The sequence below is a fragment of the Rhinolophus hipposideros genome (assembly GCF_964194185.1).
Source record: "Rhinolophus hipposideros genome assembly, chromosome: 6".
NCBI lineage: Eukaryota > Metazoa > Chordata > Mammalia > Chiroptera > Rhinolophidae > Rhinolophus > Rhinolophus hipposideros.
Window position 1 is genome coordinate 50,786,908 of NC_138052.1, and position 144,179 is coordinate 50,931,086.

The window sequence follows — 144,179 nt, forward strand, 5'->3', positions numbered from 1 at the left end:
AACTATGTGAGAGAATTACAGAAAAAAGTTATTAGTATTTATTAAAAGTTTACAGAAATGACTTTTCACAATTACCTTAAACAATAATAAGTAGTGTAACTCTACTTGCTTCAAAAGTAACTATTATCTTGTGGTCAAGATAATCTTGAAATGTCGTATTAAAATTTTTTCTCCTAAATTTCTTTTATAACGAACTGCCTTTGTAACTCAGTGTTCTCTAGGTGTTTGTGTGTCTGTGCATATGTATATTTACATAAAATGAAGGCCTAGGAATAAATAGGTTTCTTGTCTAATTACATTCTCACAAATAAATTCAGGGTCAAGCATATATCTCTAGTCTCAAAGATGTAAAATTAGCAAAACTATATTTAACAGTAAGTACTCACCAGATCAAGAGATCATCTTTCCTGTCCTCTGAAATAAGTCAAAGGAAACATGCGTTTGATCTTTTAATACATCAGTTGCCAAACTTTGTTACAGAAATACATTAGCTTGTCTTCATGAAATCTTTTATCTAGTATCACAAAATCTAGGTTAAGAACATTTGTTCGAATGTGTACCTTAAAATAAAAAATAGCCATGTAATTGTTTGCATCTCTTCAGACTGATTCAATCTAAGACTGAAACATCAATGTCTTTTTCTTCACTTAGCACTAACCACTTCCAACATATACAACGTACTTATTTATTAATGTGTTTCCCAATACACCCCCACCCCCCGCCCTGTAGAATGTAAGTTCCACAAGGGGATTTCTGTGTTTTGGCAATTGGTGCATTCCACGTGCCTAGAACAGTGACTGACACCTAGTCGCACTCATACATTCACTGAATAAAACAGTGGGAGGAGATAAGGCCAGAGATGAGGGGGATGGGGAAGAGATCATCTAGGCCTCAGAGGCCATTATAAGGACTCCAGCTCTGAGTGCAACATGGAACCACTCCAGGATTTGGAGCAGAGGGCCGAACCTGACTTCTCTTTGAAAAGCATCACGATAGCTGCTGTATTTGAGGATGGGCTATAGTAAGCAGGGCAGAAGCAGGGAGAGAGTTATGAGGCAGACACAGGAAATCTGGGTGAGAAATGATGAGGGCACAGGTCAGGGTGACAGGAGTATAAATGGTGAGATGTGGTGGAATTATGGTTTATCTTAAAGGTAAAGCACACAGCATTTTCTGATGGTTTGGATGTGGGATATGAGAAAAAGAGAGGAAATCAAGAATGGCAACAAGGTTGTTGTGGCTTAAGCAACTGGAAGGATGGAGTGTCATCAGCTGCCTTACGAAGGACTGTGCGAGGAGTACATCAGAGGGGCGTGTTGGACATGCTATGTCTAAGATGTTGTGTTAGGCACCAAGACACCAACGAATGGTGGATCTGTGTGGCTCAAGTTGAAGTAATGTTTCAGGCCAAGGACATAAACAAAAGGTTCACTGTACATGAACAGAGCTAAATGTGAATGCAGAGAAGAGGAATAAGGCCGGAGCTCCCTGAAGATAAAAGGTCTTTGAGAACGGATAAATCATATCATAGAAATTGAAAGAATGTCAGGTTCTTCTCAGGTAATGAATGCCCTGAAGGAAAAAAGTTATCGTTATCAGGTGATGTTAGTTTATGAAAGGTAAAAACAAGCCCATTATGAACATAATTTAAAGATAGAATTTATTCTCTGATGGTTTACTCATGCAAACTGCACATAAAAGAAAACAGTACAGTTTGTGTAACATTGCAAATATAAGGACTCAAAATGCTAGGTACAGAAGTAGTGTGACACCCTGAAAATCAAAATGAAATTTATGTTTATACAACTAATAATTTTTATTTGCTGAGTACAGACTGCTTTACAATGAAAATTTTGCTAACGTTGGTAAGCTCATTAACCGTTTACATGACTTCTTACATCTATGTAGTTTTATTTTACAGTTGCAAGAATTCCTGTTATCAAAGAACTTTAACTTGCATAAATAATAAAATGAAAGGAAAATGCACTGAAGGACTTGAGAAAAATGGGGCTTTTCCTAACCCATCCAAACTACAGTAAAAAATAGATAGCCTTCTTGCAGAATTCATATTTTGTGCCTTTGAGATCAACTCCTTCGCATAACTATGTGAAAATCACGATTAGAAATTACTTTAAAATTATAAAATCAGTTAAACATATAATTTTAGACGTAGAATTACCAACTAAAAATGCTGTCATTTTCAATAAGCCAAACAATAAAATTCCTATTATCTTCTTAACTTAAAAGTCCTGAAATGTCATTTGTATAATTTGAATGTTTCCCAGTTTAGAACTTAGGCAGGTGGGATATTTCCTTGCATTATCAAGGATTTTCCATATAGGCTTTTAAATGTCAGTCTCATTAGGAGATGGCACTGAGACTTAAGCAAATAGTGTAGTATGGATACAGAACAAACTACACAACTTATTATAAATGCATTACAGATATTTACATAATGGAATCCTGCTTGAATGCCAGAAGTTGCTACTGGGTAGGACTCATAACTATTTTACAAAGTTTTCTTACACACATCTACTACTTCTTAATTTTTAACAATTTAGTCTATTTTAAAATAGTGTACTGTATTTTGAACATAAGTGCAGAATAAAAATAGATAATGGCACATTAGAAAACTCAGTATCCCACAGATGAATGGATAATGAGAAAAGTGTACCTACAATCATCTCATCAGAAACAAACTACATCATGGAATGTTAGTTATCCAAGCCTGCACAGTAATGACGTTTTAAATTGCAATCATCTATTGGCCAGCATCACACTGAAGGCATCGTTAAACATTCAAGCAAAGACTGCTGGCATAAACTATTGAAAGACGCGCGCGTGCGCGCGCGCGCGCACACACACACACACACACACACACACACACTCCTCTATACATACACATACTCTCGCACTCACTCTTACTTCCCACATTATAACTACGTTGTTCTAAAGACAGATACTGATTTTTTCCCACGAGAAACATTATCAAAATTTGCTACTAAAAGATGACAGTGCTTTCACAAGAATAAGTACAAGTTAGCTTGCAAGTACAAGACAATGGGGGTAGACAGTCTTAAATGTTCTAAGTAGTAATTTTTAGGCTTTTCTGGCAATCATACCATACTTGATTATGCATAACCTTCTCAGTTTGTAACCTGAAATCTGCAAAACAAAACCAAGAACAACCTAATTTCAAAAAATTATTAGATATCTGATAACCCTGTATTGTACATTGTATAAATTCATATTAGCCTCAAAACATAGGGTTTAAAATAATACTGAATTTAAGTCTTGAAAAATAGTCATTTTTTGAAATGATTCCAAAATTCACGTCTACTTAAAATCTTTAAAAAGGAATATGCACTATTAATAATCTTGATTTAGTTTCAGATTGAGTGCATAAAAGCACTGTATGTCTTTTACCATGTTTTCACTCATTTAAAAAGCGTTCTCTAATGGTCTTCCTTTTGCATAATGTGCAAAATAAAAGGCAAAAAGATTAAAAGCAAATTTCTATCTTTCTCTTACTAGTGCTTTATGACTTTGTTAACCTTACAAAGTCAATAGGGACTTAAGCAGAACTTTGGTATAAATGATGTAACAATATTACCATCACAGTTGAGGATTAAGAGGTGGTCAAAAGAAATGGAAGTGGGAAGAGATTCAGCAACACCCCCATTTATTAAAATACCACCAAATTAAAAGTGAAATAAACCACGATGAATTATAATACAATTTACACACTGAGCACAGAAAAATTAATAAATCTAACAATATTTATAAAAAAAGCAAAATCAGTCTTTTTCCAGAGACTAAAAACTGTTGTTCAGTCTGATCATCAACTGCTGCTACACGAACTTTAGAGCCAAATTTAATTTCAAGTAAAAAAAAAAAAAAAAAAAAATTTACAGCCACAGATTTCACATACATGGAAACCGGTCTTTCCTTGATTTCCCTTTGAAGTCACTAATGAGTATCTAAAACTGCTGCACTGCAGGTTTCTAATCAACTTCCTGAGGGCTGTGACTGGGAGGAAGGAGCCAGAACAATCTGTGAAAGTGCAGGCTCTGTACTCTGGTCCGCCATCTGCGTGAGGACTGAAGTGGCGACAGCTTCTGCCTTGGAGGTTGAACTGACTCCATTGGATGTGCTGACAGAACTATGCTGTATAGCTTCGGTATGTGGACTACTCGGCACTGACAGCTCTTCTGAACTATCATCTTTATCAGCAGCTGAGTGGAAAAAAGATATTACTCGGTTTCTTAAAATATCTATAAGAATGTATCAGTAGGTTGAGTCAATACACAGAGTAAATAGAAGGTATTTTACAAAATCAGTTATTTAGATACATCAGTATACGAGGGGGGGTGTGGGGGGAACTGAGTAACTGAAAGATAACTATAAGTCATGAAGCAGACAATTTTATCTGCAACAGGTCAAACGAAGGCACAACCACGCACATAAAAACAACAGGGTGCCCGGTGCCTCAGAGAATAGAGCTGAAGAAATATTTGCTAAACAGTGTTAAGAAAATGAGGGAGGAATTTGGGAGCGAGCCTCCTATAGCTGCTATAATCAAACACTTAAACCAAACAACACATTTAACAAAACCAGTCTGTTTGCCTAACATCCCATTCTTATTAAAAGATTTATAAAAAAAAGTATAAGCACATGCACAAAATAAATTCTTAAATATAAATGATATCTTCAAATGATTCCCTCTGCATTCTGCAGAACTGTGTTTATTCTGGCTGACTTTCCATCTACCGCAGCAATGGATGATTACGACACCTGATTCTAATGAGGCACACACAGGAGAACAAGCAATCTTTAGACTCTAAATGCCAACCAGCTGTTACAGTTGCATGAATTGAGTCAAATAAAAATCTATATAAAACTCCACATACTGCAAAGTGAAAATCAAATATTCAGGAAAGAGCATTTAAATATTTATGGAAATAAATCTACCAATTTTTAGGCTTAAATAATGAATCTCCTGTATCTTTCTTATTTGAATAGAATTCAATCATTTCACTTAGTGAAAAATTTGATATGCACAACATGCAGTTATACTTCATGTAAGTTCCGAGACACAGTAACATGAACACCTGTGAACCCGACCCCTAACCTAAGAAAGAGACCATTGCCAGTAACACTGATGCTTCCTTGCTGGAAGCTTCTCTCCTTACCAAAGGTACTGACGGCTCTGATAGTTCGTTAACCATCCCCTTGTTTTTTCTTTGAAGTTTTAACAAATAGGTATGTATCCCTAAACAATACTACCATGTTTCCCCGAAAATAAGACCAGCTGGACAATCAACTTTAATGCGTCTTTTGGAGCAAAAATTAGTATAAGACCCGATCTTGTATTATAGTATATAAGACCCGGTCTTATATAAGACCCAGTTTATATTATTATTATTATTATTATTATATTACACCTGGTCTTATATATAAGACCCAGTCTTATTTTACTATAATAAGACTGGGTCTTATATTAATTTTTGCTCCAAAAGACGCCTTAGAGCTGATTGCCCGGCTAGGTTTTATTTTCGGGGAAACACCATATTTAGCTTTATTATTGAACATTCTATATCATACTGGATATATTGTTTTGCACCTTGCTTCTTTCACTTGGCATTAAAATAATATTTAGTGTTTAGAAGCGACAATAAACATGCTTTCTATCAAACCTGAGAATGCATACTGGTCTGCTTACCGAAGGCCAAGTCCCTATTCTGAAAGTCAATTATTAAAAGACTATGGACCCTATGAAGCAGGACTTACCCTATGATTTACATAGAGGGGAAGGAATCTAGCAAGCACAACTTTTATTCAAATAAAATTCCTTATTTTGAGGGTTTTCTGAAATATAGTAGTTCATACAGAATTTTGACACAGTTGCCCCAAATTCATGCATTTTTGAAGAGCAGGTTTTAAAACATATAAGTGAAATAGAATCCCCCATCTTCTCTATAATGTGCAATGAATGCAAAACCACACTCCTGGATAAAAATTTGACCTCAAGATATTAACAAAAATCACAATCAGTAATGCTTTTAAAATTATGTAAAGAAGAAAGGATACTTTCTGATCAAGTAATAATGAATGTTGTAAATATTTACAGTTCAGTTAAATAACCAATACAACAGTTATGTGTCTGAAGAAAACATTAGCAACGACAGCTGAACTGGAGAGAATACTTTTTAAAAAGCCCTCTTTGTTTATTTTACCACTATTCAACAGGACAACAAACCGACCTTCCCCTCGATGGTAAGTTCTAGGGATACACCAGCTTTCAAAATTAGAGGCTGATCTGTGATGAGTGGAACAAGGAAATGTAAATATAGAGACAATGACTCAAAATTAAACAGTAAATTCTAAGGGACAAGTGATTATCTCCAGTCTTTATCTCCAGATTTAGGTAAAACAAATCTTTAGTTTGTACAAAGAATCAGGTACTCACTTATAAATCCTGTAATTATAAATTTAATATATACCTTTATAATGTGATATATGTGCCTCTATGTGCACTGCTAGAAGGTGAGGGGAGAAAAATTATCAGTGTAATCACAAGCACTCGAAAGATACAAGAGATCTTAGGGCACTCAAAGGGCCATTTTCAGCCCCTCAAGTGAAAAGAGACCAGCTGTTTTGGCAATTCACTCTCTCTGAAAGTTCTCTACTTATGTTCATACATATTTTCAGTACTGAAAATATAAGCTCTCAATTACTTTTAGGGCCCAAGAAACTTTCCTTCCCACTTATGATTATGGAAACAACTGTAATACAATTTTAATTATGCCCAGAGATCTGGAAAATACGAATTAATGGCAATAAGATCATTCTTGTGATTTTTTCTTCACGAAACCCAAACATTTGGAGTGTATTCATATTTTCATTCATGTTTTATACTGTTCGACTGTCAAGGTGCCAATTGCCAAGGTTTTCCCATAACTGAGGGGTTTCCTAGGATGCAGGACTTTCAGTGTTAAAATTGAGACCCTATGACAGTGTGACTTTATACTGGCACCAATGCAAGATTTTGTAACACTCCTTAATTTCTACTAACCCTTAGTTTTCTTTCACAAATGTTTTGAAAGAGTTAACTAGTACCACAGCTCACCACACAACTACTATGTGCAAAGTGATGAATAATGTTAGGTATTTGTGATGTCCCCATATTTTCTACAAGATTTAAATATTCACTTAGCCGACCCCTATATTTACCTTGACTATTAAACAACAGAGAAGTCAGATTTTTCCCCAAAGACTTCAATTTGAGAATAGAAATTACTTTAAAATTTCTACAAAATCTAATTCTCTCCCAAGAGCTGAAAAGAACTAATTGTATTCTAGAACTACACTTTAGTTAATTTGATTATCTGGATAACTAGACAGGAAACAAAGGTAGGAATAGTTCCAAAAACCAAAAATGTCTTATTCAAAATGTCCTGCATTCTTACAACCTAGTATAATATATGTTCACTAAAAACTTATTAATCTAGATTTTCAGGCAGTTTATTTAAGGATATAGTACATAAACCCATACATCTATACACTTAAAAATACCTTTATATATTACTGCTTACAATGAAAAATTGGCTTGTATTTACTGAACATATATTGCCTGAGTAACAGAAACGAAATTATTAGGATTATCCAATAAATTATCTAAGATTAAAAAATTGCAGATAATTTTGAATTGAATGTAATTGAACAGTTAATTTTCTTTCTAATTTTATAGAATCACTTGTATATTTCCTTTTGAACTATCCAAATTCAAGAGAGCTCTCTTGGTTAAGAAAATCATGTACGTTTAATGCTGAATTCAGTAGCTATAGAAAATTATGTTAAGTCAGATGGGAGCCATAATGGCCTCATCCCTGCAGCAATCATTGTTAATACAAACTCCAAACATATTTCTATATGGTTCCAATTTACTCTACAATGTGTTTTACCACCCTGTCAAAACGACTAGATATCAAAGGACTGATTTACTTGCTCAAAACTGACAAAAATCAATGTTCTAAATATATATCGCAATAGAGAGTTGCTAAATCTACTGAATCTTTTAAATTAAAAAATATTGCCCATTCTGATGAAACTGCTTACAATGACTACAAGTAAAGATGGTGGCCATTAAGTTTTATCGTGAGCACCTGAGGAACTGTTTGCATCCAATACAAAATGTTTCTTTCTTTTGAATTACTGACACTGGCAAATTAAAATAAAGTGGATACATATGGTTGAAACAATCTTCACATTTACAAATATCCTGAAATATCACTAAATCATAAAAAACGAAAGCCGTGGGTTATATATTATGAATGTTGCCTAATGCATTCCCAGCTCTGTTATTTGTTACAAAATTTTGTGTGATGGACAAAATTGGCCATTTATTCAAGAGAAACAGCTGTTTCCGACATTGTGTATCTTATCAAAAAGAAGGGTATTACAAGTAGGAAAAAGCACAACTAACCTCTAAAATGCTGAAAACAGAAGAATCTCATTTTGGAGGAAACCATTTAAAAGGAAACTTACAAGCAGATAATTTAAATATTGGTCTATTTTAGCATTTTTATGACTAGCTGGAAGACTCAACATAAAGGTTCACAATAAAAAAACTGCACAATGCTGATATCTAAGAAAGAACAATAGGGTCTGATACTATGAATGGATAGTAAATTTAAGTGAAGAGAGTTGTGGTTTTTTAAAAAATGTATCATTACAAAACAGAGGTTGGAAAAATAAGTAGTGTTTCAGCTTGTCAATCGAAGACAAAGTGTTACACTGGGAAGATAAACTAATCATCAGTACTTACAGTATATCTTAAATTATTAATTAACCGATTTCGTTGATCTATAGCAACCCCTAAAAAAAAGCTAGAATAGGAAAATTCAAAAACTCTAGTTTCTAAGAGCTATACCCCCATTCTACAATAACCTTGCAGAAGTTCTGATATTTAATATGAAATATTAGCACTGCAGTCTCTGGCTTTTTAATGGTAGCTCGGTTCACTCTGGCAGTGTTTCCCTGATGTAGCCTGGGGCTATAGGTAATGGAACATTACTCACTATGATAGCCAGATTTCTTCTGCATGGCGGTTACAGGGCAATCTTTATGAGCCAGAAGAAGCTGTTTCAGCTGTGCCACTTCATTTCTCAGCAGGGTGACTTCACTCTGGAGAAGAAACAACTTATGCACTTTACCAGCATCAGATTAAATATTTCTTACTGTTCAAAACAAGTGAAAATTAAGATATGAAAATTACACATCTTTAACAGAATATCAAGGAATAAACAAAATATGCTGCTTAAATGTTTAATCAGCACACATTTTTTGTATTTTAGCATTTGTACAAAAACTGCAACTTTGATAAAAATTTATTGACGTTAATACCACAACTAAATAGCATTTCAAAGTTTTTACATTTCCAGTTGTCTTGTGACTGCTTATACTATGCTGTAGGTTATCTGTTCAAGGTATTTTTTGTTTTACATACTTTACATGCTTTTTTGATTATCTGAAAAATTAGTAACAGGAAGGCAGTCAGGACAAATTTTCACTCACTCTATTCAGTTGAAAATGAAAAATTTATCCTGAAAACTCAATTAAGCAAGTTTCTAGTTTTCTAGACACTAGGAAAGGCTCTGTATGAGACACCAAAATAACCAAACAGTCATAGATATCTAAAATGCATTGCCAGACACTGTGTTGGACACGAAACCAATGGAAGCAGATGTAACACCTAAATGGCTTAGTTGCCTGAAGTAGGCAATATGTACACATCTACATTTAAATCTGATGAATCAAGGGTGACTTGTCTTATTCCTCGTTACAGAATGGGCACTTTAGCTTTTGTTTTGGACGCATTCATCTGGAAGATTCTATGTAAAAATCTCAAATTGAGGGAGTCCAGTGAATTCCTTTGGGTCATGCCCAAATAGTATATACACATAAATTAGTGAGAATTACCAATATTCAAGAGTTTTTCTAGTATGAACTTAATAAATTGATTTAAAAATCCTAATTTACAAACACCTCTACTTATTTGGACTTACATTAACCTTAACTATTCAGATTTCATCTGCGAATCCCAAATTAAATGAGTAAGTATAGCAAATGGGTGTACATAAAAGCTCAGACATTTCATTTTCCACCCCTCAGTCTCTTAACCAGAAAGCTGAATATAAAATAATTTAGCAGGTTAGACTGATTAGGCCTTCTGACATGGTTAATGACAAACATAAAAATAAAAGAATAAAAGTTAAGCAATCTAAAGGCAAGTCTGTTGGGTCAAATAGTTCCTCATACACCCATAATAATGAAATGAAACACTGTATTAAAGCCCAGAACAAACACTGAGGCTTATAATAACTTTGAACCATTAACAGAAAGGTTAAGTTATGTTTAGAATATTGTATTTGAGACAAGAATGGGTTTGTACTTATCAAAGCACAAAAGGGAAAATTTTAAAGTTTTGCTTTGAAAAATAAGCTGTTATTTAGTACTCATTTCTATGAAATACTGCAGTCATTAGTTCAATACTGCTAATTATAGATCTTTATTAATGACACTATTGATGAGAAACTATGTTATGAATAATCCAATATATAACATCCAAAGTTTCTCCGTCTGTCTGCTGTGTCAGCTTGATTTTGACACTCACTTCTGGAAGTTTCTCTCAATTTTTATCATATAAATAAAACAGGCCTGGATATGTATTTTTAGTATCAAACGTATACATACAATCTTTTATAATCTGTTACCTGTGAACACCCTTCACATTAGTTTGAACCTATGAAATAATCAATATTTAATCATGTTTACCTACAAAAATAGAAATTTCAGATGGCTTACTATACACTGTTGTTTCTACCTAGAAAATCTTTCTCCTTTTTGCCTTGCTAATTATATTTCACTCACTTTTAAGAATCAACTCAGTACAGTACAAATTTGCATAGGAAAAGAAGTTAGGTCCATTTCTGTGTTCCCACAGCCATACGTACGTGTGTGTTTTTACATAGTACTTATCACACTGGATTGTAATTTTTTGGTTTACTTGTTTGCCACCTCTGCCAGATTGGGTTTTTCTCAAGGGAAGGGATTACCCTGCTCTTTGTATTTTTAGAGAATAGCACAGCCTGGTATAGACTGAGTACATAGTTGTATTAAGAGAGGACCATGGTAATTCTACGTCTGAGGGGTAAAAAGAAATGAAACAGCTTAATATAAAACTGGTCAGAGGTCCCAATTTCATTGTTTATGCCAACAACCTCACCAACAGAGCTACACTGTTGATTTTCTGTCATGAAATGAAACTTGGCATATTTTACAGCACCATCTCAATTACAGAATTTTAAATATGAAAAGTGTCTTCTTTCCTAAGTACTCTATATAGACATTCACCATAAACTGTATTATGAACCAAATGCTGTATTAGATAAAATTCCAGAAAGCAGTTATGAGTTGACTAAATTGAAACAAAATAGGTGACATAAGTAACTCTGAGGATAAACAATTAATATCCCCATGCACTCAACACTGAATACAGATTTAAAATGTCTCTTTAAATAGGCAGATTTGAAACTGATGAATGGACCATCAATTTCTGTGTTTGAAACTTAACAGTTGGTGGTGTTATAACTGTTCATCTACTTAGACTACCTGCTCCATTAACAAATGAACAAGTAGGAAGATGCCACCAGCTAACAATAGGCACTAAGCATAAGGACCGAGGATTATGTATGGTACATGGTTCCTGTACCGTACATTGTTGTTCCTGTACAACATGCATTTTTGTCTTAACTGAATTTTAAATGGATTCACACTTAACAGAGCAAACAACTGAAAAGACCAGGAAAAGGGGGAAGAAACTAAAAATAAAATCTTTTGAACACTTTAATATAATTTACATCTATTTAAAAGATACAATATAAAAGTATGCTGCTGTTCTTTATTCCGAATTCAAACTGAATTTTCCCCCCTTCACTTTTGAAATGACAGAAAGGCTAAGAACAAAACTCCAACAAATTCAAGGTATGCGCAATACAAATTCAGTCCAATCTTTTACGTCATTCTGATCTAAAATGTTTTACAATGATAAAAAGGTGTTCTAAGTGATCTTGAATCCCAAAATAACTTTTGATCGAAAGATTAAACTAAATAAATAGTTTATAATATTACTGATATTAGGTTGGTTTAAAGGTTAATAATTGCAAAAACCACAATTGCTTTTGCACCAACCTAGTATCTTTATCAATATTTGGTATCTTTAAAAGCAGGTACCAGAACTAGACTGAAAGCAGCAAATGAAACATTGAAACTAGCAAGAAATTGGGACTGAGAGAAATACTGCAAAGCAAACACAGAGGGAGTGCTGATTTAGGAATAAGAAAGAGTGGGCCAATCCCTGAAGGAAGTGGATTTAGTTGAGCTATAGAACCCTAACTGTAAGCATTTGCTAGTGGTTAAGATCAAGTCAAGCAGAGGCTGAAAACAGAGGATCATGCAGGGAAAGGTTATGTAACTGAATTAGACAGGAGAGGCTTAAGCCTGGAAGTTTTTAAGTCATTTGTGATAAATGTAGTAAAATTGGATAATTAATCCAAACATTCATGAATTGTAGTCTCATACCCATAAATATAAAGGAAAAGACTTAAACATTTAGGTATGATGATATTAACAACATTTAGGTAAAGTAGGTGTATAAATCATGACATTAATTCTGAAATTTTTCTATGAAGAAATATCAGAAGACAGGTAGAATCAGAGAGAAAAGCCTACCTACACATGAGAAAAATGCCTGAGGATTCTAGAGAGACCTTATTATTCAAAAAAAAAAAAAAAAAAAGGAAAGCAATAACAGATATATATATATATTTGCACTGATTTGTATTTATATAAATATATAAAACCAGCTTGCTTAATCCAAAGTGACTCTCTAAATGGGATAAATGTTAGCCCATAAACAGATTTTTATTATTAAATGAAAAAAGGAGTGTTTACACCTCTACTACCTATTCTGAATTATTTCAGACGGGATTTTAATTGGATTCAGCTTGCAGAGCCCATCTTGTAGTATTATCTACTATTAATTAGTATATTTGCAAAATATGTTATCTTCGGGGTCATTTTGAAGATGAAATAAGGGACATGAAAACATTTGGAAAACGTCAAAGTCCCATTCAAATGTGAGCAATTATTGATTTTCTTTTTAATTAAAGGAAAACATTTGGTATGATAAAGCAGATGCTAAAAAAATTATTATCCTGGTCTAAAATAAAACGTAAATTATTTTGCCATTGTCTTACCATTACTCCACTCTGTTTGCTGCTACTCAAAAAATTAATTACATATTAATGAACAAATTTTTTTTAGAGTTTACCTGCAGCAGATAAGACTGATGAAATCATGACAAGACAGCCAACTGATTAATCAAATCAGAACTTTTCATTGATATCTGGCCACAGATTTATGACCAGGTTTTTCATGAATTTATGATCTTTGACTTTTTAGTTCAGCCACTACCATCTCCCAAATTAAAGAAATAATGTTTGATAGTTTCTTCTTTGAGGAATTTTTCATTACTGAAAGATACAATTTTTTTTTTCATGTTTAGTCTTCAGAAAACCTGAAGTGATTAAGTACCATGATTCCTACCACACAGTTCCAAGGTTTGTTGTCATTGATACAAAATCTTACACTTGAGAACAAAATAATTCTTTAATTTATGTCTACCACAATAGAAATAAAGACGACAAGATTCTTAATATTTTGAAAATACTTTGTAAAATGAATGGTAATGACCCTTCTCCTATTTTCATAGTTTACTTGTTTCATGTCTGTTTCCTCTGCTAGACCACCAATTCTGTAAGTGCAAGGACAATGTCTTTTTTACTATTATATCCCATGTCTAATGACATAAACCCTGTATACAATAGATGCTTAATGACAGAATAAGTAACTAGTATTTATTTGCGTAGTATACTAGTTACAATATACTTTTCTAAGTCCTCTGTCAATTGATCTTCATAATATTTTTCCCCCAGTAATTAAAACAGGCATTGTATAGCATTTTGAACACTTGCTATTTTAAGTGATAAATACTTAAAGATTTGATCCTATTCCCTTTAAGTCAATCGACCAATAAACAAAACCTTTTCCATGTTAACTTATGAGTGAAAACTCCTCATGTATTCAGCTATCAAAGAATGTTTCTATTAATTTATTGAGCTTCTACCCCACATACATTTTACAATACCTAAGCTTTAAAAGCAAAATCCACAATAAAATCCCCACAAGTTTTATCCACAGAGTAACTGTTTAAGGAGCTACTGTTAATAAAGAGAAGACCGATTTTTGTTCATAAAAAAAACATGCTGGAATTTTAAACTGAAAACTAACCCCCCAAAAGAATAAAACTGAAAGACAAAGCTACAAAGAGGTTAAAAACCACTTCAAGACAACAAAATCATACCGTGTTTCCCCGAAAACAATACCGGGTCTTAAAGGTTTGCTCCAAAAGACGCATTAGGGCTTATATTCAGGGGATGTCATCCTGAAAAATTATGCTAGGGCTTATTTTCTGGTTAGGTCTTATTTTCAGGGAAACACGGTACACTACCTTAAAAATATAATATTAATAATTTATAAACAGTACCCAATTCTTGGTCTAGATTACCATAAATGTCTCAATACAATTTGATGAAATTGCTATTTTAGCAATGATTTTAGAAAGCTAAAACAATTAAATTCAGGGACTGGGGCAATAAGATTCAATTAATAATTTCTTTAAAACCTAATTTATATTTGGTAAAAATATGAAGTCATATCTCAACATTTGTTAAATGTTTTATTGTACGCAATATACAAGTAACCATGGGTCATTTCTTCCCACTACACTGATCAGCTAAGCCTGTATGTTACGTGAAGAATTATTAAAAAAAGGTAGAATTGATGAATGTTTTCACATAAAGTAGAGTTTAATTATTTCTTTGACATTCAATTTTCTTTATAAGTCATTCTGTTCTTCACAGTTAGCGGTTTTGCTGCTGGGAGACTGAAATTTTCACTCCTTGAATCTACTTTAAGCAGTTTAACTCTTCACACTCTGAAAGCTATAATCTGACACTTAACTATTTTAAAACTTTTTATTTTATTTGACAAATAACTAGAAAACAATAAAAAATAAAAATCATACATCCATTTGAAACAACAGAGAAAGTTACATCTTGGTACGTGTCATTCCTAAAATTTTACCTGTATGAAAGATTCATTTCTATACTGACTTTTGTACCTGTATTTATCCATCCAACTTAAAATGTTTCATTAATGAAAAACATTTATGGTATACATTTTAGTATGCAACTAAGTTTTTATTAAGTAATGTCCTGAAGGGAAATTCCCATCATATAGAATTAACCATTTTAAAGTGAACAATTCAGTGGCGTTTAGTACAAATACAATGTCGTGCAACCACCTCCCTCTATTTATAAAACACTTCTGTCACTCCCAAACTAAACCCCTTACCCAGTAACTGGTTTCTCCCCTTTTTCTATTCCCCCAGTCCCCGGCAATGACCAATTTGCCTTTATGGATTTATCTGTTCTAGATTATTTCGTATAAATGGAGTCATGTAATATGTGACTTTGTGTCTGGCTTCTTTCATTTAAGCATGGCTTTTTTTTGGTTTTGTTTTGTTTTTTGTGGAGGGCACAGCTCAGCTCCAGGTTCAGTTGCCGTTGCTAGTTGCAGGGGGCGCAGCCCACTATCCCTTGCGGGAGTCGAACCGGCAACCTTGTGGTTAAGGGCCCACTGGCCCGTGTGGGAATCGAACCAGCAGCCTTCAGAGTTAGGAGCATGGAGCTCTAACCGCCTGAGCCACTGGACTGGCCCCCATTTAAGCATGTTTTGAGGTTCATCTACATTGTAGCTTGGAAATTCCATTCCTTTTATGGCTAAGTAATATTCCATTGTATGTATGTACCACAATTTATCCATTTATCCATTGATGGACATTTGGGCTATTTCCAGCAACTTTCTTTTTGCCCACAACAAAATATTACATACATTTTCCCAGGTTAATACATACAGATAGACCTTATTCTTTTTCATTTTTTGCAGAAGTATTTTAAATAAAATCCCTGACAACACATCATTTCACCTATCTTCATATTTTGGTATGCACCTCTAAAACTGAGAATACTTTCTTATCAAACTATCATGCCATTATCACTGTTTTAATGATTAAAAATACTGATTTTACTTGTTCTGTTTGTAATTTGTAACAGTTAAATATAAATTAATTAATAGTAAATTTATGTTATTATTTATGAATAATAATAATAATAATAATAAATTTAGTTAGTGATTTCTTAAATTTGACTTCTACTTAGGTTTCAAGCTTTGACAATGATGTGTTGGCTAACTTTTACCTAGATAATAAACCTTGCCCTTATTCTTCCAATCAAGAAATTTCTACCTCACTTAGGAAATATAAAAATGTGACACATTTTACGATGACAGTTAATCATAGTTTGTATGGTGGAAAAAACATGAGATTAATGAAGATCACATTTATTTTGAATACTGAATTTTCCAAGGTTTTCTCAAATAATAAAGCACCACGGCTATTAATAATGGTGACCAGCTCTGCAGAACTAAGGAAATAGTAATATCTCATTAAAAGCTGTTAATACTGCTATAACTTTGGTCAAATAGAAAAACTGGCCCAACCTGAAGTCCAAGTATACTCTGTAACCGAGACTATGCATTTACATACCATTTATAGTTTTTGAATATTTTTACTTATTAAAAAGGCACAATAAACCAAACTACAAAAGAAAATATTGATAAATTTATCTGACCACAATTAAATATATATATTTAAAACACTTGCATTCATTCTAATTCAACTGATGTATGCAAAAACCCTGAGAAGTAAACTAGCAGGTATTATCACTATTCTATGGGTAAGACAACTGAGGCTCACAAAAAAAAATGATGTTTAATGTCATAGAACTATAAAATAGCCAAGTCATTCAGAAGAATATTTTAAGAACACAAAAGAAAAAAATAGATAAACCTAAGTCACTTTGTTAATATAATATGAATACTATTTGAAAGTTTAATAGTTAAAATAGTTTTTAAAAAGTTAGTATTTTAAGAGAGACCTGGTAAAGAATAGCCATTTTTATAGTATATAAATAAATTGGTACCTATAATCTGTTTCATTAAAGAGGATAAAATTCACGTTTTCTTCTAAAAATTTATAAAAATAATTCTTAAATAAGAATTCATTTATCAGATGATAATATAATTTCTTAACATACCCTAGTATATAAGTATATATTTGAATTTTTGTTATGTGGTAAATCATGTTTACAGTCTCTTAAAATAGTTAAAATAAATGGTTCAAGATATGTTTTGTAAGATAAATGTGTTCCAAAGGTAACATGTCAATATTCAAAGCACAACAGTTTTAAAAAATGTCTTCCTCACATATGAAAAAATTTAAGTTATAAAATTTACATTTGCCTGATACTAAAAACTTTTTCCTAAGCTTTCATTTAAACAGACATCTACATTGGTGACATCTTTAAAGAAAGATAGATTTAAGAAAGGAGCAGGTCTCATCATCAATTATGATTTATATAGAAAGATTTGTTTTTAACTGGGAATGAATTAACTCAGAAGGCTGACCAATAACAACTACAATTCATTAACATCAATTTTCTCGTTGATGCTCATCAATTGGTAGTTTTTATAAGATTTTACTGGAGAAGATTCACAACAGTTAAAAAAAAAAAAAAGAAAAGAAGAAAAAGACAGAAGGAAGGAAATAAGACTTGGTACTGCCCCATATTATTATTGGAAATCTTACCAAAGACTGAACAGGAAGGAGCCTTAAAACCTTTATACCCCATGTGGTTCCTAAGAAATGTTATCTGAGGCACACTGGCAGGGCAGTATGAAATAATTCCTACTGCCACTGGCCATATTGTACCTGTTCTGTGGATAATTAGAGTCCTTCAGTTTCCAAAGCTGTCAATCTGGCACCTCTCTTGAGCACTATATTCACTTTGAATAAAACAAACAAAACAAAATTTATAATTCAAAGAACAAAAGAACTTAAAAACAAAACTGTACTGAAGAAACTTTATAGCTGTGATATAAACCAAAAAGATGAACATAAAAAGTGAAACACCAGGGATATTTTTAATTTTAACATTTTGTTTGATTTTATATCACAACTTGATAAAGTTCAAGCCAGATAGTTTAAGTACTTTTGTACTACACAATTAAACACTTAAATTTAAAATTCTTCATTGTATCAGTATTGAAAGTTTTATATTACTTCATCTTAGTATTCAAATAGGTTTATAAAACTATGCTTTACTGTAAGTTCCACACACACTCAATGCTATGTCCTAAAATGTTTAGATGGCTAACTAGAAAAAACAGGCAAGAGCTATGTTCATGATTATTACAAATGAAATAAAATTGACATATATGCACCATACCTGCAGTTGACCATTTAATGAACTCAAGTCTTCTGCTTTCTTCTCTAAAGACTGAACCCAGACTTTCCTTTTTTGTCGGCATCTTGAAGCTGCTGCTCTATTTCGCTCCAGAAACTTCCTCCTTTTTTCATCAGGATCTTCATTAGCTGCTCTTCTTCGACGACCACTAGTATTTTGGGTCTGTGGAGTTGTGTGAGCTGGAGAAGCCTATAGTAAACACACATGGAAGCTTTTCATATTTGTATCTAGTGTGTAAATTAACACAGGCAGTAAAGAGTGGCAAAAGGGGAGAGCTACTAACTTTATTTTCCAAGTCTCATTGTACATGTCAATATTTTGGGGTAACGTGAAAATCACCCCATGGTTAAATAAATTCCTTGAAATAAATAAGCATTGCTAAAACAAGAGTCTCACTAAGTCACTATTGTATTAGACATATTTTTTAAAGTTTCTATAGAAACTTTATAGAAATAATATGATCTATAGAAATAAAATGATGTTGAAAATGCTACAGAAATGACCATGTATATAAAGATCTTGTATTTTCCCAAGTGCACTCTTAAAAGTTTATTATGGTTTTGTTCAATACATTATGGTATAATTCAACCCTTTTAAAACTAATAAGGTACTAAAGCAAATCACTTAATAACTTATTTAAATTAACTATGGGAAGCCATGTTTTCTATGCTATTTTTGAAATAAAAGTGTTAAATCTGTAACTTTTCTATAAAAATTGGTTTCTCTAAAATTCAGGAGAGAAGTATGCGTATATACATACTTTGGTATATCATCAGGTGCCACTTAACAAGGGGGATACATTCTGAGGAACGCATCGTTAGGTGATTTTGTCGCTGTGACACCATCACAGAGTGCACTTATACAAACCTAGAGGGTGGAGCCTGCTACACACCTAGGCTGTGTGGTACAACCTGTTGCTCCCAGGCTACAAGGCTGTATAGCATGTTACTATACTGAATACTGTAGGCAACTGTAACACAATGGTAAGTATGCGTGTATCTAAACATATCTAAACAGAGATAAGGTACATTCAAATTACAGTATAAAAGACAAAAAGTTGTGCACCTGTACAGGGCACTTACCATGAATGGAAGTTGCTCTGGGTGAGTGAGTGGCGAGTGAACGTGAAGACCTAGGACACTGCTGTACACTGTAGACTTTATAACACTGTACACTTAAGCTACACTAACGTTATAAAAAATTTTTCAACAATAAATTAACTTTAGCTTACTGTAACTTTTTTACTGTATAAACTTTTAAAGAACTTTTTGACTCTTTATAACACTTAGCTTAAAACTTAAAACACAATGTACAGCTGTATAAAAATATTTCTTTGTATTTCTTATTCTATAAACTTTTTTCTATTTAAAAAAATTTTGTATTTTTACTTTTGAAACTTTTTTATTAAAAACTAAGGTGCACACACACACACCTACACACATTAGCGTAGGCCTACACAGGGCCAGGATCACCAATCTCTCTGCCATCCACCTCCACATCTTGCCCACAGAAAGGTCTTCAGGGACTATACACGAATGGAGCTGTCATGTCCTCTAAGAATGCTTTCATCTAGAATACTTCCTGAAGGACCTGCCTGAGACTTTTCTTCAGGTGTCATTCTTTCCAGAAATATGTCCATGGTGGTTTGCTTCTTTTTTTTTCGTCACAGATTTGCTTGTAAGTAGAGACTGATCTCATGGAACCACCGCTGCATATGGAGTCTGTCCTTGACTGACACTCGTTATGTGGCGCATGACTGGATTCAGCTTGTCTTCAGTTTTTCAAACTTAGGGTCAGTCTTTTTCTAAAGATCAGGTTCATGGAATTATTAACGCTCATTTTCCTGGTGGGCAGAATCCCACAGGAGTCCAGATTTTTATTTTTATTTGTCCCCCATCATTCAGTGAATTGGCTTGGTTATCTAAGCTCAGCCAGAGACAGAATCTTCACTCACTAGTGATACTGTCTAGCGCCTAGGAATACAAAACAATAAATATCTCGAAGGCTCTCACAAATCCCCGAATTGTGCCATAGAACATTTGAATGTGGGAGTCAGGAAATGAACCCTTGGAAAAAGTGCAAGGAAACAGAATTTTGCGGCCACAGGCACATGATCCAAAGAAGCAGCCTGAATACAATCTTTTACCTATAAAATTACACTTTAAAATGGAATGAACAAATAAAACTTCTATCTTCTAATCTATATATTAACCTTTTCAAAAAAAATATTTCTGACTTCAAGAATGGCATCCTTGAAATATTTTCTTCAACCTCTGAACTTACTGATAATAGCAGGTTTTTTTCTTTTACTCATTTGGCTGAATAGGAGACAACAGTTGTTTTTTTTAATTGAGAGCTCAGGTATTACAGCAAAGGGTAATCATACTATTATAAGTGAAAACTGTTATAGAGTGACATTTGTATATTTTTACACCTAACAAGGATTTGAGGTTAATTAGAAGCATATGTATGTACCTCCTTCTCTCCCTTCTTCCATTGATTCATTCATTCCACTTTGTTAAAAAAAGAAAAGAAAGAAATAGGAACTATTCTCGAAACTAGAGATATAGCAGTGGCACTTTTATCTAATACAATAAAACGTAAAGACGTAAATAAAAATTGGATCCAGGGAAACTATAATTAGTATAAGGAAATACACTATATTTCTTTCTCTTCTTTTAAATGAACTTGTAAAGATGTAAAAACCATACTTAGCTTGCAGACCATACAAAAAAACAGCACTGGGCTTCATCTGGCCCGTGGGACAGTTGCTAACCCCTGAATTATGACATTGAAACACACTCGCTTACTTACTTTTCCTCTCTCAGACCCTTACTAAAGTTGTTTAGTGGTTACAATCACTATATTTCACTTTATGCTAAGTTTTGTAAAGATTAAATATAATTACCTAAATACCTATGCTTAGGAGGCATTCTAAAACTTGCTGTTTACCTGTGTTTCTTTAAATGGAAAGTTCTGCTTATTAATGTCAATGCTAACATTCTTTAAACATTCTTTAAATAGAGAAGATTAAAGGTCTAGAGTTCTGAAACATTTAACAGAAATATAGTAATGCTTTACTGTGAAATATACTGTAGACATATAGAAATATCAGTCATCTAATAGGCAGTCACAAACTAGAGATAAGTGAAAAGAGCCTCTAGTACAAATGGCTGCCGTAAGACGTATCTTTTCCTTTGGTGATGTTTCGCAAATTTAATTAAAGAATCACTTAAGCTAGTAAGATAATAAATATACACATTACTTGTTGAATACAATCAACAAAAAAAATGTTTCCTGTAAAAAGTACTGATGGCTATGCTAGACCAACATACATACAGGGTGTCGTACACAGTAATAATTGCTCAACGGCTTGATGGACTAGACTGACCATATTTAATACCAATAATTTTACATTGAACTACCTTTTCCTAAGGCTTCTGACACATTTTCGGAATATGACCAAAAATAATCTTTTTCAAAGTATATAAAGTTGTCATTTAAGTTTCACTGTATTTGCTCTTTTAAGGACGGTAAAAGTGCTGAATGATAAAAACCACATACATACCGGAGTTTCTGTAGTGGATGTGGCTGGCTGTTGTAACGACTGTGGTCGAGATTCCTCCGATTGAGTCCTAACCAACCCGCTACCATGACCTTTGACAGTATCACCATTGGTAACAGGAGGATGTTGCTGGGTCAAAGCAGCTTTTAATCTCTGAAATGCAAACACCAATTTAAAACAAAGTTCTCTGCTTTCCACCCAAATCCAATTCCTACGTACTCTTTGGCTAACCAAAAAACGTATTTGTTAAGAAATGTATAATTCATTCGGCTTTAAAATTAGTTTTGATTTGTCATAATTCATTGCATTCCTAACACCATCATAAATACTCTTATCAATAAGGTAAACAAAAGGACCTTTGGAAAGCTTCCCTGAGTCTTTTCTTCTAGTACTACTAGAGGATTCTATATTTTGCTGTTCCTAATCAATTTTGAAAAAAGAGTGAAAAATAAAAACACCACTGACCAAAAATAAATAGCTTTGCCCAATTCAAATAAGCAACACAAGTTAATTATTTACACTTTTGCCTATTTTTTCTCACCCCATTCTTGTATCCTATAGCCCAATGTTCTCAGACTCTTAGATTCTTCGAACTAAATCTCTTTTCCAGGTTTGGGCCCATCTGATCTCTGTTTACAGGTCTGATGTCAGTGTTTACTTCGACAATGACCTGATACTGCATTTTTTTTTAGGCCACTGTACTGTCTGTCACATTAAACCTCCTCTGAGAACCTACAGCTGCTTTTGCTTCTCTTAGGTCAGGGGTGTCCAAACTTTTTTCAACATTTTTCACCAAGGGCCATATGTGGTAAAATACACAAATTGCCGGGCCACTCACTCGAGGTGAAGTACGTATTGCCTCACCTGGTTTATTTAAGTAAACTAAATATATTTTTGGAATTTGCTGCGGGTCCATTAACAATGGATCACGGGCCGCAGTTGGCCTGCGGGCCGCAGTTTGGACACCCGTCTTAGGTCTTCACTGTCTCCAGTAAGCAGATCTAATTCTAAGTCTATCCCTTCCACTATGTTACATTTTGCCAGTTAATTGGATTGTACCTGACCCAATCTGAGTGTAACAGATCGAGTGTTAGAAGGAAGCCCTAGATATTCATGGTTACCTCTTTATAAGGACACAATTTGAATAAAGTTTATTTTTCTATTAGCAAAAACAAGTCACATGTGAATATATTATCTCCCTAACCAGACAATAAGCTTTTTAAGAACAGTGATTGCCTTATATTTCTTTGCTCGCTTTTAGCAACTAGGTACATTGATTTGCTGATTAAGTGAACAACTAATACATTTGCTAATAAACAGAAATTGGTTTCTTTGGTGAAAATGTCACGTGTGATTTTTGGGGTGGTTTTATTGTTATGATCTGTAAATTTGAAATAATTAGCACAAGATAATCAATCATACTATATTATTTTAGCTATGAAAGAGACCTTGGAGACCTGAGAAACCTGGAACTATTATTGCTGATATTGTTCTTAATAAATGAGATGTAGTTCTTGAGCCCAAAATAAAGTTTTCTGACAAAATTTGATGCAGAAATATGTCCATTACATTTTCCTAAGATCCACACACAGGTGCATATTTGGGGGAGAGAGGCTACAAACATTGGTCTGAGAACTGTGCTGTAGTCTATCCAGTGCTTCCCAAACTTTCTAGAACTAAATAATTGTCAGAATGTTGCATGTTAAAAACAGATTCTTGGCAAACTTTTCTTTCTCCCTTTCCTAGATACAGCAGAAAGGGGTGGTGGATAAGAGAGAAGAGCTTTTGAAAAACACCCCCAAACGATTCTAATACAATTGCTTTCATTCACACCAACTAAGAACAATTTAGAAAATTTTACAACTATTTAAAACTTTGTAGTTTCTTTATTTCTAGCTATGCATATCCTCTTACCTTCTATAAGTGATCCAGATCCCTTAAAAACTGAAGCATATATGAAAAGATCACCAAGATTTCCACTGAGGCAATAATTATACCTGGACAATTGTTAGTGGACATTTTCTCCTTACTGCTAATCATTGTAGATTCTGGATATGATTTTAAAAACAAAGTCAGTAGTTTAAAAAAAGTTTTATTGAGGTGTAAGTTACAAACAGTAAAATGAACTCGTTTTAGTGTACAGTTCTATCAGCTTTAACAAGCACATACAGTCATGGAACCACCCCTACAACCAGGGTACAGCACAATTCTATTACCCTCCCAATCTCCCTCATGCTCCTTTCCAGTCATTCTCTCTTCATACACCCAGCCCCTGGAAACCACAAGTCTGTTTTCTGATCCCAAACGTTTTGCCTTTTCTAGAATACCATATAAATGGAATCATACAGTATAAAGCCTTTTGAATCTGGCTTCTTTCCTTTAGCACAATGTACCTGAAATCCATTTGTATTGTGTTACCAATAAATTTCTAATAGGACAATATCTCTATTTTACAGATTAGGAAACCAGAGATCATTTGCCCAAGGTCAAACAGCCATTAAGCTAGTTCAAATTTTGGGTTTGTTCAAAAAACACAAAGAAAGACCAAGAAATATAATCTGAGGCTGGGTGGCTTAATGATTCAAAAGACAACCACAAAGGATTAGAAATGCCAAATCTGATACTGCAACTGCTAAAGCGACACCATCCCAGGTTCAGGTATGTTTTTTTCCTTCTTTTCTTACAGAGTACTACTTCATGAATTGCAAACAGCACCATATTATGTCCTAGAATCTTCACTGGCTGGTATACATAATGTGTGCTATATACGTATTTGTGTACAGAATATATACAGCTGAGAAGATACATTATGTTCAGAATTTAACTCTGCCTCAAATTATCTGTGTGACTGAACAAATCATTTAACATTTTAGTCTCAGTTTCCTTACCTGTAAAACTGGAAATACAACAAATTCCTTGCAGGGTTAAGGTAAAGACTAAATATATCATGCAAAACTACCTGACTCATAAAAAGGTGTCTCAAATGTCAGCTTCCTTATTTCTTCAAAAATAGCGATCAAGGCCTCTATTTTCTTAGCATGGGTGTGGGGGTGGAGATGCCAAGAATCAGGAGAGTTCCTACACTTTTGTATTTTCAAAATGTACTAAGGAAAATCTTAACCACTGGATTGGCCTCAGACATTTTTATTATGTAAAAATATATTCTCAAGACCACATCACACACTACATCTTTCAGAATTCAGATAAAACAAGATTCCTGGTTCCTTCCTCATTTTTCTTTTTTTTTTTTTTAAACAAGCAGAAATAACCACATTAGTGGCCAAGACTCAGGAAATTGGGACACTCGTAACTAACTGATGGGATAATGTGTTAAGTGGATTTTTTTAAATTAGGTAAGTGACCAAAGCAGTAGTTGGCTATAATCAGGTAGGGATCCTTAGATTAAATGGTCAAAGAACAATTAAAAATTAGAAAGATAGGAGTTTGAAAGTGTGGGTCATATAAACAGAACAAAGGAGGAAAATCTGGGGAGGTGGTCACTCTGCATAATTGTATCTTTATAAAACAGAATGTTAGACATCAAAATATAATGAATGGTACCCAGCCTCTACTGTTAGATTTGAGTTTTTATTTCTGTATATAAAATGTGCATAAACATAAGTAGCGGTTGAGATGTGAAGCTTGGCAAATTGTGTTGGTAAAACATTTTTAAGTCCATTGGTAGAAAACATCATAGAACTGAAGAGCATTTAAAGTTTTATAGTGAAGAGCTTTACTCTTAGAATTAATGAAATACAGTAACTGCACTTAGGGGAGTCTGAAGTACATAAACATCACTCTCTTGAATAATCTTTAGTAGGGCAAGTTACTACCTTATAGAGCACTTAAAAGCAACATCAGTATTCATTCATTATCCTCTCTTGACTGCCCTAGGGTATACAGTACTCATCCAGTGAGGAAATGCTAATGTTTGTTTCATGCTGTTACATTGATTACAATGGGTCTGACTTGGAAAGTGTGCCACTGGGTACAAAATTTAAGAAAAAGATTCTCAAGGGTTAATTAACACTGCTCCGAAATGCAAATTTTTTAAAAAAAGCAATAAATATACAAGTATGCTAAAAAAAACCGAATAGATTAGGTGAAAAAGTTATCACTAAATATTATTCATATAAATTTTACAATTAATATAAGGAGATATGCAATCCACCTGTATATTTTTGCTAGACACATTTTAAAGAAGGAAAAATAACTTTGGTTCAAAAAAAATTAATGAAAACGCATAAGTACAATGGGAATTTATTTTACAATATAATTTTTGAGCTAGCGGAGATACTAGAAATCAATAATCCAATCACCATCTTACGAATAAAATAAGGCCCAAAGAGTAAGTTACGTTCCAGAATCACAGAGTGAGTTAGAAGCAGAGTTAGGACAAGAAATCCTGTCTGTTGACTCCAAGTTCATTGAACATGTTTTAAACAAAAATTTTACCAAATTAGAGCTTTTGTCTAATATTAAGTATTCTAAGTATGTTAGTAATTGGTAGGGGTATTAGACATTGGTCAATACATTACTAAGATCAAAATTTCTCTCGATAGAGAAATTTAGTAAGTAAAAGAAGATTTGAGTACTTAACGGAAATAAGATTTAAAAGGTCTATATTCTCCAACATGTACATAAAACATAGGCATAATTTTAAACTAAAGTAGGAACACTGAAAGAAAACAAAATTATTGTATTTCTAAGCAGACTAGTGTTTTAATGTTTAGAATTTTTAGTGATGTAACATTCAACTACTCTATTGAAAACGTTTTTCTTAGAGTGATATGGACTGAAGTAATTAAAGGATGAATAGTTTGTTGTAATCAATTTGACCTATTCATTTAAGAGCTGATGTGCTAAAAATAATTTGCTATTCAAATTCTATGTTGTATCCGGTAAACAAATTTTATCATATCTGTCAGAACTTAGTAAGAACAAACTATTCCATCAGAGTTCAAAGAAAAAATATAATGTTCTCTAGAAACAATTTATGAAAAAGTCAGATCCATATTTCATATGTGCCACAAAAGCTCATCAGAGTAATAACCCTCCTTCTCCTGGGTGTTATCGTACCATCTGCTGCTCTATTACTTATCTTTATTTTGCAACTAATTAACAGCATAATCTTCTAAATTCAGCAAGTTAATTATCATTATTGTGGTCTTTGCAGCATCATCAGTCCTTATGAAGTCTTGTCTCTCCACCCCTAGAGAACATATGAAAATGAAGGAGGTTGGGAGAGAGTCTGTTTCTTTGGAGTGGGCTCATTAGGTGTTTGCTGATTAGCTTGGCATGCAGAGGCAGGTCAAAAGAATTCTGCTGAACATGAGGTTCCATGCAGGGCCCAACTAAGTTAATGTAGGTTTCTGAACATTTGCCAAGATGCCCTCTGTCAGCTCTCAGTAGAAACCCCCTGCAGAAAACCTACTGGCTACCCACTGTGTGCAAAGATATTTCTCAGTTTGTCACACAAGTCTTAAAGGAATGATTCTGGAGAATGCTACTAAGTACTTTACTAAATCTTCTTAAACAAAACTCCTAGATGATTAACATTCAGAAGATTTACTTTTTGATTACAAATATTGCATAACAAAATTGTTTTCTTAGAAGAATAACACGGACAGTAAATACCCATGGTTTATGTGCTTAAAAATGACAAATAAAACCTCTCAACTTAAATTTGGTAAGATCCAGTGCAATTTTGCAGAAAATAAAGTCTACAAATTTTTCTGTAGTATTAAAAAGTACTGGATAATTATATAAAGGTCTAACCACTATTCTGTACACCTGAAATTAATACAAAATAATATTGAATGTCACCATAATTGAAACATTTAAAAGGGGGGGAAGATGAAGGGGAATAAGAGGTTCAAAATTCCAAGTATGGGGGCTGGCCCGGTGGCTCAGGCGGTTAGAGGTCCGTGCTCCTAACTCCGAAGGCTGTAGGTTCGATTCCCACATGGGCCAGTGGGCTCTCAACCACAAGGTTGCCAGTTCGATTCTTGGAGTCCTGCAAGGAATGGTGGGCAGCGCCCCCTGCAACTAAAATTGAACACGGCACCTTGAGCTGAGCTGCCGCTGAGCTCTCGGATGGCTCAGTTGGTTGGAGTGTGTCCTCTCAACCACAAGGTTGCCAGTTCAACTCCCATAAGGGATGACGGGCTGCGCCCCCTGCAAATAGAAAACGGCAACTGGACCTGGAGCTGAGCTGCGCCCTCCACAACTAAGACTGAAAGGACAACAACTTGAAGCTGAACAGCACCCTCCACACTTTAAGATTGAAAGGACAACAACTTGACTTAGAAAAAAAAAAAAGTCCTGGAAGTACACACTGTTCCCCAATAAAGTCCTGTACCCCTTCCCCAATAAAATCTTTAAAAAAAAAAATTCCAGGTATGAAACAAATAAGTCATGGGGATGTAATGTACAGCATAGAGAATATAGTCAATAATATTGTGATTGTATAGTATGGTGTCAGATGGTTGCTGCATTTATCATTGTGATCACTTCTTTAGGTATATAAATGTTGAATAACTATGGTGTACACCTGAAACTAGTAAATACTGTACGTTAGCTATATTTTAATAAAAATCTTAAAAACAAATAAGAGTTTTCTCTGAAAAAAAGTACTAGATAATCTTCTAAAAACTTTTTGGCACACTTTTACTTTACCAAAGACTCATTTTAAAGTTCTTAAAACAAAAAAAAAAAAAAACTGAAAAAAAAAAGAAGAAAAAGCAGCAGCAGCAGCAGCAGCAGCAGCTTGCTTTGAAAACATTTCTTCAGCAGAAAAGGAGGATATTATTTCAGTATGTATAGGAGACACGAACACAATATATATTATCATATCTTCCTGTAAGCACTGGACATCTGAAGATCAGTTTCTCTTCAACTGCAGTTTGCTACTAACTTTATGTGTTGCAGTGCTGCCATTTCTCTCACATTATTTTTTAACCACAGGTCATTTTAGCAGAATGACCACTGCTACACTATTTAGCATGTCATTAATAGACTGACCACAAAGATCAAATAAATCCTTAAGAGATGCAAAACCAAACAGGGAGGATGTTTTAAATATTTTCAGAGAGCTGAAAACAACAACAAAGCAAAATCCAAAGGGAGCACCGAAAGAAAAAATTATAAGTTTCTTTGAAGGGCTGCAGACTGATGAACAGTCAGAAAATTTAAAGTTTAATGTGAATCTAGATATGAGCTGGGAACTACTCATTTGAAGAGCATGGATGTGGAGTTCTATCACTGATGGAGAAGAGAATAAAGTCCTATTATCACTTGTCTGGTCACTAAGAAACTTCTGTATATTGGGATATGAACTTTCTTCACTTGGGATGATACAATTATTTCTTCATTTGTAAGTCTTTTTAAGTTTAGCCACCTTGAAGCATAAAAAAGTAAATCAATGACAATAACATTTTAATTCAAATTTAGAAGTAATCTGTACCTATTTGGTACTTTATGTTCTAAAAGTACCATGTTTCCCCCAAAATAAGACCTAGCCGGACAATCAGCTCTAATGTGTCTTTTGGAGCAAAAATTAATATAAGACCCGGATCCTATTCCTATTCCTATTCCATTCTATATAAAACCCGGTCTTATAGTAAAATAAGACCGGGTCTTATATTGACTTTTGTTCTAAAAGACACAGTAGAGCTGACTGTCCGGCTAGGTCTTATTTTTGGAGAAACATGGTACCTAAAATAACTTGCCACATAGAATAGTAGATTACCCTTGGCTTTCAATTTAAAATATTTAAGAGACTGATTTATTCCTGTGATTTTCACTGAAGAGCTAAGATAACCTTACTTAGCCTCTAAATCATACAGGAATGTTTAAGAAAACCAAGCATCTTTATATCTATAATTTAATTAAAGTGTTATTAAAGTACTTGGGAAATTTTCTTAGATAACTGAGGTACCATAGAGAAAACAGGATATATTACATTTAAAATGAAGTTTAAGATGTTTAATATTAATTATATTTTAAGTCCTTTAAAAGTGTTAATTATGTAGTTAGATTTGTAAATTGACCTTTAGAACTAGGGAAGAATGAACTTTTAAAATCTGTAACTTAAAAAAAGTTAGTATTATTTTTAAAAAGTAGTCCCTCAATAATGGTTTTGTACATAAATCACCATATCAAAGATACCAAAAAACCGAAAACAAAAACCAAACACTTCATTAATATTGTTGGTATATGTTGAAAAAAATCAATAATGGCCTTCTCTACAGGTAAGACTTTTTTTAATCTTTTGATGATCACTGGAATATATGCAAAAAATAAATAAATCTCAGAATTTAATATCACATGTGCCGAATTTCTTGGTATCCAAGGAATGTTTGTTAAATAACAATCAATATAAATAATTATTAAATGAGACTGAGGCAAAACATATAAACATGAATTAAACTACAAAAACCAAACTCTTTCTGGTTATTCCCTAAGGTTGATAATTTGTTTTGAACTTCTAACAATGTATCTGTATAGTTGATGCTGATGAGAATGACATGAAAGCACTGAAAATTCTTGAATCAAACAAATACTAAAATAAGGTTCATTCTACACAACTTACTAAGACAGTGAAAACAGACTAATAATACTTGATGAAAATATAAAACCAATAGTGACTGACGTGTGAAATAAAATAATTTCTGTACAACAACAAAAACACACCAATTAATCAGAGTTCCCTCAGCATACTATGCAATTGGTATTTTGTTACCAGTTCATGTTACTTGAATAGCATGGCACCATCTATTGTTTTCACAAATGAGCCAAATAGCTATGATATATTAGAAAAAGGAAACACAGGACAATCAAATATATCAAAGATGGTATGTTACCAAACCACAATGGAATTAAAATAGAAATCAGTAAGAAAAAGTCTCAAAATATTTGGAAATAATACAATACACTTTTAAATATCCCATAGTTCAAAGAAGTCATGAGGGATATTAGAAAATGAATGATAATGAAAATATAGCATATAAAAATTTGTGTGGAAAGAAAAATACAGTTTTAAATCCCTATATTAGGAAGGTAAAAAAATTTAAATCAATAATCTAAGCTTCCACTTTAATAAGCTAAAAAAAAAAGATAAGCAAATTAAACCCAATTAAGTGGGAGACAGGAAATATTAAAGATAACAGTAGCAATCAATGATAGTACAAATATACCATTAAGAAAAATCAAGGCAAGTTACAGACTAAGAGAAAATATTTGTAGGATACATGTAACAAAAAATTTGTATCTAGCATATATAGAAAAAAATTCATATAACACCATAATAAAAGACAAGTAACTCAAATTAAAAACGGGCAAAAGATACCACAAAAATGTCGGACCAAACTGGAAATGCAAATTAAAACCACAAGATACTGCTATACACTCCTAGAATGTCTACAAGGAAAACGATAAAACCAAATGCTGACAAAAATGTGGGTACAACTGGACTTCCCATGCACTGTTTGTGGGAATGTAAACCTTTGGAAAAAGCTCTTGCCGTTTCTTATAAAGTTAAATGTATGCCTACACTCTAAGAAAGTCTACTCGTTGGTAGATGGACCAAATGAAAATATACATCCACAAAAAGTTATATAAAAATGTGCATAGTAGCTTTAGTCACAATAGCTAAACACTAAATAAAAGCCACTAAGTGTCCATCAATAGAACAGATGAAGAAATTATGGTATATTCTATTCACACAATGGAATACTACTCAGCAATAAAAAGAAGCAAACTATGATACCCTCAACAACTAGGATAAATCTCACAGACATATGCTTAGCTGGACACAAGAGTATACATATAGAACCCAGTTATATGAAGTTCTAGAACTAACTGCTGGTGACAAATATCAAAATAGTTGGGGGAAGTGAACTGATTGGGAAGGAAAATAAAGACACTTTCTGGGTAGATGTTAATGTTCTACACCATAATAGGGGTGGTGAGTTCATAAGTGTACTTATTTATCAAAACTGTACAGTTACAATCCGTCCATTTCAATGTATGTAAATTTTACATTAAAGAAAAAAAGCCTATTACAAAATAATTGAGTGGGAGTAGGGAGTGTGAGGTATAGATAAAATAAGAATGGCAGTTATATTGCTAATAATTGGAGCTGGGTGATGGGTACATGGGGATTCATTGTATCATACTGTTTACTTTGTATGTTTGAAATTTTCCATAATGAAATGTTAAAAAAAGGAAATAGACTACTTTCCAACTCTTTTTATCTAATTAAAAATAGGAAAATCTTATTTACTATCCCAATAAAAATAGGCATTCATCTAAATATAGCTATTTCACATTAGCAAAATTCTAATAAGAAATTTATTTGGATTATTAAATTTAAGTGGGGCAATCTGTGACTCCCCATGCTATTCTGGGGCCTTCAACCAATGATTGCTTTCCATACATAAATTTGTGCAAGTTATAGCTTTGGTATTTTTTAATATACAAGTACACAAAACACTTTTATTCTTATTAATTTCCTGGTGACTTAGAAAATGTTATTTAGTGAAGTGCTCTCTCTCTCTATATAATAGTGCCTACCGATATGGCGTACTCTTGTAAGGCAAGAGTGTTTCTTTAAATCTGATTTGTTCATTTTGAATTAATTTGTGAGGAAAAAAGTCCACTGAATTTGTAGAAATATTTTTAGATGCAGTGTACAACAGTACGATCTCTTTAACTCCTATTTCTACTCAATTCTCACTACCTGAATTTTTCATTAATACAATATGTTTAAAGTAAAAAGTGTGAAAAACATTCCCAGTGAAGCTCTTTGGCTATCAATTGAAGAAGGTTCATCTTAGTATTTCCAAAATTTTGACCTAAACATGACGTTATGTGAAAAATTTCCCTCTCAGGTTTCCAAGATCTCCCACAACCAATAACCAGCTAATTTGTATACTCCTTAAGCAACTACTGTTTATTCAGATGATGTGTAAGTTTTATTGTTAGAAAGTTATCACATGCCAATTTCAGATTGATTATTTGCACTAATGGACAATATTAATTAGAACACTAATAGAAATTTTAAAGACTTGCAATATGTAATGATATTTATGTGTACAAATTTATATTGCTAGTATAGTACCCAGCACAGAACTGATGCACATAATAGGTACCTAATAACTATCTGTTGATTTCCGCAGGAGACATTCATTAGTTGCTGCTAAGAATTTGCCCTGGAGTATGTTACTGTAGAAGAATTACACTGATTAAAAATAGATGATGATGCATAGAAGAGGCATCATGTTGTGTACATCTTTTTGGAAAACCAGTCCAGCTGCTGGCTGCCCTGAAAGTTGGTTGTGGGGGGAAAGATCCTCCATTCCCATTCTGTAATTCCACAGAGGCCATGGCATCATGCAAGGGACCTCCGCTGGCATTCAATCTGGGATATTCTGTTTCTTCTTTTTGGCATATGGGCCCTCTGAGGTCTCTTCCCAAAGCTGTGATAGATACTCACACCGTGTGCAAGCTCAGCATAAAAAAACTGCTGTCCTCACCCTCACCCCACAAACCACAGAGAGCTTCTCCAAGGGAGTTTACCATAGTCCTGAGGCCTGGGGGCAAGGAGCGGGGAGGCTAATAAAATAAACCATGCACTGAGTTAGCTCAGTTGATGTCCTTAAGCACACATAACAACTGCAGAATGATCCCAACAAATATTCGTGGGGACTCCATCTGAAAGAGCATCATGAATTCACATGCATTAAAGGCTTTCTCAGGTCCTACCAACCTTTGCTTCAAAGGTTCACAACTCAAGTAAGAAGACTAAACAGTGCTTTCCGTTGAAAGCCACGATTCAAAATTGTTGTTTTGTTATCCTTCAGAATGGGATTAATTATCACCAGGCCTCTTAGGGGATTAATTTATATACGGTAATAGAGTTTACTATCATTTTAAATAAAGACACTGGATGAAATTTAAGACATATGAAGGTTAGAGAGAATGTTTTTTAAAAAAGCAGCAGCTTCAGGTCTTCTGCTAAGAAAATTAGCAAATTTACAGGATTTGGGGCTAAGAGAAACCCAGAAATCTAAATTTAATCCCTTTATTTTACAGATGAGGAAACTGAGTCTCAGAAAAGTTAAAGTGGCTTAGTTAAGGGTGGTAAATAGCAGAGTTAGGATTAAAATTAAAATACATGTCTCCTGACTCTTAATGTATAACTCATCCCTTGTGTTATCAGCTGAGCTCACTGGCCACCCCCTATAGTTCAGCGCTTAACATCAATTTCTCAGTGTTCTAAAGAAAATAAAAATTGTATTTATATATTAGGTGCAATGTTTATTAACTTGTAAACTATTTCAGCATTCTTGTCAAGACTGTTCTACAAATTTATATTACTGTTTAAAACCGTTACTCATGTCAGCACTACCTTCAGATTCCAGCTAGTTCCAGCTGTAATATTCCTAGCCTCCACCAGGAGGAGAGTTTGTTTAAAAAGCCACAGCCAAAAACCAGACAAACCAATGACAAGAATTAGAAATTTACTCCCAGTGCGTCCATTTATTTTAAAGCATCACCAACTGGTCACCATGCTACTGGAAGCGTTCCTTTTCCAAATTTTCTGGTTCTTCTAATAGTGTAATGCAGTCCATAATTTTACAAAATGGGATCTAAACTGTGCCTTTGAAGTGGTCTTTAATGGAAAATACTAATTCAAAACAGGCTCAAGAAATGTACAGAATGAATAAATCTCGTTTACCATCTTTGCTTCTGACTGTACTGGTTGAGGAGATGAAGGACCTGGAATTCCTGGAACACTAGGCACCATGGTGACTGGTCGGACGAGCTATGTGAAAGGTAGTAAAAACAACTGCTAGACAATACATTCAAAATGAGATTTGCACTTTATTTGCAAAATGGCTACTATAATAATTTGAGACTTCAGAATCAGAAAACAGTATCTATACTCCAAACCATTATCGATCTTACATCCTGATTTATCCTTCAAAATTGTCAATTTCTCTGAGACATTTGCTTCCCTAAACTTCAATTTCAGTTTTTTTTTAAATGTTTCCTCCTTATAGAAACTCAATATTCAAAGTGATTGATGCAAAACTTCTCACAGATCTGTCACACTTCCATTTCGAATGTGAAAGGAAAGAATGTCAAAACTTATGACAGCTAGGAATAAAAAATAATTTCAACAATGAGCAGTGCTTTTCTAAAATATATATAAACTTTGTGTGTCTTGCTTTTTTCTTTTAAACCTAGTATCAACACTACATGATTAGTTACTGTATAAAATATACCTCTTTTTAATATCAGTTTCTTTCATCAAAGTTACATTTAACAGGATAACCATACAATCTCAAGTACAGGGCAAGAATGCTTCCCCCTCAAAAATATCCTCAGAAAAGAGAAAGCTTTCAACTTATATTTGAGTCCTTATAAAGTCTCTCAAATAATATATTTTGAACAGCAAAGTTGTTTGAAGATCACATAATCCTGAACTTATTTCAATCAATGCTAATTCTGGATACTCAGAAAGGTCACTTGGAAGAATTCATTAATAAAAAAAAATTAACATTAATTTTAGTAATTACTCGGGGATTACTTTTTAAAAGCTATAAATGATTACATTATCCTGATCAGAAATCTCTATCTACAAGGTTAAAGAAGAAATTATCTTTTTATTATATAACTGAGTTTTAGGGCTTGGGGTAAGATTTCCAGGAAGACAATAATAGATTCAAAAAGTGTTATATTGAAATTACTAAGGTAAAAATGAAAATAGTGCATTTTGGAAAATTGTGCCAGACGTCTTAAAAAGTGGTTCTAATGATGAAAACTTGAATGTTGAAGACACATTCGAATAAAATTGTTTTATAAAATTATTTCTATCTTACATTATTCCAAAGAATGTGCTTTTAAATATTTACTAAATTATTAAATATTGTAAAAGTAGATATTAAACTACTGCCAATGTCTTTCAAAATTTATGTAACTTAACATGTCCCTCAAAACACTTTTTTTTTGGATTTTCTATTAGGAAAGTGGTGGACTAACTATTGTTTTAGATTGTTTAGATTTTCACATTCTTGGACCAGCAAAAAAAATTACATAAATCAAACTTGATCATAAAAATCCACAGGAAGTGTTTTTATAAACAATTTCTACACTAATCGAAATACCATGGAATCACCTGACAAATGCTCTAGTATAAATATCTTCTTAAAAAAATAGAAATCTGTGTTAACATTTGAATTCTACAAATCTAGTCAAATTGAAATGAGTTGAATAGGAATAAAGTTCTTAATGCTGAAAATACAAGAAAAACAAGATTTTTAGAGGACAAAAAAATATTTTCCATCCGATTATGTTTGCCTTGAAAGGTACATATTATCATTATAAGTATCAATGAGTAAAAAATACTACTTGCCACTAATATTTTGTTGAATTCAGTTTCACAAACCAAACAAAAGCAGCCCCATGTGTACTTTCTGATTACAAAGATCAGTTTTGCTCTAAAGAAAAGATTTAAATAGTCTAAATTTCAAACTTACTGGGACTGCAGCTGGAACATGCACATTAGAACTTGTAATTGATGCAGGAATTGCAACAGGCATGGTCTGTCCATTGGGAAGGTGTAACAGAAGAGGAAATGGGCCTGGCACAGGACTAAGAAAAACAAAAGAAGGGTAATTAAAGAAAAGAAATCTGTATCAATTGTCTCAAAAAAATACAAGAGTATAATATTTTTATTCCTATTACTGTATCATTAAAAAATCAACTTTCTAACCAATGCAAATTACAAAATTTAATTATTTTGAATTATATCTAAAATGCGTAATGTATGTATCAGCATGGGAAAAAATGGAAAAAGTTACAGATTTACTTTGGACAATCTGCAATATGTTAAGTGAGAAAAATTCTTATCAGAAAGCTTTTGAGACCTACTTGTCTGAAAGAAATGTCATCTGGTGACAGAATAATTTTGTGTTTTGTGTGAAACACATGAAAATAAGAGACCACCTTAAAATCACATTCTATGTTGGTCTGTTTTTAAAATGAAGTTTTAGATATTTATTTTCTATTAGATAATATTCATATTTAACAAGACTACCCAAGTACTTTATCCAAAAATCAAAGCATGAAGAATATGATTCACTTACACACACACACACACACACACACACAAAACTAAGGTCACAATTTTTGAATAATCAACTGTCTTAGAAAAATATCATGACAACAAAAATGTAACAAGTCATAAATAGTTCAATGATTGGCCCAAATCACTTACACGATTGGCCTGTTGGAGGACGGTGCCTGGGTGATTACAGTACTTGAGGTTGGTGAAGGTACTGCTTGCTGAATAATTACACTTGAGTCAGAACTTGTAAGCAGCACATTGGGAACCTGTAATGATGCCGGACGAACAATAGCTGATGTAGGCTGTGCAGTTTGTGCCAATGGTACTTCCTATTTAATAATGAGATAAAGGATGGAATTTAAAAATACAAGTTAATTCATGTACCTTAATGAACAGAATATATAACACACTCCCAAAAGCATCCACAAGACAATACTTAATACCCTCCAAAGTAAAATGATAGCTAAAGCTAATTAAAAATATTTTAGAACCAACTTAAGGTTTCAAATGCAATGTTCATATTTTAATTTTAAAACATCTGAGTGGTTTTTCTCAGCACAATTTATTTTCTTACTAATCCAGAAATAAGCTATGCTGAGCAATGTGGTTGATTCCATGAGAATTTTGGTAAAATAATAAAAAACAATCCATTCTCATGGAATCAAAAAACTTAAAATCCAGAAGGGGTTGCCTAATCACTCCATCATTATGCTGTAAAAACAGAAAAGAGGTCAAGGAGACCGTGTTATGGCTGATACAAGTCCAGTAATAGAAACGTTTAATAAATTTTTTAAAGCAGTACAAATGTTTGCTTTTGGTAGCTACCTCTCCATTACCAGTACTTTCTCAGTATTAAAAGGCCAAGTAATATTGATATCTCAAATATAAAATAAATAATTATTGCACTGAGATCTTTCCAAATTAAAGAAAAAGCACAGAATTTGTGAGTTAGCCAGGACCTTACAAATGGTCTTTTCCCCAGATTTACAGGTTAGGTAACAAAGAGATTAAGGGTACCCACAACTCCTTAACTACTTAGTATAAAAATTGGGTCTACTGTGCACTTTGAATTATGCTGCCACTTATTATCAAAATCTTATTAAGCTACACAGGAATAAAGATAAACTAGTACTACTGAACTTCATCTATTCAACATGTTTGAGAATTTAACATTCCCTCAAGGCCTAGTGGAAAGAGAGAGACAACAAACAAGTAAAACAAATAAGAAAATTGCAGATTGAAATGTGTTACAAAGTAACAGTACAACATGATAAATCACGAAAGATTAATGGAGAGAAGGTTGGAGTTGGCTATTTAGTAAAATAAGCTTATTTGAAAAAATGGCATTTGAACTGATGCTGAAAGAATAAGGAGAACATTCTACAAAGAAGGAAGCAACACCAAGAGTAATGTAATGTCTTTGAGGCAGGAAAAAGCTTGAAATATTTGATGTACACACCAGAGAGGCTGGGTAGGTAGACAAACCCAAATCAATCAGGGCTTATGGAAGGAGTATAAGTTACTCTAAGTGAAATGGCAAACCACTGAAAGATTTTAAGCAGGTTAGTAACAATGGATTATGATGGCTAAAGTGATGACACTGAAGACAAAAGAGGATAAATTAAGGATATACTCAAGAAGTAGGTCTGGTAAGATTTGCTGTTGGTTTCAGTATGAAGAAAAAGAAGGAATTAAGGATTCTTGATTTGAGAAACTAGATGGATGGGGAGATTGGGAAAATTGTGGAAAGAATCAAAGGCTCTGATTTAGACATATTAAGGTGAGAGCCCAGGTGGTCCCAAGTTAGGAGGCTATTCAAGATCCAGGAATGAGGCCCTAAACCATACACCTACAAAAGGCCTGTACTAAAACATCATCTTAGTTGCTGCTACCAAAGATCCACTGCTGAGAATAAGTAACTATGCCCTGACCCCTTTAAAAGCCTAAATAACCTTTGTTCACAGAATTTTTAGTTGTAAAGATTCTTAATTAAGCTGTTACTATAAAAGCAGTGAAAATAAAATAACAAAACCCTGAAAAATTAAATTTATATATCCTTTTAAAAATAAGTTTTATGTAAAATGTCCGCTGTTTTCTCCCCTATCATTTTCCTGTGTAACAAAAAGCTAATTGTCTATAAAGGCAGACTCTTCTTTCCCTGATTATTTCTATGAGTATTCACAGGCTTTCACATATTAAGACTGTTACAACCTGACACTTAATTATGCACCATTTATTATCTTAACATTTTATATAGATCAAATATCAAACTTTACCCAGGGTGCTGATTTTTTCCACTTGATGTGTTTCTACCATAAATATAAATTTCTAACCTTTTCATCACTGGTAGTAGACTCTGGGTGAGGTAAAGGACTATCCTGGTGAGTTGTTTCTACAACAGAAGGCTCCTCAATTTTGCTTCTTATGATGGGTGTTGCAAGAGGGGATAAATCTAGAGGCATCTAAGATAAATGCAAACATTAAAGAAAATGTTAGGAGTTGAAAAATAGCCAATCAGTATATCTAAAATAAGAAAGCAGAAAATGTAAACTATAATTATCGTTCTGTCAGAAGTACTTTTTTTTAATTTCATGGTTAAAAACATACTTTTTTAATGTCGTCTTCTGAGGCTTTCTTGAATTCATTCTCAAATGGACTTGCCAACTCATTGAACAAACCCACTTCTTCACAGTTTTTCAAGAATCTTGTTGGTGTTGGGGTCTGATCTGAAATAAATGTCAAGATGCAATCACACAGATTTTAAACATCATACAGGACCCTAAAATATAGCTAGTAAATTAACAAATTAAATTAGCAGGACTGGTTCAGTCAGCTGTTAACTCTCTCTTTGGAAAGACCTTTTCCTTTAAAGCAAACAAAATTTGGTTAAATTTTTGTTGCAGTTCAAGATATTCCCTCCCAGTTTATGAGCCACACAAGTATGCCAGCAATCCTCCTTGCTCCTTAGTCCACGCCTCCTCCGAGTAGAGTGACATAGGCGTCCTCTACTCATAGATCGACTATTATCCTTATTTCACACAATGAAAATGTTTTAAAATTTATATTAAAAATTGTATTTAAAATATATGCAATTTGGGGAAAATGAGGACAAGAGCATGTATAGTCACTCTAAGTGGGTCCTCCACTAATATTCGTGCTCTATTATGAAAGCAAGCTTAAGATAAAACAGAATCTTTAGTAAGTAAATCAAAAGACTACAAGGAAGAAAAAGGTTAAAACAAGAGCCCTAAAATAAAAGCAAAACAAAACCTTCCTTATTACCATCTACTGAAGCTAATTTCCTATTTTAATGCATTTTTCAAGCCTGTACAAGTTTCATATCTATGGAATGTTCTATAATAGCTTGACTGCTAGCCATCAGAGGAATAGTCAGCTCCACATTCTCAAAACTTGAAATATTTTAACTATACTTGAATATATACTCATGCTATGTGCAGTCACACATGTACTGAATGTGTATTTTGTACATGTGTTGGTTACAGAACAAGTAACATCCATACTGAATTAAAAATAGTAAATTTATGAATTTTGCCTGTTAGGTCTTATTATTTTCAAGGCTATTTTTTCACACTGATCAGAGTTGGTAGCACATTCAAATTCTAGTCACATTTTATAGATTTGAGGGCATCAATTTTATAGGTTATATCAGGGATCTAGCCTACGCTAAATAAAAGTATAAGGATGACTCCCAGTTTAAGATAAAATACTCATAAAATCTGTGAATTTAAAATTCATATATTTGTTAACTACTGTGTCCCGAAAATGGGCATTACTAACTAAGTCTTTGATCTTCACCCCACATGTATACTAATGATATTATATTGGAGTACTAGCACATTTACTACATGTAAACACAATAATGCCACTTGTCAACACATATTAGACATAATGTAGGCCTATCTCAGACACCATAGCATTATCAGAATTACTGAAGGGGCTCTACTGTGTCATCATTTTACCTATTAGTTACCCTGCAACTTGTACACTACCCCACAAAAGACTTCCAAAATCGTATTATAGTAAGGGACCAATGTGCATGCATCAGCTTAGGTCCAGCATGACTGAATTAGTAAACTGAACATAAATTTGACTCTTCTTCTGTTCACTCTTAAAGGGTTTATCTATCTGAGCTCAACAGAAAGCTCCTAATTTGTGTTAAAGAGACAGAAAAGCCTTAAAAATAAAATGCATATGTATAAATCACTTTTATCAGATTACTGGAATGATCAGGCTTGAGAAAAGTCAATACAGGCACAGTGAACCATGCAGATGGCTTATGGCTGTTGATCATCAAATATATACCACACACATCATGTACTATATTTACACAGTAATGCTAACCTATGCACCTCAACATGTTAGTAAAAACATGGTCAAGTGCTGTCTTTGAATGTGTTCTATTTTTCTATTGTATTAAATGTAAACAGATAGAAAAGCAATTTCAAGAAAGCAATCACAAGCATTTGAGTTAAAAAGTTAGAGAGAGATATTGCTCTAAGGCAATCAATTTCAGAGAAGCAAAGAACCTCATGTCTAGGAGACTGAATCTTCTAGGCTGTTAGGTTGCTTGTTTGACTGTTTTTTTGGTTCTAGCCTTGAATATCCGACGTACAATATTCTAAAGAAATACACACCTCACCCTTTTCTGCCCCTTTCACGTATGGAACTGAAGATATGTTGAACAGTCCCCTACATTTTTCATAAATAAATAATTTCTGATAAATTACCAATTTTTTGTTACCTCCAATTTTTTCATTACAAAAATTCTAATGCTGAAAGAACAGGCAGAACCATTTAATATTTCCCTCCTTATCTCTCCAAAGATTACATATGACAATTTGATCTCTGGGTAATAGTTTAAAAGTATTAATAACATTCGGTATTCCAGTATAATTACAGACTTACAAATAGTATAACCTAAGCTTCACAAGATAAGATAATTTATGGTTAATTTGAATATTTATGATATGTGAACCTGTGATTATGACACAAAAGTCTGAAATTTATATGTTAAAATTATATAAACTTTTTATTATAATACTTACAAAATATATAAAATGCAGTGAAATTATACATATCTGTGTGTACATGTACATAGATGTGTGCTAATATATATTTAAATACCAAAAAAGGGGCAACTAATAAATACAGCAGGGAGGACATCAAACCAATATATGAATTGGGTTTCTCTTTTCACACATTATGAAAGATAATCATCTGCTCAGGTGATACTGTATATTCATAGAATCATACAAAAAAAAAAGCTCTGGCTGAATTTAGGAGAGTATTAAGAGTATTTTACTAACACAGCTGTTTAGTCCAAAAAAGAAATATAAACAAAATCCTAATGAACAACTCGCTAAGTGCTCTTTCTCAACAGGAGGAGCTTGATCACGTTCTATTTTCCCACATCATTATAGACCAGATGTAAACAGCTAAAAAAAAAATAATAATAACTAAACATCACATTAGTTCAATTATCAGTTAAATGTAAACTTTGGAGATGATATGAATGTTCCTAGGGTTCTAATTAATTTCCACAAAATTGACATTAAAATCTACATTTGAAAACCATACAAAAAAGTGAAATGAATGATCAGAAGGAAACATGGAGATGTAATGGGTAAAATACATGTTGCCAACAGTTATTTAAATGAAGTTATTGGAATATCACCAGACTATATTATTTACAGAGAATACACAAAAATTGTGCACATTCCAGGTGAAATATGTATATAAGCTATTAATAAAAGCATATACTAACCAGCCACAATGACACTGTCATTACGTGCTGGACCAAATTTCAGTGTCATCTCATGTTTATGTTTATGGACAGCCAAATGATCCTCGTTGGTAAAACGCTGTGGCAAAAAGTTTTAAAATATAGTTAAGATTTTCAATTTGATCAAATAAGTAAAATAAGGAAATTCATTTCCACAACATGTAAAACCACCATTAACAATGAAATAGCAGTTTGTTAACTATAAAGGAATCTATTGTTAGTATAAACATACTAGATTTCAATCATAGTGAAACCCATTACCAAGAATAAGCAATACTGATATATTACTAGGTCACATAACTCATTTGAGAGCATATAATAACAACACCTGAGGCAAAGAAACTTTATATAAATTTCCTTTGGACACTAAAACCAGACCGCTTTTAATTTTTTGCCGTTATCACAGTAGAAATATATGCTTCATGGTGTAATGACTTTTGAAAGAAGTACTGTATTTACCTAGACTTCAGGTTACTTACCACTTTTAAAATGAGAATTTTCTTATAAAAATATTATTCCTGGATGAATTAAGAAATAAACTAGGTTCTTTATGCTACCACACCAAAAAGGAAAAAGAATACCTCTGTCATAATTCAGTGAAGAAATAACAACCAATACAATAATAAAACAATTAAATTATAATTAAAATTTTAACTTAAAATAATAAAGTGATTTTTTTCATCACTTCGTTTCGTCAGTTCTTATATTTTGAAAAATGAAGCAAAATTATTTTTGAAACTACACTTAACTTGGTTAGGTCCTGCATTAAAGGTAACATTTATGATTACAACATAATAAATTCATTATTTAAATATCTCCTGTGTTCAGATATCAACCTTTATGAAGATGCTCTTTATTGAACAACATTTATAACTGAAAATAGGGAACACTCACTTTTATTTCAGAGCAAAATTGTAAAATGCCAAAGAGATCTAAACTCACTCTCTAAACTATGTCCTTATAACTGGGAATGTTAAAATTATATATATTTGAACTCGGTTGCCCTAAACCATCAAAATGGATTCCTTCTCTTGTGGTCCATCCCCCCCTCCTGCTATGGAATTCACTACAGCCGTTCATGAGACTAATAATAGTAGCTTTAGGGTTACTATTAAGTAGTAACATTAAAATAGTTACTATTAAATGTAGTTAACATTAAAATAATGTAAAAAAATGAAACAGGTCTTTTCACTAAGCTTTTTATTCTAAAAGTTTTTAATTATTCTAAAAGTATCATACTTAGCCCAGCCCACCAGATCCTCAACCTGTAGAAGTTAATCCCTCTCATTTATGCCCCATTATGCTCTGCACAATGCCTTGGTTATAGCACCTATCAATATTATATTGATATTTTTTATGTCTGTTCTTTTAAGCAGGCTAAGCTCCTACTGTTTGAGATCCCCCAAAGTTAGCATATAGTAAGTATTCAATAAATGTTAATAGAAAGAATGAGCTCCCTAAAATCAGTTGAATCTTCAAGCCCAGTCGAAAAGAAAAACAAAAAACCCATCCAAACCATAGACTATTCAGTAAGGTGAATTTAGCTTTCATATAATTTGGCTATATTTTGCTATCATAGTGAGAATGATTTACCACTAAGTCCTTAGGTTACTGTACACACCGATGGAAAACTCTATCATTATGACCCCTCTTCAGAACCTGCTTCTAGTTTCACTGAAGGTGAGTGTTCAGACGCAACAGTACCTCTATTCCTTGACTTATTTACCCATTCACCATTCAAAGATTTATTGAGCACCAACTATAGGCACTGGGACCATAATCCAGCTCTTCCCCACTCAAGTGCTATTTTCCTATTGTTTTATCATTATAAGAATCCCTCTCAATTTTGGAGGAATAAAAAGTAGTCATCCTTTGATAGATTGTTGAATAACAAAGCTCTTGGAAAATGAACATATCTGTAGAGTTTACCGGCATTATTCTATTGCTTTTTACTTTGCATTATCCTTTTGAATGTACATGTCTTAATTCCACACTAAATGTATCTTAAAGCAAAATTCATTTCATGTTCCAAATAACCTAACAATGTGGATTCTTCACAGAAGGCAATTCTTAAACATTGAATGAATGCATTTTGGTAGAGGTCCTAGATTTTAAAATAGCAAAGTCAGCAAAATTAACAGATTAAAAACAACTTGGAAAGTTATCTCCTAGGAATTTTATTCTGCCAGCATCCTCTGCTTGGACTGGCTTGACCACAAATTTCCAAATCAAAGAGCAACCACATACAGAATAAATAACATTGTTTTGTGCAAAACGTGAAAATGTCACCAAGATAATACGAAGTAAAAAGGAGCAGCTAAGAAGGACCCTAAACAACATTTAGGGTTATATTAATATTAAAAGGGGAAATGCGGGAAATATGAATTTATAAACGCTCATGTAAGATCTACACATCAAATTCACCTAAATGCTATTTACAAAGGGATCATATAATGTTGATCATATAATGATATTTATATACATGGATAAAATACACTGAAATTTGCACTTGATAGAGGTGAGTTTAACCTCGGCTGTCAGGTAAGAAACTTCATTTACCTCTAACAAGAAACTTAAAGACCATGTCAAAAGATAATATTACCGAAAGGCAGTCACCAAGAAGAGATACACACACACACACACACACACACACACACACACACACACACACACAGAGCCAAAAAAAATGTATACACATTTTAAGACAGGAAAACTGTATTAAAATTGTAATACTCAGTATGTACCTGTAACAAAAGATAAATACAAGTCATGTTTGACTTCTGCAATTACAGGAGGTGCTCAAAGCAGTTACCATCAGCGTCCAGACACTTCTTATTACAGCAAACTACTGCTTGAGCAATGTTGACCGAAGTGTTCACTTGTATACTTTTTGGCATCCCCGGGATATATGAATGAAATGCATTTTTTCAACAACTACAAGTAGCTAAGATATGCTAAGATAAAATTTTTGCAGAATCTATTTGAATTGCTTTCCCAGCCAAATTAAAAAAATTATTTTAACACTAACTTGTGTAGAAATTTATGATACTGCTAATAACAACCACATTGAATTCATGTAATTTTTCATTTTGGCAACTGAGAACAGAAATGCAAAATATTGTAGATATGCACAGTATTTTGTTAAACAAGACTTTGAGCATAAAGCTGAACAAACAATGGGAAAGGCAGTCAAGAAAGGCAGAGCAGGACAACCATCTCTCTTAAAAGGTTGAAAAAGACGGGTAACCTGACAAACTGATACAAGCTCTGATATCTGTGAAATCTGTGTTTCCAAGGCTTGAACATACAAGAATTAGTTTCCTGAGAAAGCAGTCTTCTGTATTTAACACACGCATTCATACACACGATACGCAGTATTATTCCTTTTTAACAGATAAATAGGTACAACTAAGTTAAAAGCCATCAGGACAAGACTAGTTGAAGGATTCTATTCAACATCAGGAAGTTACTGATTAACACAATTTTTCTCTCTCTCTCACCCCCTTCTTCCTCCCTCCCACTCGCGCACACACACTTCCACTGAAACTTTAAACTAAATAAACTGAATCTTTACCGCCTTTGTAAAACAACTTATGTATATATTCTATCGAAAAGCAATTTTCAACGAGTGTCACAAAAAGACAAAGATATTATCATTAAAATAGAAAAGTTCCAAGGTTAAATGAATCTTTCACTAAATTATCTCTTTGTCTCTTTCAATGAATTCAATAGAACACCCCTTTAAAACAAATGAAATTAAATTGAACTCTTTTTGTGAAATACTCAACAGTGAATGAGCATATAAAAAAAGATTTAATAGCAGTCAACAGTTAAAATTCTTTGCATTGACTTCTACGCAAAGAATTTCTATCTCTCTCTAATGATCAAAATCTATTTAAAAATTTAAAAATCTATTTAAAAATTGAAGTTTAATGAAGTCTATTAAGTGTGTTCAAGATAAAATTCAAATTAGAATAAAGTCATCATTTAGTTGTGACGAAAAATAATTTGTACTACTATGACTGAATTGATGCGTCTAAAATCAGTTATGAGAACTTTGGATTTTCTAGGGAATACTGCTTGAATCTAAAGAGAGACTGTATGATTACTGTTACAGCAATATTTAATAAGTGGATGATGCTGACATTAGCCAGGTTACTATTTTGTCAGTAACAGTTACAAGATAGTACAACAGAAATTAGAGATAAATAAAATAGAGATTATCTTAAATCCCATAGGGAACAAATATAAGCCCAAAAATAGTAATAATACCCCAAATTGGAGTGCTCATGATGAAACAGTGCTTCAACTACTAGAATAAAAAATTGGTTTAAGCTTTTAAAAAAAATATGACAAAATGTATGAAGAACCTCAAATATGTGCATACATTTTGACCAATTCTATTTCCAAAAATGTATTTTAAGGGATTAATTAGATAAATAAAAAGGGTTATGTAGAAGGATATTCATCACAACGTTGCTTATAATACGGAAATTATAGAATTGTGTGATTATAAAATAGTGTAAGTTATATTATACATTTTTATATAATTTGTGATATAATGGTATAATAAAATTAAATACCATAAAAATTTTATAAATTATAAAAGCCCACAATAGATGGATAAATTATAAACATGCTCTGGCAATAAAATACTACACAGCAACTTAAACTCATGTTTTCAATTAACACACAAAATGCTCGTGATACACATAAAGTCATCTGCATACAAATAGAATACAAATTTCTATGTGTAGTATAGTCCCAATTTTGTTTTAAAAATAAAAGGGGAGACAAACCCATGAAATGCACGAAATATTAACAGAAGTCCTCTCTGGATTGTATTTTGTCCTTTTAAACCTGTCAACATTTTCTGTCATACTTTTACAATTAAGAGGAAATAAAACATTTTAATGTCAACTGAAAAGGTAACATATACAAACCCTGTACTTAAATATCCCTTAAAGTCTGAACGTTCTATGTAGGGATGTTTCACTATACCAGGAGTGCCAAAAAAATGTATGCAATTGGACACATTGGTCAATGTTGCTCAAGCAGTGGTTCACAGTAATCAGAAGTGTCTGGACGCTGATGGTAACCACTCTGAGCACCTCTTTCAATTGCAGAAGCCAAACATGACGTGTATTCATCTTTTGTTATCGGTACATATTGAGTATTACAATTTTAATACAGTTTTCCTTTCTTAAGATGTGTATACATTTTTTTGGCACCCTCTGTATATGTAATGTATACGTATATGTAGGCTTGGGTACAAACTTAGGTAACTTTGTGTGTGTGTGTGTGTGTGTGTGTGTGTGTGTGTGTGTGTGTGTGTGTTTCTGGGGTAGAGTTTTTGTTATTGTTTTGAATAAACTACTTTATTTTGGAAAACTGAAGTTTACAAAAAACTTGCAAGGATAGTACAAGAGTTCCTATACAGGCCTTACCCAGTTTCAGTTCCCTTTAATGTCCTTATCTTACCTCACTGTGGTACATTTATCAAAACCAAGAAATCGACACTGATATAGTACTGATAACTAAACTCCAAGCTTCAGTAACCTTGCTTTAAACTTTAAAAGTATCACAGCAAGTCCTTAAATAACATGTTTCGTGTGTCTCGTTATAACACTGATAAAATGCTGTAGGAACTTAACTCTTATTTATACCAATTAGCCTACAGTACAACTGCTTTTGTTAGCCATCATTAGGCCTGAAATCAGACACCCTATTGACAACATTGATGACTTGCTGATGTTTTATGTCCACAAATTCAAAATCATCTCTGAAAACTATGGCAAGGACTGCCAACTGTTCTTCAAGATCCATTACTTTTTTTTCTTCAATAAAAGAACTTCTGAATTTTAGTTGAGTACTTCACTGTCCAGAACAAAAACTACATTTTCTAGTTTTTGTTTTGTTTTCCAATTGGGTGGCCATATGACTGAGTTCTCGCCAAAAGGAATAAGTGAAAATTACTGGCATTACTTCCAGTTAATGTCCCTAAAATGGCTGGTGTGTGTGCGCGCGCTCTGCTTCTCCTTCTCTTTCCTTTATCGCTGGGATGCGGACTTGATGGCAGGAGCTGAGACAGTCATCTTGGATATAAAAATGAAAGTCCCATGTTGAAGACAGCAGAGAGCGAGCCAACCCTGGAACTCCTACTTCTGGGTTGTTATATAAAAAAACAAACTGTTCAAGCTATTGTTAGGTTAAGTCTTCATCTTAACCTACAGCCTAAGTAATACAAGGGGCTAAAAATGTGCCACCCCTAAGACAATTTAAAATAACATGCCATAGCCTCCATTTCTTTTGTGCTATGGAATAAAACAAATGTAGTTTTTTTTTGGATGGTGATTATATAGAAGGAAATTATGTCTATACGCTTTCTTTTTCCTATTCAAACCTTCCACACCTCATCTCCACTTTATCGTATGCTCTCAGTTACTATGGATTGTCTGCAGTCCTACCTAAGGCCAGTCCCTCTACTTGAGCATTGGACCCCATCCTCTTACCTACATAAGGACCCCTAACCTGCAATAGTCCCCTATCTCTGCAGTGTCAGATAATGCTGTGATAGTCCCACTTTAAAATGCAAAACAAACAAAAAAGTTTCAATCCTCCTCCAGCTATATTTTACTGTTACCTTTAAGCCAACTGCCAAGAAATAGCAGTCTTATAATGTCTCCACTTCTGGTTCTCCCCATTTTCTCTTCAACCTACTCCAATCACACTGTTGTCGTCGCCACTTCACTGAAACTATTCTTATCAAGGTATCTATTAACCGCCATATTTCTAAGTCCAATAACAAATACTGAATTCTCACCTACTCCTATCAACTATGACTACAATGTTCGAGTGAAACACTTGAAACACTTTTTCTACTTGACTTCCAGGACACAATTTTCTTCACTATCTGTGGCTTCTCAGCTTCCTGCTACATCCATCCCCTCTTTCTGATTTCTAAACACTGGAGTGCCTTAAAGCTTACTTCTCCCCCTTCTTCTCTATCTATACTATTTAAATACAGAAGCAAACTAAGCAAATATGGGAATTATAGGTTATCAGACAAAATAGAAACCTTGACCATGTAAAAGTAGAATAATTATCAGACACCAAATGGGAAAGGAGAGGTAGGAGGAAGTGTGAATGTTAACTCCTTTCATAATACGGAGTCTAACAAAAATTCTAACTTAATGTGTTCCTTTTTTTAATATTAGAGAGGTCTTTTAAGAAACAATCTCTTATGACACATGTATACAACGTATTTTTATATTCAGCAATGTTTCTTTTTGTTAAATTTAAGTTAATTTAAATGTAATGCTTTTCATTTAAAAATGGCATGTGTATTGGTAAAAAGTCAATCACATGATAACAAACAGTTCTTAGTATTTTAAGAAAACAGAAGAAGGAATTAGGGGCCTGTTTGAGACTAACTTTCTACGAATAGTTCCTAAAACAACATAACAAAACTGGTTGTTATCCAAAGGCTGGCTCTAAAAACATATTATATTCGCTGTAATCCTTGGTTTACAGAATCATGTTTTGTCTATTCAGTCCACTCCAGTAAAAGGGATGACTTGGGTAATACCACCTCTCTCTCCATTCAACTCAGTACCAAATCCAAGGAGTAAATGCGATTTACCAGAATGAATAAAACTTGTTGGTGGAAGCTCAAATTATAGCCAGAATTGCAAAGCATTCTGGCAATTGTAGTTTTTAGCTTTCCTGACTTTTTAGAAAAATGGATGTCAAATATGTCTCCAAAAATGTAAGTCAAATCAGTATATTCCTCCCTAAGTCCACCTAGTCAAAGCCAGTGTTATTTCTCATGTGACTGCTGCCCGTCTATATTCTACCTGCTTCCACTCTTAGCTCAGCAATGGCTTTTCATAGCTCCGTGAATAAAACCTAAGACCTTATCACAGTGTACAAAGCCCTACAGGGCATGGACTTTTTTCTTCCTACCTTTCCGACCTCATTTTTACCCTTGTCCTCACTGAACACCATATGCTGCAGCCACAACAGTCACCTTTCAGGTGTTCAACACACCACGCCCATTCCCTCCTCAGGGCCTTTATTTGTGTTCCTTCAGCCTGGAAAACTCTAGGTATGTGTGAGATTTGTTCCCACATTTTCATGTCTTTATTCTCATGTCACTTTATCAGAGAGGCATTCCCTGATCAACCAATCTAAAATAGCACCAACCTTTCCCCTGATCAACCATGTACATTAAAACTAAAACAAGGTACCACTACACTCTCACCAGAATGACTAAAATTAAAAGCCTATCCAAAACAATCTTGAAAAAGGAAAACTAAATTGAAGAACCTACCCTACCTCACTGGGAGTCTTACTGTAAAGCTACAGTAATCAGGACAGAGTGTACTGGCAAAAAAACTTGACAGACTGAGGAAAGGAACAGAATAGAAAGCTCAGAAACAGACCCACATTTACAGTCATTTGATTTTCAATAAAGGAGATGAAGCAATTTAATGAAGAAAAAAAATCTTTTTAGTAAATAATGCTGGAATACATGAAAAACTACATAGGAAAAAAGTAAGCGTCAACTCCTACCTCACACCATATGCAAAAGTTAATTTAAGATGGAACAAAGACCTAAATAAAAAGCCAAGCTTTCAGAGGAAAACAAAGAATATCTCTGTAACTTAAGGTAGGCAAAGGTTTCTTAGATAAGTTGCAAAAAGCAACACAGAAGAGAAAAAATTAATACATTAGACTTCATTAAAATTAGAAACAACTGTCCATCAAATAATATTATTATGAAAATTAAGATGTAAACCAGACTTGGAGATACTATTTGACAATGGACTGGTATTCAGGATATATAAAGAACTCATCTAACTCAATAACAAAATGACAGACAACTGAATTTTTAAAAAACATGCAAAAGATTTCAAAAGGTATTTCCCAAAATATATGGTATACAAATGGCCAACAGCATATGAAAAAGTGCTCCTCTTTTCATCAGTCATCAAAGAAATGCAAATTAAAACCACATGATATATCAGTATATACACAGTGAAAAACATTAAAAGACTGACAACACCAAACTAGGCAAAGATATGGAACACCATCTCTTATACACTGTTGATGGGAATGTAAAGTGGTACATCTGTTTTAGAAAGCAGTCTGGTAATTTCCTAAAAAAATGTACGTATATCTATCATTTGATCTCACACTTATATTCCTAGGTATTTACCCAAAAGAAAAGAAAGCATGTGTCCAAAGACTTGTATGTAAATATTCACACAAGCTTTATTTGAAATGCCTAAAAACTGGAAATAGGCTTAATATCCACAGACATTTGGATAAACTAATTGTGGAATAATGAAACACTACTCCTCAATGAAAAGAAATTAACTACCGTGTTATAGTAAAATAAGTCTGGATCTTATATTAATTTTTGCTCCAAAAGACGCATTAGAGCTGACTGTCCGGCTAGGTCTTATTTTTGGGGAAACAGGGTCTTGATACATAATATGGAGAAATTATAAATTAATTAGTCAGAATGAAAGAAGCCAGACAACAGTACCTACTGTGTGATTCCATTTATAAAAAAAATTCTAGAAAATGCAAAACTAATCTATAGTGACAGAGGCAGGGTCAGTGTTTGACGGGTGGAAGGGATAATAAATGGGCATGAGGAAACTTTGTGGGTGATGAATATGTTCACTACATTAATTGTGGTTTTGTTTTTATGGGTGTATATACATTTGACATCTGTTAAAATGTATCAAATTGGGCTGGCCCGGTGGCTCAGGTCGTTGGAGCTCCGTACTACCAACGCTGAGGTTGCTGGTTTGATTCCCACATGGGCCAGTGAGCTGCGCCCTCTACAACTAAGATTGTGAACAGCTCTCCCTGAAGCTGGGCTGCAGTGAGCAGCTGGAGGTCGGTGTGAGTGGCCAGCAGCCATCATGAGAGGCTCGCTGCCAGCGAGAACTGCCATGAGCGGCCGACCAACGACTGGCAACCAACCTACTGCTTCAGCCAGGGGTAGCGCAAAGCTCATAACACCAGCATGGGCCAGGGAGCTGTGTCCTACACAACTAGACTGAGAAACAATGGCTTGAACTGGAGTGGCGGGGGGAGGCAGAAAAAGGGGGGGAAATATATCAAATTGTACTGTAAGCATGTGAAGTTTTCAATTATACCTCAATTTAAAATATGAACTAAAGGAAACAAGAGCCAATAAGACACTTTAATGCTTATTTAATGATTTACAATTTTTATGTTACTCTGTAATATCACTACACATTAAATTTATTCTTTCATTCCTTAGTGTCTAGTTATTTTAAGATTAGAATTATAATAGTAATATATTAATAATTGAATAGCCTGTAAAAAATACACTGAAATGTTATTTTCTGAAACAACACTGAATACTATTTTCTAAAAATGCTTCCACACATGCTCTGTATTAAAGATGTTAGACTTAAAAACATTAATATTAGTAATGCTCTCAAGTAAATATTAATTTCATTAGAGTTTAACCAGTAAAATGATTTTTATATAAGATAATGTACATCTGATTTCCAATTAGGCAGTTTACAATGATTTTCAATCAATAATGGTCAAATGAAAATATTTTTAAACCCTGGATTTTGTCCAGGTTTTCCACCTTTCCATTATAAGACTTAACTTTTCTTCCATATTATGCTGAACTTTTTAAAACTTAGATAATGCTACTGAGGAAAAAGAAGAATGTCTTCCCTAAATTTTTCTGGGTTATTTTCATTTAGCTCCCAAAATTGTACAAAACAATGTAAGAGAATCCTTTTAATGACAACATATACTGTCATCAGTGTTTTAACAAATGTGAATATACATAATGATTTAAAGTAATTTATATATTACCTGGCCACATCCAGGGGCAGTGCATAGAAAGGGTTTGTCATCACTCATATTCCACAGGTCCTTGTATTGCCTGTAATAAAACATTAAGAGATGGCTAAAGGTTTTACAGTATAGATTTTTAAATAAAGAATAATTTAAAATGTAATATTATTTGATTTTCCACTAAGTTTATTGCTTTTTCTATTTGAATGTGAAATAAAACACTTTTACTGACATTTTAACCCTGTCTTCCATCTTCTTATTATGAGTTAACAAATACACATCTATGTAACATGCACATTTTATACTGTAGAAAAAAAGGTTAAGGATCCTGGTTTACCAGGCTAAATCTTTCCGGTTCAACAGAAAGAATGAAATACTATAGTTACAAAATCACCACTTTAACCTCCAACGAAATAATGGATGTAGCCAACTATCATCAACATCTGATAAAACCATTAGGAGAAAAGGTGATGAGAACATTATAATGGCTGGATCGAGCTAACAGCACCTGACCTCACAGGACATTCTTAAATTAACATCACTAAAAGTGGGACAAATAGACATTACATACCTCTTGATATGATGCAATAGAAAGCACATGAAGTATTCTTGGGGGCAAAAAGTCAAACCTGAATCTAATCAAGGTTCTCTAGATTCAACTACAGGAAATACAGGAGATAGGAAAACATGTCAAACAACACTACCAGGTTGCAACTAGCTAAATTCTATAGGATAAAAGACCTGGTCTCTCCAATACATAAATATCATGGGGAACAAAAGAAGAGAAGAGGTGGGGGGATCCAGTTTTAGATTAAAAGAGATTTAATAAACATACTAACCAAATGCAATATGGCGACCTTTTTGGATCCAGATTTGAAAAAAACAACTACAAAAAGACAGTTTTGAGTCAAGATTATTTTCCTACTTTTCTATTTAGACTTCAAGTTCCCAATTACTCCTTCTACCAACTTGTAGATTTTTATTTTGTTTTTGCTTTCTTTCTAGAAATTGTATACAACTATATTCAACTCAACTAAAAATTTTGCAACACTTACTTTTCAACACTAGCTTGTTAACCCTTCAGAGCAATGTTTTCCAAAGCATTTTAAATAGGGATGACAATAGCTACTACAGAAAAAAGGTATGTGTCCAAACAAATTTGGTAAATGCTGGAATACTTTGTTTTTTTGGTAGGACTTTTCAGAGCCATTAATATGTTCAAGTGAAATGACTAGAGGAGCAACTAGAATATGGCATTTCTGCCACATTCATTTGCTATTTGAACCTTTTTTCTTTTTCACAGAACATCTCACGGGACGGGTATTACCTGGAATTCATTTTAGGTGATACTAAAACCCTAAAACATGTTTATTTGTCATAGTTAAGAGTATTTTGATGCTCTATTTGATAATTTAAAAACACAGTATCAGCTAAACTACATACTAGATAAGTGTTTTCTTAGTAATGAGAAAAAACCCAAATATTTATGTAGAAAATAAAAATTTTTATAATTTAAAATATTAGCTAAAAATACCAAATATTGCATACATACCTGGCAGAATTCACACGTATCTTGAATTTCATAAGTTGAACAACTTATCACGTCCTTTTTTTCATGGCAATGATACTGCAAAACAAAGTGGTTTCCCACTGTTAATAATAGTTTTGAAATATTTCTTGAAACACTGTAGAAAGTAAAAACACTCAAATAATTACACTCCCTATAACGTTACTGTCATCCAAAAATCCAGTCACTATTAAAAGTCTTTGTAATATTGTTGTGCTTCTGAAATATGAACACCCATGTAAAATGCCTTAAACCCAGGTGTATATTAACATATCCAACTCCATCATTAAGAGGGTGAAATAGTTAATTTAGCCTTTACAGCTGTAGTTGAAGAATAACCAATAAAAGGATTGAAAGCCTGACTTCTGAAGTCAGATGAGAAAGATGAGATCTAGTATTTCAAAATATCTGTTTAAAATGCTTTTAAGTTTTTGAAATGTAGTCGGTGGTAGTCAGGATTTCAGCCTAATTCATCAAAATCTATTTTATTTGTCCCATAATGTAGTTGATCTACATAAGCAGCTATCGCTTCCATAACTTTATAACTTACTCATGAGGTACCAGTTTAAAGACAAGTACAACATACTGAAACTATCCAGGCCAGTAGCCCTCCCATTTTTAAAACTCGGCTAATACTACTTCATCTTACATTCACCTAAATCCCATCTAGTGGTGAACACAGTAACTATATATGCATATTCAAATAAGCTAAGAGAAAAATTTTATTTTGTATATTTTTGCTTATAAATGTAATGTCAAGGATGTCTTGCTCGGAAAACGTGTCTAAATCATGTAGGGAAGTGTGTAAATAAACAGCCACAGTTCCGAGTCCTGGAGTTAAGAAAGATCTGGTATAGCAGATAGGAAGAAGAAAGTTTTTTCCCTGGAGCCAGGCAAAATTTGTATCTAGTGGGATTCCATTTCTTCATTCACATCTAACTTTACCATGCTGTCTGTGAGAAGAGGGAACAAAACACTAGAATAATCCAAAGGAAACTTATAAAGGTTATGCTTCTATCACTGCCAGTAGAATGTGGGCTTCTCTTTGAGAAGGAACTTATCCTTAGGGTGACTACTTAAAACAGTGACTCCTAGCTTCTAGCATTTTCCTATTAAATATTAAGGAATGATAAATAACTGTATGACATGAACAAGTCAAATAAGTTTAGTTCACTTTATCCAACTCAAAAACCTCTTCTAAAACTAATAAGGAAACGCAGATAAAATTGATCTGAAAAACCAAAGCAATATTTAAACATAGTTAAGTTTCAGAAACATTTAAACACTAAATACACACCAAGAGACAAACATGAAAAAACAGTCCCCACACTTGAGAAACTTTCACTCTAGTAGAAGAAAGGAATGCAGAAATCTAATTTCAATTCCTTTGGTAAGAACAAGAGTTAAAATACTATGAGAACAGAGAGAGAGCACAGGGACCAATCTGATAGTTCTAGAAATGCTTTTTGAGGGAGTTAAACCTTTAGTATCCTTCTCTCTCCTCTTTTCCACACCTCCACCACTACAACTGTCCCCTTCCTCCAAAAAAGATGGTCCTTACCTACATATCAGCCTATTTCCCAGTAAACCAATAAAAAATCCCATTCCTTATTACTGTTTTACTAATACCTAGGTGAGGTAACTAAATATAACAGTTGAAGCACCTTGAGACATAAAGGATGATCATTCCTCTGTGAGGCTTAAATGCTATCTCTCTGTTAATCTAACTGAATCTCGAGCCTCTAAATCCAGACTTACCTCCCTTTTACAGCAAGATTGGAAATATGCTTATAGGAAGCCTGGAAGGAGGCTTCTGTTCAACTACAAATTGTCGGGAGGTCACTGACTGCGGACAGGGGATTATCACCACACACCTCTCTCTGGCAGGCATCCACAACCCATACTGGCAGGAAAGTCCCTGTCATAGGAAACAGTAGGCTTCTAGGCAAAATGGAAAATAAGTCAGTTTCTTTGGTTTCTCTAATCCCTCTCAGCTCTTCTTAAACTCCTTTATCTTCCTTGCCCACTGTGATCTAGTGCTATCCAAGTTTCCCCTTCTTTCAATCAACAAATATTTGAGTGGCTACTTTGTGCTTGACACTACGCCAGACACTAGGGATGTAGTGGTGAATTAGGATAAATACCTGCCCTCATAAAGCCTCCAGGATCGTGAGGGAACTTACACTAACTGATCAAGCATCCAGCTCAGAACCCCTCTTTCCAGTTTTCTAAGACAATTCCACATCTAAACACGTATGTGTTCTTTATATTTTCTCTATTTCATTGCTTAAGGCATTTTATTTTAGAATCTCAAACGTGGTTAAAGGTATACTTTAAATTTTGTTTGTTACTACATACCCAGAGCAATTTCCACTAGTATTAAGTATTGTACGTAATCAATCTTACATAAGTATAAAAAACCTTTAAAGATTAAGTTTTAAATACGGTTAAGAATTAAATTATACCTTTAACTAAGATGTTGTAAGGAACTTTAAATTTTGTTCCCAGAAAAATACAGAACAAAAATAAATAAAATCCACCCCAAAAATACCACAATTCAGATATAACTACTGTGCAACATTCCAGTCTCATCAATGTATACAGATACATAACTTTAAAAACTGTAAAAACAGTACAACTTCCTTTAAAACATAATTATCTGCATTCCGCCACATGATTAAATAGTGGTATCATTAAATGTTAGACGTCATTTTTAATAGCTATATGGTCTTCCACCATACAGACAAGACATTTATAACTAATTCTCCATTAGTGGATTTTTACCCTCAATGAATATTCTTGAGGAGAAATTTTTGCGTAACACCTTTAATTTCTACAGGATGCATTCTGGACGTGAAATTACTATGTCAAAGTGAAGGCATATTTTTAAAGCTTTTGATTTACATTGCTGAACTGCCCGCAAATATAGTGTTGACTTCTACTGTACAAATAGTGTATAGTAGGAACTCATTTCTCAATACACACACCAATACGTGATACTATTTTTTAACATTTTAGTCAGATTAGTGAAAAAACTAATTTTAAAGTTGCGTATCCTGACACACTAATAAGGTTGAACTTTTTCATATATATATAAAATGGTCCTTTACAGTTATCTGTGAAATGCTCCCTTTGCTGATTCTTTAAAAAATAGAATGTCAGGCCAACATTCTCTCAAATATAGATCACTGGCTCTTTCTTCTGATATGGATTTGTGATCATGTACCTCATTCTGTTCCTGGTCTGGTCCTAACTACTCAACCTACAAATGCGGTTCCAGAGAATGAAATGACTTACTCAAAGTTAAAAACAAAAAAAACAAACCATGGGACAAGAACCTTTCCCCTGCTACACTACGCCTGCCAAATGGTATGCTTTGCTCTACTAAACATATTACACTTTGCTATTCTGTGCCTACCAACTAGGCAGTTCTTATGTAAATCGCCTTTAAAAAAAATAGTACAGAAAGTGTCTTTTGGGACTTGTAGAGTTAATCAACTGACCCATTATCAAAGAAAAATCACACATAATATAAAATGCCAATAAGAAAATAGTAGATAAGAACACTTTAATGAAAGATGAATAGAAGAAAATGGGAGAAACTGGCAAACCATTTCGTGTAACTTAAAATTAATATAAAATCCAAGCCTCCAGAAAAAACATACATAAGGGTGTCTTCATCGGAGGCAGCTGAGGGAGGACATTGGGAGACAGCCCAGTGCAGAGTGTCAGAACCTGAACAGGGTGAGAAAGGGGTCCATGGGGGGTACGAAGGAGGAGATGGAGGCAAGTTGGGCGAGGAAAATATGTGGAAGGGTACAGAGCCTGATGTGGGGTATCATGCCCAAGCAGGTTAAGGAGGTATCCACAAGACGTAGGGCATAGGGTTGGCACCAGTCCGGCAAAGGATATGGGCCAAGCAGGAGGACATCTCCTTGATCAAGAGCAGAGGACATGGGGACAGCAGGTAATTCATTACACACACACACAGTGATTGACTGAACAAGCAAATATAAATATATCAAGCCTATGGTGGGTAAAGGCAAATTCACACTATGCGTGGAGGTAATTATCCAGAATGATCCAGCCTTTGTATTAGATGAGATTTGGCCATATTGGGGTAAACTCATGAGTTTCAATATAGATATAATACACAGAAACACAGATGATAGTGTGTACATATGTATGTGCATATATATTCATATATTTCCCTAGCTGTGTCCACTGAAAGGGCCTGGGAACACTGATAGCCCAGTAGTAGTAAGAGCACTCAGCACGCAGATCTTGCTGTCTAAATATCATTCTCCACCAAAAGGAACTTGGGCTCCTTGAAGCCAGGACTGGAGCAGGGGAAGCACAGGATGAGCCTTAAATATCTTGTGCCAGAAAGTAAAGGACTTACATGTGTACTTGGATGGAAAGTGGCCAAATCCAGGACAATTTGAGAATCAACATAAATAATGATAGTAATGGATCAGATGGTGAATAAAAACAGGATTCCATTAATCCATACTGATATAAAAGAAGAAACTGAAAGTTTGATAAGACAGGATATTTACCTACTCTCAAAGTATCTCCCTATAAAATACATTTTAACTACTAAAGGCAAAAGCATAATTTATAGCACAAAAGCCTGGCAAGTATCACCTTAGTCAGCTGCTCCACGTTAACAACACTAGATACACGGGAAATCACTGTCACATGCCCCCAACAGGATGCAAGGAAAACGTATCACCATTTCCACGATAGCCATGAAAAAGATAATATTACCTGAATTTAATCACGAAGAAGTATTATACAACGCCAACTGAAGCAAAATAAATGACCTATAATCTCCAAAAGTGTTTAAGTCATCACAGTCAAGGAAAGACTGAGGAACTGTTTCAGCTTTAAAAAGACCAACGAAACATAACAACTAACTGCAATGTGAGATTCTAGACTGAATCTTTCTGCTATAAATACAAAAGACATTATTGGAATAATTGACAACACTTAAATGTGATGTATAAACTAGATGGTAGTAATATATTGATGTTAATTTCTTGAGTTTCATGGTTGTATGGTGGTTTTGCAGAACGTCTTATTGTAGGAAACAGTATTTGGGGATAATGGGACATCACTCTGGCAACTTAGCCTTAAAAGATTCTGAAGATAAAAAATTTTTTTAAGGAATTAAAAAAATTTTTAAAGTTAAATTTAAAAAACAGGCGTTTAAATTTTATATAAATAATATGCACTGTAATTCACTATATAACCATTATACAATTAGTATGTAGTTTGTAACAGTAGTTGCATGAGAAAAATGCTACAAAACATACGGATTCTCTAATAATTCTCTGTTTCTGGTTTATAACTTTCATGTTATGAGATGTCAAAGAGCAGAAAAACTATGTTCTGTACTGCAAGGTTAAGATCAAACAGAATCATACTATATTAGAACAATTTCCAGACCTCAATAGAGACTGGAAGAGTGATAGTGATATCAGACAATTATTTGTCCAACTAGACAGTTTCCTTTTTTAAAAAATATGAAATGTGGGTCAAATTTGTTAAGCAAGATAGATGATCCTGTGGACTGTAGTATCAATATGCCCATGCCTTTCTGAATTCCATCATTCAAATGATTCAGTGGATAAAAGCATTTGCTTGACTTACATTTCTATCAAAAATAAATAAGAGGTAACTCACTTCATAGAAAATAGCATGGGTAAATGAATCTTAACAAATGGGAGATAATAAATTTGTGGTGACTAGCTTCAGAAATTTCTAAAATGTGAATTTGACTGGTCTAGTTAATTGGTTACAGACCTATAAATGTTGTAACCTCTTACCTTTAAAGCATATTTCAAAACAGATTTAAAATAAGGGTAATACTAAGTGTTTACTACAATGTACAACATTCCCAAACATTTCTAATACAATTTATTTTATGAAATTGATTTGGAACACACCTAACTGCCTATTGTATCCAATTCCATATTAAGAATAAGAAGATGGTCCATGTCCTCCAAGTCAGCTTAGTGAGGAGGAAAAACAAATAAAGCTACTACTACTAATTCTGTGATATACATACAATACCAAAGACATTCCCAGACTCTATGGGAACCTGGGAAACAAGGAGCATACTGGAGCAGTCATCTCTCCTCAGCATCCATACTCCGGTCATAGAGTCTGACTACCAACAAAGGGTGATCCCATATATCCATTACCCTGACATACCTGGTTCAAGCGAACCAGGGGACACATCTGACCAAGTTAAGCCAATCAGATTACTGCTTCAGGAAATTTGTAAAAAGGAAAAAAAGATTAGCCAAACCGAGGTGGGCACCAGAGATCCAAAAATCATACTTAGGACTGATGGGTATTTTCTGTCATGTTCATACTATTAAGAAATTAATGAAAGCCAGACTGGAGTAGGCACAGGAAAACAGCCAAGATGACGGAAAGTAGTTTGTGATGCCTGACTATGCTTCTATGACTGGGTAACTTGAGAGTCTTCTGTACCCTGAGTATGGGGTAGGGGGAGTGGAGAGAGGGAAGAAGAATAAATAAGTAACAGAGACCATATGTGGCACCCAGGAAGCCTAAAATATGTACTGTTTGGCCCTTTAAAGAAACTGTTTTCCTAACCCTATTGGAAAACATGGAAAGATTTTAAGGAGGTGAACTAGATAATCACAGGGGCATGTTGGTAAGAACACTAATCGGAGTGTGGAGGATGCATTAGATAGGGCAACACTAAGCATAAGAAAACCAGTACAAGTTACGGCTGAATTCAGGAAAGACAATGATGGTGTGAACTCCAGTAGTACCATTTGAAATGAGAGGAAAGGACCAGTTTATGAAAAAAATGCTCTTAGGATAAGGCCTCATATCCTTAACATTGTTTCTGGACCCTTGCATAGATTGACTCCCGCCTCCCACTCCAGTCTTATGCTATCTTTTGATCTCTTGGCTCTAGTTATGCAGACTTTTAATCAGCTCCCTCTCTCAGCCTGGAATGCTCTTACTTCCCACTCATCTACCTCTTTCTTAGATAACACCACTCACCTCTGCTATCCCTCCACCCACTGTCCCCCTCTACCCTGAAATTCAGATCTCTCACTCAGTCACTCAGTTAATAAATATTTACTGAGTATGTGAAAGGTGGTAGGAACTGTGCTAGACTCCAGACAGACACAGTCCCTGCCTTCATGGAATTTACATTTTATGAAAACTACTTCTAACCAAATCAGTAGACTTGAACATTTAAGTTGGACAAGTAGCTCAAAATTATTTAATGTAGGTATCAGTGGGAATAATGCAGGAAAAAAATTATCAAGTGTTGCCACCCTTTCCTCCTTACACCAGCTTAAAATTTCTTACTTTTTCAAAAATATATATGTACATTTACATTATTTTCCAAATTTTTGTCAAAATTAGAGTAACTGTATATTTACACATACAGGTAGTTTCTTTTGTTCTAAACCTCCAGATTCAGATACAATAGCATAGGCCAATTTGCTTGTGTATTAATACATCTGACAAAGTCTATCACCAGACCACCCTGTTCTGAAAGATTTTGTATGCCAGGCCACATTTATTAAATCAGTATTTTCCTTCCATCTTTAGAAGCTACATCTCCAAGCTATAAATGGCTTGAGACCAGAAACCATTGTACTTTATAACTTTTAACATCAGCACATTGTGGCAGCCACATACTAGATGTTTAATAAAGGTATGTATTAAGCACTATATAAGTTCCTATTAATGTTTCTGATCAGCATGAAATAATCATGGTATTAAACTTCGCTGATATAATTCAATCCAAAAGCAAACAACTCTGACATTTTAGTTAGCTTGTACAGCCTTAGAGTGGGTAATACTTTTTGTCCAAAATATTTCTGAAATACAGAAAATATCTCCTGGAATAACTCCTGTTATTATCCTTATAAAATCCTAGGAGAATTGGGACTTTCATATTGTGACCCTTTGCTATAGAGAAGGCTCCCTAGTCAGGTAAGTTTAGGAGCCTCTAGGTTAAACTAAATCAAACACTTTAATATAAGTCTTCAGTGTACTATTATGCGCTGCTATACACAGTAGCTCCAAAAGGACATTTTCAAATTTGCTGAACCTCAAAATTTCTTTTTTTATTAAACACTATCAGTATGGTAGGACACTAGCATTCTGAGGACTACTGTCTGAAAATATCTGTTGAATTTAGTAACATTTGAGACAACCATAAGATAAAATACCATTTTTTTGCATTAAAATCTTAAAATCTCTTACCTTTCCAGCTGGTGGGCCATGAGCTTTATTCACTTTGCTGCCAGGAATTCCCTCGGCTCTAATCAAGCAAGCAGTGTTTCTCAGGTTTCCTTCTAAGTATCCCTACAGCAGAAAAAAGTGAACTCATTACTCTGCAAGATCTAAAGAAATAGCCTCATGCCGTCCAACTCCACTATAGCATTTTAAAAATGTTGATTTTATACTTAAAATGCATGTGAATTTTGCCTTCCATTCTATTATTTTTTTATATAAAAATTAAAATTCCCTCCAAAGTCTTCAGTGCTCCAGGAAGATGTTTATCCTGTGGCCTCCCATAACTTCTAGCATATTGCCTATCAGAGGTATGTTTTGAGGATGGACTACAGCAATGGAATCTTGGTGAAAGGAGAAAAATGAAGCTTTTTATTATCACAGCACCGGCAGTGCTGGCTTTGAGCGTCACAATGTTTACTGTGGAGATTAGTAGTGTTTCTTATGTCAGTGCTGCACAGCAACGTCCATGGGACCCACTATGTGCTTCTTACTAGGAAACAGCTTGACCTTTTATACCTGAATCAGTTAAGATTAGGTTCATGTGAGCGACAGAAAACTCAAAATAACAATGGCTGAAATCAGAAGTTTATTTCTCTCATATAAACACAGGCAGTCCCGAACCATACTCATTAGGAGCCGAGGCTCTTTCTACTTTGTTGTTTTGCCATCTTTAACATGTGGCATCCTCTTCAGGGTTTAAAATAACCGCTCAAGGTCTAGCCATTACATCTGCTGATCAGACAGCAAGAAGAGGGGAAAAGGGAGGATAAGTAATAGCCTCCCTCTGGGGAAACTTCTCAAAAATCTCACAGGAAACTTCTATTGACATTGCATAGGCCAGAACTTAGGTCACATGGCCACAGCTAGCAGGACAGCTGGGGGAAAAAATCTTTATTTTGCCACATGCTCAGTTACAAATTGAAGCCATTTACAATAAAGAAAAATAGCGGAATGAATCCTGGTGGACATTTTAGTAGTTTCTACCATCATACTCATCTCATTCTAAAATGTAAGACGGTTGGATACCTTGTAGAGCTGCCTTGGCAGTCTACTGAAGAAAGCTTTCAAAAGCAGAAAGTCCTGCCAAGTGGCCACGGAGCAAGACCAATGTTCATAAGGACTTGTCTACATAATCAAGGCCAAGGTGTAGGTGACAGAAGGGAAAGAATCTGAAGACCAGAATAACACTGCAAGAGTAAAGAAACAAGCTAAATGATTGTACTTGTATAAGCAGTCCATGGAACACAGAAATCATTACATGGGACTGTTATGTAGGTAATGGGAGTGACCAAGGTGAGAGTGGGTAAGAACTTGGAAGAAAGTTCAGTTAGCAAATGCATTAGGAAAAGGCCGTGAACAGAGAAGCAAGATGTAAAAGGGAAAGTAGACCTTCCTGTACATTATTTGAGGCCTCAGCTCCCATAATTAGGCTATGTATGAACTTTGGAGATTTCCCTGTTGTACAGACTGTTGCAAAGAGGTTGCACTTTATCTTGAATAAGGTTGGCTGAAACAGCCTTAATATGTTTAAAAATTCAATGTGAATACCAGAAACTAAAGACTATTTCAAAGCTGGCAACAAAATTCTGCTCTATATACAGACTATTCTTTAAAGAGAAAGGGACCCAAACAGGATATACCAGGATACAAATGTAAAATAGGGACTATAAATGAAGCAACAATTCAAAGGACAAATGGCTCTGTGGGATGGTTTTCCAGGTAAATTACTGTTATCCTACCCTAGCTATTGTACATGTACTTCTTATATTTGGATATAATTAACCTGTGGGTAAAAGGTCAGACTTCTGTTGAAGGGGGCAAACACTGCTAACAGCAAGTATTCTAAAAAGTAGTAGTTATTGTGCCAGGAAACAGGACCCAGAAGGTAGACATCAACGTGAGAAAGAAATTAATTGTCTTGGACTTGGAGTCAGAAGACTCTAACATACTCAAGGGCAATCCTGGGTAGTAAAGAGAAGTTGGCTTCTGGCCTTGTGGGAAGACGAGAGCTAGCGAAAGAGAGACGGTCTTTCAAGGCAGCAATGTTCAAATAGGTTTATGTATTACTGAAGGTTAACTAAGACTTTTCAAAGGACATCTTAACAGGATAAGTTTTAACAAAATCAATTTCCGTCTCTTCAACTTCCCTATATTTGCCTTCCTAAAAATGATCTGCCTACTTTCTTTAAATCATCATTCTTCCACATTTCAAAACTCATCTCTCTCATCCAGACCAAATCTCATTACAATGCATTACTCCAGGTTGTAAAAACCTCCATGGAACAAAACAAGGGGATAATTTTATAGTGTCTTAAAGCTTCCAGTAATCAAGGCACCATTAAATATCAGACTTGTGTCTTTTCCTGTGTTATAAATTATTTGTTACAGCAAACCATGGCTTGAAGAACGGTGTTCTGCCCTGTGTTTAGGAATGCTCTGAATTCAGATATATTGTACAGTGTGATGATAGGAACGATAAAAACTTTCATTTAATGTCTGGCTCTTCCATCCTCAAAATATTGTCCATAAATGCACTGTCCTGACAGAGAACTCCATGAAAATAAAGCAAAGAGGAAATAATAAGAAACTTTGAAAAGTTTAATTCCTATTTGTTGCAGAGATAAGGTGATTAATAAAATACTGTAAAACATTAAAATATACTGGATCCAAATAAAATGTTAGAGACATGGAAATTAAATAAAAGTTCAATAATAAAAAGGAACAATGAGAGTTTCCAACTGTTACAGATGAATTAATTCAAGTTTGTTTTTTAAAACCAATGATAACATCACATCACCATGGAAATTAGGTACTTACAAAATGGTGTCAATATCTATAAAAGCCAGAAATTTTATTTTTTTCCAACTACTTAAATTTATGATGAAAACTTTAGGAATCAATTTAGAAATGTGCAAGGGTACAGTTTATCAGTTTGTTTCAGGCTCATATATGAGTGGAGTAGGCAGAATAGCGTTCCAAAGAGGTCCACACAGTAATCCCTGGAATCTGTGAATAGGTTCTGTTACATGGAAAACTGGACTTTACAGATGTAAAAAGATTACAGAGCCTAAAACAGGAAGATTATCCTGGGTTACCCAGGCGGCCCAATCTAATTACATGAGCAGAGAACGTTCTCTCTTTGGAGTCCGAGGGGGCCAGCTGCAGCAGCAGTCACAGAGATTAGAAGCACGGGAGGACCTGACCTGCCGTTCCTGGAGGAAAGCAGCACTGACAGCATTTCAGCTTCTAGGAACAGTCAGAAGAGGGACCTGGGACCTACAACTGCGGTCAGCCTACAGTCTCCGCATGAACCTAGAAGTGGATTCTGCCCCACACCCTCCAAAAAAGAAATGCAGCTCTGCCAACATACTGATTTTGGCTTTGTAAGACTGGAAGCAGAGGGTCCGGACTTCTGCCCTACAAAAACTGTGAGACAAAGTTGTGTCGTTTTAAGATGTAGAGTATGTGGTGATCTGTGATGCAGAATTAGGTAACAGAACGAGCAAAAACGCTGAAGGACCCAGGAAGACAGCCTGCGTCCCAGTCTTCAAGGCAGCGACACCTCAGGCACAGAGTTTGGTCTGTGCTATAAATTCCTTCTTAAATTTGGTCGAGTGCCATGAAATGCAAGGACTGATCTTAGGGCTCACGGTGGGAATAGCAACCTGGGCCTAATAACAAACTTAAATCTCAGAGTTTGAAAACCTATAGCTATGAACTGGTAAGGTTACAGTTGAGTTTTTATACTAGAAAAATTTTAAATGGTATGATTTCACTAAGATCCGCTCTGGTAAGAAATAGTATACCAGTTACAGGGTTGTCAAAAAGAATAAATGAAAATAATACATGAAAAATACATATTATAGTAAATGGTATTCACACAGTATCTATTAAGTTTATTAGCAGTGTTACTGTATTTTATTTTGACTTTAAATGTATTTTCCTAATGCTTAATTAATTCTAATCTTACTACCTTCTTTATTTTTAAAACCAGTAACTGAGAACAACATGTTTAACTCTTAGAAGATTTTTACATTAGTCTTTAACCCATGAATTTGATGTCATCCCATAAGGCTATTTGGTACATAACGCTTAGTTCATCAATGTAAGGAAATTAAACTCCTCACATGTGAGAAAAATATAAGCCCAGCTTTAATGAGGAAAGCACCAGTTTTTAATTCTGTCCCACGCAGAGCAGGCATGACAGTCCTTCACACATATCCAACTCCCACAAGTATACTAGGGTTTTGATGAAACTCCTCAAAGTTCATGGGATACATAAAGAACATCACAGACTTTTCTCAAATATTGTATTCATGAAAGAATATTATTAGTAATGTGAATAGTGATATCAGCCTAACATCTCAAAATATAATTTAATAAAAATATCAGTAGCCCAATATTTAAGTTAAACTTCCTTTTTTAAGTGAGTCTTGATTACTCCCAGACCTTTAATCTGTAAGTGATATAAGACAAGCAAATTCTTGTTTTAAAATTTAAAATTACAACAGAACATTAAACATATATAAATACAAAGAACTTACAGATTAATGGCTACGAATATGAACAGTGCTAATGCAAGCTTTTACTAGTAACATCACTTCAGATTTGGTAATCATATCTGTTATATAAATAATGTCCACAACATTATTTTTGCTCAAGGTAGATATATAAAATGTATTTATCAATGCTTTTTTTCTTACTAAAAAGTTATCTTTTGTAAAAGAAATTCATACCTACCCAAATGTATTACAATAATTCACAATCTTCATCACTATTAAGAGTACATGAACAATAAATTCTCATTATTAAGAGAACACAATAAGATAGGGTCTGGGTTAAGTACAATTCCCATCACAACACTGGTAAGCTTCCCTCTCCTCTCCTCAAAGTATGTCAAAATTCAAGTAAGTGAAAGAAATGTACAGGAAAACCCTCAATTCATCATCTATATTTCAACAATTATTAAAAGCCTGCCTTACAAATGATAAAAGACACCAGTGACTCTTGACACTGGTTGAGAACCAATGATGTAGTTATAATAGTTGAATAATTAGTAACAAATTCAAAAGAACAAGGATTAGAAATGTGGTTCATATTTTAATTTAATCATCTCTTCCACTATGGAGAGGAAGAATGAAAGTTCTCAATGAAATGTTTATAAAGTGGGATTGGTGGAAAAGAAAATAATAATTGTGTTTTATGGAAATCATAATATCACAATTTTTCATCTCAAAATATGGATATGCTATACTGCATGAGCTTTATATAGAAAAAGTCTAACTCGGGGAGAAGGCGGGTATGTGAACAAAAAATATGAGATATTCTCTCACATGGATTTACGAAAATTCTAGGAAAACCCACCTATAATGCCAAAGCTACCAAACAGATGCTTGATATACTACCTTCAAGCCACATCACACACATGCCTGGAGGAGCTGGGATAAATTATTGTTCTGAATGAACTTTAACAATAATAATTACCACACCACATACTCAGTACTCATTAAGTTCTTAACACTGTTTTAAGCATTGTATATACGTTATTTGAATTATCACAAGCTAGGAGTTAAATATTATTCTCAAAGATAAGGAAACTGAGGCACAGAGAAGTTATATTATTTGCTCAAGGTGACACAGATAAGTGGTAGAACTACAGCAATCTGGCTCCTAATAATTGCCCTAAAACATTGATTATATACTTACTATGTACCAGAAAATGATATTGAGGAAACGACAACTCCAGTTAGCTATAACATGCACATTCTTTATTTCAAGGGTTACCTATGTAGACATGTTATTGTGAATTTTTATAACTCATAGATCTATAGTTCAAAAAGTAGCTCTTATATTAAAAAAAACCGGCATAAGACCCAACATGTAAACTATGTAAAACTGCATAAAATTTAAGTACTATTAGATTGTCAAAAAATGTCAGTAATCTTTTGAGAGAAACAAAGTGAAATGACAGAAAATATGCAATATACAGTATCTGTCCCAGCACACAGATAGACCACTGGTAGACAATACAGATCGGTATGGCCAACTAAATAACACTGCTAAAGAAATGCAACTTATTCCCATTAATAATTCCTCATTAAGTAATCGTACTTTATTAATAAACCCAACTCCAAAGGTGGTAAAATTATGACAAAGTTGGTGCATTCATATTCTGATTACGGTGTAAACTTGATCAACTGTCTGGGAGGCAAAAATGTGGCAACCGTAGAAACATTTATATCATTTGACCTAGTAATCGCATTTGAAATTAGTACCCTATGGAAATCATTCAAGTAAGAAAAAAGATATGTACAGAGATGTTCAATTCAGTGTTAAAACAGGTGGAAACTGAAGACAATTATTTTCCTGTTGTTCATTTAAAATTAAGGAAATTTTAAGTCATTTGGTAAATATCATATTAACTATTAAATATTACAAAGGTATTACAAAAATGCTAATGCTATAAAAAGTGAAATAAACAAAACTATATAATATTATAATTTTGGAAAAACTACAACGTATATGCACAAATTAGAAAGCAACAAAAATAATGAAAACAATTATTTGTTAGTACGGCAAAATTGGAGTTGATTTCTGGTAACCCTATTCTAACAAGTGTTCAATAAATAAAAGGAAACACACAAGCCCAAACAGCGGAATTAGAAAAACAAAGCTATAAAATTGGGATAACAAAGGTTTAGGATGAATTAGGCAAACTAAAGAGCATTTAAGAAACATATTTATGAACTTAATTATAGATGGTGGTAACCATATACTACCAAAATAAGCAAAATACACTTGGTATTTTGCCGAAATGCCTTTTGCTAATTACAATCATTCCCACTCTGTCTTTCCCCACTAATCTTGTTGAGAATCGCCGTGGTAATAAGCTATTACTACTGTAGGGAGTGCCTTCTATTCCTTGGGTATTAAGACAGAGAAAATGGTTGAGAACCTCTATCTTTAAGATACAGAATACAGACATGGGTGAATGGGACTTGCCCCCAAAGCATTGTTTATTTACATCCCTTCTTACTGAAAAAAAAAAAAAAAAAGTTTTTAATCACTTTACTACCACTGTCAAAATGTCAAGGAAAAAAAGCATCACTAAATGTACTTAAAAATGTAAACAAATATACCAGTTTCAAGGTTAACAGAATAAATGAAAATAGTATATATAATATACAGAGGGTGCCAAAAAAATGTATACAGAGGGTGCCAAAAAAATGTATACAGAAAGGAAAAACTACTAAAATCACACTGACGGTAACCAATTTGAGCACCTCTTGTAACTGCGGAAGTCAAATGTGACTTGTATTCATCTTTTGTTATCGGTATATATTATTACAATTTTAATACAGCTTTTTTCTTTCTTAAAATGTATATACAATATTTGGAACTCTCTGTATATGTATTTATAATTATTAATTGTAACATATGACATATTTATAATAATATATGTAAAATAATTCCAATTATCGTTAGCCTTACAGATCCACAAACTTTCTTAAATGCCTATGAAACTATACCTTATTCTAACTTTTTAAACTTTAGCTCAAGAGAACAAAAGAAATAAAATGTTTTGTGGTGTTTTTCCCTACAAATAGGTAAATACTATCACTATTACCTCACCATTAAAAACTACATTAAGAGAACATGTAGCATTTTAGGTAAATTAGTTAGCCTCAAGGAATAGGTGTGAGTATAGGATAAACACAGAAATACTAAGTTAAACTACTGACTATAGCAATGCTAATTTATAGCTTTTTTAAAGTACATTTTAATTACAGAGAATAGATAACAAGTACTGTATGTACTGATTTCTATAAGGATCAGCTGAATTTCCAATTGTTGTTATTGGGTTTTAAACAAGGTTTGATTATTTGCCTAAGGTGATACAAACAATAAGATCCACAGAGTTGACCTAACATGATCTAACAATTTTAATACCAGCAGAGAACATATAAATCACTAAAACCCAACTTTTCCAAATTACAAAAATTTAGGTAGAAAAAATGTAGATGATTTCTTGACAGGTAATACTAGTTACAAGTAGCAGACATTCGATGCATAGCATATAATTTTTTGATATTCAGAGCTTCCAAATACTGAATATCAAAAACAATCATCCCTGAAAATTATTTGTTAAAAGAGCTGACATAATAACCATTTCTACTTTTATCTTAGTTGAAAAATATGAAACAAAAACTCCAACTAAAGAATACAGGGATTTCTGGAATACAAATTTAATAGATAGAATATAGTGCCCCAAATATGAAATATTCTAATAAGGTATTTAAAAAAGAACTTTCAGGAAATGCAGTCAGATCTACAGAAGGCATCATGTACCTTAAAAACACACACAAAAGTCCCTGAAAGCTCCTTTCTTACTGACAATTCAAACATAAACAACTAAATTCTAAATTACCACAATATTGTATTTCAAATAATTAAAAACGTAATGGCAGCAGCATCTTCTCAAAGAAAGATTAAACATGTTTTAGGAAAGCAGCAAACACAGCACTGTAAATTTGCAAGATTCCTATAAATTACAAAGACTAGGATTAATTGTTAATTATTGATGGCCTTTAAGATCTATGAACTTCCTTTATTCTGTTACTTGATCTTCAGAAAGACATCTTTTTTACATAATACTTTATATCAATATTCCTGCTATTTTGAAAAGTGTACAGTGGATTCCTTAAGTCAGTGGAGTAAATTGAATTAGGAGACATAACTGCTACTATGTGTCATTAGGGTACTTAACCCTGTAGGGTTGACTTTTTAACAAACTACTCACCTTCATAGCTTTGTTACAATGGACTAAGAATACATGGTTATTTAAAGATTATGCCTAGAAAGGCTATTACTGACAATGCCAGTGGTTATGAATTTCTTCAAATAGGACAAAAAGTGTGCTCAGAGGACAGTTTTGTCGATTTCAAATATATACATTAAATGTATGCATTGTTACCGGTTCCATAATTTAAAATTCCTAAGAAATTGTAGCTTTCACACTATAATTTAGGAATTACTCAATAGGCCTGAGGTCCGTCAGGAGTTATCACTTTTATGCCATCATATTCACTGTAGTTTCGTGCTTGGCCTCACCAGTTCTAAGACTCCCCATTAAGCAAAGACAGTTTTATACCACCTAAGGGCACAAAAGTAGTGCCAGGTCTTTCACCCTCACCCGCCTTCCAGCGTCGGTTCAATGAGCGAACACAGAACTCTCTCTCTCTCTCGCTCGCCCTTCGGGCATTGATAAAAAGCACAGGTTATTTCCCACCAGGAGCTCTGCAGTGCACCCAAGGAGGTAAGATATGGGGGAAAACACCAGAATCAATCTGCACCCACACCTCAGCCCCGCCCCAGCGGGAAAAAGTGGGGGGTGGCGCGGGCAGCAAGGACAGAAAAGGCCGAGACGTCCAAGTCCCAGGTTCTCCACACCATTTGTTCTATCGTGTTCCACCGCAGCCAGAGACCCTGACCCTATTTCCAGCCGCGTCTCCCTACCCACCTCCCCGCCACCATCACAAACACAGTTCCCAACCACTGAGTCCTGGGTGGGGAGACCAGAGCCAACCCACTCCCAGGGTCTCCCCGAGCCCTGCGCGCATCCGACGCGTGGCCCCGGGCCCTCTAAACCGACCAGAGAAGGTAAACCGGGGGGAGGGGTCTCCGAGCCGTTATTCCTTTTTCCTCTTGGTTAGGAAAGCGTGCGAGCGGGGAGGGGCCGGAACAACCAACACCGGTTACCTAACGGGCAGGCCCGGCCGGTCGGGCTCTGGCAGCCGACGCCGCGCGGCGGCCGAGGCGGCAGCACAGCCACAGTCGCCGGGAGGCTAGGAACCGAGGCAGGAGCGCCCGAGGTGATGGGGAGCGGGGGGTGGAGACTATGATGAGCAACGTCGCCATGTTAGTGCCTTCTTTCTCCGTATCCCTACAATGTCTAGTCCTGTGGCCCTCTCCCCATCATTGCTCACCTTTCCAGGTCACTCATTCATGCTTCTTTCGGTCGCCAGCGAGGCCTGAGATCAACCGTGTTTACAAACTACCCCTGGAGGAAAGGGCTGAACGGCACTTTAAAGGCCACGGGCTCCCACAGGCTTCCGTCCTCTCTCGCGAGATCGGATTGACAAGCCTTCTCCCCGCCCCACTCCCGGCATTCCCCCCCTTTCTTCTCGTGCCCCTCCCCTCCACGCTCACGCCCCTTCTTCCCTTCTTTCAGACCGAGCGCCTCGGGGTCAGGTGACGCCGTCAGGCCTGAGGGGAAGGAGGCGGAACTTCAGGAAGGCGGGGGTGGAGGAGGCGGAACCAAAGACACTCAGTAGCTGATGATTGGACGAAGCGCCCGGAGGGCGGGCAGCAGTGCTGGAGGGGGCGAGACCACAGAGCCAATGGAAGTGTCTCGGTAGGCCGGCCCTGCGGAAGCCTGTGATTGGCAGCCGGCTGGGTGTGGGGCATTGGGGCAGGTGGAAGGTGAGGTCACGGGAAGAGTTTGACGGTGTGCAGAGAGGCAAGGTGAACTCTAGAAAGGCTGTGAGTGGCCGGGGAGAGCGCGGGCTGAGTGCCCCGAGCCCAGCCCCGGGAGCCCGGTATTTCCGTTGCTGTCACTTCCTGACCCTGAGTAGGAAGAAGGTAAAGCATAGAGAGGCGCGCGCCTAAACCCGTCTTCCGGTACCCTGACGCCTGAAAGGGGGAGTTTGGATTACGCTGAGGCTTGGAAGGGGCGGAGTTTACCGGGAAAAAACCCGCAAACCAGCTACAAGCTTAAAGCGGGAAAGCAAGTATGTCAGTTCTGGAAGGAAAAAACCTTTACTCTGAATGGCGTTCGAATTTCACTAAGCTATAACTAGAAGTGATTCTTTTAGCTCCTAAGCACCTGCCGCCTTTCCCCGAAAATAAGACCTAGCTGGACATTCAGCTCTAATGCGTCTTTTGGAGCAAAAATTAATATAAGACCGGGGTCTTATGCTAGATAAGACGGGGTCTCATAGTAAAATAAGACCGGGTTTTATATTAGTTTTTGCTCCAAAAGACGCATTAGAGCTGATTGTCCGGCTAGGTCTTATTTTCGGGGAAACGTGGTAGTAGTGCAGTGTATGTATGATGTTAGCATATAATTATGTTCGAAGTAATTTACCAAAAGGAAATAGAATGCCTTTTACTGTACCACTGCAATTTAAAACAGTGCAAGAACTTGTTTATAAGAAAAGTCTCCCATATTATGGTGTATCCCATTTTATTAATTTTACTTAGCAATTATAGACAAAATGTATCAATTTAGTAGAGATAATTTCAAATCTTTAAAACATCAACAACTCTATTTTAGAGAAACAGAAAGGACACCAAATTAGAATATGGCATAGAGATGGCACTCTTTCCACAATACTATCCCACTGCTTAATAGGTGGCTGCAATGCCAAAGAAATGTCTGTCAAGCTTTGAAAGAGGCTCTTTAAGAAGAGGAGAGGGGGAAATCACTTGATTAATTTAACATGAGAGACAAAAGAGACCATATTTACTTCTCTGCCATCACTGTCACAGATAAACTCCTAAAAACACAGAAATACAGTGCTGAAAATATTTCTTAATGTTGCTCTATGATTCTCTATACAACTTAAATATTTAAATGTTAACTTTAGGGATATTGATTGTTCAATAAATGCATACTGGCACAAATTGAAAAATATGACCAGGGCCCCTGTGAAAATTTCCATTAACTACTTTTTTAAAAAGCTAATTATTTTCAGTTTCTTGTTTTCCATTGGTAGGTGCTGATTTCTAGTCTTCAAAAAAATTGAGTAAATTTTAAGTATTAACATAAAATGCACTCACAAACATCTCTAAACCAAAGTGAAACCGAAATTGTTAGAAGATTGTGGGGGATAGTATTTGAGAGTTAATGAACCTGCAGTTCCGTATTGGTATTTGGCAGGAAAGTGAAGTTGTAATGGCACTGGGCCTTTTAACAGGTTTCTGGCCTGTATACATGTATGAGAGCCAACTCACTTTTAAAACTAATTTCGTTACAAGAGACCAGAAAGAAGCCAGGTTATTAACACTGTTTACTTCTCAAATAAAATGAAAGTACCCTCTCTATATAATATAAATAGCATTGTACTAGGGTTAGTGTGTAGTGGAATGCTATCCACAAAACCTCAGCAGCGGAGATTACTGATGATGAACATGCCGATGGACAAAATGTGCAGCTAACAAATCACAACTTGTTAGGTCTAGAATACATTACCTAATATGTTGCTGCTTCTCTCTATCCCCCAAATTGTCTAATGTGAGAAGAAGAAAAAAACTATAAATGCTATGGCATTTTAAAAGAAGTTTGCATCGATTAGTTTTTTAAACTATTATTTTTCATTCACATATCAAAAATTTGAAATTCTTTTCTCCAATTTTGATTTGTTTTCAGTTGACAGGTTCGGTTTTAAATATTTCTTTGTCCCTATTTCTCCAGTCTAAGTAATTATTTACATAATGCACTAGAGCAGGGGTTTCCAAACTGCGTCCCATGGGCCAACTGCGGCCCACGACCCATTTTTTGTTGGCCTGCAGCAAATTCCAAAAATATATTTAGTTTACTTAAATAAACCAGGTGAGGCAATACATACTTCACCTCGAGTGAGTGGCCCGGCTGTTTGTGTATTTTACCGCATATGGCCCTTGGTGAAAAACGTTGAAAAAAGTTTGGACACCCCTGGCTTGAAGGGGTTATTTTAAAGAAAGTCTTTCAGGAGTCCTCTTAGACAAGAGAAGAATCATTTAGTAATACAAATAGTACTCTTATCTGCTGTGAGAATGCCATTTTTAGCTAATTTTCTAAAGAGAAGGTATAAAGTGAGATAAAATTAAAGGAGATCAGGGAGAAAACGGGTGGGAAGGATGAAAATCTGTTCTACATGCATGTTGACAGCCTGGCGGTTAGCAAAGGCTCTCACTTTATTTACATATTTCTAGCTCTACAGCAGTTCATTTACTATAGCTTTTCTACAAGTGGAGAACATTGGTGTAGACAAACTGAATGTAATTATTTTTGGTTCTGATCCTGTGAAAGTGTAAGTCTCATATTTATCCATATTCTCATAAAATGCTTTCTTTGTGTTTCAGTTTTTTTCACACTTCCTCATTCCTCAGTATTCCCCAAAAGCCCTAATGGTCTTCCCAATCTTTTCTTTACGATTGCAGGAAGCTTCTTCTGGACCCCTTTTTTGTCTGCCTTATTTTTCCATGTATGTGTCTTCCCAACTTACTCCTAGGAAAATTAGTAAGGATCTGGTAAACCTTTAAGAACTCAGGATAAAACTGGCATCCTTTATTACAAGAACAGGTTATGAGAAGAAAACTTGTTTCTATTGCAAAAGTACCCATTACTAAATACCACACAAATATAATAGTGGCCTCTAAATGCTCTCAAAACTTTCCAAGTGCCACATATGTGTATTTCCACCTCATTTAGAAGTATTATGTGGTTGTTAAGCCATTTTATATTATTGCTTATAAGAATTCTACTAAAACCTTGCTTAAATTAGATAGATAAGGAGGGAAGATTTAATTTATAAAACATAGCTTCTGTTTGTCTATAGCTAAACAAAACATACATACTCCAGAATATCCCTTATATCTGCCTTGGACTCAGGGAAAGAGCCTCTGCATTTTCCCAGGTATCCACAAGATGCAGCCCAGTACAGTGCATTAGCTGGGATTTTGCCAGTGAACTCAGTAGGGTGTGTGTGGGGTGTGTGTGTGTGTGTGTTACAAAAGGCGTGGAAGAAGCAGAGTATGATTATCCGCTTACCTGATACCAGAGAGAGGAGGACAGCATGGCCTTAGACATTTTAGTTGATTTTTAGGGTAGCTTTTATCTCATGGCAGGTCTTCTTTCCCCATCTCTGACAGTCCAGGGTGCACATTGCCGAAATGACCTGTTAGAGTTACCTGCCAGGGCCTAACCTTACTATGGAAATGTCGATTCAGAACATTTCACTGCAGAGAGGACCATGTCCACCTCCCACCCCCAATCTTTGGTTTTTCAAAATAATTTATTTATTGTGTGTGGCATTGTGGGGGAATAAATTAGAGGGCTGTGTTTATCTTCAAATCATACCAATTAGTTTATACCAGCTTCAGTGAGACCAGCCCAAGGACAGAGAATGGAATTTAAGGGCCTTATTTTCATCTTTCAGACCAATACTTTCAACCAATCTTTCATCCCACTCACTAGAAAGAAGACTTTTCATTATATTCTGCTTTCCAATAAAAGTACATAGAATCTCTCCTCGGGTAAAGAATTTTGTCCGGCATTCCAGTATCTACCCTTCACGGCTAATCTTTTTGTCAACCTGAGGCCCACATAATACAAAAGCCATGAATTCCTAATGCCAGAAACCAAGGAGGGTCTCATCACGTGGACCCTTCTGGGCCTTTAGACTAATACCTTGCTCTTTCCAGTTACCTTCTTACCTTGGACACAGGCTTCTTGGGTTAACTGTCAACCGAATGCTCTGTCTCTATAGTTCATTACTCATAAAGCTGAGATTTATTGAGCATGAAAATGTCAGGCACTGTTTCTGGCCCTGAGGCTACAACTATAAGCAAGACAAAGTCCCTTAAGGAGAGTCTCATGGGAGAGAGGAGACACAATACATGTATAGACAATGAGATAATTTAAAAAATGGTAAGTGCTATTCAGAAAATACAGCAGGGTGTGAAAACATGCAGTATTATAAGCTTACTTCTTTTATATGACTTTAGAGGACTTGAGAGCTACAGACATTTTAGATACCTCGAGAGATGGATAAATGCTTTGAGCTGTCCTTTAGATACAAGTCTTGAGGGAACAATACTGAGCTGTCCAGGGACTGAAAGACTCAGCCAACCTATGTAGCTATTTGAGGAGGCAAACCTTGGGACTTTCCTATAAGAGGAGCAGATTCTGGAGTCTCCGTGGCTGGGAAGTGCTGACTAAAAGCTGTGTTTAATGGCAGCCACTGCCAAGAACCAGGATCGTCTTAGGAGTCTGCCAAGAATATTGTAGTATGTTAGCTCCCGCTAATAGGTGACACAGTCAGAAGCCCTTGGATTTATGAGTCCCTGTTGATCTTCAGTCAATTCCTCTCTTCAATATTTAAGCTCTCTTGAGAGTGGCGCTCTAAGGTACTAAATTTCTAAGAGGAGATTATTGCATCATTCAAGAGAAATAAATACAGATTTTTGACTAGGAATCTGGGCCAATTTTTAGAGATTATAAACAGATGGATAACTGAAAGGATGTGACCTAGGGAGATAGAAGATACAGGCATTCCTCAGAGATACTGTGGGTTCAATTCCAGACCACCGTAATAAAGCAAGTATTGCAATAAAGTCAGTCGTAATCTTTTTTTGCTGGTGGAGGGTCTTGCCTTCACTTTATTAAAAAATGCATCACCTGTGAACCGCAATAAAGTGAAGTTCAATAAAAGGAGGTATGCCTATGGTTGTATTATTGTATCTGCTTCTGCATTTGATCTGTTGCAATATGTTGTTTTGGTTGAAGTATATGATGAAAATCTAGCACCACACATCTATGTAAATGGAAAAGGGAGGACCTCATGAAGCCCTGAAAAGGTCTTGAGGCCCTCAGAAGTCCTCAGACCACACTTTGATAATCACTGGATCAGCAGTGCATTCCAATGTGAGGGGGGAAAAAATCTCCCAATGAATGAAAAGCAGTCTGAATCAATGAAAGATAAGCAGTCTGAATCACGGTGTGCTGGAAATTGCAATGTTCTAGTACAGTACTTCTCAAAGTTTAATGTATATACGAATCACCTGGAATCTTTGTTATAATTCAGGTTCTGATTCAGAAGTTCTGGGGTGAGGCTCTAGAACAGGGGTGTCCAAACTGCGGCCCGCAGGCCAACTGTGGCCCGCAATCCATTGTTAATTGGCCCGCAGCAAATTCCAAAAATATATTTAGTTTACTTAAATAAACCAGGTGAGGCAATATGTACTTCACCTCGAGTGAGTGGCCCGGCTGTTTGTGTATTTTACTGCATATGGCCCTTGGTGAAAAACGTTGAAAAAAGTTTGGACATCCCTGCACTAGAACCTGTATTTCTGACAAGCTCCCAGGTGAAGCCAATGCTGCTGACCATTGAGTAGCAATGCTCTGGGATGTTATGTTACGTGCATCACCAGGGAGCCTATAAGAGCATGTGCAAGTGAGCTCAAGTGTTGGGGGTAGTGGGGTAGGGGGAGGGTAAGATAGGGATGGGCAGAGGGAAGAGAGGAGTATAAATAAACTCGTGGGTTTTTTTTTAATCTATAAAAAGACATTTTCTTATAAATCCTACATTATGACAAATGTAGAAAAAAGGATTGTATTATAAATCCTACACTGCTACTTTGTAACTATTTCTACATCAAAGCAAGCTAAGGCACAAAGTTGCTATTGACAGAGACAGAATTCAACTGCCATGCTTGTTGAGACACAGGAGGATGGCATTAGATCTGAAAAAATAACTTTTGCCCCTAATAATGTGAAAAATTGGGCAGCTAATTGATGGACTTGGTGTTTGGGACTTAAGTCCATAATATTCTCAGTAGACCTATACCATGATATTACTATTATATGCTCAGCATGTAGAAAATTCAACTAATTAATAATTTTACGTGTAGAAATCACACATAAAAGGCTTTGCAGAGGCTAATACTGCAGTCAACACAAACTCTTCCTCTCCCAAACACTCAACACCCAAATCAAACCATGTTGGCTAAAATTAGTAGAATTTAAAACTTACAGCAGAAGTCTGAGTATAGTTTATTTGGTTCTCAAATGTTACTTCCCATTTGTCTACTATCCTTCCTTAACCTTAACTTCAATTGCATTCATTTCTACCCACCTTTAGCCATCAGCAACTTGATCATAAATTGCAGGTTAACTACAAATTCATGTTATCTACCTGGAGCTGTGTCCTTACTGCTGCTCTGCACTTATTCACATCTACTTCATACCATACACCATACCTTTCCCATTTCCTCTTTTCAAGCCCACGAGTCTCTCTGTAAGGTTATACTTCAATTTTGTTTTTAAAATTCTATGACAAAACAAAAATGATCACTTCTCCCAAGTTAGCCTTTTCCTTGCCGTCCCTAACATGATCATTCTAAAAATCAAAGCATGATGTCATGCATGGTGTCAGGTGGGGTCTCGGGTTCCGCTTCCCGCACAAGAACGCAAGGACATGGTGAGGCCAAAAAGGAACACCCACAGAGCCATAGATAGGGGAGTCATACCACTATATTCTTGCTGGCGGTGGGAGACACAGGAAGCAGGCACCACACGATCTGCAACCTGCCGTCTGCTTTTCTGCCAACCAACCAACCTCACTTGCTAACGGCAATCTGCTCTTGGTAGCTCAGCCACCATCTTCTTGCTAGCCCCCATTTTCTACTAGCGTACCCACGGCAGTTATATTAGTCGCCAATGGCTCACTGGTTACAGCTGATTGCCAACTAGCCACAACTGATGGCCATCCAATCACAGTTGATAGCCATTTACTATCTGAGCCAGCAACTTTCCAGGCCGAGAGCCTGGTAACTGCACTCTTGGCTCTGTCCTCACAACGGACTTTGGAATCAAGGAAGATCTGAATCTGGATCATTTGCCACTTAATGGCTATGTGATTTTGGGAGTTGTTTAACCCAAGTCTTTTTTTCTGCCTATTGGAAAGTAATCCCAATGACGTAGCATATGTGAAGTCCCTAGCACAGGGAGTGGCACTTAAATTTGATGCACATACACCCTCTCCTCTCCTAACTGGTTCCCAAGGTCTAGATACCAATTCCTACTGATAAAACTTAGTAGGCTTTTTAAAAACTCATTGCCACCAGCCTAGACTAGACCCTCATTACTTTAGCAAAGCTCCTATAGAGGGGCCAGCCCGGTGCCTCAGGCGATTAGAGCTCCATGCTCCTAAATCTGAACGTTGCTGGTTCAATTCCCACATGGGCCAGTGGGCTCTCAACCACAAGGTTGCTGGTTCGACTCCCACAAGGGACGGTGGGCTGCGCCTCCTGCGACTAACAACAGCAACTGGACCTGGAGCTGAGCTGCGCCCTCCACAACTAAGACTGAAAGGACAACTTGAAGCTGAATGGCACCCTCCACAACTAAGACTGAAAGGACAACAACTTGACTTGGAAAAAAGTCCTGGAAGTATGCACTGTTTCCCAATAAAGTCCTGTTCCCCTTCCCCAATAAAAATCTTTAAAAAAAACAGAAGAAAAAAAAAGCTCCTATAGAAACCACTGATCACTATTGGCTCGTCCATCCTGCACACGGGTCTTGTATTAATCTTTCTAAAACACAGCTCTAAATCTTCAATGGCTGGCTGTGGTCACATGAATAAAATCCACCTTGTTACATCTGCCAGTTTACATAACCTGGCCCCAGCCTACATTTGCAGCCTTATCTCACACTATTTCCCTTCCATACCCATGCAGCTTTTTTTCCTCACATACCTTTCCTGATGCTATTCACTAGCCAATAAATATACCCTCTTCTGGCCTGTCTTCATTCTACCAATTCCTTAAGGTTTATCCTAATTTGTAGATGAATAACACTTCTTCATGTGATTCCATTGCTGGAAATTCTACCTCCTCCAAACATCTTAGTACTTACTGCCATTCTTCTGGAACTCACCATTCTACTTGGCTTTAGTTATTTCCATATATACCTAGTTTTTGTGGCTAGATGACTTTCTCTTTAGTTCAAACACACATTTCATACTCAAACCTGTATTTTGAGTTAATCCCAAAGGCATTAAAACTCACATTTCTGTATTGAGGAAAAGTAACAATACCAAAAAAAAAGTATACTGGAAAACTGAAGCTTTGGGGAAGTATATTCTGAAGAAATATAGTCAAATGGGCACTCTACCTCTCTCAAGTGCTCTTGCCCATTGGATTTTATAAACAGGCCAAACTCTATCAAAATGAATTCACTTGGTATTTGATGGAAAATAATCTTATTGGCCTGTTCAGAAACTAAGTTAGTGAAAAGCATTTACCATTAATATTTGTAAGGCTCATGAACTTCATAAGGGAGGTGGTACTTCCTGTAAAAAGGGTGCACAATAAACATTTCTGCTGTCAGATGTATTCCAGTGATGGACTTCAATGTCAGAAACTTGTTACTGGAAATAAAAATGCAGTAGAGGGATATACTCCAGGATGTTGATTTTTTGACGCAATGTATCTTTTTCCCTTCTAGGTAAGTCTGTGGTTGTACTGGTTGTACTTCTCAGTTATACTGATTTTCTAAAGACTATTTTTTCTTTGCTCAGTAACATGGCGGTCAGGCAGCCACAGAACAGATACTTCCTTTCCATTTTCAGATTTCCTCAGATGGAGCATCTCTTGCAAAAAACCTTGTTCCAGAATCAATGTTTCATGCCCCTTCAACCAACCACCAAACCAGCACTAAGAAGAGTTTTGCTTTGTAAAAAACAAAACAAAACCAAAGTTGATTTTATTCAAATGAACTTGTAACAGAGGACTAGTTAATCTAAGCATTTCCCCAGAATTTAAAAAATTTGCTATGATTTATACTATGTACTTTGTGTTAATAGTACAGTACTTAATAGTAAAATATATTTGCTATTTTAACCATTTTAAAGTGTACAAACTCAGTGGCCTTTAGTACATTCACAGTGTTGTGCAACCATCACCACTATCTAATTCCAGAACATTTTTATTACCTGCAAAGGAATCCCATACCCAGTTAAGCAGTCACTCCTCATTTCCCCCTCTCCTCAGCCCCGCGTTATCACTGATTTGTCTATTCATATAAATCGCATTATACAACATGCAGCCTTTTGTCTTGCTTTCACTTAACGTGTTTTCAAGGTTTACTCTATTCCTTTTTATGGCTGAATAATATCCCACTATATGGATATACTCTTTTGTTTATCCATTGAGCTGTTGATGGACATTTGGTTGTTTCTACCTTCTGGCTACAGTGAATAGTGTTGCTATCAACATTCAAATACAAGTTTTTGTTTCAACACTTGTTTTTAATTATTTTGGATATATACCAAGGTGTGGAATTGTTGGATTATATACCATGTTTCCCCGAAAACAAGACCTAGCCGGACAATCAGCTCTACTGCGTCTTTTGGAGCAAAACTTAATATAAGATCCGGACCTATGAGACCAGATCTTATAGTAAGTTTTGCTCCAAAAGATGCATTAGAGCTGATTGTCCTGCTAGGTGTTATAGTCAGGGTAACATAGTAATACTGTACTTTCTATTTACATTGCCAAGTTCAAATACTGAGTAGTACTGTTCAAGAAAATACTGAAGGCTCCAGGAATTTGTTATATAGACTAGATGATTAACCAACCAAAAAGCAATAGTAACTTTTTAGCTCATTAGTTTTTCCATGGCCTTGTTTCACTTTACAGACAGTGGGAAGTACGCATGTAAGTTAGTGATTCTCTAACAGTGTGTAAAAAATTAGCTGGGAAATCTTTTTTAAAAAGCAGACAGCTGAGTGTCATGGCCCAAGATTCAAATTTAGTGGGTCAACAGCCCAGGGATTTGTATTTTAAACAGATATCCTAGGTGATTTTGATGGAGGTGGTCTTTCCTCTGCACTCTGAGAAACCCTGGTAATTGATGGCTCTTTCTCAATTTAAATCATATTAGGCATTAAAGAAGTAAAATGCAGGTTTCCTAATTATCATCCTAATCTTCGCAGAAACCCTAAAACTGAGATGAGAAATGGTAGAGTGGTACTATATTTGCTAGGGGGAAAACTCAGTCTTTCTATAGCAATACCACTTTCTTCCTTTTCATAGGAAAGATTTGACCAAGAAGCAACATATACTGTTAGTAATAAAATACTGTTGAACCAACTATCATTCCCAAGACTCTTACTATAAACATCTGTATCAATGATAAGCAATGCTTTAGCAACTGTTGGCTTTAAAAATGTAGCCAATTCAGTTTACAAATTGGTACTTGGTTTTTAATTAGCCTTGTGTAGGCAAGAAACTAGCTGCTAGATTGAGTTTCTTCTTAGAAGGCAGATAGATTCATTATAGACACACAACTGCTTAATGTTAAGACTTACTGAAAAGCAAAAATTGCCTCCCACCCACATTTTACAAGGTTTCAAATCCTAAAAAGCTGACATGATTTTTAGATCCAGCTGTGAAAGACCAGCAAAGTTAGTCTTGGAAGGTGATCCTGCTTCCAATATTGGATTCATGTTGGCCTTTAAAAACACAAAATCATCTTAAGCAATTAACTATCTTGGTTTAATTAATTATATCTCATAGAAGCTCAAAGCACTCAAATATTTCTCATTTAATGAACAAAAGCCCTATAATTTACAATGTGCAGAACACTATATAAAAGAATTCCCATAAAAATTACATTAGGATCTTTTTCATCAGTGAGGCAACTGCTGTAGTCCCCTTTGACTTGAACAGCATCTGCCTGAACGCACGTCCTTCTTTATGAGGATCTAAATTTAGGGAAGTACAAATCACAGCAAAAATTACAGTTTTCATCTTTAATGAAATGACTTTGGAAATAACGTATATTTCCATGACACCAATACTATAGTTTTCGGAGTCACAGTAAGATACACAATTAATCCGTAATTAAGATGAATGCCAACATTTCAAGCAGTAATTTCTGTTACATGGCAAACAAAATCAAGAAAGCAACCATCAAACAAAAGAGCCCCATAGCTTCAGACAAGGCAAATCCCAGGATAGCATATGAGAACAGCTGCTGCTTCAGCGAAGGGTTTCTAAAAGAGACACAACACAACTGTTACGTTGAGATATTATTTGAATTTCAATTGTTTGGTAAATGTTAAAGAATCAGATTACTAATGTGATCTTTGTAAACTGGAAAGTACTGGAAAAGCATTTGTCTATATCTTTTGCTTTGGCTTTTGACATTCCTTTCTCCTCAATCCTAATCACATGGGGGAAAGGGAGAAAGCTGTCTTTGTATGTCAATATAAATGGTTAGTCTTCACCCATTTTGGAGGGTTCTGACATTTTCTTATCCCTGTGAAAGTATGCTCTATAACTTTTAAGATCTGATAGTTTAGAAATAAGGTCTTAAATAACAAAATGGAAATTGATACTTTTAAAGAATTGCTCTAGTATATTCTTAGTATAGCTTAACAATTGAGAATGCAGACTGTAAATCCAAATGGCAGTACAATTTATTTTCTGACACTTACTAGCTATGACCTTGAGAGACCTGTGTCTCTAGTCCTTCACAGGTAAACTGGAGTGTATCTCCAATAGGTGTTAAGGGGAGTTAAGTGAGATAATGCATGTAAAGCCCTCAAAATATAATGCAAGACATAAAGGAGGTACTCAATACAAAGTAGCTATTATTATTTCACTAGTTTTCTAAATTTCCAACTATTTTAAGCATGCTCTTAAACTAGCTTATCTCACAATGGAAATTACCTGGCGTAGCCAATGATAAGGCTACCAAAGACTGTTCCAATACCAGCACCAGAACCAGCCACTCCTACTGTTGCAGCACCTGCACCAATAAATTTGGCAGCAGTATCAATGTCTCTGCTGATTGCACTGGTCTGAAACTCCCTTTGGATTAGCTGAGACACACCATTCTGGGCCCCATTAAATACCGTAGAGCCCTAAAGAAAAGGAAATAAAGGCAAAGGTCAAATCAGTCATCACAGATAGCTATTTTAATTACTATATTGCCAAAATAACTAGTTCTCTATTTTGTAGCCAAGTTTGAATGTGTGTGGTGTGGCACAACAGAAAAATATCAAGGGCTTAGAATAATTCCAATCTTGTAGAAATAACAGTATCTACATCCTATAAGTTTGTTGAAAATTAAGAAACAGTGTATGTGCATATGCTTTTTCATAGAGTAGGCTTTTCAATGACTGTAGCTACTATAATCTTAAATATAGGCAACCCAAAACTAAATACTTAAATATACATACTGACTATATTTCTTAGCCAACTCGGTGGATATATGTTGGATACAGAAATTTATTTTACTGGTTCATCTTCTGCACATTTTTTGGGGTAAAAGGACAAAAAGGATTTCACTCAAACCATGAATTAATGAGGGTCTGTGTTGTTGTTTTTTTTTTTTTTGTCTTCACTTTAATCAAAACCATAAGATTTACTTGGGAGTGTCACTTAAATTCTATTATTACTATTACCTCTCCAGTCCTAGCCTCTGGTCGGGATAACACTGATGCAGAAATTGGTCTGTATGTAACTCTGGATCCAGCTCGGATCTATTAAGGAAAAAAGATTCCACGTAATAAGTAAGAATACAGATAAGACTTCAAAGACCCTTCTTGCAGCATGAGTTCTAAAAAGCAAGCAGCAAAAATGAATCAGAAAGTTCATTATTCTTCTGTATTGGCACATATCTTGGCTCTTAGGTCATTTTCAATACATGAAGCAATTTCAATAGTTTTAAAGTTGCCAATGAAATTTCAAAGCTTGCCTCATAAGCTACTCGCAATACACTATGCAAAATTTCTCACAATTACTTAAAAATAGGTATTGCTTTTAAAATTTCAATTATTGTGGTGCTACAACTCAGATCAGAAAAACGACAATAAACACCCCATAGGCTTTGGTAAGTTTAAGAGGACCAACAAGTGTCATGACAAAAGACTGTCATTTAAAATAGCTCATCAGTTAATATGGGCTCTGACCATTTATTTCCAAGGTATTCCCGTACGTCCATTATTCATGAAATTAAAAAGCAGTTTAAGCAATTCTACATCCGAGTACGAATAATCGGTGAGGCACTCTGACCACAGGGCCATCTTCCAGACCAGCTGTCTGCCTGCCCTTGAGTGTCCACTAAAGTAAGGTCACAGAAAATCCCTTCAGAACCAAGATCTGATTCTCTAGGACACGTCTCCCAGATCTTCACTTCACCTAAAGCCTCCAAAAAGGTTATGGAAATAACGTTTCAGACGCAGGAAGAAAGGCGTTAGACTCCTCCGCCACCTTCCGCCACCCACACAGGGTGAGGCAAAGTCCCTCTCTCTGCAGCAGCGGGTTTGACCTACAGATACGTAGGCAAAGGAGAGCGCCGCTGCGCTGCAGCAGGCCTCGGTGGCCGCCTGCATCATCCCGGTGCCCCCACCTCCGTGCAGGCACCAACCCCGCAGTCACCGAGGCGGCGGGGGCGGGGGGCGCGCCGGGCCCGCGCGCAAGGAGGGCCTGACCTACACCGCGCGGGCCTGACAGCTAGGCCTCGGGTGGGGGCAGGGGCAGAGCGCGCTGCCCAGGGTTAGGAGGAAAGGGAGAAGGGGACACAAAGGTTAAGGGGTCAGGGGACAACTGTCGCAAGCGGGCGATGGGCGCCGCCCGGAGGCGCCCCATTCAACAACGTGGACGCTCCCGGCCCAGCCTGGGCTACGCACCAGAGCGGGGGTGCAGGCAAGCTTGGCGCAGGAGAACATCTTACACTCCTCGGGGCGGCGCGGCTGGAGGACTCGGGTGACAGGCGACGTGGGCTCCTCTCCCGCTTCCTCTCTGAGGAGGCAAAGAGGCTTAAGGTCAAGTGCCCTCCGAGGGCCTGTCCTCACCCCCACCCACCCTCAGGTCCCGCGGGCTTCTGTGCACGCCGTCCGCTTGGGCCCCGCGCCCAGCGACACGCCAGCAGAATGAATGGGTCCCCAAGGGCGCCGCTCGGCCCGGCCAGGCCCTGCTCCCGCGTCCTGGGCTTACCGTCCCGGGAGGTGGCGGCGGCGGCGGCGGCGGCAGAGGTCGAAGGAGTGGCGCTGGGCGCGCAGGCGCGGTGCGGCTCTTATGCGAGGCCGGGGCACCCGGATGGAAAAGGCGGGGAATCGGGGGCGGCGGGGAAGACGCTCAAGGTCACTTTGTAATAACTTTATTGGTAACCGGTTGGGAAGGAGTCCGGCAGCCATCCGGCGCTGGGCTGGCGGACGGTGGGCGGTCAAGGAGAGACAGAAAGAAGAAATTGGAAACCAGCCCCGACAAAGAGGTTTTGCTCCGAGCTGGCGGGAGGAAACTGCTACTTTTTCTTTTCACTCGATACCTTGTGAAATTTGCCCTTTATCAGTTGCTTTTCAGTAGAGGCTTCCTCTTCCTGGTCATTCTCTGAAATAGGAGTGTGTGTGTGTGTGTGTGTGTGTGTGAGTGTGCACGTGTGTGTGTGTGTGTGTACGTGTGTGTGTGTGTACGTGTGTGTGTACGTGTGTACGTGTGTGTGAGTACGTGTGTGTGTGTGTGTGAGTGTGCACGTGTGTGTGTGTGTGTGTGTAGAAGGGGTTCATTCACTACTTGGCAGAAGATACTGGGGTCCCCAGCAGAGTGAATACATTTCTCTACAGGAATCTGGAAAGGATGCCAGATGTATGGCTAATCCTCGGGGGACAGAGGGCCTGACCTAGAAGTCCGGGGACAAAGAAATTAGCAAATGAATAGATCTGAGAGTTTTGTGAATTTGGGCACAAAGTTGGCTCTTTTTGTCAAGTGAGGGAGGTCAGTTTTTCTTCCTGCTCTATGGTTGGAAGAATTAAGGGATTGTAACATACTTCATGTAAGGCCTGGGACTAAAGAAAGCCTTGAGTATTCTCAAAGCTTACCCAACTGTCACACCGGTTTTTGGTAACTTTGGACAAGTCATTTTCTTCAGATGAGTACAGAAATGTCTCCGAAAAATGGCTTTTACTGAACTTCTGGTAGGTCCTTGAAGCCCCCGTACATTCGACTTAGTAATGCTAACAAACGGAAGTGAGGCAAGTCAACATAAAAGATCAAACATCTAGTATGCCCAGCTGAAGGGGTGACCGGGAGCAGAAGTCCAGCTCTCCACCTATAGCCCTGGCGCGGATGACACGGACCCACAGGGCTCATCTTTTTCTCGTTAGCACAGAGGTACAGTATCGCCTAGCAGCAAGCCTGGGGAGAAGTCCTGAGAATTAAAACTTGAAGAATAAACAAGACTTTGTCACTAATCCAATGTCAAATGCAAATGGTTCAAAATTACATGAAAGTTAGTCATTTAGGCTCAATCTTTAGCCCATAAAAGAGATAGTTCACATGACTTCACATGTGCATGTCAAAGATAACTACCGTAGTATATTTTCTCCGTTCTTACCTGAAGGATATGGTGTCCTGTGATTATATTAGTCAGTGTTTTCCAGAGAAACTGAATCAATAGGACGGACACACACACACACACAGACACACACACACACACACATAAAAGAAGATTTAGGAGATTTATTATGAGGAATTGGCTCATATGATTATGAAAAGCTGAGAAGGCTCATGATCTGCCATTGCCACGTTGGAGACCCAAGAAAGCCGGTGGAGTAATTCAGAATCTGAAGGCTTGAAAATCAGGGAGGCCAGTGGTGCAATTCCCAGTATGAGGGCCAGAGAAAATGAGATGTTCTAGCTCAACAGTGAGACAAGAAAAAAAATGGGTAAATGATTTCTTCCTCTGTTTTCTGTTCTATTCAGGTCCTCAATGCTCATCCACATTGGAGACTAAAGAAATAAAGTCTGAGTGTTTTCAAAACCTACCCGACTTTAACACTCATTTTTGGTAACTTTGGACAAATCATTTTCTTCAGACAAATACAGAAATGTCTCAGAAAAATGGCTCTTACTGAATATATGCACAGATTCAAATGCTAATCTCATCCAGAAGCACCTTCACAGACACATCCAGGAATCATGTTTAATCTAGGCACCCTCATGGCCATTCATGTTAATATATAAAATTAAGCATCATGTCAACGAAAAGACATTCAGCCTAAGAGAAAGCTTATGAGTTTATTTGAGCCAAACTGACAATTGCCGGGAAGCAAAGTCTCAGGGGATTGAGAAAATGCTCTGGAAAATGGCCGTTTTGCAACTTATTTTATATATCAGAATCCAAGGAGGAAGGTTACATGAAATCCATTGGTTGCAGATTAAGGGGGTGGGAGAAAGCAAAGCAGGTAAATCTCTGGGATTGGATAAAAAGCAAAATGGAGAGACACACACTTCTTTTACATTGGTGGATATAGGATATTCAATAGCATTTTACAGCACATAGAGATGGTATTTGGGGAACAAGATAACAATGAGAGATTTTGTAGTTTCCTGCTCTGGTATGATGGGATGTGCCCCTTGGGGGGGTCTGGAAAAAGGGATTACTCTGACATTCCAAAGGGTATGTTATCTTAGATGCAAGAAGACGACAGACAGGCTCACTTAAGGTAAAGATTGACCTTTGTCAAGGAAGCTACAGGCCAAGGATGTGACATCCTGCCATGGCCTACTTGAGTTAGGAATTTTTATGTTCACGCCATCCTATGTGGTTATTTTCAGTCTCCTGAGCTTGTCAGGTTTAACATGCGGCCCTTTTTCCGTCCGCAGTCATATGTCTTATATTTCAATAATAGATCCTCTTAAGGGAAAATTTATTCTAAGTGGATTTGTGTATGGAATTGGTTTACAGGAAGCTCCTATCCCTTCAACCATAAATCGGTTAGTAACTGTTAAGGAAGAGGAGAAGGAGGAGGCAGGAGGGAAGCCAGGACCCCTAACGGAATCTCTTCCAGAGTACACACGGGCAGATGCCTATGGCAGGGAGAGGTGAAATCTTAAGTTCAAGCCCTGTACTGTCAACATGTCAATAAGCAGATGAACTGGTTTCGAAGAGGAGAGAATAGGTCCTTTGCAGGTTCTATTATTTAGAGTTTAAATATTTATGAAGAATATTAGCTGCTCCAAGAGCAGATGTTGTATCTTTAAGTGTGTGTGTGTGTGTGTGTGTGTGTGTGTGTGTAACAGAGAAAGATAATCACAGACATACAGAAAGAGAAAAGGTCCAATAATTATTTGCTGGAGGAAAAAAGACTTTAAAAACTGAGAAAGCATATCCACCTCACATGTCCTCTCAGAGAGCCAGAGGGTTTAGGCTAAAATTTATATTAAAGAGTTACATGAAAACAATATACTTAATAAAATAAATATTATTCCATACTTTTTTTGGGGTAAGATATGCTGGTTATTGAAGAAAACCAATTTTATGTCATGGCCAATAATTAATATAGAAATAATTCTATAGATCTCTGAAGCTGTTTGATCTTTGGGCAGTGATTATAGCAGAAAAGGCCTTTCTCCCACAGAATTTACTAACTTACATTTGTCTTTCCCCCCGTTTTTCCAAAGTATATCTGCCAGGGACCAACCAGGATACAGAAACCATATCAGTAATTTGAACAAGAAAACCTTAATATACAGATTGTTAACTAGTAAAAGGTGTCTAAGAAAGATAGAGTGGACTCTAAGGGATGCAGAAACAGCAACTGTAGGAACAGCTACTACCCTTGTCTAAGAAAGAACTTAGAAATATAGAGGGTGTGTGGCTGCCATAGGAAAGGACCTTCCACCTATGTGGGCCACAAGTGAACTGCGAGGACGGCTGAAGTGAACATAACCAGTCACCTCATGCAAACCAATCTACTGGCTCCATGTGAACAGCACACGTGGAAAGAAGTCCTTTTCCTCTTGTTCTAGCCTCACAGTGTCTTTCCATCGCCCTCTATTGGCAAAGCCTAACATTTTGCCAGTTATCAGAGCAGAAATACTTACAGTGCCCAGCTCTAGAATAAGGAAGCAAGACAGAGGATGGATTTGTAGCCGAGTCATAAGTTAATAACTAGCACAGATGGTAAAATTCTCAAGGGCAAGGATTGGGTCTAATTCATATTTATTTCTTCTATAGCAGCTAACAGAGTGTTAGACATAGTAGTCACTCAATATATTTTTGCTCAATAATAAATAAGCTTAGTATGTACAGAGTAATTTACAATACATTTATTTTTCTCATTTTAACCAAGATTTTAGTCAATTTGGACAAATTATAACGACCTCTAGAATGTCTTTTCCTTTCTAATATTGCAAAATTCAAACTTAGAGAACCCAAGGAACATTTTTTGGTATGTGGCATGAATTTATTCAAACAAACATTTTTGTGTGCCTATGAAGGATTCTATGTTTACAATCTCATGGGCCTAAAAAAATTTAATTTAAAAAATGAAAACATTAAAGCACTTCATTGATCCATTTTTGATGCAACAGAATATTGGCAGGAATTGGCCATAAGCTGAAGCAGAGCGAGGCCCTAGCCTGAGTTGTGAGGTAGGCAATGTCAGTCTGCATTTACCCTTTCACTTCTTTTTTCAATGCCTTTGGTCCACCCCCAGGCAATTTACTCTGTCTGCAGGCACCTGGTATCTTCATGGTATCTCCAGACTACATAAGGCTCTCTGTGGTGAGCCATTTCTCTTCAGGCAGTGTCCACGTTCTGAACTCTTATCCATGTAAAATCTTAATCTCTTAGTGCGTGCTTTAGCAGCATATACACAAAATTATAATAATACAGAGAAGATTTGCATGGTACCTGTGCAAGGATGACACACAAATTCTTCAAGTGTCCTATGTTTTTATAGTATGCTACCATTTACCTCCATAGAAAAAGTGGAGAGAATTGTATTTCCTATATGTAAAAACTAGAAGGTTTTTAGATGGCTACCTATGGGGGGAAGAATAGGCTGGAGGAAACAGGAATAGAAACTAGACTTCTTTGAAAATAGACTTCTACAATACTGTGTTTTGTAGACTTGAATTTGGAACCATGCAAACCATTTATAAAAGTAAATTTTAAATTTACTTTTAAATTTTACTTTTTTTAAATTAAAATTTTTAAAATTTTAACTTTTTTAATTTAAAGAAATCCCTAAAAATTGAAAGTAAATGAAATGAATGAATTTAATGGTATCTAGTTGGTAGCATAACTCTACAGGGTAAATACATAGAGTTTCTATAAATGGATAAAAAGATAACTCCTTAATCACTCTGCTTTGGGTGCTCTAGCCCTTTTGCTATTCCTCCAACATGCAAACCATATTCCATCTTGCAGAACTGCATGTTTTGTTTCGTTGTCTTAGAACACCTTTGCCCTGGATATTCACTTGGCTTACACCTCCATTTCATTCAACTCTTTGCTCCAGTCACCTCTTAAGCAAGGACTTCCTGAATCCCTTACATTTCTTTAGTTTTCTTCATAGCACTTATTGCGACCTGGCATTATTTAGTGTTTGTTTGTTTAACTCTCACATTAGACTGTAAGTCCATGAGGGCAGGAACTTGGTTTTGTTCCTTGCTCTCTCCACACAGTCTAGAATATACTTGGCCCATTCACAGCCACTCTATTGAGCAAGGGGGTTGGAGAAAGAAGAGAGTAACTGTTAACTTTTCTTCACATACCTCTGTATTATTTGGTATGTTTATCGTAAGCATGAATTACTTTAAAAATGTAAATACCGATATGTTAGGAAAGTTTTAATGATTCACAATAATTGATCAAATTTATTACATTATCCCCACTATGGTGCTTGCATTAATTAAATCAAAGGGAAATGTTCTTAAATGTTGAATTTCAGTTCTTATTTATGGTCTTGGGTGTAGTTTTAGGCCCAATACTTTTCAAATTACACCAGTATTCAAACTCTAATCTATTTATGGCAAGATTATCCTTGTTTTAAAGTGGTGTGTGTTGTGTGTGTGTGTGTGTGTGTACCTCCTTATCTCTACATTGTCTGGAGTTTCTTGTATGTGATAGAAAGGTGTTATGTCAATTTCAGATTTTTTTTAAAGATAATCAGTTAAAAGTATAAATCCTTATTCTTCTTCAAGAAATTAAATCCATCTGTATTCAGTTGACCCAGATATTCAACTTCTTATGGTTAAGAAATTTTACAATGCTAACAAAATGTTTGAGAGGACTCACGTTTATCAAATTTTTCTGCTACTCTAGTCACAGTGAGGTTTCTAAGGGTCATATTCCTAGTCCTGGTGCCACATGATAGATGAGGGTCTTACATCAATTTAGAGAATTATAGGGTTTCTATATGGTGCAAATGCATCATGCTAAGTAGTGCTTTATTTTCTTTCCACTTTTGGATTATCATGACTTTATGGAGGAGTAACATGGTTACACAGCACAAATCACTCTTTCCTTGAACATCTATTATAGCACTGAGTTTAGTCAATTATTCAATTACACACTTTGTTCAAATAGTCCCAGACTTTTCTTTACTCTTCACCTTTCTAAGAATTTCTAAATTATGAGCTTTGATACTAAGGTTAATTTCGTATGTCATGTCCCCAAGCCAGGGGACTTGACTTAAAGTAGTGATGGCCGGCTATCTAATAATTTTAAGGGAAGTGTGATTTTCAGAGGCAAAACTTCAAGAAGATACATTCTACAAAGTGGGGTCTGTAAGTGGAAGCCTCGAGGTTCATTTAAGCGTCAAGGATTAAATTAGAATGCTTGCTGAAATTGCCTTTCTTGATTTGAGCTAGAGGAAAGCATAAGCAAAATGTGCAAGTTTCAAATGAAAAACTTGTATTTGAACTTGAAGTAGAAAACATGGTCAGACAAACACGCACAATCAATAACTACAGGAAAGGAAAGCAAAGTTCATAGTAGATAAAGGCTTTAATTTAGAGGGTTGCATTCCTGAGTGATGGGAATATTCCTGTTTGGAAAGCCACACAAGGTAAAGCATTTGTTTTATCTCGTTGTATTTTTGTTTAGTCTTGTACAATCTTACAGGGCAGGTCAATCATTTCAGGAGAATGGTCATATATTCATGGTACCACAGTTATTTAATTGCAAATTCTATCAGTTGTTCCAGGTTGTTCTTTGGCCACATACCATCTGCCTTTCTTGGCCATTTAAGGGAGTCCTCTAAACTTGTTCTACCAGAAAACTCCTACCAGCAGAGAGGCATAAACCAATCCCCTACAGAATTATAGCCTTAAAGTACCAGTGAAAGTGTTTAAAAGGTCCTTGTTCTACTTTATGTCTAAAATGCCATGCAGTGTTTATGTCATACTCTATTGTAAAGACTGAGATAACTTAAAATGCTTTAACTCACCTGTTAAATTATTTAATTCTCCCCTTTATTATTCTTCAGTAAAACAGATATACCAGGTGCTAGGTATGCTTTTCTGTGGTTTTGCTCACTTCTTTCCCCACTATTAACCCAATAATGCAAGGACCTCAGCTTTAGTGGTGAGATTTATTGTCAGAGCTTTTCTTCTCTGGTCTGCTCATCCCATGGCCTCTGGCTAATAGAGGGTATATTAATATATAACAATATGGACAGCAGGCAGATAGTTCAACTTTCTGAAAACTTACTGGACTACAGTAAATTATATAAAAATTCTTTTCTAAAGATCTTAATAATTTTAATTTCTCAAGAGTTAACTTTAATCAAATCCTTAACCCCACCCCACTCCATTTCCTCACTATCTTTCAATCTCTTGGCTCAAACATCCCATTAATATTTTTTACACCATATCCTTATATCTGATCAGCATCAGTTAACTTCATTTGATTACATAGCAAGCTGAGAACTCTGGGGCATGAACTGGAAGGGGGAGGACCAGGTATGAGGAATTCAGATTAAACGCAGGACCTGAAGTGATAGATTCTTTCCCCATAGAAAGCCTGTGACTTCTTTAGATAAGTTTTAGAGTTTATTTTGGGGCAGAATTATGCCATTTCCTAAAGATGTCCATGTCCTAATCCAAAGAACCTGTGAATATGTTACCTTACACGGCAAAAGAGACTTTGCAGATGTGATTAAGCTAAGGATTTTGAGATGAGAGATTATCCCGGATTATCTGGGTGAGCTTACTTTAATAACAAGGGTCCTTATATGTGAAAGAGGGAGGCTAGAGGGTCAGAGTCAGAGAAGGAGATGTAATGATGTAAGCAGAATCCGAGTGATGCAGCATGAGAAAGACTCTGCTGGCTATTACTGGATTTGAAAATATGGAAGGAGGCCACTAGCTAAGGAATGCAGGCATCCTCCAGAATCTGGAAAGGCGAGGTCATGGATTCTCTCATAGAGCCTGCAGAAGGAATACCGTTCTGTCAATACCTTGGTTTTAGATCAGTGATACCTATTTCAGGTTACTGTCCTCCAAAATGTAAAATAATAAATTTACGTTGTTTGAAGCCACCCAATTTGAGGTACTTTGTTAACAGCAGCAGTAGGAAATTAATACAGTAGTCAAACTCTTGTCTTGTTCCAGGCATGGGTCATTAATTTGGAAGTACAAATCAAGGAAAGGGATGGGGACTTTATTTTGGAATTCAGGCAGCTCAGTTGTATGGGATGGATCATACATTATGGATCTTAGTTTAGTACAAGGCCAGGGAGATAAGTAGCAGGGGTGTGCTCTGACAAATGATGACATAAACTCCAAGAGCCTAGTAGGTGTACTAGCCAGATGACGATGCCATAGGATCATGCCCATCCTTGGGAGGACAAGGAAAAAGTCAGGTACCCAAGAAACTGCCTAGAGGGTATCAGAAGATAAGATTGATATCTCTAGGGAGGCAGATACAGGAAGCTGATATATAATCATGCTGCTAACATGCTCTTGAGCATAAAGCAACAGAATACTTTCTGAACCACACTGACTTCTAGACAAAGAACTAGAAATATCTTTCCAGGTTCACCTCCAAGATGTTCATAGGGTAGAAAACCCAGCAGGAAGAGGGCAGCTAGAGGAGAGTCCTCAATGATAGGGTGTTGGCCGGAAACGGAATAGAATGAGGGCCTCTGATGATGAATTGGTTTTAGTCATAGCTTACTGGAGGGTAAAAGTCATAGGCTTCTGGATTCACACTTCTTGATTATTCAGGGGACATATACAAGTGGCAATGAATGGGCAGTAAGTCTAGACACGTTCCTTTTTGTTCTTCCCCCACTGAAACCACTCTGTTTAGACCAATATCTTACCAGGATTAGTCTTCTCGTACTTAGTCTACTTGTCTTTATCTCTTCTCCTTCAGAGTCAGATGTCATTCATTTATTCTTTCAGCAAGTATTTTATTGATTTATCATATACAATTGTAAGACTGCTTTCCAAAGATATTTCTTTGGTGAAAACTCTAGAATAAAATGTATTCTAACTAATGTACAATTAAAAGCCTTTCCTTTTTCCTGTCCCTGTGCTACTCAGCTGTTAAAACACCCTGGTCTGGCCAAAATAGTCTGAGTTTTACCCTCCGAACAACCACTGCATAAGAGTCTCTTTGTAACTCTGGCTGCTTTGCTCTGGCAAAGCTCACAGGGACCCCTGAATCTTCAGTTACCTCTTATATCAACAAAACATATGCTATCCAAATATATCTGAAAATTAAAAACAAAATAAATTGAGGGGGTAGGTGAAAGGTTAAGAATTAAGACCAAGTCTTCTTAACTGTCTCTATTTGCTATTGTTGTTACCAGATTATTTGGACAAACAGCATTACCCTTGAGATCTGCTAATTCCTTCCCACGCTATAGTTCTCCAGCTTCAGAGTTTTTAATTGAATTTGGATCTCTAAACTGCCAAAATATTGACCTTTAGCCTACTCGTCTCATGCTTTAACATCCAACCAACTTTATCTTAAAAACAAACAGGAAAAAAAATACACCACAACTATCTGTTAAAAATTATATAAGTAATGCATGAATATGGGCTTATAAATAATGTAAAAAAATACAACATATATAGAGCAAAAACTGTACCCCTTGTATATCCTCCTCCCCAATATTGTTTTTCTTCCCAGAAGTAATCACTATTTACAGTGTAGTATGTATCTTTCCAAATAGTTCACTATGTTTTTACATAGAAATATGTAAATACAGTTTTTAATTTTCTTAAATAAAAACTCATATCTTCTTTTTAACATATAGTGCTGGGAAAATTGGATATCTACATGCAAAACAGTTGGACCCTTACCTAACGCCATATACAAAAATTAACTCAAGATGGATCAAAGACCTAAATGTAAGATTTAAAACTATAAAACTCTTATGAGAAAACACAGGGGGAAATCTTCTTGATATTGGATTAGGTGATTTCTTGGCTATGACACCAAAAGCACAGGCAACAAAAGAAAAAAATAGATAAATTGGATTTTATCAAAATTAAAAATTTTGTATATCAAAAGACACTATCAAGAAAGTGAAAAGACAACCCACAGAATGGGAAAAAGTACTTCCAAATTATATATTTTCTAAGGAATTAATATCTGGAATATGTAAAGAACTCCTACAACTAAACAACACAAAGTCCAAACAACTCAATTTAAAAATGGGAAAAAGTATTGAATAGATCTTTCTCTAAACAAAATATACAAATGGCCAATAAGCACACGAAAAGATGCACATAACTACTCACTGAGGAAATGCAAATCAAAACCACAATGAGATCCCACTTCACACTCATTAGTATGGCTATTATCAAAAAAAAAAAAAAAAAAGGAAAATAACAACTGTTGGTGAAGATGTAGAGAAATTGGAATCCTTGTGCACCGTGCATTGGAATGTAAAATGGTGTAGCTGCTATTAAAAACAGTGTGATTATTCCTCAAAAATTTAAAAATAGAGTTACCATATGATCTAGCAATTCCACTTATAGGTATATACTCAAAATAATTAAAGCAGAAACTCGAACAGATACTTATACACCAACGTTCATAGCAGCATTATTCACAATAGCCAAAATATGGAAATGATACAAATATCCATCAACAAATGAATGTATAAGCAAAATGTGTTACACACATACAATGGAATATTTTTCAGTGTTAAAAAGGAATAAAATTATGACACATGCTACAACATGGATGAACCTTGAATACATTATGCTTTAGTGGTGACCAGAGGGTAAGTGAGGAGGGAGGATGGTAGAAGAAAATAAATGGGGTCAAACATATAATGATGGAAAGAAAACTGACTCTTGATGGTGAGCACACAATATGATATATAGATGTGTTACAGAATTGTACACTTGAAACCTATGTAATTTTACTAACCATTGTCACCCCTATAAATGTAATTTTAAAAAATTTCAGAAAAAAATCATTATGCTAAGTGAAAGAAGCCAGTGCAAAAGGATAAATATCCTACTTATATGAACTACTTAGAATAGGCAAATTCATAAAGACAGGAAATAGAAGCTACCGGCGGGGGGGAGGTTGAGGGGAGGGGAAATGAGGATGTATTGTTTAATGGCTATAGAGTTTCTGTTTGAAATGCTGAGAAAGTTCTGGAAATGGATAGAGGTGATGGTTGTACAACATGTCAATGTATTTAATGCCACCGAACTGTACACTTAAAATGATTAAAACAGTAAATTTTATTTTATGTATATTTTGCCATAATAAAAACTCAAAAAATTGTATCTTGATTTTTCAGTGAATGTGTATTAGTAGTAATACAATTTCAGTAAACACATACTACCACAATCTCATAAAAATAATGTTTAAAATTTTATAATGGAAATTTCAAACATATTCAAAAGTAAGGGGAATAAATTCTCACCTACCACCCAGCTTCAATAGTTATCAACAGTCAATCTTATGTCTTCTATTCTCCCTCTCATCTACTTTACCTCTCTACCCCTTCATGTTATTTTGAAACAAATTCCAGAAGTCATAATATTTAAACTATGAATGATTAAGTGTGAATCTCTATAAGGATTTCTGAAAAACATAACCACATACCATTATCATACTTAAAATAATTAACAATAAATTCCTTAATATCATTAAATGTGTAGCCAGTGATCAGATATTCCTGATTGTTTCATAACATTATTTTAAGTTTGTTGAAATTAAGAATCTGCACAAATTCTATATATTGTAATTAGTTATATGTATTTTAATTTATTAGTTGAAGAAACTCAGTTGTTTGTCATGTACAGTTTCCCACATTCTGGATGTTGCTAATTTTATCTTCATGATGTCTTTTAACATGTGCATCTGAACAATTTCCTGTAAATTGGTAAATAGATATAGAGGCTTGGTCAGATTTTTTTTCGTTTTCTTCTTAAAATATCCTTTACAGGTGGAATTTATACTTCCCATGTGCACCATTTAGGAGGCATATAATGTCTGGTTGTCTTTTTTCTGATATAAAAATTGATCAATGAAGTCAACTTGATTATCCATTATAAAGTTCCCCATCAGCTTTTTACTTAATGATTTTAGTGGTCATCGATGATTATTTCCTAGATCCATTATTTCATTAGGATTTAAACATGGTGATATTCTTTTTCTATCATTTCTTCTTGATTTATTAGCTGGAATTATTCTACAAAGGAGAACTTTCCAATACCAACTATTGTTACCCTGTATTACAGTTAGGATAGGAAAGGCAAGATAAATTGTTGGTTCTTTCTCTTTATTTACCAATTTTCAGAATAATGAGTCATACATACTTTTAAAACATCAGGAAATGAGTACAGAGTGACTTTTCCTGGAGATTACGTGGGTGATATATCTTTAAGGAAATTTGCATGATTTTCTGCCTTTGAAAGAAGCCTGGACTAGGTGATCTCTAAGGTCTCTTTGAGCTCTTATAGCTCATAATTTTTCTTGCTCATGAAAAGCATTTATGCTTTAATCCTCAGTTTCAAAAAGAATTAGTTAATATATTCCAATGTTTTTTAGAGAGTAGACATTCTTTTAACATAAAGCCAAATAATTCGCAATAATTTTGTGGGTTTGTCTCAAAGTCCTGGACAGTTACCTAATATTTTTTGGGGTACTATTTCACTATATTTTAAATTTTTTATATGAAACATTTTAAATCTAGATTTTTAAAAATGGCTTATTTATTTGCCTATTTTGTTTTTTAGATTCTGCACATAAGAAAAATCACATTTCATCTGTCTTTCTTTATCTGACATACTCCACTCAGGTATATAAAATACCCTCCAGGTCCATCCATGCTGCAGCAGATGGCAAGAACTCATTTCCTTTCATCTCCGAGCAATATTCCGTTGTATATATGTACCACCTCTTCTTAATCCACTCATACGTCGGTGGATACCCAGGTTGCCTCCATACTTGGCCATTGTAAATAATGCTGCAATGAACACATGGATGTACATGTGTTGAAGTAGAATTTTGGGTTTCTTCAGATAAATACCCAGAAGTGAGATTACTGGGTCCTTCTTAATCTCTTGTTGTAGCCTTTGTTTTAAAGTCTATTTTGTCTGGTATAAGTATTGCTACTCCAGTTTTTGTTTGTTTGTTTGTTTCCATTTCCAAGAAATATCCTTTCCATCCTGTTACTTTCAGTCTATGTGCGTCTTTCTATCTGAAGTTAGTCTCTTGTAGGCAGCATATGTAAGGATCTTATTTTTGTATCCATTCAGCCACCTTATCTTTTGATTAGAGCATTTAATCCATTTACATTGAAAGTAATTTTTGATAGATATGTATTGTCACCATATATATATAACTTTTTTTCCATTTAAAGAAGTCCCTTTAAGATTTTCTTATCTGCGAAGTGCTTTATCTGTCCTTCTATTGTAAATGATAGCTTTGCTGGGTAGAGTAATCTAGGTCCTTGCTTTTCATCACTTTGAATATTTCCTGCCAATCCCTTCTGGCCTGCAAAGTTTCTGTTGACAAATCAGCTGACAGTCTTATGGGAGCTCCCTTGTAGGTAACTAACTGCTTTTCTCTTGCTGCTTTTAAGAGTCTCTCTTGTCTTTAATCTTTGGCATTTTAATTATGATGTGTCTTGGTGTGGTCCTCCTCTTTGGGTTCATTTTGTTTAGGCCTCTCTGTGTTTCCTGGGCTTGTATATCTATTTCCGTCATGAGGTTAGGGACGTTTTCCATCATTATTTCTTCAAATAGGTTTTCAATTCCTTGCACTCTCTTTTCTCCTTCTGGCACCCCTATCATGTGAATGTTAGGATGCTTGATGTTGTCCCAGAGGCCCTTCTTTGTCTCTCATGACATTGACATTTTTGAGGAATACAGGTAGGTTGACTTCATTCTTTTCCACTGCCATAATTATATACATTGCTCAGTTTTCAGTCATAAACAACAGAAATTGCCTATGGTTTATTTAATCAGGGAAGGAGTTAATTTTTTTTTGTTAAATTTTTTTTCAATTACAGTGGATGTACAATATTATATTAGTTTCAGGTGTACAACATAGTGATTAGACATTTATATACTTTATGAAGTGATCACCTAGATAAGTCTAGTACCCACCTGGCACTATACATAGTTATTAAAATATTATTGACTATATTCCCTGTGCTGTACTTTACATCCCTGTGATAGAAAAGGAATTTATTTAAAAGGTATTAAGAAGCTCCTAGAACTTTGATGTATCTCAATAAATATATTTATTTTGCATATGTATCAAACAATATTGTTTATAAACAAAACTAATAAATGATATTTATTGAGCATTTATAATGTGCTGGGCACTGTCCCTATTACATGTATTATCTTGTCTAAAATAAAACATAACCCTATGAGGTAAATATTCCTAAATCCCATTTTTAAAATGAGACAATTGTGGATTAAGGAGGTTAAGTGGATTGCCTAAGCTTACACAAGTAATAAGGGACTGAGAATTCAAAGTCAAGTTTTGTTTGACACTAAAGTCCATCCTTTTTCTATTCCATTTATTTGGTCGCATAACTTGAAAAGTTTACTGTGAGATATTTGCAGAAAATAAATGACCTGTGGGAACCTGAAACATTAAATATTGTTTCAGTTGATATTATATAATAAGAGATGTATGTTAAAAAAATACACACTTTTATAGCTTTTTTTCATTTTTAAAAAACACTTCATAGGCATGACCTAATGCTAGAGGAGCTGGCCAGAAAATGCACCGTGTGCACATCAAAATGTACCCACTTGGGGGCACCCACAATGCAGCTTTTCTGCCTGTTCTCCTGCCCAAAAGCTTCAAGCCCTGCAGAGCTGGAGTTGAGCCAGCTGATGAATTCAGTCTGTTCTACAGAACTCAGACAGCCAGATCTGATGTCTCAAGGAATAGCCTCCTATATCTCTAAGTTTGGGGAATAACTTATTTACCCTGCTTTCCCTAAAATAAGACCTAGCCAAACAATCAGCTCTAATGTGTCTTTTGGAGCAAAAATTAATATAAGAGCTAGATCTTATTTTGGGGGTACCATGTTGTTTGCACAAAAAAAACTATTATGTGCTATTTAAAACATTAATAATCAGTGCATTTTCTATGGGCCAAACATCCTAGATATATTATTAGGATTTAATGACCAAGAACTAAAAATAATTTGCTGATTAAAAATGATATATTTGTCCAAAAGAGTTTTTGGATTGATGCTATGTCAAAATTAAGAACATAATTAACCAGCAGGGATAAAAATATGCCATAAAATCAAGGTAAGTGTTTTAAATTGATCTTACATGTGCTCATACCAGAGGCATGCTCTCTGATGTTGGTGTGTGTGTGTGTGTGTGTGTGTGTGTGTGTGTGTGTGTGTGTGTTTATTTTCCCTACAGCAAGGAGAACTTCTGCAGGTACTGCTGCTGACATCATTGCTAGGTCAGTCATTTGGCCTTCAGTAGCATCAGACAGTAGAAATGCTCCTAAGATATACTGATGTCACAGATGTCATTGACCCAGATGTAGTCGCTGTGACTCTTCCTAGAAACAGTTATTATTCCAGAGCATAAGGGGTGAAGATATTGAAAATGAGGTTGAACCAGACAGGGCTATCACAGTGTCTTTTATACCTACAATCATTGCTAAACAGGTGGATAAAGGCAGCTATGTTTTGCAACTTATAAATCCACCTTTCATATGGCTGATTGCAGCAGAGGGAGCCAAAATATAGACTGGAGAGCCACTTATGGCATGGCCTGGCTCAAAAAACTCTACTCAAAGAGGGACAACCAGACTAATCATATGCTCACTCATGGGAACTTGATTTGGGAAACAGAATATGAGGGGAGTAACAGTAGGAACTGATATAAAAGGATGTATAGAGAGGATATAATGTAGAAAAGAGGCCAAGATCGCAGATGGTTTATAAGGAAGCTAAACTGTGAAGAAGGTGAGACAATAAGTAAACAGAACCCAGGAGAAGGAGAAAAGATAGAGGAGAGGGATCCAGTCTTTAGTGGGAGGAGTAGCAAGAAGACATGATGAGAAGCAGAGACAGGGAGAGGCTGAGTCCTGTTTGTGATGGAGCACTTGAAAGAAGAGTCACAACTCTGGCTCCTGATGGCCTTTGGGTACAGTTCCAGTTTCTGTTCCAGTCTGGTCCCTGTTCATTAACTGAAATGTGATCCCAGCTCTATCTTGAGTCTTATAATCAACAGCAATTACTTGTGGAAACTTGAGTGAATATGTTTCCCTCCTCCAACCAAAGAAACTAACTAGAATAGGAGACTTTTTAGAAGTCTCTCCAAAGTCTTCCTTAAAAAAAATTGTGGTAAAATATACATAACATAAAATTCATCACTGCAACTTTTTAAATGTACAAAATAGGAGCATTAAGTATATTCACATTGCTGTGCAATTGTCACTTCTATGTGTCTGCAGAACTTTATCATTATTCCAAACTATAACCATGAAACAATAACTCCCCCACCAGTTCTCTGCAGCCCCTGGCAACCAATATTTTACCTTTTGTCTCCATGAATTTGTACGAGTCCTTTTTGAATGAATAATATTGGCATTAAATGGTTAAGATATTATTTGTACAGTAAACCAATAAGTGACAAAGCCACTACCCAGAGTTTTGGGGGGAGCTGGAGTTATCCCAAATAGCCTGGAAAGTGTAGACTATTTATTGCATGCCGTCAATCAACTGCAGGTGGAATGCAAACCAGACAGGAAACCAAACCTGAGTGGGAGGCCCCAAGGGAGTCTGAAACGTTGAGCTATGGTCTTTTGACATGTTCTAGCAAAGGGGTTGGTATGTTCAGAGGAACACTTCCTTGTTTTATGAAGTAAAATGGCCCTATCTGTGGGAGGAAAGACTAAGATCTGGGAAGAAGGAAGCCAAAGAAATTGTTGGTTAAGGTCTGCCATCTCTATTTGGCCAGTTTAGACTGATTACAACAACATGACTCCTGAAGACTGTACTTTGGAAACAGTTTCCTAAAAGGTTTCAAAGTGTCATAGAGTATATATTTTGCTAGTGGTCATCCTGGACCCTGAACTGTGGGTCTATGAGAAGATGAGAGTAAGCTTAAGCTACATGAGGCAAGGGTTTTGGGGACTGACCTAACCAGTTTTCAAGGAAGCTGGATGAAATCCAAATCAAAAAATCCAAATTAAAGTATAAGAGAAGGTGAACTGGGATTGTGTAGCAAGGTTGTCTGAGCAGTAGCTATGCTGGTGATACTGAATGATGATATCTTTTGGTTTGGATGAAAACAAGATTCCAGGTAGCATGTGGGGATCAGGGATGTGGTCCAGATGCTGGGAAAATAGATTGACCAGGACTAGGTGGGCTAATAGATTTTCAACCAAGCAACGCATTCAAGGCAGGGCTGGCCCATTACATAAAGCAGAGCTGGTGTCCAACTGAAAAGCCCACTGTTACCAACTGAATTTCTATGTAATTCATGTAAAAGGCTGCTATTTGTCTCTTTCAGGCAGGATTGATGGAAGGAGAGAGAAGCAACACCTAAATATAGCCATGTTTGGTTCTCTTTAGCATACTGATGGGGTGGACAGAACTGGAACTGAATATGTTAACTGCCTACTTCTGGGTGTGAGGGCACAAGAACAGAGTGTGTGACAACCAGTGTCTTGCTATTGAATCTGGAGAAGTTCCATGGCTTTATTAACCAATTTCCTCTTTCAGAACATTTCATGCAAGGCTAAGTGGGCATTGTCTTGAGAACATGCAACTTTCCTACTTTAGAGACCAAACTTTGGACATGAAACTGATGTGTTTGATCAGGGCGTTCATGACCTGGGAGATGGTAGGGCACTGACCACCGGGATTCCATGTTATTCTACACACTTTGTCCATCCTTATTATATGTCATTCAGATCCTCCTTCAATGAGTCTTATTAACCCAGCTGTTCGAAGTGTTGTTAGCAGATAACCTTCCGTTGTCAGACACTTCAGGAATTAACTAACTAAGAAGAATGGCCTTGCCCAAGATCACACTTCTTCCAGGGTAACCCATATCCAGTGATTGATCAATGGGGAATATAAAGACACTGACATCTAAGCCCAACTTGAGACAACACTGAAAGGCCATTCCAGCTTCAATACTTCCTATTGATTCAGCTGAGACAGCTTGATTTTCCCCTCTGACCAATTGTGCTTCTGTCCCTGCTATCGTTTGAATGTTTGTGTCTTCCCCAAATGTATATGTTAAAATCCTAATCCCTAAAGGTGATGGTATTAGTGGGTGGGGGCTTCAGGAGGTGACTAGGTCATTAGGGTGGTATCCTCATGAATGGGATCAGTGATCAGAGCTCCCTGCCCCTTCCTCCATGTGAGGACACATGGCAAGAAGATGCCAGCTATGAACCAGGAAGAGGGTTCCCACGAGCAAATGCGACCATGCGGGTGCCTTGATCTTGGATGTCCAGCCTCCAGAACTATGAGAAATAAATTTCTTTTGTTTATAAGCTACCCAGTTGGTGGTGTTTGTTATATATAGCAGCCCACACTAAGATGGTCCCCTTCCTTCCACAGCTGTTCATTTTAAGGGTATTTCTTTATAATAAACATCCTTGCCACGGGCCTCAGTTTATACTTTGGCGCTCATTCTTAGTTTTTGTTCTCAAGTCCCTGTTCTGGTGACCTGTCATATAGCCCAGTCATCACACAGGGGCCTGGTCCTGCTCTGACTGATCTCAACGTGGGTGCTATTGCCATTTGGTTTCCATACATTTGAGGAAATTCAGTCACAGTGGCTAAATGCCAGTAGCATTCCTTAGCCGTGTATAGCCAGAAATGTTTTCAAACATTTCCACAGACTCCCTAGCTTGTCAGGCTACCCTGATTGAAATCCACCAAGGCAGCATGGCTGCCTAGGATCCAGGGGCTCTGCGCTGAATCCAGCCTCGAACCTTATTGTCTGAAGGCAGAGCGTGCCTCACCATGTCCCTAGAATTTGCTATGCCCTGTTCTGTTCATATGTTAGAATGATTGAATGGTCACTACTTCAGTAGGTTCACATGTCAGAGCCAGAGGGGATTGAGACAAGGGAAATGAGAGCTAGTAATAGATCCACAAAATATAATCTTGAATAAGAATAGTGACCACTTAATCACGGCTTACTATGTGCTTCCACACATTAGCTTATTTAATTTTCATAACAACCCTGTGAGAAATAATAGTACCTATAAGTACTAACAGGCACTTTTATTTTTCCATTTTATAGGGAGGGAAATTGAGGTCCAACACAATTAAGTTACTTGCCCGAGTCACACAGCTGGTAGGTGACAGAGCTGACATTCCACTGCAGGAAGCGAAGTCCAGTCATCATCTTAAAAGAGATCTGCTGAGAAATTGAAGGGACACCAAATATTAGTTTAACATGTCTCATTTTCCATAGAATTATATTGATATTTCATCCATGAACCTGAGTTTCATCAATTCAGAGCTTCTCAACAATGAATTGTGTGTGTGTGAGATCCTGATGTCTTGCTCTCAGAGCGGCCAGATGGTCCACATCCTCTCCCATTCACTCTAGGGGATGTGCAAATATTATCACGTCTACATGAGCCTTGCTGTGAAATGGGTAGTAGAAGCACAGCCAATGATGGGTGTTTCAAGTTTTCCTGCTTTTGCCTTCTTAGTCAAATACTTATACTAAATATGCTGGGTTTGAGGCTTCCAGGGGCTTTTTTTTTTTTTTCTGCTTCTTTTATTAGCTCAATTATACTGTCTGAAGTTTAAATTTTCTGTTTTCAGAACTCTTTCTGTCTGGGAAGAAGGCAACGTTTCAGTATTTGAGACACACAAAGGAGTGAGACATCGGTAGAATACAGTTTTGGGATATTATATTAGAAGATGTCAAGTTCATGGAGATTAAAAGTACACTGAAATCGGGAGTAAACTTAAATGTGGTGCTGCGTGCCAGAGAGGGTGTTCTTAAATGTAAGTGACTCACCGAGCACACAGAATTTTGCCAACAGCCACAGACTACATAAATTTTATCTTGTCGAAGGGTTTTGAAAAAACAGATCAACCAATCAAAGAATTATTTAAGCAAAGTTTTATACAAATGGTCCTCCAATAAAGACATCTGCATTTACAAAGGTCTGAAGTATTTCTCCTCTAAGTTGGTGTGAGGTAATCTGAGTAGTTAGAACAGTGCTGCTTCTCAAACGTTGCTGCACGTTAGAACCATTTAAAACCAGGGGGGATTTTAAAACCAGGTCCTGGCTGTACCCTCTACCAATTAAATCAGAATCTCTGGGCCTGAGACTTAGGCATCCATATTTTAAAAAATTTCTCAAGTAATTTGAACATTTGAGAACGTGGTTTAAGGCAGCTGTTGTCAAACCTGAGCTGCATTAGAAACACCTAGAGGGCTTGTTAAAGTACAGATCTCTGGGTCCCACCCCCAGGCTTTCTAATTCACTAGGTCTGGTGTGGGGCCTGAAGATATGCATTTCTAGCAATCTACCAAGTGGTGCCAATGTGGCTGGTCCTGGGAACGCCCACCTTGAGAACAACTGATTTGGAAAATTATTTACATATTCATTAATGCCATTTGAAGACATGTAAGTCATAAATTCTTTTTCTGGGCCGCTTAAGTAGATGCAACATCTTTGGAAAGGAATCCAACCACAGTTGTGAGTTCACTGTACACACAGATTCTTTGGCAGGGTTATATTTGTGCCCATCTGTTAGGCTGGCAGCATGCCCATGGAGAACGTGCTATGCCAATTTCAGCAGGGCATAGGAGCTAACCAAACACGGTTGTAGAGGGGCAGCTTTCATCACACAGCAAGTGCCATTTCTTGGGCCAGGCAATCCTGCTGTTTGCAAACAGCTCCAGTCTGAGGCCACATGCTTCCTTACATCTGTAGATGCTTGAGGACATGATTAAAAAAATAAATAATCAACAAATGGTTGATTATATTTCTCCCTCAATCTGCCTTAGTGTTGTAATTTGGCACGTAGAGAAACACTCTCTCTTCGGTGAGCTGAAAGCCATGTCTAAGGATTTTACATATGTAATGCTTTAAAACTGCAAAATTTGTATCAGGTGTACTTATTCACTTGTAGATATAACTCTTTTTTTCTTTTTTTCTTTCTTTATATTTCTTTATTTAAAATTATTTCTCTTTATGATTTAAAATGTTTTAATTTAGGTTCTCACTGTTTCTGAGCTAGATTCCCCAACCCCCCTCCATTTTATCTCCAGTTTTCTGATGTCTCTGATTTGATTTTTAAAATACAGAAGAGTCCTATTATAAATTTAGACTGGGAGTAGGAGAGATTTTGCTACAGAATTCCAATTACTTTATAACTCAATCACATTGATTATAAATCAAAGGATATATATTATTTTATTTGTCCCATAATCAAACCTGGGCTATAAGGAGAACTTTGAACACTTTTAGATTAAAAGTTTCAGTTTATAAATTTTTTTAGCACTTTAAAATAAATAAATAATTAAATAGTAAAAAGAAATCAATTTATTTATCAGAAAAAAACTATTCATTTACAAAAACTGCAATAATGTTGTTTTCTTTTAAGAAAGCATATTAATTATGCTGGGATTGTACAAGGGAACCTAGGGCTGGGAGAATGGATGGGCGAGGAAAAATGAGAAGAGACAGACTTCTTTCTTTACTATAGTTGGATTTTATATTGGGTTGAAGGGGCTTAAAAGGGAGAGGTCTGAAGCATTACGTCCCCCAAATTCTGGTGTAAGGAACCTCTGGCTGTAAGATCTAAAGCAAAGCTGAAGAATAAATTGTGACTACGGAAAACAATTTTTATCAATTATCCCCACTTGGTTGAATGAAGAAAGTCATAGTTAAAAGTGGATTTAGAAATGATAGATAACCAGCTAACTTTCCTTATTAGACTCTAAAGCCCTTGACAGTGTCTAGAAGCCTCCTTTGGAATTTCTACAGAAGTCTCCATTGACCATTTCTCCAACTTCTCTACAACTACTTTTACTTGAGGGCAAGTTTTGGAGTTAAATTAAGGGGGAAAAACTATAATTAAATGCTATTTTATTTATTAGTAACAATTATTTTTCAAGAAAAGTTTTTTATTTCTTTTTATTTTCAAGGTTGGATTTATGGCTATACTAAAATAGGATTTGGGGAATAAGCCTATGGACTCATCTAGAATTTACAACATCATTCCATTGACAAAATATGATCCAAGAGTAGAGCACACAGCTTAGAAATGGACAAAGAGCTTGTGAAGACAACTTATTAAAAAAATGAGAATTATCTGCGAACAAGTTTTATGAGTAGAAAATCAACATATTAAGTATACTTTTCATATACTTTTCAGTTGGGATATTATGTAGTTTATAGACTAAATTACTATCCCATTGCAACCTTAGGGAAACATTCCCTTGGAACAATTTGTAATTATGTGAATAAATTGACCTCTGTATAGAAAAAGGAAGAAATGGAAAAAGCCAAATATATCAAACATATAAAACATAAATTTAAAACATTTTACGTAGCATTCTAGTAGAACTTTTGAAGTTTCAAAAGGTAGACATTATTTAAATTTGCAAAGTCTAAAGGCAAATTGGTGGCTTTAAAAAACATCTTGAGGTATAACTGACACACAATAAACTGCAGATACTTAAAGTGTATAATCTGATAGGTTTTGACAAATGTATAACTTAAGTCCATCACCACAATCAAGATAGTGAACACATCCATCATCCCCAAAGTTTCTTTGTTGTCCTCTGTAATCCCTCCCTTCCCAACAGCTGCATCCCCCACCCCAAGGGACCACTGATCTGCTTTCTGTTACTATTGATTAGTTTGTGTTTTCTGGAGTTTAATACAAATGGAATCACACAGTCTGCACGCATTTTTGTCTGAATTCTTTCACTCAGCATAATTATCTTGAGAAATTAAAAATCAATAACTGAAGGAAATTTTGGAAATTTAAAAATATATGGAAATTTAAATTATACACTCCTAAATAAGCAATGGCTCAAAAAAGAAATAAAAAAGAAAATAGAAGATAGTTGAGATTAATGAGAATAAAGGCGTAAATACCAAAAATAAATGTATGGGATGCAGCTACACTGATGCCCAGTAGGAAATTTACAGCTATCAATGCCTATATTAAAAAAGAAGAAATATCTCAATAAATAACCTAACTGTTCACTTTAAGGCACTGGAAAAGAAGAGGAAACTAAACCCAAAGCAAGGAGAAGAAAAGAAATAATAAAGATTGGGCAGAAAGAAATGAACTAGAGAATAGAAAAAGAATAGAGAATGAAGATACTGAAAAGTTCATTTAAAATGATCAACAAAATTGACAATCCTTTAGCTAAACTAACCAAGAAAAAAGAAAGAAAGAAAGAAAGAAAGAAAGAAAAAAAGAAAGAAAGAAAGAAAGAAAGAAAGAAAGAAAGAAAGAAAGAAAGAAAGAAAGACTCAGCTTACTAAAATCAGGAATGAAAGAGGAAAAATAACTACTGACCTTAAAAAATATCAAAAGGGGGTGGCCAGATTGCTCAATTGGTTAGAGCACGGTGCTCTTAACAACAAGATTGCTGGTTCGATCCCCACATGGGCAACTGTGAGCTGTGCCCTCCACAACTAGATTGAAACAACTGCTTGACTTGGAGCTGATGGAAGACATGGTTGGAAAGACCTGGAAAAATATGGTCAAAAAAAAATAATTAAAATGATTATAGGAAAATGCCTCGAACGATTATATGTCAATAAATTATATAACCTAAATCAAATGGACAAATTCCTACAGAGACACAAGCTACTAAAACAGACTCAAGAAGAAATAGAAAATTTGAATAGACCTATAACAAGTAAAGAGACTGAATCAGTAATCAAAAAATCTTCCTACAAAGAAAAGCCCAGGACCAGATGTTTTCACTGATGAATTCTATCAAATGTTTAAAGAAGAATTAACATCAATCCTTTAAAAACTCTTTGAAAAAATAGAAATGGAGAGAACCCTTCCCAATTTTTTCCTTGAGGCCAGTATTACCCATATACCAGAACCAGACAAAGATATCACAAGACAACAAAACTGCTGCCCAATATCCCTTATGGGTATAGATGTAAAATTCCTCAACAAAAAAAACTAGTACATTTAATCCAACAACATAAAAAGGGAATTGGATGTACACCATGACCAAATGGTATACATCACAGGAATGCAAGGTTTTTAACGCATAAAAAGTCAATAAACATGATACACTACATTAATAGAATAAAGGACAAAAACCAGAGGATTATCTCAATAGTCACAGAAAAAGAATTTGACAAAATCCAACAACATTTCCTGACAAAAGCACTTAACAAGCTAGGAATAGAAGAAAACTTCTTCAACCTGATAAAGGAAATCTATGAAAAACCCACAGCTACATCATACTTAGTGGTGACAGAATAAATGCTTTCCCCCTAAGATGAGAAAGAACAAAGATGTCTACTCTCACCACTTCTATTTAACTTTGTAGTAGAGGCTCTAACTAAGGCAATTAGGTGAGACAAAGAAATAAAAGGCAGTTGGACTGGAAAGAAAGAAGTAAAAGTATCTCATTTTGCAGGTGACATGCGCTCATAAAAAGAAAATCCAATGGGATCCACTGAAAAGCTATTAAGCTAATAATTGAATTAGCAAGTTACAAGGTACAATATCAATATACAAAATCAGTTTTGTTTCATATACTAGCAATGAGCAATCTGAAAATGAAATTAAGAAAACAATTTCATTTGTAATAGCATCAAAAAAATATTTAAAGTAAATTTAACAAAAGAAATGTCATATTTGCACATTGAAACCACAAAATATTGTTGAAAGAAATTAAAGAATATTTAAATAGAAAGACATTCACGCACAGATTGGAAGACTTACAATAGATGAGATGACAACACTTCCCTAATTGATCCCCAAATTCCACACAATCCCTATAAAAATTCCAGCCAGGAGTTTTTAGTAATCGATAGTCTGATCCTAAGATTCAGATGAAAATACAAGAGCCTCAGAACAACCAAAACTTTTAAAAACCAAAAATTTTAATAAATAGGAATAAAATTGGAGGTTTCACTATTTCTGTTTCAAAGCTACAGTAATCAAGACAGTGAGTGGTGTGCCAACATAAGGATAAATACATAGATCACTGGAATATAATTGAGAGTCCAGAAACAAATCTGTATATTTACGGTCAATTCATATTTTGACAAGGGTGCCCAGACAATTCAATGAAGGAAGAATATTATTTTCAACAAATGCTGCTGGGATAACTGAATATTCACATGCAGAAGAATCATTTGGATCCACATCTTGCACCATACACAAAATTTAACTCAAATAGGTCAAGAACATAAAAGTAAGAAATAAAACTATAAAACTCTTAGAAGAAACCATAAGTATAAATCTTCATGACCTTGAATGAGTCAACAGTTTCTTAGATAGTACACTCAAACCCAAGTAACAAAAGAAAAAAATAAATAAATTGGACATCATCAAAATTAAAACATTTTTGTTTCAAAGAGAACTATCAAAAAGTGAAAAACAGCCCACAGAATGGAAGAACATATTTGCAAATTGTATATGTGGTAAGGGTCCAGAATATATAAAGAACACTTATAACTCAAGAATAAAATGACATATAGCTTAATTAAAAACGGACAAAGGATTTGAATAGACAGTTCTCCAAAGAAGATACACAGATGGCCAATATACATACAAAAAGATGCTAAATATCATTAGCTTTTAGGGAAATATGAATCAAAACCACAATGAAATACTACTTCTTGTGGCTTGAGTTGTGTTCCCCCAAAAGATATGTTGCCATCCTAACTCTGGTACCTGTGAGTATGATCTTATTTGGAAATAGAGTCTTTGCAGACATAGTCAAGATGGGTGGGTCCTAATCCAATATGATCAGACAAGAGACACAGAGGTACAAGGGAGAACTACATGTTATGACAGAGTCAGAGATTGAAGTGACGCATCTACAAAGCCAAGGAATGCTGAAGATTACTGGCAACACAAGAAACTCAGGGAAAAGTATGGAACAGCGTTTCCCTTAGAACCTTCAGAGAGATCATGACCTTGCTGACACTATCATTTTAGACTTGTAGTTCCCAGAATGTGAAAAAATAAATTCCTGTTGTTTTAAGACATCCATTTTGTGGTAATTTGTTATGGCAGCCCTAGAAAGCTAATACACCACTTCATTCCCACTAGAAGGGCAATAATAATAATAAAAAAAACAATAACAAGTGTTGTGGAGTTGTGGAGAAATTTGAACCCTCATATATTGTTGGTGGGAATGTAAAATGGTGCAGCCACTTATAATATAAAATGTCCAGAATAGGCAAATCTATGGAGGCAGAAAGTAGATTTGATTAGTGGTTGCTTAGGGATGTGAGTGGGGAATGGGAAATTCACTGCTGATGGGTACGGTATTTCATTTGGGAGCTGATCAAATGTTCTAAAATTAGATAGTGATGATGGTTGTACAACTTTGTGACTATACTGAAAAGCATTGAAGTGTACCTTTTAAAGGAGTGAATTTTATGATATGTGAATTATATTCCGATAAAGCTATTAAGAAAGAAATTCACCATTGGGTACCTTTCATTTTAGCTATGTTGAACTCACTTGCTGTTTCCCACCTGTAAGATCTTACACATTCTGTGCCAAGAATGTTCTTCCCAGTTTTGTCTACTGGTAAATCCCTATTTAGTTTTCAAAACTCAGTTTACACATCATCCCTTCCATGAAGATTCTGTCTTCCTGGGAAAGTAAGCACTTTTCTGTGTTGCCTATTCTTTTTTATCATTGAGATGTAATTGACATATAACATTATATTAGCTTCAGGTGTACAACATAATGATTCAATATTTGTATATGTTTCAAAATGATCACTGCAATAAGTCTAGTTGACATCTATTACCACACTGTTACAAATTTATTTTTCTTGTGATGAGAACTTTTGAGATCTATTTTCTTCATAACTTTCAAACATACAAAACAGTATTATTAACTAGAGTCACCTCCTATACATTACATTCCACAAGATTTATTTATTTTATAACTGGGAGTTTGTACCTTTTGACCCCCTTCACCCATTTTGCCCACCTCCAACCACCACCTCTGACAACTACCAATCTATTTTTTGCATGTATGAGTTGTTCTTTTTTTTCCCCAGACTCCTCATATAAACGAGATCATGTGGTATTTGTCTAACTTATTTCACAGCATAAAACCCTCAGGTATTGCCTCTTGATTTGGTACTTGTAGGAACAGTGGCACATTTCTCACTGAATTGCCACTCTTCATTTTCTTTTTACTTGAGTTTCCCCTGTAGAATATGCTCCTCTCTGAGGATGAGGAACATATCTTACCACATTTGCATCTATGCTCAGTGCTCATCACTGTGCCTGGCACATAGTAGGTAGCAGGCGCTCAGTAAGTGCTTGCTAAATCCAACTGAATAATTTGAAAACATATGGACAAAGCTCAGGAAGAAACAGCGAAGAAAGGATTATATACATAACGTTGTGGTCATGAACAGCCTTTCCTAATTAGACTGCTAAGAATGTGGTAATAACATGGCATTTGAGGCATCTATAATTATAAAAGCTATCATTTTTTCCCTTTTATTTCCCTGGCTATACTTCCAAAAGCCAGCTAGCTTTTAACTTTTGTCCTCTTTATTCCTACTCTCCCTCTCGCCTTCCCTCCTTGGCTTCCTTCTGTCCTCCCACTCTCCCTTCCTTTTTATTCATGAATCAACATATAAATGTTTTTCTCCTATTAACTGTTTTTTAACTTTCAGGCTTACAAAAAATTAATTGCAAAAATCATTCAAAGAATTCTCATATGCCTTTCACCCAGTTTCCCAAAAGTTAACATTTTAGAAAACCGTAGTAACAATGATCAAAATCAGGAAATTAATATTTATACAATGCTATTAACTAACCTACCAACCTTATTCAAATTTTGCCAGTTGTCGTGTTAATGTTCTTTTTCTGGTCGAGGATCCAATATAGGATCAGAGTCATGGGATAGTTTCTTAATCTTTCATGACCTTGACACTTTTACGGAGTACAGCGCAATTGTTTTGAAGAGTGTCCCTTAATTTAACAAATGCATGCAGATACTTACTTTTTGTAGGTACTGTGCTAGTCTCTGGGGTACTTTAGTCTCGGTTCAGTCTTTGCCCACAGGAAGCTTGTCTTTTAGTGAAGAGAATCAGAGATGCACAAATTAATAGGTAATTACAACACAGTGTAATAAATGCAATAATGGAAGTAAACTGAGTATGGAGAGGATATTGGAAGAAACAATTGGATATATCTTGGGGAACCTGGACAGACTTCTTAAACCAAGAGCAGAAGGATAAGGAGGTGAACAAGGCAGAAATTGGGGACCCTAGAGAAAAGAGTGTTCCAGGCAAAATTTAATCCATCAAGCATAGCAGAATACTGTAGTCATTTTCAGAAATAACCTAAATACTCCTTGTAAAAATCTTTATAATCAGGACCATATTTGAAAGTGTTGAGAAATCTGCTTTGACCTTTTCTGTCTTCTCAGAATTCATTTAAAAATCTTTGACACTCTGATATTCATCCTTGTACTTTGGCAATTTCAGAAGTTCCGATGATAAAATTGACTTCAAGAAGCATGATAAATGTGAAGCTAAAGAAAAAAGATTCTTTTACTGAGGTGCATCCATACAAGTAAATTCTGAAGTATATGAATGATTAAAGGTGGTATCAAAAGAAATTAACTTATCAGAGGGACTCTGGCCTTGGTCATTGCCAAGAAGCAATCATATAAATGTCATCATAAAGTTAGACAAAATCATGCAATCATGTAACCTTTTTGTATCTTGTAATACCCAATAGGAATAGTCCTCATTTGAAAACAAGAGTTATTACAGGTTCATGCAACGTATAGCTAGCCAGACTCATTTAAAGCTGGGCATCCACAGGTTGACTTATGAACCAGAGCCTATCATCACTCAGGTTCAAGTGTTTTTGGTTAGGAACCTCCTCCTCCTCCTGCACCCCCTCCTCCCTCTTCCTTTTTCTCCTCCTCTTCTTCTTCTTCCTCCTTCTCCTTGTCCTCTTCCTCTTCTCTCTTCTTTTTTGTCCTCTCCTTTCTGGTAACAGCCTTTCCACACCTTACCCCAGCTGCCAAAACTTGACCAATCATAATCTTTCATCTCTTTGGCCACTGTGATTGGCTGGAAGAGTGGGAACAATACTTTAGCAGGGCCAATCAGAGCTTTTACTGGCATATTTCAAACTCGATCTAGAAAGAGAAGGCCCATTCCTCTCTCTGGTGGAGTTAAACAGGTGCGAGTCTGGAAGCCATGAATAGCTTTGAATCCTCTTGATGCTGAAAAAGATCTGCAGCAGATTATGAGAGAAAAACCGAGAAAAGAGGCTGAGAAAGAGCTCTGATGGCATTGGCTCCAACCATCCTTTGTTTTTTGAATTTTTTTCTTTGTTTCATTTATTTCTTAACAGCTTTAATGGGATTTAATTCACATACCGTGTAATTTGCTCATTCAAAGTATACACTTTGATAGTTTTTACTGTAGTCAGAGTTGTATTACCATTACTACAGGCAATTTTAATATAAAAGTTTATCTCTGGACTCTCAATTCTATTCCGTTTGATTTATAAGTCTATCCTTATGTGTATGTCTTTTAATTCACTATTCTCATTTCTGGGCTCACATAGAATTTATACCATCTATTTCTATTGGTTATCCTCAAATTTTTATTACACATATTTAACTGAACAAAGCCTGAAATTACACAATTCTTATCTTAACTTCCTTTAGAAGAATACAAGTCCTTAGAACTACTTAATTGAGTCACACCCTTTCCCCCTTCTGACTTACAGGCAATTGTCTAATATCTTACTTTTGTCCTTTTCTTTTTCTAATTTCACAATTTAGATATTATTATTTAAATAGATAGTAACTATACACATCATTGCTACTTAGTTCCTTACTATTTCTTCTCATATCTCAGATCATCATTCTAGAGTCATTTTCATTGTTTTTGAAGTACCTCTTTCAGAAGTTCATTTAGGGCAGGTCTATAGGTAGTAAATGCTCCCAGGTTTTGCTTAAATGAAATTGTCATTATTTCAGTCTCATTCTTGAAAGATAGTTTTGTAAGGTACATGATTCTTTATAGGATTTTTTGTTTTCTCTCTCCCAGTATTTGAGAGAAATACTGGTTCTTTTATTTCATTATAGAGACTGGTAAATCTACTATCAATTTAATTGTCATTCCTTTGTAACTTATTTCTCTTTACTCTCAGAATGATTTTAAGATCTTTGTCTTTGCTGGTTTGCATTTTCACATGATACGTCCAAGCATTAATTTCTTTTTGTTTATACTTTAATCCCAGAAAAATTCCATCCACTACTTTCCCAAAGATTTCTGATTCTCTTTAATCTTTCCTGCTGGAACTTCAATTAAACATTGAAACATACCTCACACTACACACAAAAATAGTTTGGATTAAGACTTCAATGTGCAAGTCAATTGTTTCTAAATTTTAGAAGACTATTTTTATGACTTAAGGGTAAGGAAAGATTTCTTAAACAAAATATAATAAAGCACAAACTTAAAGGAAAATGTGAATGAATCTGACTACATTCAGGTTAAAAAACATCTGGACAAAAAAGAACACCATTAGAAATATGAAGAGTTTTTTAGTTTGGAGTCATTATGAACGTATTAATTTTAACATATAAGTTGTATTTTAATCCTTTAATTATTATTCTTCCAAATGCTTAAATTACCCTGTCTTTGGTCAGTGGAAACCTCTTCAAGTTGGCTCCTGAGCACTACTGATGCAACACTAGCAGACTTTTCAGCTTCATCACTTTCATTTGTGATGTGTAGGCTCACCGTGGACATTTCCTATTCCAGATCAGGAGGTAGCCATTTCTCCAAGGACCCTTGGTTTGCTTAGTGGGAAACAGTATTTGGAGTCCATAACCTGTTCCCCTTTGTAGGATTATAGGGCACTAACTGAAGACTGTTAAAAGGGAAAATAGCATTTATCTTGCCTTTTCTATGTGAACTGTACCTCACGGTATCAATAGTTCATAAGGGAAATTTTTGTTTGTTCTAATTTCTGTGTTTTAAAAGAAGTATTCCAGCTAACAAATTAAGATGGACTGGATCATTAGAATATCACCATTTTTCAACCCCTAGTAAATTAATGGATCTGGGCAAAGATCACTAATGGCTGTGAGAAACTCAAAAAAAGAGATAGCTAGATGTTATGTACCTTTTGATGGAATTACATGACATCATCAGTGAAGTAATCTTGCCAAAAAAATTGCAGTTGAGTCTATTCAAGTGTCTCAATCTAACTACCAATTTATAGAAAACACAAGGGACAGAGGGACATGTTACACTATTCTATATAGATCTGACCATTAAAATTCCAACCTTAGGAACTCTATAGGACAAAAACCTGCGCTCTTCAACAATAACGAAAATATTTCCAAAAAATAAAAAAGAAAGAGAGATGGAGTGGTAACCTATAGATTAAAATGTACTTAAGAAACACATCAACCCATTGAAAGGTTATTGACTATTGGATATTAATTGTAATCGGTTATTTGAATATTGACTCTAACAAATAAACTGTAAAAACATTTAGGACGCAATGGGAGAAATGTGAACATTGACTGGATAATTTGATTATATGAAGGTATTGTATTTTTACATGTTATTATGTTGATGATGGTATTATCATTCTGGCTTTACAAAGAACTCTTTTCCTCAGAGATTCACACTGAAATATCTATGCATGAAGTGATATGATAGCTGGGAATTTTTCTCTAAATAAACTAGTGGTGGGGAGTGCAGGGCGGTGGTGTAGATGAAACAAGATTGACGAGTTGGGTGATGGGTACATTGGGGTTCATGATATTATTCTTTCTGTCTTGTATATGCTTGAAGATTTCCATAAGAAGACATTTTTTAAAATGGAAAAGACAATCCACCTCCTGGGAAGAGATATAATTAATGCCTAAAACTTGAAAAAAATCAATTATATAAAAAACATTTCCAGTATTAAGAAGAAAAAGGCCAAATATCCAACTTAAAAATTGGGCAAAGGATATGAATAGACAGTTATAGGTCAACCTCTAATGATAATGAAGCATATTTAAAAATGCTCAGCTTTACCATTAATTCTACCATCAGGAGAATGCAAATTAAAACCACATTGAGATATCTTTGCACAACCAATAGTTGGCAAACATTAAAATTCTAGATGACACCACATGTAAGAAACTTTGTGGAGAAAAGGAAAATGCCCCTTCCTATGGTAGGAATTAAAATTTGTATTTCCACTTTGGAGATCAACAGGGAAAGTCTGAAAATTTGCGTATCTCCCCAAAATGAAAATTTACAAGACTCTTGCCTTCCTAGCTTCCTGTGAAGATGAGATGCAGGTGTTTGACCCAGTCTGCCAAACAGATGCATCAGCTCCAAACTTTGAATCTGAAGATGGTGTTAAAAAGCAGTGCTCAGGAGGAACCCCTGTAGTGAAAGTGGCAACAGCAACAGAACCTACCTACAATTTCTGGAGGCAGCAATGACTATATTCCTAGAAATAGCACCAGCATTGAACATATGTCATTTTGAAAATAAAAGGGGCAGTACCTGTGCCTTTAAGTGGAGTAGAATTGTCCTCATTAGATCAAGTCCATGGGGTGATATTAGCTAGTTTATCTTCAATTTGGTTCTCAAGTACTTCCTGAGATTCTGTAAGCTATTCCAAACCCTTTAAAAAATACTTTTCATGCTTAAATGATTCATAATAGCTTTCTGTTGCTCATAGCTAAGAATCTTGACTGATGTGGAAAACAATTTGGCAATGTTTATTAAAATTGAGGTTATACATACCATATAACTCAACAGTTCCACTGCTGCATATATGTTTTAGAGCGGTGTTATGCAATAGAAGTTTCTATGGCAACGACTGTGTCTCCAGTATGCTAGACACCAGCCACGTGTGGCTATTGAGCACTTAAAATGTGGCTAATGTGAGTGAGAAATAAAAAGTTTAATTTTAGTTGATTAATTTAATTGAGCTTAATTAATTTAAAGTAGCCCCATGTAGGTAGTGGCTACTTTATGAAACAACACCACTCTAGAAAAATGCAGCAATATTTGCAATAATAAAAAACCAGAAACAAGCCATAGTCGCACAAATGCCATAAAGCAGCCAGAACCAAGAAATTGAGTTTATGTTTTCAACATAGATAATCTAAAGAACACAATTGTGAGGGGAAAAGTAAGCTGTATTCTGATAGATGCAGTGTGGTACCACTTCATGTAAAGTTAAAACAAAGAATTATATTGCTTACTGATTTAAAAATGTAGTAAAATTTTAAAAATCACAGAATGTGCTCCCTTTTATAACAGAGGAGAGAGAACTGGAGGTCTTCACCTATGTACATTCTAAGATTTGTTAAAGCTTGGGTGAGTATCATATTTTGTTTTATTGTTTATTGTTTATTGTTTTATTGTTATTAGAATTTTTATCACTATCTGAATATTTTATATATAAAAATGAAATATTAAAAATTTTATTTATGTATAAACCTTTTTAAAAATACATTGAGTAACAGACTAACTTGCCTCTTCAACCTCCTTTTATTCCAATGATTGTAAGGATTATCTGTGCTCCCAAATCCATTGTCTTCTTCTTCCATAATCATGAAGATGAGACTAAGATAAGATTTCCCATTTCCCTGTCCCCCCTGTAGCTGGGTATGGGTATGTGGCTGAGCTCTTGCTAATGGACAGTAGGTGAAAGTGAGGTGAGTATCTTGCCTCTCACAAATTCCTGGCTCCGAACTTCTGGGCTTGTGCCTTCCTGGTGGCTGGAATAGCAACAACCACAGTGGCCTTGGAAGCCACATGTGGGAGAGGGAGAGCTGTCATGAGCCTCAGTCTCTGAATGACTATGGGGAACAGAGCTGCCCCATAGTCACAGGTAAACAGTCACCTACCTGTGACTGTCACCTTAGAGAAAAATAAACTTCCTTGTTTCTTAAGCCTGGTTATTGTGGCGTCTCATGGCAGTTGTTTTAGATATATAATCATCTCCTTCTCCTTTTTCCCCCCACTTACTGTGTTCCAAATTATTTTTCTGATATCTGCATTGTTTGTGGAGTTTACTGCTCTCTTTACTACAATAAGGGACTAGGAGTAAGTGTAAAATAATAGTAATTTTCACTCCTATTTAGGAAATATTAAGTATGGTAAGTTTTTATAACTGCTAGACGTAGGACAGTGAGTAGAATACAAATAATATTTTTATAGCAGTTTTAATTTACTAAGAATTTCAAATTTGACACATGTTGGCCTGCCTCTGTTTCCAACCTCTCACTCACAGATGAAGAAACCACAGCCCAAAGTTGTTGAACTTGAATTAAGCTCAACCCATGAGTTAGTGGCAGAACCTCCTGGTTATTCCGACTCCCACCTCCTCCCACTGCCTCCCTTGCTTAGAAGGGAACTTAGAGAGAACTTGGTTGATGTATATGCTTGAATTCTACCCATAACAATTTATTACAACCTCAGGAGAAGATACACACCCTCCTGGGAACTGATAAATCTGGGCCATTCTGAATGTTCACATACGCACATATTGTTGGCGTGTATGAGAATAAACTTCTCAGAGCTAGATAGGAGTTTTGAGACACAGTAATAAGTCTGAATGTAAATTCTGTTGCACTGACTCAAAGGCACAGATGATATCCTTCTCATTGGAAGATGAGAATTCACTTTCCATAAGGCGATGCCTCTCTAACTTTTCCCTTGAATTTCCTCAGTGACCAAGAACAGTGAACAGCCCTTTGTGTGAGGGACAAGGAGAGAGAAAGACACTGGGTGTAAATCTACGGCTCCTTCCTCATGAACAAAATCTCTTTGAAGGCTTGTGTTTTACTCTTAAAGTTCATGCTGATTTTTGCATGTTACTCCACAACGTGGCTTTGTTTTCATACAAAGAGAATCTTTTAAATTATTATAGTTAAATGTCTTAATTCCTCCTTCAAAATCTTTCTGGAAAATTGATGCCTTATTTGTCCTGTGTCTGGAAACACTTTCTCATGTCCACAGGGTATAAGTCTTCCGTTTTTATAGCTATTTATAGCTATTTCACATGAGAGTACTTAATACTCTTTCTTCCAGAGTATCATCTCTCTTTCACCTGCCCTGAGATTTAGGTCAAAGTTGCCTAGAATGAAAATCTTCCTGCAGGGGCTGTTTAAAAACTGGGTCTAGCTATATATTCCCATGAGAGCCTACAAACTTTTCTTTTGGCAAGGGGTTGGAGGGGCAAAGAGGGTCACTTACACTTTGAATGGAAAGAATATGGACAATAGAACATTAGTGCTAAATGGGATGTTGGAGATTATTTAATACATAGCATCGATTCATAGATGAAGAAACAAATGCCCAGAGAGATTATGGCTCTGGCTCTAAATTGCAAAACTGGCCAAATATTAACACTTATTTTTTTCCTTGATTAACAGTTAGTTGGGATATCTTTTGCCCACATTCTACATTACTACCAGCTATAGAATGTACAGTGGCTATCAACTGCTTCCCAAATTACCAAGAACTTAATCGAACATTTATAGTTTCTTAACGCTTCAAGGTGGTCAGTACAATTGAGATGAACATTTTGGTAGACGATTTTAGAGTCCTTTTGCATTTGAAATGACATTGAAAGTCAACATCATTTTAAGCAATGTTCAGTAACAACACCTAATAGCATTCCTGAGTCATAAGAATAAATCAATTATTTATGCAATGCTATCATTCAAAGGTGTAGAGCAGGGTTGGCAAACTTTTTCTGTAAAAGGCGAGATAGTAAATGTTTCAGGCTTTGCAGGTCATATAGTCTCTGTTAAAACCACTAAACAATGCCACTGTAGTGTTAAAGCAGCCATAAACAATATGCAAAAGCATGAGTGTGACTATGTTCCAATAAAACATTATTTACAAAAACAGGCAGCATGCTGACTGTGGCCTTCAGGCTATAGTTTGCAGACCCCCGTCTTGGACGCCTACATTTTATAGGCTTTAAGTGGTGTGTGTATGTAGAGAGTCACCCAGAATGCTTGCTCTCAAAATGCTGCTAATCTTTTGTTTGGTTAGTTTTATTTATTTTTTAAATAGCTCCTACATATTTTAATAAATTAACTGTAAATCTAAGCGACAGGATACTTCTAGAGATGTGTGTGTGGCCTGGCAAGGGCCATGTACTATGACTCATCTCAGTTACCTCATCTATAAAATGACATGTAACACAATCCTCATTTAGTTGCTATTTCTGAGCTAGCTAGCTAAGGAACGATAGTAGGATGCATTAAAGACACAAAGGGCATATTATTTCTTTAGAGAGGAATTTGTTATATCTATCTGCTTCTTTATTTTGTTCTTTAAGAATGCCAAGTTTCTATCCCAGCCTCTTGTGTGGCCTTCCGAGAGTTAGCTCAGCTTATCTGAATCATAATGACGCTTACCCACATCTTATGGGTGTGGCCAGGAAAGCTTTACAGATATGCCAAATGTCATCTATCTAGCATTTAAATGTTATTGAAGCTGGATGCTTCCATACACTTTAATTGTTACACACTGATGACTACCAGGCCTTGTGGTCTTGTGGCTTTCCACCAAACAACCTGAGAAGAAAGATAAAAAGGAAAGAAAACTAACAAAACAGAAAGGGAAGACGATAAAAGGTAAGGATAATGGCTGAGTGGATAATAGCAGGCAACGTCTTTGGCTACCATGAAAAGTATTAAGCCAACGTGTTTGTTGAATTTATTTTGTTGGTGGTCACTTTGTGTTCACTCTGAACATCCAGCAGTTAGCTAAGTAAACACACATGACTGATGAAAGAAGAAAGGGAACTATTTTTACAGGGGCCATTAAACTTTAACTACCATCTGGCAGGGAATGATTAGAGAAGATCAAAATTAAGGCAGTCAACACAAATGCTGTGTGAATACCTCAGGGAATTAACGTGACTAAAGACAGTGAACTTGTGGTTAAATAAAGAGACAGACATAAGAGGGAAGTGGTGAACACATCCTTTATAGCTTTGGACCTCATGGTCACATTCATTGCCAAAGGAGCTCAAAGAGGGGGGAAATAATAAGGACCCTGAGAAAATCTGAAACACCTGGAAATAATCAGATGCTCTGCACCAATCATAAAAAAGAAAGTTAAAGAACTACACAGGACCACATCATTTGGGCTTCCTCCCTACCCAGGAAGGAAATGTTTATAGGGGAGGTGTGTTGAAATTGGCAGATAGTTAATATTCAGATTAGCCTACTATTTAATAGTAGGAAATGGTTGTATACACTGCTGGGAAAAAACATTAGGAACTATATCCCTGTGAACATTAAAGACTCCATAATTTCTGGGAATCACTGCTTGCCCACTAATTAAACAGTCACCCAGCAAGCAGTCTGAGAGAGAATACGAAAAAGGGAAGTGCGGCCTTACTTTTTCAGGGAGCGTCTCTGTCTTCCACCATTTGATAGCATCGTATTTAACTTGAAGGCAACTTCACCCTGTTGAAAGCACACCTAAGAGATTCTTGGAGAAAGCTATTTTTATTTTTTTTGTCGTTTGTCTCTGCATTCAGATGGACTCAGAAAACCAAACTTCTAAACATCTGAAAGAACCGTGACAGGATAGCTGTGCTGGATGGCCCCTTAGCCTGCTCTCAGTTCTAAAATAAGAAGCTCCATCTGGGGAAAGTCCAGGGCCCTAATGAATTAATTATATTTGATATATAACATTGTGAAATTTAAGATATGCAATACATCGATTTAATACATTTATATATAGTAATACTACGATTGCTATTTTGTAGGAATAGTTAGCCCCTCTATGATGTCACATAATTATCATTTCTTTTTTGCAGTGGGAATAATTAAGATCTAGTCTTTCAGCAAGTTTGATGATTATAATACAATATGGCTGTCCACATTTACTGTACTGTGTTTAGGGTCCAGAACTTTGATTATTGGAGTGATCAAGACAGGTTTGGAACAAACGAGCTGAAGCTAGTCTGTCCCAGGTATCAAAATGGGAATATCCTGAGGCAAAAGGAAGGGTATGTTACTTGAGGCAGTATATGTGGAAACGAACAACGCGCAATTTTTCTCTCACTTTCTGATTTCTTCTTATTTAAGGACCTAACTCAATACCAGGAAGTGTGCAGAGTACATTTTCATCCCTTACCTCATTTCATCGTCAGTACAATCCTGAGGTGCACATGATGATCCCCATTGCACAGACGGGAAAATTGAAAACCAAGACGTTGAGAGGTTAAGTAACTTGGTCCAAGGATAAGGCCACATGGTCAGTAAATGCTGGGTGCCAGGACCGAAACCCAGGTCTTCCTCTTAGCACAGCTCTCACTCATGCTGTTACCCACCATGGAATACTCTCTCTCCTACAGCTCTACTGGCACCTAAAGTCCTCACTCCAGTTCCCCAGCCTCATGGCTTCCACACTTTCCCTTTCATGAATAAGGGTGGGCCCAACTTCCCTTTAGGGTCAGAGGCTTAAAAATAATGGATACAGCCTAGTAAAGTGTTGGAGCCAACATGCTATGGTCCCCCTGCCACTCACCTCCAGTAGGGGCCAGAGGCTCCCCTGTACAGTCAGGGAAGCAGAGCCAGGGAGGAGCGGGCAAGTCAACACCGGGTGGACCGGTATATTTGGCCCAGGCCACATCGAAGGCTTTTGCAAAAGAAAATAATGGGAAATACCTGAATTTTTTTCAGGCTTTGAACAATGGCTGGTGTAGCCTGGTGATGATATATAGGAACATTTTCTTTGCTCCTTATTTTTAGAGTAAAATTCTATTTTAATTAAAATTCTAATAATGGCACAACTCATGCACGTATACCTGATGTGCAAGAAAATGCAATGTGAAAAGTAAGAAAATTCAAAGGTGTGCCAGAAACCTCATCATTAACGCACTTCCTTCTGCCTTTGTACTTGTGGAATCTCTAAACATCTGGTGATTTTACCATCAGGAAACAGTGCAGTGTCCATCTGTTAAATCAGGCTTTGGTTTCATTCACCTGGGAGGATCAACCAGATGTGGGCGTCCTTTACATTATTAATGATTTCAGTCTTCCCTTTGTACATGCCCTGTGAGGGCACAGTGTGGGGTATAGCCTATAAATCACTAAAAAGTGAAAAAGTCATATTTTACTTTATTTTGGGCATAATGAAGAAGCTGAACAGTTTTTTTTTCAGTCAGAGCATAAATCATTAGAATCTATTTAAATTTTTGCCACCAGCGAACTTTTAACTGCTCTTATTTCCTTTAACAGAAAAGCATTACAGACATTATCTCGACACACACAAAAACTTTTCCTGATGCTGAGGCAGCGGGTCTTCCAAGTGAATCATGCAAATATTTTCTCTGGATCTCTCATTTGGTGGCCGTCGATGTGAGCTGTACGACTTATTTATGAAAAGCTTCATAGGAAATTTTAGTCCACAGTCTTTCCTATCCCATCAGTGATTAGTCATGCTCACGTGTTACAATGTCCCCAAGACATAGCACTGACTGCAGTTAGCATCTATGGCCTGAAACAGCATGGCATAATGAGGACAAGTGCAAGCACTGTCTATTTTGACACTGTGACGTTTGGCAAGTTACTCACTTTTTCCAACCCTCATTTCTTCCTCTGTAAAGTGGAGATGATGATAATAATAGGACCTACTCTCAGAGGTGTGCTCAGGACTAAACGTGACCAGGTATGTAACTGTGCCTGATCACACAAGAACTCAGCAAAGTTAGCAATGATCAAGTGGTAAGACACTGAGCAGACTACTTACGGAAAGCCTTTAAAGCAAAATTGAGCAGAAGATACAGGGATTTCCTCTATACCCCCGCCCCCCACATGCACAGCCTCCCCAATTGTCAACATCACTCAACACGGCAGTACCTTCGTTAAAACTGTTGAACCTACACGGACACATCACTATGACCCCAAGCCCATAGTTTCATCTTCGAATTTGCACTTGATGTACATTCTATGTGTTTGGACAAATGCATAATAACATGTGTCCATCGTTATAATATCACACAGAGTAGTTTCACAGTGCTAAAAAGCCTGTGTTCTGCCTACTCATCCCTCCCTCCGTCCTAACTCTGGCAACCACTGACCTTATTCCTGTCTCCATAGTCTCACCTTTTCCAGAATGCCATAGAGTGGGAATCACACACACAGCATGTATGTAGCCTTTTCCGACTGCCTTCTTTCATTTAGCAATATACATTTAAGTTTTCTCCATGTCTTTTCATGGCTTGATAGCTCATTTCTTTTTAGTGCTAATAATAATATTCCATTGTCTGGATGTACCAGTTAATTTATCCATTCACCTACAGAAGGGCATCTTGGTTGCTTCCAGGTTTTGGCAATTAGGAATAAAGCAGCTATAAACATCCACATACAGGAGTCTGTGTGGACATAACTTTTCAGTTCATCTGGGTAAATACCAAGCAGTATGATGGCTGGATTGTATGGTAAGAGTGTGTTTAGGTTTGTACAAATGTGCCAAACTGTCTTCTAAAGTGGCAGTACCATTTTGCAGTCCCTCCAGCAATGAATGAGAGAGTTCCATTCAATTTTGCTGTGAACCTAAAACTGCTCTAAAAAAGAAAGTCTATTAAAAACTAGTAAAAAGTCTTTATCATGATAAAGATTTCTGTGACCTGTTTCCTTCCATGATCTGGATTCGTAGTCCTGTGGTCATAGGCACGGCCAATCTAATCTTTCAAAGTTTCTAGTTCTCTGCATATGTTGGTGACGATTATACTCATAGTAAGATGATTACATTTGTGAAACCTAATGGTATTAATTTCAAAAGTTATCACCATCTTCTCAGCAGCTGTTTATTGAGAGTTTCCCACCTGCCAGATCTGTACAAGGGCTGAGACATACGGCATAGGTTAAGACAGGAAAGGAGCATCAGATAATTTCCAACTTTCACTATTGGAACTCTGAGGTATAGTTTGCATCCTAAAAAGTTTTTGAAAAGGCCGTAAAAAGCCTCAAAGATAATTTGTATAAATCTGGTAGAAATGTCAGCTTTTCCTTAGTTTCTTTGTGAGAGTACTTAGTCTATAAAATCACATTGAGCAGTGAGAATCAATCCATGTTGCTTCTAACTTTTGAGAAGCATAGAAACTGGCCAGGGAACATCTCATATAAAACCAACAGGAAAAATGTGGTAAGCCAGAAGTTTTTCTTCCTTTGGCTTGTGTTGCATTGATTACTGTCTCATGGGCCCCGGGAACACACCTCACTGGTGGTTGCCCTTAAGTATCTACTCTTCCCTTTCCCTCCACTTTCTCTGACTGGTATTAAGCCCACTCCTCTCCTCATCCTGCTCTTTCTCAACCAGGGGCACAACTGGGACACTTGCCGTCATTCGCCAGCTCCCTCAGGGCTAGGTTAAGAGTTTTTCAGAGTTACTGTGGGACCCTCCCTACATTTACCGCTTTCTAGAACCCCTCTCTTGCCTCCCCGATTCCATCTCCCATCCCTACTTCTTATACCGCTAGATCCGTTTCATGGTTCAGAGTCCCATCACCTCTCGCCAATCACCCCTTGGTGGTGACTATGGCTTGTATTTTTAGAGCTTGGAAGCCCCAACTCTTTCTATTTGGCAGGTAAGGAGAAGGGGAAAGACAGTGTTCCTGCTCCCTTCCAGGCTGCAGGCAGAGGAAAGGCATCACAAGTATCTCTGCTCCATTTCCTGAACTCATTTTCCAAAAAAGATTGAGCCAAGCTGTGGTTATTTTCTACAGTCTTTGTTGATTCCATATTTCACCTGCATTCAATGTTAAAGGGAATTCTGTGGCAACCTGAGGGATACTGATTCACAAGTCAACATGACTCTTCATTAAAAAGGGGATACGAGTGTAGGGAATAGAACTAAACCTATTTAATCTTTCACCAACAATATTTTAATTCAGATGTTTTCTGGATATAGCTCTATTTCTGGGATCTTCACTCAGTCTGACTTACATTGTATGAATCTAACATCGAATGCTGCCCATCAAATATCTACCCAACTATGAACTGACCTTTCTCTTGGCATGTGGGTCAGTTGAGGGAGAGAAAGTGCAGAGAAAATTCTAAAGATTGAATATTGTCAGGTTAGGGTCCCGTGTGGCTGAAGGCTCTTTTGATTCTCTGTCTTACGATTGGGTCATAGGTCCTTTTGGGAGCATCTTCCAGATGCCCATAAAGCTAGTCCTGATCCATCATTCCCAAATCCAGAATTTCACCTCCCCACACCGCCCTGAAATCAGGTCAAAATCCTTTCTGTTCATATAGTTAAAAGCTGAACATGGATTGAAGCACTAAGAAAGAATATGGATAATATTAGTCAGGATGCTGTTTGTATTTCTCCATTGTAAAGGATAACCATTTGCTGGCAAGGATATACCAATATCTTAATTGTAAATTTAATGAATGAAAATATTAGCTGAATTTGGCTCCTAATATCTAATTTATGATTTCGTGATACAACATTCCTGTGTACTGTTATAAATGACAAATACTGACTCATAAAATATAATTTCAATTTAGTGAACAATTGGTTAAAACTGGAAACCGAATTTTGAATAGGATCCAAATTCAGATATGAAGTATGTTTTCTCCATTTGTGTATATAGAGATGGTAGTGTAAATGTGTCCCACACATTAACCAGGAATTAAGCAAAACCAAACCCAAAAACTACTACCAGAATGGCATTGAACATACTGTGAATCTTACAAATACTGATTTATTTTTATACGTTTAGTAGACTATTCATTTTCTTGCAAAATCAGTCTCTACTCCAAGATATAATCCTTCCTTTTTCTTTTACATCTTGGAGTAGCGGCTCATTTAAATGAGGTCATATCTGTGTCTTAGCAAGTAAGAAAATAGGGACCCATTTAAATGAGGTAATTCTATGTGCTAACAAGTTTATAGATTCTGGAAGGTGTCAGATGGGCACATGGCTTATCAGGGAGACCACTTCATGGATAGTGTAGATACCTCACCACTGCACTGTACACCTGAAGCTGAAGCTGAATAGTATTGTATGTCAACTATAATTTAATATATATATATGGTCATGGGATATGGAGTACAGCATAGGGAACAGAGTCAATGGAATTATAATAGATACATACAATGTCAGAGGGGCAATAGATTGGGGAAGGAGTGTATCATTTTATGAGGGGTGAATGTCTAACTATTACATTGTTTTGTACACCTGAAAGCACCTGAAATTAAAAAAAAAAGTTTATAAATGGAGATGTTGATGATTGTTAAAAATGGAGCTTTTTATGGGTCATAAGAAGGTCCTTTTTTATGGAAAATGATAATAACAATATAATTTATTGAATACCTACTCTGTGTAAGGCATGGTATTAGATGCTTCTATTCATTGATTTTGCCCTTTAATCCTCAAACTCCTCGAGGATGGCAAGTTTCTCCAGAAAAAGTGATGCTCAGGAAAATTAACTGGATATAGCTTATAAATATTACACGAAGTTTGGTTAGCATCACAGCGTATACCTGCCTTAGAGTTTACCTGCCATTTGCATGTGTAGTTTCTCTTCAAGTCAAAGTGAAGAGAACTGCTCCAATCGCCCGGCTGATTGCAAGTGCTTCCTTACTTGTCTTCCTGGTTCCAATATTAGCAACCTTCAGTCCATTTAGTACGTAGCAGTTAGAGAGGTCATTTAAACACATGTCACTCCCTTGCTTAAAACCTTTCAAAGGCTCTCATTGCACGTCAGGAAGCCCAGATTCATGAGCTCTACATGATCTGGTCCCAGCCTCTCTCCAATGCAACGGGCCCCACATTGCATCTCACCTGCTCTGCCTCAGCCACACTTGGCCTTCCGTGCAGACATCCTGGCAATGCCCAGGAATCATTGAACACTTTCCTATTCCATTTTCCTGGAACTCTGGGCACTTCTCACCTTGCAGTTGTGACTTACTTGTAAATGTCACCCCAGAGAGGCCCTCTCTGACTATCACTGCTCCCTACTAGTTTTCTTTACAGCATGCATCACAGTTTGTAGTTGCATATTTTTTACCATTGGTCTCTTTCACAGATTGTAACCTACACAAGGGCAGGGAGTGCATACCTATGTATACTTAGTGCGAAGCATACAGTAAGAGCTCAATAAATACTTGTGGAATGAATGAATGGGTTTATGAATGATAGGACTGAACAGGAAACAGAATTTCATAGAACAAAGCCCCAGACCTTATATGACTTCAGAAAAGCACAAGCGATTAGAAGGATTGGGGCATGTGGACCTATCTTGATGGGAGACACTGAATTCTTAAACCTTATTCTGGAAAACAACCCACCAAACAAACACAGATGAAGATGGTAACAGTATTTACATCCTTCACAGAATTGTTTGATGATTTAACCAACTAATTATTATGCAGTACATTTAGAGATTTTTATTCGTCATACATTTCACAATTAACACCTCAATATTTTGAGAAGTTAGGGAACTGGGGTCCTGAATTTCTTACGCTAACTTTCTCTTAGACTTGTCTGGATCCCAGGGGCCCAAAGGCTGTGACAAAAAAGCATTCTGCATAGAACATTTACACGCTTGATGTAGTACATGGCAGTTGCTAAGGCAGAAAGCCAGAGGTAATGAGCACTGTGAGAATTATGTGCAGATCTTCTTTGCAGCACTTCCGACTGTAATTGAACTATCCCCTCCTCATCCTTCAGGTGCTATCAGGATAATTTTCTACAGACTTCAAGAAAACCTTTGACGGGCCAAAGACACTTTCTTAGTGTTATAACCTTTATTTCAAGTGAAGTTAAATGTTTGGCTCCTAAGTATTTTAATATGTTTCAAGAAAGAAGGAAATTCTAACTTGAGAGTCTTCCCACTGCACCCACCCTGCCAAATAAGAATAGATCTTTATACTTATTCATTGTCAAGGTAAAAGAAATGCATGACATTCAGAGTTATACAAGAATGAGAAGTGAAAATAGGGGTTTTCAACATAAGGCCACAACATATTTGTGATTTGCATATTTTTTAACTGTTCTCTTGGATAGGTGGTGGAAGGAATCAACGTTCCATTAAAGAAAAAGTGCAGTGTCAGCAATATGTGCCCATCTAAGACACCATTTGACAATAAGCTATCTTTAAACCTAGCAGTGGGATACATAATGCATATTTAAACATGGAAACCTGGCGTCCCTTCACAAATGAAGCCTATAAACTTCGAACAATAAGATGGTCCAAAAGCTATGTCTCTGTCAGAATTCACACTTGTAGGTCTACAGGCTTTTATTTTTTTTAAAGCAAGAAAATGGTTTAGTTTTTCTGTAAGTGGTATCCATAATACGAAAAGTATAGAAACCATTTAGTATTTGTGGCCTCAGCAAAGAGACCAAGCACAAAATAAAGAGTGATAAAAATTATTTCTCCTTCTCTCATCCCTTGGGGTTGACTTAAGGAGATTGAGGATATCTACCTCCCTGCACTCTGTTTACATTTTGGAGGTTTAGCTTTAGGTCTGTCTGCAGTTTGTCCTTTCTCTATGTACGAGGTCTGACAGTTAAGTTTGAGAACTGATCCTAGAAAAAGTGCTACACACCTCTTTGTTGAATATCACTATGATCACCTTCGAAGTACTCCCCTTGGGAAGCTATGCATTAAGCCAGCGCCTAGTCCACCCTACAAGGCAATTTTGGAACTCTTTTTCTGGAATGGCCATCAGAGCTGTTGTCCTATTACCCTTGATGTCCTAAATGTCATCAAAATGTCTTCCTTTCAACATTTCCTTTATCTTAGGGTAAAGAAAGAAGACGTCATTGGGGGCCAGATCAGGTGAGTATGGAGGGTGTTCCAATACAGTTATTTGTTTTCTGGCTAAAAAGACTCCCTCACAGACAGTGCCGTGTGAGCTGGTGCATTGTCGTGATGCAAGAGCCATGAATTATTGGTCATTTTCATCTAACTTTTTCATGTAGCCTTTTCAGCACTTACAAATAGTCAACTTGGTTAACTGTTTGTCCAGTTGGTACAAATTCATAATGAATTATCTCTCTGATATCAAAAAGGGTTAGCAATATTGTTGCAACAAGTTCTCAAATTTAATTGTCAGACCTTGTATTCCCATTTTTATTGGTCTCAACATTTCAGGAGGCAACCAAAGAAACACAGGAACTATGACTTCATCAAATCAAAGTTATATTTATGGAGAGAAAAATAGGACTTCAATTCAGTGTTGAAAGTTGGACTGGCAGAATGTATTTGATATGGCTTTCTGTTTTAACCATGATTTATCGCTTTGGGAGGACAACTGGTCACCAAGTATGTAACCCTGAATCTCCATTTCTTGCCCTTGTCAGACTTTCTCAACATCAAAAGGAGAAAAATCTTCCTTTACTCCCACTCCTGGAGGATGTTGCCCAGGAAGGGTAGGGGACATAGCTTTCTGAGCTGAAGTACAAGTACAGAGGAAGAACCTGCTGTGGAGACTCGGTAAAGGTGGCCCTACATGGATAAGTAGTAACCAATTACATGGGCTGCCAACTCTGGCTGCTTCCCTCCCCCACTGGGCCCTCATTACAACCTCCAAAGATAGAGGTTTGCACTCTGGCATGGAGGAAGAGACATGCATTCTTCTCTAGTGTAAATTTTCTCAGGGGTCTCTCTCTGGGTTTGTAACAGCCCAGTCTAAGTCAAGTGGTGGAATAAATAATCCTTATCTAGTTAGCAGGTAATATAGGCTCTTCAGTTTATTACGCATTAGAGATTACAAAATATACATTTCAGTCTTGCTCTCTGATATTATGACTAGACTGGAGATGGATTTTTGTGTGTAAGTTTTTTATAATTTGTCTTTTCTGTGGACCTGAGTGGTAATTAGATTTGTATCTAATTTGTATCTGATTTATACATAAAACTCTGTTCCTAATGCCTGTATGCCCACCTCTAGCAATACTTTGCTTCCTGGGTAACCAAGCTTGTTGGAACATATAGAAAAATGAGTAAATAGACTATAAAAGAAGGGCCAAGGAACTTTCTCACGAATAAAGTAGATGAACTTCGGCCTGATTTATTTTTATTTCTTAGATGGCTTTTTTTGTTGTTTTTTTCCCCTTGTTCCTTGGTTGGTGCTTTCTGAAGAATGAAGTGAAGTACCCAGATAAGATATAGTTAAAATGTTACTATACTTTTGAAAGACTACTTAGGTCTATTTTTTTCAATTGTTGACAAGATCAAGGAAAGAATACAATATTTTTGTGTGTCTGTGTGAAGTCTAAAGGTCAGGTGAACCAGATTTCATTCCAATTAAGAGTTATTGGAGTAGAATTTGTGGGGTAGATGATGACAATTTCATCTATCTGTATTATCTAACATTGAAATATAGTTGAAATTTGATCTCATTGTAGGCTTTTTAGAGGCAAAATGTTTGCTAAAATTTCTGTTCAGAAAAATCATGTATTTTTATAACTGAATGGATTTTATAGCTATGAAAACAATAATTTCATATTTCTGATCTTTATTTCTTATTGTAAGATATAAGTAGCATCTGTTCCATAATAAAATAAACTTTTTTTTTTACTATGGAAAGTCATTTCATATACCTTCATTTAAGGTGTAGGTAGTATCTCTTCTACGATAAAATAGATTGATACATTTTTGCATTTTTATTCAACTTGAAAAACAAGTATAAATCTTTAGAACTGATTTCTGTACCAAAATATTTTTAAATAAAAAGTTGTCAATTGTAATAGTTAACAAGGATAAAATGGCAGGTGTCTTTATGTTAACAAGGATAAAACGAGCATTCTTGTTGTCATGGCACTGCTCGTCCCTGTAACCTTGATAGATCGCCCCTATAAGTATCTCTTGGGGTGAAAAGTAATTTAATCCGTGGATCTGTATATTACCTCCTCATGAACATCCTATCAAATGTGCCAGAGTGCTTTCATGATATGCACTGAACTGAAACCATCAAACCTATTTCACTGAGGATTGTTAGTTAGACCAGAATCTTTGGTCTCAACTCTGTCATTAAATTTTGCTAAAAGGTTGTTCACTTATGCATGGGGAAAAAAGCTAAGTTTGTGATTAGGTTTCAAAAGGCTCTCTGCTTATATATATAGGCCTGGGTGATTCCTGGGAACTGGAGTATTTATTTGTTGAGGTTGGCCCAATTACAGCCCATGGTTCTATACCATGTCATGACTCTGAACTCTTCCCCAATGATCTTGGAACTCAAGAGTTATGAGAACACAGCCAATTCTTTATGTATCAACATAGTGGATAATGCTAAAATGATCTCCACCTCACCAGTTTTGTTCTTTTTGTTCTTCTAATTCATTGTCCAGACCTTTATTTGGAAATTGACTACAGCTCTCAAGAGAATTTGGGTTCATTAAGAGGTGTTCTGAATAGGGTATTGTGAAGCATAAAGATGGACAGGGAATTCAGGATAACTTGCCTAATAAAAAACTGGATAATTTAAATAATTTTCTTGATGCCTTTTTATTAAATAGTTCTTGAAAGAGAGAGAGAGAGACCTTCAGGCCTTATTGGAAGAGCCCAAGGCTCCTCTCTGACCTCAGTTACTGTGCTTGTTAAATGGGGATTATAGTATCTGCTCTATCTCAAGGGTTGTTATGATAAAATGTGGTGATAAATGTGAAAGGACTTTTCAAAGTTAAAAGAGCACTATATATATACACTAGTACTCAGTCTCAAAGGACTGCAAGCTGAATATATTTTTTCCAATTTTTAAATGTATTTTTATGTTTTATGTTGAGATATTATGGCCCAGAAAGTAATTGTTTTATTGGATGTATGTGGGGTGTGTATTTACGTTGCAAAAGAATTATATAGGGAAGGATGAAGTAGTTTGGGTAGCTACTAAATCTTCACTATGTATCTATTAAGTGTTCTGTTTCCATTTATGTAAGCTGTTTGTAATCATCTGTATAAGTGATGTTATAAATTACTCTGTATAACTCTGCAAATATTTATTTTAAATACAAAATAGTTCAATTTTCTGTGATGAAAAGACTAATTAATTCAACCACAAAAATATCACTTAATCTTTAGTGGAAAAGCTGGCTAGTTGTAAACCAAAACCCTTGGTTTTATTGCATAAGTGTCCAACAATAAATTTGGCTTTAATATAAATGGCACAAGTGTGGTAATAATATTAACCTCATTCTTATACTCTGTAAATGTGTTGTTTTTCACTACCAGCAGAGGGAGCCCTGAGAATTGCATCGTGCCAAGATGACTAATTCTTTTGTATTTACACATTTAGCTCATAATAAAGAAAAAAGAAAAAAATCACAGATTAATGGAAAGTTATGATACTTGGATTAAGCTGTAGATTAGCATTTGATTCCAGACTACTAATTGTGAGCTTCAATAGACTAGGAATATGTACAGCCTGTCTCCACTCACTCTGTCACAGAATTAGCTGATAGCTTCCACAATCTAATAAAGTTCAGTAATAATATCACAATGCACCATTTGCTGCACAGGATATCAGAAAGGATGCACTCCTCAAAACATAATTTTATCAAAAGCACTGCAACAGTATTATGAATTACTTTCATTGACTAAATCTCCACATGAGAACTGGAAAATACACACATCATGTAATCAGTTTTTCCTCATTTAAACATATTTCACATCTAAATTTTATCATTTCTTTTTAGGAGAATAGACTAAAGTAATCTGAATGGCAAATAAATGATGAAGCCCCAACATTTATGATTCAATGAAAAGTTTATTTATAGTATCTCACTGAAAAATAAGGTTTTCCAAACTTCATGAAAAATAACATATTTACCAGAGAGCACTGCCATTTTTTTATTTCCCTTAATTAGACAGTGCAATACAATTACGTATGTTATGTACCTGTGACTAAAGGAATCTACTGAAAATTGAGACTGCAGTAAATGCCATTTGATATTATAAAGCAACTCTCATTTTAATAATGGAATTTTGATATTGGCATAACTGCTAACCTAATATAAAAAAATCCTCTCTTTTTTGGCATCAAGAAACTTACAAGCATGGGTTTCTGCCTTTAAGGAGCTTATCTATTAGAGTTGGAAAGCCAATGGTGATTGATTCCCTTCTTTATATTAAGGAATTCATATCAGCAAACATTTACTGAGTATCTATTACGAGCTGGCACTGTGCTCAGTGCAGAGGTACAAATGTGAGTAAGACAGCATTCCTGCTTATAATCAAGAGGCCATGGCTGACATGCAAGCCAAGGGCTACAAGGAAAGGTGGGATATACAGAAATAAAGGCAACACCCTGCTGGGCTTCACAATTATTGGAGGCAGGTAACATATCTAATCTTTGTAACCCCAATACCAAGCACAGTGTTTGGCATATAGTTAGTGCTCAATAAGCACATAATGAATCAATTAATTAACTGTAGGTGGAATGTATTAGTAGTAAAGCATCTTCTTAGTAAATATGTTACTTTAATGTTTCCTACTCCTTCCTCTTCCCATCACTCCAGTCCTCTCTTGCCTAGTTCTTACAACTTATGGAATAGCCATGCTTTCATTTTATACAATATAGCAGCTCCGTCACATGGTAATGGATATTTGATTATTTGCTATTCTTTATGCTGTGATAGCTTGGAATACATGAGATGTATGTAATAATAATAACCAAAATCAGAGCCAAAAACAAAACCACAACAAAGACGGCAGTGATGGGCATTCAGCTAAGTTACCATAAATGCATTATCTCACTTGATCCTTAAAATAGATCTCATTATTTTCAGGGCAGGGGTCTTATGCACAGAAAAATAACTTGCTTCAAGTTACAAGATTTATAAAAGGTGGAGATCATATTTGAATCCAGGACTCTACATCAGACTTCCCATTCTGAATGACTGCACTAGAAAAAGAGCTACATACCTCATTGCTAAATACTGTCACCTTCGAAGTACTCCCCTTGCGAAGCTATGCACAGATGCCAGCGCCTAGCCCACCCTTCAAAGCAATTTTGGAACTCTTTTTCTGGAATGGCCATCAGAGCTGTCGTCATATTATCCTTGATGTCCCGAATGTCATCAAAATGTCTTTTTCAATATTTCCTTCATCTTTGGGTAAAGAGAGAAGTCATTGGGGGCCAGATCAGGTGAGTAGGGAGAGTGTTCCAATACAGTTATTTGTTTACTGGCTAAAAACTCCCTCACAGACAGTGCCATGTGAGCTGGTGCATTGTCATGATACAAGAGCCATGAATTATTGACGAAAAGTTTAGGTCGTCTAACTTTTTCATGCAGCCTTTTCAGCACTTCCAAATAGTAAACTTGGTTCACTGTTTGTCCAGTTGGTACAAATTCATAATGAATAATCCCTCTGATAAAAAAACACGTTAGCAACATCATTGCAGCAAGTTTGCAAATTTAATTGTCATACTCATATATTATCTCTTTGAGTTGCTTAGAGGTAATTTGAATTAGTAGTGCAAGTACTTTCTTCAAAGAGGTGATCTACTTCCTCCAAGAATATTATAAATGAATTGCTTTTAATGCATAAGATATATTTACGCTTTTAAAATTTCTTTATGAATACAGTAAAAGATTTAGGTTATAGAAGCACAAATGAATCAACTAATAATGCTTTCTAAACAACATGTTTCTTTTAAAACTGGAAAACTAAGAGTTCAATTTCTATAATAGGCAAAACACCTTAAAATGTATCTTTAGATGGTCAACAGACCCCCAAAAGACTCCCCAGACATGGACCACAGTGCTGTCTGCTGTGGAATGCTTAGTAGCTTTGTTTTCCCAATTAGACTCATTAGCAGAACCAAGTGGTAATAACTATCCAACTGATTCCTACTAGTAAAAAAAAAAAAAAAAAAAGAAAAAAAAGAAGAAAAATCTGCCTAAAGTCACCATGGACTCTTTCCCCCATTCTCTGCTTCATCTTTGACTTGATATGCTTTTGGAAAATAATCATGCATGGCAGACTGTTGCCATCCAATAGAGAAGGATCATTGTCTCCTGGAATTATATAGGATCTCAGATCAAATACTTTATATTGTACGAAGGATACATTGGAAAACATAGTTTTCACTAGCATAGCACAGTGAAGTCTATTTCTTCCTTTTTTCTCTTTCCTGTTTATTTCATCATTAAAAACCCAATAAAGGAAATTATTTACCGATTTAGGAGAACGCTAGCCTTGGTATTTAGCATTCAGCATAATCACGTAGATTCCAGAAACAAAAACAGCTCCAGGGTCTGTCCAAGTTACCTAGAATAAAAGAGTGGATATTTTTAAACTGTCTTTTCCCCCACGTTATGCATTGTTATTCGTCAGGCATAAATATGAAGTAGTATGTAAAAGCAGTAAGTACCTCATCAACCATTCTCTACATAGGAAGAATTTACATACAGCTAAATTTTGTTCCTGTTTCATTTTTAATTAAGAAGAGGAAGATAATAAGGGGGAAATCTGAGGATATTTTAAAAAGTAACTTCCCGCCACCTTCCAAAGGTTACGTAGTTAGCCAAACTCCTAGACCTACACTATCCTAGCCACATGTAGCCACTTGAAATTAAGATGTGCTAATGTCTAAAATAAATACTAGATGTTTTCCTCAAAAAATTGAGGAAACAATGCAAATACAAAAGAAGATCAAATATCTCAGTAAAATTTTTATACTGATTACAGGTTAAAAAGATACGATAATATTTTGGATACACTGAGTTCAATAAAATTCATTATTAAAATTAATTTCACCTGTTTTTTGTTACTTCTTAGAAATGTGGCTACTACAAAATTTAAAATTACATATAGGACTTGCATTGTATTTATATTGGACAACACTTTCTTAGGCTTTGGGACATCATTGCTCCCTGAGAACCAACTGACTGTGAATAACAGTAAGACCCTCAATCACAGAATTAAAACTTTATTCAGCATCCTTTGAAAAGAATTTAGAGATACATGTTAAAAGGCTTAATCATGTCTGAGCTCTTTTATGTAGGAATTTACATTTCTAGCCCTATGACCCAGCAATCCCATTCCTAGGATATATATACACATATATAACCAAAAGAAATGAAAGCATATGTCCACACAGAAACTTGTACACAAATGTTTACAGCAACATTATTCACAAAAGCCAAAAAGTGGAAACAACCCATTTGTCTATCAATTGGCAAATGGATAAAAAAATATATGGTATATCCATACAATGGAATGTTATTCAGCTATAAAAAGGAACAAAGTATGGATACATGCTACAAAATGGATAAACTTTGAACATGTTATGCTAAGTAAAAGAAGCCAGTTACAAAAGACCACATATTACATGATTCTATTCATATGAAACATCCAGAACAGGGAAATCTATACAGACAGAAAACAGAGTAGTAGTTGTCTAGGGCTGGTGGGAATGAAGGTAGGGTGGCGGGTACGGATGTGATAAGTGAAGTGTACAGGGTTTCTTTTTGGGGTAATGAAAAATGTTCTAAAATGGACTGTACATATTTGTAAACACATGAAAAATAATTGAATCATACACTTTAAATGGGTGAAGTGTATGGTATGTGAACTATATTCAGTAAAAAGCTGTTAACAAAAGAATTTCATTTTTGAGAAGTTAAAGTTAAGAAAACTATCCTAAATAAATTAGAAAGCCTCTTTATACATAAAGTTGCATGTTGCTGCATTATATATAATAGTGAAAAATTAAAAACCCGAATGTCCAATTAGAAAAGTGATTAAATAATTTCTGGCAGAGTCTAATAATGGAATGAAAATATTAAAATAATGAGTGTATGCATACTCTTATAAGAGTTTGTAATAATATGAGAAAATTCCTGTTTTCAATTACTAAGTAAACAAAAAAACTGTGATACATATCATTTGCATAATATAATAATAAAAAATGTCTAGAAAAAAACTGCAAGCATATACTGGCCCCAAAATATTAATAATGTTTGGGTTTGTGGGCTATGCGAGAATTTTTTCTCCTCATGCTTTTCTTTATTTTTCATATTTTCTATAATTAACAATTTTTAAGTAAGAATATTTTACTTAAAAAAATCCAATAAATCCTATTTTTTAGAAAAAGGCTTTTACCACTAATATTGTAAAGATTTTATAGGGTATCAGATGAGCTCTTGTCATATTAGGGAGACCACTTCATGGAGGATGTAGATGCCTGATCACTGCGCTGTACACCTGAAGCTGAAGCTGAACAATAATGAATGTCTACTACAAGTTTATATATATATATATATATATATATATATATATATATAAATGGTCATATATATATATATATATATGGTCACAGGATATGGAGCACAGCATAAGAAATAGAGTCAATGGAACTGTAACAGCTATAAATGATGTCAGAGGGGTAGTAGACTGGGGGAGGGGGTTATCACTTTGTGAGGGGTGAAATGTCTAACTATTACATTGTTTTGTACACCTAAAACAAAAACAAAAAAACAAAAAATGGCTTTTACACTTTAATGTAAAAGAAAGGAGAGTAGACTAATAGATTTTATAAAATTTAAAAACAGAAGCTGGAACAAAGTCACAATTTCTGTTTGAAATCCAGTAAACCTTCAGTTATCCAAACATTAAATTAATTATGCCATTAATTGAGTACCACTGACCTTGATACATAAAGATAATTCACCAAATTGAGGCGATAAACAAAAAAGGACAGCACAGTGGCTCTGACTGTTTTACTCTGTTGATTGAGACCATCGAACCCAAATTCCACCAACTATTTTCATTTTTCTGGTGGTATTATAATACAGGAATTTTTTTTCCAGTTTTACCAAGATATAATTGACATACAACACTGTATACGTTTAAGGTGTACAGCATAGTGATATGACTTACATATATAGTGAAATTGTTAACAACAATATGTTTAGTTAACATCCATCATCTCATATAGATACAAAAAAAAAAAAGAAAAAGGAAAAAAATGGTTTTTTCCCCTGTAATGAGAACTCTTAGGATCTACTCTCTTAATCTCTTTCCTATACTCATAGAATTTTAGAACTAAGAAAGGCCTGGTCTAAATTTCTCAGTTATAGATGGTGAACCCACGGCCCAGTGGCATGGAAGCCAGCCACACAGCTGGTCTTCAGCAGAACCAGAACTAAAACACAGGCCATCCGGCTCCTGAAT

At 35.7% G+C, this 144,179-nt stretch overlaps 2 protein-coding genes across 3 annotated transcripts; both read right to left on the reverse strand.

Moving 5' to 3' along the window:
* Positions 1 to 1,643: 1,643 nt before the first annotated feature.
* On the reverse strand, positions 1,644 to 74,026 carry ATF2 (activating transcription factor 2). Of its 2 annotated transcripts, XM_081052192.1 has the most exons (14): positions 73,770 to 74,026; positions 63,751 to 63,852; positions 55,465 to 55,539; positions 53,931 to 54,000; positions 43,035 to 43,131; positions 39,857 to 39,975; positions 39,583 to 39,711; positions 37,400 to 37,578; positions 36,660 to 36,774; positions 34,856 to 34,942; positions 22,117 to 22,266; positions 18,531 to 18,737; positions 9,081 to 9,186; positions 1,644 to 4,235 (listed from the first exon to the last, which is right to left on the reverse strand). In XM_081052192.1, the coding sequence occupies exons 3-14, from the start codon at positions 55,494 to 55,496 to the stop codon at positions 4,009 to 4,011; spliced, it is 1,518 nt and encodes a 505-aa protein (XP_080908318.1). In that variant the 5' UTR covers positions 55,497 to 55,539; positions 63,751 to 63,852; positions 73,770 to 74,026; the 3' UTR covers positions 1,644 to 4,008. The 2 variants fall into 2 exon arrangements, with proteins under 2 accessions (XP_080908318.1, XP_080908319.1); XM_081052193.1 differs by lacking the exon at positions 43,035 to 43,131 and having other exon boundaries at positions 73,770 to 73,927.
* An 11,112-nt stretch (positions 74,027 to 85,138) lies between these two features.
* Positions 85,139 to 88,688, reverse strand: ATP5MC3 (ATP synthase membrane subunit c locus 3). The gene is made up of 5 exons (XM_081051389.1): positions 88,555 to 88,688; positions 88,248 to 88,359; positions 87,021 to 87,098; positions 86,284 to 86,477; positions 85,139 to 85,604 (listed from the first exon to the last, which is right to left on the reverse strand). Exons 2-5 carry the CDS (start codon positions 88,284 to 88,286, stop codon positions 85,490 to 85,492), a joined length of 426 nt encoding a protein of 141 aa, XP_080907515.1. The 5' UTR covers positions 88,287 to 88,359; positions 88,555 to 88,688; the 3' UTR covers positions 85,139 to 85,489.
* Between the last annotated feature and the right edge of the window lie 55,491 nt (positions 88,689 to 144,179).

Excerpts from the sequence above, each read along its gene's own strand:
- ATF2 (XM_081052192.1), bottom strand. The coding sequence starts at position 55,496 with ATGAAATTCAAGATACGTGTGAATTCTGCCAG. Across the intron at positions 39,976-43,034 it reads TGACAGTGTCATTGTGGCTG|ATCAGACCCCAACACCAACA; the intron begins GTTAGTATATGC and ends CATTTATTTCAG. Across the intron at positions 36,775-37,399 it reads TCCTCCAACAGGCCAATCGT|TCCTGTGCCAGGCCCATTTC; the intron begins GTAAGTGATTTG and ends TGTTTTTCTTAG.
- ATP5MC3 (XM_081051389.1), bottom strand. The coding sequence starts at position 88,286 with ATGTTCTCCTGCGCCAAGCTTGCCTGCACCCCCGCTCTG. Across the intron at positions 87,099-88,247 it reads TTGCCTGCACCCCCGCTCTG|ATCCGAGCTGGATCCAGAGT; the intron begins GTGCGTAGCCCA and ends TTTCCTTAATAG. Across the intron at positions 85,605-86,283 it reads CTTATCATTGGCTACGCCAG|AAACCCTTCGCTGAAGCAGC; the intron begins GTAATTTCCATT and ends TGTCTCTTTTAG.